General features: G+C 34.7%; 2 long non-coding RNA genes across 4 annotated transcripts; one reads left to right on the top strand and one right to left on the bottom strand.

Moving 5' to 3' along the window:
• Positions 1-2,738: 2,738 nt before the first annotated feature.
• On the top strand, positions 2,739-64,163 carry LOC136042312 (uncharacterized). The gene is made up of 10 exons (XR_010621250.1): positions 2,739-3,016; positions 6,749-6,861; positions 13,303-13,415; positions 20,407-20,558; positions 24,286-24,398; positions 30,590-30,702; positions 37,971-38,122; positions 45,326-45,438; positions 52,434-52,585; positions 61,579-64,163. It is a non-coding gene; the product is annotated as an uncharacterized LOC136042312 (long non-coding RNA).
• A 7,383-nt stretch (positions 64,164-71,546) lies between these two features.
• On the bottom strand, positions 71,547-84,029 carry LOC136042313 (uncharacterized). 3 transcript variants are annotated; one of them, XR_010621252.1, is made up of 5 exons: positions 83,630-84,029; positions 81,077-81,209; positions 77,261-77,567; positions 75,660-75,865; positions 71,547-72,300 (listed from the first exon to the last, which is right to left on the bottom strand). It is a non-coding gene; the product is annotated as an uncharacterized LOC136042313 (long non-coding RNA). The 3 variants fall into 3 exon arrangements; XR_010621251.1 differs by lacking the exon at positions 83,630-84,029 and having other exon boundaries at positions 81,077-81,908; XR_010621253.1 differs by lacking the exons at positions 77,261-77,567; positions 83,630-84,029 and having other exon boundaries at positions 81,077-81,908.
• Positions 84,030-144,179: the final 60,150 nt, after the last annotated feature.

Raw genomic sequence — 144,179 nt, forward strand, 5'->3', positions numbered from 1 at the left:
TCAAGATAAAGACGAATGTACAAAAATTAATGGTTTGGTTTCCTTTCTGATTAAAGTAAATAGAAAATTACACTAAAATGCTAAATGAATATTTTGCGAAAGTAAGATCCAAATTATCGCAAATATCTTCTATTCTATCTCTTACGTCATCCCTCTGTTTTTCTCTCTATTCCTAGCCACCTCTACACCTCGTTCCTCTTTCATTTACCACCTCTATTAGTAAACATATTTCTTAACCTCTTACTTGGCGCTCCTCTTTTCGTTCTGCTCAATGCTGTCATATTCCCTTTGATAAAGATAAGTCTAGTTTTATGTCATCTTTTAAAGTTGTCAAAGATTTTTTTTACATCTGGTTTTATATTCATAGCTGTAAACTATTTTATTCAGTCTGAGAAATCACTCTTTATTAAAATAAATCGCGGTCTTTAAATTGTGATAATGTACATCATAGCTTCACATATCTCAGTCCATTGGGTCAATTATAAGATCTTCAAAGAAAACATCCTTACCGTATAATTTACAAGACATTTAAAGTTTATTTTTTCAGTCACGGTTCTCATGGGAGTAAGGTCCAGAGAGTCATTCACTTACGCACAAAGTTTCAGAGACATTGATGGATACTATACTCCTTTTATTTGTGGGATTCAGAATGATCCCATCAATAAAAAAGGCTGTAAAAAAAAAAAAAAACAGATTATGACTCAGTGAAATTTATGTTTAAAATATTGAATTCAAAATTAATGTATCAGGAAGTATTACTAAACCTGGTCAATTGTCCAATTTTAATAAAAATTATATTTCGAAATATTATATTTGACTTTCAAAATAAAACATCTTGCCCTGACAGTGTACTCCCTTCTCCTGATACTCTTTTATTTCTTTAATAACATATTTTCCTGCTATTTTTTTTTTCATTGTTTAATTCGTTTTAATACTGCTTGTGTTAATTAGCCTCGAATATATCCAGTTTAAAATTAGTGACTGTGATGAATATTCGCGAAAAAGCACTTTCAAATGTTAAAAATTTTAATAATAATCCTACATGGAGTGTAGCTCTTATGTATGTAATACTTTTCATTTGCTTCATTTTTCAGGGTAAATATTTTACCAATGATAAACTTGAATTTCCACTTTTTGTTGTGTCTGATTTTTGAAAGCAGAAACCCCTATGCTCCACAGACAAAAGATAGATAGATGAAAAGTCTTGCTAAAATATGGAACAGTTATAAGTGGAACAGGAGGGTGAGGCATACCACCATTTAGCAACGTCCACACTTTTCTCTTTGATATTGCATTTGATTCCACATTTTTGTCTTAAAAATCAATAAATATATAGAATTAAAAAGGAAAAAATATTGCTCAACATATGAAGAGGGCTGCAAGTTTTGATTGTTTTGCTTTTCGTCTGATCCCTTGTAAAAAAACAGAACTTCTAAATGTTTTGTATTTAAGCCAAATTTATATTTAATTATTCCAGTTTATTTTTTTTAGAGTTAAAATTGATTGGAGAGTTACAGGCGCCCATGCCCTCTTTCTCGCAGATAGTCCATGTGTCATATAACCATGCCTCTTGGGCTTACACAACCCCCAGAGAGTGGGGGATAGGGCTGCCATTTTGGCCTGTGGGCCTATAGTTATTATGGAAGAGGTGATCATGTTAACTTTGGAGGATGATCGTATGATTGATCTTATAAAATTCTAGTTTTCTTTTTAAGAGTCAAAAGTGATTGGAGGGCAATAGGCCCCTGGAGCTTGGGGGACAATGGTTGTAAGTTGGTGATATATACGCTGGAAGAGGCTGATTGGATATTAAAAGTTTTCTTTGCTAAATCGTTTTAAGTGCAGCTAGCCCCTCTAGCATCCTTTCCCCCAAATATATCTGATCAGAATTTTGAGATAGTGTTTTGTTAAAAATAGTCCACTTGTCATATAACACTGCTTCTGTGGTTTACACTGGCCCCCAAAGCTTACGGGAAAGGGCTATAAATTTTGTCCTGGGGGTATATTCGGTTATTTTAGAAGGGTTGGTCATATCAACTTTGAAGGAGGCTTGTTTCATAAGAAATCGAATGTTCTAGTTTCCTTATCTTATGAGTCAAAAGTGATTGAAGAGCAACAGTCCCTCCACGCCCTCTTTTTCCCAAGTATATCGAATAGAAATTTTGAGACAGCAATGTTGTTCATAATAATCCCTGTGACATATAAAAATGCTCCTGGGGCTGACAATGCTACCGATCTAGGGGGCAAGAATTTTAAATTGTGACCTAGGGGCATATAAGGTTATTTTCGATGGGTTGGTCATTTCAACGCTGATAGAGGCTCATTTGATTTGAAATTTTTAGTTTTATTTTTAAGAGTCAAAAGTATCTTGACTTATCCGAAATGTATCTTGCCAAAATTTTGAGAAATATCTGAGGTTGACACAGTCCCCTAAGATTTGGGAAAGGGCTCTAAGTTTTGTCCTGGGGCATATAAGGTTATTGTGGATGGGGTTGTCATACCAATTTAGAGGAGGCTTATTTGATCGGAAATTCCAAGTTCTATTTGTTTCTCAGACGAGTTTAGTATCCACACAAAAACCATTAAAAAAGATTTGACTTTTTTGTCGCTATTAAAGAAAACAAAAAAATAGTTGTAATGCTTTATTTCGTTCCCTACAAATAATCCATATTTATCACTATATCTATCACAAATAATCCATGTTTACTTTTCTTATTTTGTCAGTCCATGACGGCTAGACTCTTCTTAAAGGATTTAATTGATACCTGTCCTGGACTATAGAATACTGTTTATAATACTGTTCTAGAAAACTGTTCTGTAAATGTGAGAATTAATTTTTGAAGTGAAATTCATGTGAATTTCAGTTGCAGCAAAGCAAGATTCTAACGAGTATTCAAACAACTTAAAAATTGACGAAAGGAAAGAAGAAAAGGAAACAGCAAGCTCTGTCGGTGAGGAAAAATTTCCTGACCAGACCGAGAACCTTAATACCCTAAATCTAATCTTCTTTTAAAAGGTTTGTATAGCCAGTTGAGGTGCTATTGATTGACATGAATAAAAAATTGATATAAATCGACATAATTTGAGGTTCCATCCTGGGACTATTCAGTCCACATTGACAGTGAAATAAGAAAATTGGTTCTAAAGTAAAAATTAAATTAGAGTATATTAAAGTTAAATTAGGATTATTAGGGAAAGAATTAGGACTGGACTCTAATTTGAATCAGAAATCAAAAGCTAAAGAAATTGAATTCAAAGGCATTATAATTAGGATTTAAAAAAAAATGGAATGCAAAAAGTAGATTTAGAATCCAAGCAACTACATTAGAAAGCAAAAATGAAAGTAGGAAATTCTTGGCCATTTCTCTTGGTTTTCTTTGGAGCTCTTATGAGCCTTTGACAAAACTCAGAAACTAAGAAGAGGTTAAATAAAAATATTCTTCCCACTAGTTTACATGAGTTGTTCAGAAGTCAAATCGATTAAAAAGAATTTCTCAGATTTTCTAGTTTGAGGGTTTTTGTTAAAGGACTTAATTGAATAAAGTCAGTATCTTATTCCCTAATTACAGAAATCTATTCAAAAAGTCGCTGATTAATTGATTTATTGATTGATTATTTGACGAGTTGTTTGTGGTCTTAAAAATTATAGCCGGAAATGTATCATGTGTTTCTTTTATTTGTTCTATAGGAGTATTTAAATTAGCTTCTTACCAGTATATGCCATGGTTAGCATGAGAATTAGAAAATGTGAAACTATTTTGCCAGAAAAATTTAAAGGTGTATGTGGCATTTCCCTAAAAGAAATCGGAAAAAAAGCTGTAGAACAATTTGTTCAGTTGTCAAACTGAACAAGTTCTATTTTTTTAAGCTAGCTCGTTTGTTCATTTATTCTCATTTTGTCCTCAAGTTAAATATAAGTTTCCTTTGTTTTCTTTTCATAAGGGTTTTCCTATGGAATTTATATTATGTAACATACCGTATTTGATACGGTAATAATATATTCTCCGAGCCTTCAATCTCTCAAAATAAAAATTTTGGATACGTTTTGAGTAAGGGACCTCAGAAGCAGTGATGGATCCAGGCAGGGAGGGGGGGGGGGAGCAAGGGGTGTACGCCTCTCCCCTTGAAAAGGTGGTGGATTTGTGGTTTGGGTAGGGACGAAAGTAATTTTTTTCGTAATTGGTTTTGATGGCACTTGGCATTAACCAAGTGACATATAGCGATCGCAAATTCTGTCGGTCGGTCGGCCTGTCTGTCTGTCCCGGTTTTGCTAGTTTAAGCACTTCCAGACAAGCTAGGACGATGAAATGTGAAGGATGATTTATTTTGTGAGGAAGAATTAGTGACAGTAACAAAACATGATAATGCCCCAGGTGCTGAAAATTGGTAAATGGGGGTTCTTAAATATGGTGCTTGTGGGTTAGAAATAAGTTACTGAATATTATGAATGTGATTTTTGAAAAAGGGTCGCACATAGCAATTTTAAGAAAATCCTAATTAAAACCTTTGTATAACAAAAGTGATAAAAGCAAATTGATTATTTTTTTAGGTATAAGCCACAGCCTTTCTAATTAATTAGTTTCCACAGCTGGCTAATTAATTAGCATGATGGTAATCATAATAAGGACACAGGATTTGTCCTATTGCTAGCGACTGCAATTTTGATTATTAATTAAAATTTTTTTAAATAAAACTTAACTAATTAAATTTAAATTAAACTAAATTTAATTTAATTTATTTTTTTTAAATTATACTTAATTTAAATTTAACTAATAAAATAAAATTAAATCTAACTAAATTTTGCAATTTAGATTATTTTGAGGGATTGGGCCTAAGGAGATAAGCAAAGGCTAATGTAAAACATGGAACCAATGGGGGAAGTAAACATTTCTTGGAGTTAGACTTTGTTGATGATTTCAGCATCCTAGATGAAAATATGAGGAAAATGAATGAGCTTCTTGACGTTTTGCAAGTTCAGGGTGATACAACAGGTTAGAAAATTAATGTTTAGTAGACTAGGTTGCTAAGGCTAGGAGTAAGTCAAAATGAACAGGTGACACTGGGTAACGAAACATTGATCAAGCATACAGCTTAATTGACCTAGGTAGTATTATTAGTAAAAATGGTGGGTGCATTGAAGATATTAAAAACTGAATACCTAAGTCCCAGGATATTTTCCACAGTTGAAAAAAGTTTGACAGGATATGAACAGGAATACCTATTATTTGTTTCCTGTGTATTTGATGGTAAGACCAATTTCTCAGTGGTAAGAAATGTAAGGGATTTAACAACTTCACAACTTAGCAACTTCAGCGTTTAATCGAAGCGAGGGAACAAAACCAAAGTGTTGCGAGTGTTCTCGTAACACTTTACTTGGCGAAGCCGAACAAAGGTTGCCGCATCACCTCACGTTGGCGTTGCTATTTAGATCTAGTTTTTTTCTTACTCTTAATTGTTGCATTCTTTATAGTATATTCAGAATGTGTGCATTATATTCGATGTTAAGTACATATAAATTGATATTGAAATATTCAACTAGTATTTACTGACGATTTTGTAATTTTTTTTTGGTTGCCACAGTAGACTATTAATTTTTTTTGCCAAGTTTGTATAAAACATTGTGGTTACAACGAATCAGATATACCAAATTTTCGAAACAAAACTGAATATTTCGCATTAAATTCTGAACTATTAAATTTAAAAATAAATTATATGATTTTATCAGCAATTATCTCATAGTCAACGCTACCTATGTTTGAGATGTATGCTGTTTTTCAAAGAATTTAGATGGCAATATCAACTTGTTATAAATGACTGATCTGTTGTATTTCCAATCCCAATGTGCCATCACAGCTTTATGCTAGTATTGTTTGGATAAAACTAGCGAGTGAGTATGATGTCTGAATACAAAATACATATTTCTTGTTGCTTCAAATCAAAACATCATAATTAAAATCAGTTGTTGCTTGAACCAATGTTATTTTATCAACATTTTCCTTTTCTCTGTGATTTCATTTATATTATAAACATTTTAATAGCATTTACCCTAATTCATCTTTTCAAGTAAGTAGATGTCACTTCGTTTGAAAGGAAAGTAAAAATTCCACACCTACTATAATTTTTTTTTAATCCTCGATCACTCTTTATCTGGGTGATATATGCTTTCAAAATTCGATCTTTAATCTCTATAGTTTGTTGCATATACTACTTGTTTTCTTGCTGTGTTTGTTTCATAGTTTTCTTAAAGCAGTAAATGTATATAGTTTTTTGTTAATATTCACTTTTTGCTGTTCAACTTTTAATAAAAATTTTGCGAACTTCAAATTTGAAGGGCCATGTAAAATTCGCAAAATTAACTGTCGATTCTTAGTTTTTTTTCTCATTGTATTACAAAATTTATAATTTTTTTCTGCAAAAGCTATAGTCTAACATTTCCCAAATTGTTCAATAGCCCCACCCCCTCCGCCAAATCTTTCGGTAACACACTCTTGAGACATATCCTTGTGCCTGAAGGCACAGGTTTGTACAAAATTGACTCATTTTCATAAATTATAATTTCTCTTTCTTATTCCTAGAGACTTCACGTAGTTGCAGTTAAATGATATAGCTTGTCTCGAGAATTGCTCCTTTTATATAAGTATAAAAAAATTGGTGTAATCTCTTTAATGATTATTACCTTGTAAAATATTCTATCAATGCCTGGTAAAAAGTGAACTTTGAATATAATTAAGAATATTTTATTTTTCAGTAAGACGATAAGACAGTTATAGCTTCTATTTCTCCTTCGCCGGGCTTGACCATGGATAATAAGAGTTTGAGTCAGTTGAAACCATAGATGAGGAGTATCGTCTTATGTTCAGGGTAAGATGCGAGTTTTTTCCTGAAAATTGTTTAACAAATTTCTTGCCCTGATGCTTTAAAAGAAAAAGGCTTTTGCCAGCTTTGCCTCTTACTCAGACTATCAGTCTTGGGTTTTTCATCAATTAGCCATGTCTTTTAACTCTTTAATTTTTAGGCCACCAACTTCATTTTAATTTTAAAATCTAACTGTTTAAATTCGCCTAAAGATGTAAGTCAATTAAAAGTGAGAAATAAAAAAATAGAACAAATAAATTAGTTTGTCAATGGACCTCTGTCAATTAAATGAAGGATATTAACTTAATTCAGCAAGGTTCAGATTCCATAGTTTAAATTATGTTATGAAAGAGATAGAAGAAGAAGAGGTTTTGAAGTAAAACAACGGAAAGAAACACATCAGTTAAATTATATTTAAAACAATATTACAATTTAAAATAACTTTTTGAACAAAATTGAATATTTAAATATGATTTTAAACAAAACTAAAACTTATAACTGAAACCAAATTCAAAAACATTAATTTTTTATTAATTCCAGTGTTAGGCATTAAATCTTTGAAAACAGAAGCCTTATTTTTAATTCAAAAGTTTGAAGGGCCATAAGCAAAAGTGTATGTACTAATGTCAATGATATCGTTTTACGTGAACAATTTTCAAGATCTGCATTTTCCCAGTTTGGAGCAACTGTCAAAAGTTGCCATGAGAGCCTACCTGATGTTGGTTATGACCCATGACCCGAAGAAAACATAGAGGTTGGCAAAAATCTGTTATCAGTATTCTTTCTGTTACCCAACCGGTGTAATTGAAGCTGAAATAGGCCCTAATTAAAGGTATAAATACGTCTGGGAAAGCTTAGTTTAAATAAAGGAAAAGTAAGGTAGTTTGGACATTGGGTGAGAGGGAGGTTTGAGCAATGAACATCAAATGATGAAAGGTAAAAACACGTGTGGAATGTATAAAAGCAGTACCAAAAAGTAAAAATTTGAACGAACAATGTATGGTAGCAATTTAAGGAGGAAGGTCAGAAAACTACCCCGAGCTAGAGGCATGGGGATTTAGATTGTAAAAATAAGCTGTGATATTGAAAAGCAAAAACTAGCTGGTACAAAGGAACGATAAAATTTACTGAGAGAGACGGGGTTATTTTTAGCTGAAGGGAAAGGAATCAAAAATAAGAAACAGAGAAGCAGATTTAAGAGAGGCCTAAGAGAGTCTCCCTGATAAGATTGATTCAAAAATATGCATGGAAAAGGGATGTCAATTTTAATAAGATTAAGAAAAACCTGAAGACTGGGGAGGGGTGGGGGCTTAAGCAAATAAATAAATATCAAACCAAAATGCTCAGAATTTTGAATTTTGTATATATAACCAAGACATCTGGAAGGGTTCGTTCTAGGAAGTAGTTCTATTATAGGAAATAAATCATTAAATAGATTCAGAACCCTTTTCTGGTATTTCAATTGGAGTAATTAAAAACCACCATTCCGTGTGGTAAGTAAAGTAGGGACATATGAGAAAATATTGGTAGACGGATCAGAAGGTCCTCCCAGTGAAGATGGACATGGACAGGAATATGTTAGTCTAAGAATACGCAAGCGCCTCACATTGTGGGTCCATAAACACTTTTAAATTCAGAGTTATAGATTTTATATTTTTTGATCCTATTCGGATTTTGTATAATAGCTTTGGCATGCGGTGTAATTTGATGTGACGTAAAAAAAAAATTAATAAAATTCTAGTTATTTGAGTTTTACTTTCATTAGCTCTTGGGCTCAAAGTAAAGCTCCTATGATGTTAATCACTCTAGGTCACGGACCTTTTGAATCCCCCCTCTCCAAATTGATATACCAAAGATTGCAACTAAGATTTTTTATTCCCCCGTAAAAGTTTTGCCAACCTCGACAAAGTTTCAAAACTGTCCTATACGATTTAGTATTCCTGCTCTTAATTAAAAGAAATGGTTGGATCCATTATCAAAGAGGTAAGACGTGCCTCAACAACCAAACCCAAAAATGGATACTTGGAAATGGACAAGTTTAAATATTCGAGATGGAGTAGCATCAGAAACTGAAACTTTCGCGATAATAAATGATACCCAAAAGCTTTACCAATTGCTTGCTGAGGCTGTTTCCAGAAAGTAAGAAGAATGTCCCTCTCCAAAAGAAGAAGATTGGAAATTCTGTGCTGAAAATATGTTGAGAAATGAATGATGTTGTACAGGCTTTAAATCTGTTCAGTCTGCAAACACTACAGACGAATCGTTACTGGCCTCAAGCGTCACCAACTTCTCCCCATCCCCTAAGCACCCAGGACCTTCAAGAACATGTGGTATAATGAATGTGGATCACATGACTCGTAAAGAGTAGCAAATTACCTAGTAAAGATTCAGTACTACCTGAAGAGTTGCCTATGCCTTTTGGATTTGATCTTGAAATTTGATAAAATAGTGAACGAAATCCACTTTTTAATACAGTACTATTTTTTCAATTTAAAACAATTTGGAGGCTAGAGGGGGGAGGTAAATTTTAAATCTCGTCTCTGTTTCTCTTCAAAACTGAGCTGTTTTTTACTTTCATTTGACGCGTTTTCTTTATAGGTTCAGTATATATTTAAGGGGGGAGGCCTTATTGATTCTACTTACTTGATTTAACTGATTATATAGATGATTTACCTGATTATACCTGAAATGATTTACCTGACAAACAAGGTTTTAACAAGTCTAGTTGTTTTTAAAGCGTCTTTATATACTCTGTATGTCTGTGTATACTCTGATATAATTTTAACGACCCGTAATTAACGTTTTTTTTAATATTTATCCACTGATTGATTACTGTCTTTTTTGAAGTGATTGAACCTAACGAGTCAGTTTTGTTAATAATCAATAGCCTAAAATCTATTTTATCCATCTATCAAATTATATTTTCACAATTTGTTTAATGTTGTTTTAGATTAAAGCTGTATGAATCATAAGAAAGGCTAAAGAATATCATAAATTTGACGCATAAAATGTAGGGTTTTGTTGACATTACTGCTTTCAAAAAAAGAGAAAAGAGTTTCTCTTGAAATTTCACATGAAACTTCTGTGAAATTGCAGCTTTTTGTATATGTAGGACTTTTGATAGGAAATATATGTACTTCTAGAAATAAATTGGCTTTTGCAAAAAAAATGTTTTGTTTTGACATAAAAGCTGGATGACGGTTGACAAAAAAAGGAATTATAATCTAGAAATCGAGGGCGATTTTAGGCATTTGTGAAATAAAGAATAGTTAAAATAAAAACAGATTTTTCAACAGGGATCTCCACCAACCTGCAGTAAAAAAACAAAAACAAAATGAAAAAAAAAGAAAAAAACACCTTCGAAACAAACTCTGTTTTGCGGAAAATCTTTTCCGTCAGAAAATTCCACTGGAAAACCCTGCTCCTTCACCGGAAATTCCCTTTGGGACCCTCCTCTCTACGGACTATTCCATCTACGGAAAATCACTGAAGGAAATTTATGACATTAACGTATTTCTTTTAGATCTTTTCTTTGGGTTTTGTGGTTGTGGTTTGAGCTCCATTATTGGATTGAGAAACAGAATATTTTAATTTATTTACTTGTTGATTTGAAATTAGGGATTTTGGCCAATCGTTCATGCGAGCTTTCAAAAGACTCCTAGATAAAGAAGAATATGCAAAAATTAATGGTTCGGTTTCCTTTCTGATAAATAAACTAAATAGAAAATTACACTAAAATACTAAATGAAAATTTTGCGAAAGTAAGATCCAAATAATCGCAATGATGTCCTTTTCAATCAATCGCCTGATTGTCCTTTTTGGCCAACCGTCTGGGGCTACACGGAAAGCAGGTCGTCCTTGTCTGGGTTGGGAGGATGTCATAAATAAGGATTTAAAGGAAATGGGAACTTCCTGGGAGGGTGTAAAGAGGGAGGCTTTAAATAGATTAGGTTGGAGGAGGAGCGTGCGTAGCTGTGTTGGCCTCAGGCGGCTTGGTGCTGCAGTGAGTTATTAGTAGTAGTAGTAGTAGTAAATAATCGCAAATATCTTCTATTCTATCTTACATCATCCCTCTGTTTTTCTCTCTATTCCTAGCCCCCTCTACACCTCGTTCCTCTTTTATTTACCACCTCTATTAGTAAATATATTTCTTAATCTTTTACTTGGCGCTCCTCTCTTCGTTCTGCACAAAGCTTTCATAATCCCTTTGACAAAGATAAGTCTAGTTTTATCTCATCTTTTAAAGTTGTCAAAGATTTTTTTTACATCTGGTTTTATATTCATAGCTGTCAACTATTTTATTCAGTCTGAGAAATTACTCTTTATTAAAAAAAAAATTGGCAGTCTTTAAATTGTGATAATGTATATCATAGCTTCACACATCTCAATCCATTGGGTTAATTATGACATTAACGTATTGGAGTTAGACTTTGTTGATGATTTCAGCATCCTAGATGAAAATATGAGGAAAATGAATGAGCTTCTTGACGTTTTGCAAGTTCAGGGTGATACAATAGGTTTGAAAATTAATGTTTAGTAGACTAGGTTGCTAAGGCTAGGAGTAAGTCAAAATGAACAGGTGACATTGGGTAACGAAACATTGATCAAGCAGACAGCTTAATTGACCTAGGTAGTATTATTAGTAAAAATGGTGGGTGCATTGAAGATATTAAAAGCTGAATACCTAAGTCCCAGGATATTTTCCACAGTTGAAAAAAGTTTGACAGGATATGAAGAAAAGTCTTCAAGCCCAGATTAGAATATTGGAAGCTAAATTGATGATAGAGTTAAGTGTGGTTCTGAAGTATAGGTGCTTCTAAAAACAGGGAGATTTTAAGATGCTTTCCAGAGAAATTGCCAATAGATTGTTTTGGGTACCCAACTGACTGACCATATTTCAAACAGTAGGCTATACAAAAATGTGGTTCTAGTTTTTGTACCTATTATTTGTTTCCTACATGTTTGATGGTAAGACCAATTTGGTTTCAGTGGTAAGAAATGTAAGGGACATAACAACTTCACAACTTAACAATTTCAGCGTTTAATCGAAGCGAGGAAACAAAACCAAAGTGTTGGGAGTGCTCTCGCAACACTTTACTTGGCAAAGCCTAACAAAGGTTGCTGCAACACCTCCCGTTGGCCTTGCAGCGTAGATCTAGTTTATACGGAATGTGTATTATATTCGAATTTAAGTACATATAAATTGAAAATGAAATATCCAACTAGTATTTACTAATGATTTTGTAATTTTTTTGGTTGCCACAATAGACTATTAATTTTTTTGCCAAGTGTGTGTAAAACATTGTGGGTACAACGAATCACATATACCAAATTTTCGAAACAAAACTGAATATTTCGTATTAAATTCTGAACTATAAAATATAAGAATAAATTATATGATTTTACCAGCAATTATTTCATAGTCAATTTCATAGTCAATGCTACTTATATTTGAGATGTATGCTGTTTTTTTTTAAAGAATATAGATGGCAATATCAAATAGTTATAAATGACTGATCTGTTGTATTTCCAATCCCAATGCACCATCACAACTTTATGCTAGTATTGTTTGGATAAAACTAACGAGTGAGTATGATGTCTGAATACAAAATCCATATTTCTTGTTGCTTCAACTCAAACCTTAATAATTAAAATCAGTTGTTGCTAGAACCAATGTTATTTTATCAACATTTTCCTTTTGTCTGTGATTTCATTTATATTGTAAACATTTCAATAGCATATACCCTAATCCATCTTTTCAAGTAAATAGATGTCACTTCGTTTAAAAGGAAAGTAAAAATTCCACACCTACTATAATTTTTTAAACCTCGATCACTCTTTATCTGGGTGTTATATGCTTTCAAAATTCGATCTATAATATCTATAGTTTGTTGCATATACTACTTGTTTTCTTGCTGTGCTTGTTTTATAGTTTTCTTAAAGCAGTAAATGTATATAGTTTTTTGTTAATATTCACTTTTTGCTGTTCAACTTTTAATTAGAATTTTGCAAACTTCAAATTTGAAGGGCCATGTCAAATTCGCAAAATTAACTGTTGATTCTTTATTATTTTTTTCTCATTATATTACAAAATTTATAATTTTTTTTCTGCAAAAGCTATAGTCAAACATTTCCCAAATTGTTCAATAGCCCCCCCCCCTTCGCCAATTCTTTCGTTAACACACTCTTGAGATATATCCTTGTGCCTGAAGGCACATCTCTGTACAAAATTGACATATTTTCATAAATTATAATTTCTCTTTCTTATTCCTAGAGACTTCACGTAGTTGCAGTTAAATGATATAGCTTGTCTCGAGAATTGCTCCTTTTATATAAGCATAAAAAAATTAGTGTAATCTCTTTATTGATTATTACCTTGTAAAATGTTCTATCAATGCCTGGTAAAAAGTGAGCTTTTAATATAAATAAGAAAATTTAATTTTTCAGTAAGACAACAAGACGGTTATAGCTTCTATTTCTCCTTCGCGGGGTTTGACCATGGATAATAAGAGTTTGAGTCAGTTGAAACCATAGATGAGGAGTATCGTCTTATGTTCAGGGTAAGATGCGAGTTTTTTCCTGAAAATTCTTTAACAAATTTCTTGCCCTGATGCCTTAAAGAAAACGACTTTTGCCAGCTTTGCCTCTTATTCAGACTATTGGTCTTGGGTTTTTCATCAATTAGCCATGTCTTTTAACTCTTTTATTTTAAGGCCACCAACTTCATTTTAATTTTAAAATCTAACTGTTTTAAATTCGCCTAAAGATGTAAGTCCATTAGAAGTGAGAAAGAAAAAAATACAGCAAATAAATTAGTTTGTGTATGGACTTCTGTCAATTAAATGAGGGATATTAACTTAATTCAGGATGGTTTAGATTCCATAGTTTAAATTATGTTATGAAAGAGAGAGAAGAAGAAGAGGTTTTGAAGTAAAACAACAGAAAGAAACACATCAGTTAAATTATATTTAAAACAAAATTACAATTTAAAATAACTTTTTGAACAAAATTGAATATTTAAGCATGATTTTAAACAAAACTAAAACTTACTGAAACCTTACTGATAACTGAGACAAATTCAAAAACATTAATTTTTTCTTGATTCCAGTGTTAGGCATTAAAGCTTTGAAAACAGAAGCCTTATTTTTAATTCAAAAGTTTGAAGGGCCATAAGCAAAAGTGTATGTACTAACATCAATGATATCGTTTTATGTGAAAAATTTTAAAGATCTGCGTTTTCCCAGTTTGAAGCAATTGTCAAAAGTTGCCATTAGAGCCTACCTGGTGTTTGTTAGGATCCGAAGAAAACATACAGGTGGGTAAAAATCTGTTATCAGTATTATTGCTGTTACCCAACCGGTATAATTGAAGCTGAAATAGGCCCTAATTAAAGGTATAAATACGTCTTGGAAAGCTTAGCTTTAAATAAAGGAGAAATAAGGTAGTTCGGCCATTGGGTCGGAGGGAGGTTTGAGCAGTGAACATCAAATGATGAAAGGTAAAAACACGTGTGAAATGTATAAAAGCAGTACCAAAAAGTAAAAATTTGAATGAACAATGTATGGTAGCAATTTAAGGAGGAATGGGAGAAAGCTACCCAGAGCTGGAGGCATGGGGATTTAGATTGTAAAAATAATCTATGATATTGAAAAGCACAAAGGAACGATAAAATTTACTGAGAGAGATGGGGTTAGTTTTAGCTGAAGGGAAAGGAACCAAAAATAAGAAACAAAAGAAGCAGATCTAAGATCTAAGAGGGGCCTAAGAGAGTCCCCCTGATAAGATTGATGCAAAAATATGCATGGAATAGGGATTTCAATTTTAATAAGATTAAGAAAAACCTGAAGACTGGGGAGGGGGGGGGGGCTTAAGGAAATAAATAAATATCAAACCATAATGCTCAGAATTTTGAATTTTTTACATATATTCAAGACATCTGGAAGGGTTCGTTCTAGGAAGTAGTTGTATTATAGGAAATAAATCATTAAACAGATCCAGAACCCTTTTCTGGTTTTTCAAATGGAGTAATTTAAAACCAACGTTTTTGGAAACATAATAACAATTCCGTGTAGTAAGTAAAGTAGGGACATATGAGATAAAATTGGTAGACGGATCAGAAGGTCCTCCCAGTGAAGATGGACATGGACAGGAATGTGTTAGTCGAAGAATACGCAAGCGCCTCACATTGTGGGTCCATAAACACTTTTAAATTCAGGGTAATAGATTTTATATTTCTTGATCCTATTCGGATTTTGTATAATAGCTTTGGCATGCGTTGTAATTTGATGTGACGTAAAAAAAAATCAATAAAATTTTAGTTACTTGAGTTTTACTTTCATTATCTCCTGGGCTCAAAGTAAAGCTTCTATGATGTTAAACACTCTAGGTCACGGACCTTTTGAATCCCCCCTCTCCAAATTGGTATCCCAAAGATTGCACCTAAGGTTTTTTATTCCCCAGTAAAAGTTTTGCTGTCCTAGCCAACCTCGGCAAAGTTTCAAAACTGTCCTATACGATTTAGTATTACTGCTCTTAATTTAAAGAAATGGTTGGATCCATTATCAAAGAGGCAAGACGTGCCTCAACAACCAAACCCAAAAATGGATACTTGGAAATGGACAAGTTAAAATATTCGAGATGGAGTAGTATCGGAAACTGAAACTTTCGTGATAATAAATGATGCCCCAATGCTTTACCAATTCGTGTCTCAAAGGTCTTATTTTAAATCCCGACCGGATCTGGTGACATTGGGGGAGTTTTGGGTGAGAAAACCTAAAATCATGGAAAACGCTTGGTTTGGAGGGATCGGGATGAAACTTGGTGGGAAAAATAAGCAGAAGTCTTAGATACGTGATTTACATAATTGGAATGGATCCGCCCTATTTGGGGGAGGGGGTTAATTCTGAAAAATTAGAAAAAATGACGTATTTCTTAACTTACGAAGAAGTGATCGGATCTTCATGAAACTACATATTTAGAAGGTCCTCGTAACTCAGATCTTTTATTTTAAATCTCAACCGGATCCAGCGTAATCGGGGGGCAATTGGGGGGGGGGGACTGGAAATCTTAGAAAATACTTAAAGCGGTGAGATCAGGATGAAACTGGAGGGGAAGAATAAAAACATGTCTAAGATACGTGAGTCACATAACCAGACCGGATCTTCTCTCTTTGGTGGAGTTGGGGGGGGGGGGGTAATTTTGAAAATTAAGGTATTTGTAACTTACCAAAGGGTGACCAGATCTTAATGAAACTTGATAATTAGAAGGATCTTGTGCTTTAAAGCTCTAATTTTAAATTCCGACCAGAATCTGTGACATTGGGGGGAGTTGGAGGGGGAAACAGGAATTCTTGGAAAACGTGAAAATTGGAGTATTTTTATCTTACGAATAGGTGATCGGATCTTAGTGAAATTTGATATTTAGAAGGACTTCATGTCTCAGAGCTCTTATTTCAAATCCCAACCAGATCTTTGGACATTGGGGGGGAGTTGGAGGGGGAACCTTTGAAAACACTTGGAGTGGAGGAATCGGGATGAAGCTTGGTGGTTAGAATAGGCAAATGTCCTTGATACGTGATTGACGGAACCGTACTGGATTCGCTCTCTTTGGGGGAGTTGGGGGGAGGCGTTCAGTGACTTGGCGAGTTTGGTGCTTCTGGACGTGCTAGGATGATGAAAATTGGTAGGCGTGTCAGGGAGCTGCACAAATTGACTTGATAAAGTCGTTTTCCCAGATTCGACCATCTGGAGGGCTAAAGGGAGAGGAAAAATTCGAAAAAATTAGGTATTGATAACTTACGAGTGGGTGATTGGATCTTACCGAATTTTCATATTTAGAAGGACATCGTGACTCAGAGCTCTTATTTAAAATCCTAACCGGCATTAAGCCTCTCATTTTCCTTTTAAATCAATCTACATAGAATTTTTTGAGAGCTCATACCATATGATTTCTTGGCTCTTAGCTCTTCTTGCCTCGTCACAAGTGCCATATGAGCTCTTAGCTCTTGTTGTAACTAGCTGCGATTCATGTCTAGTATCATGCTGGTGAATTTCATCATTCCTTCAAAAAGCCGACATAAATGGCTCAAGTGCGGTATTTGTGCTTACTTTATATAAAGTTTCGACAATCTTTTTTATGGCACTTGCTATTAATCAGGTGACATATAGCGATCGCAAATTCTGTCGGTCTGTCTGTCGGTTGGCCCGTCGGTCTGTCCCGGTTTTGCTACTTTAGGCACTTCCAGGTAAGCTAGGACGAAGAAATTTGGCAGGCGTATCAGGGACCGGACAAGTTTAAATAAGAAATAGTCGTTTTCCCGATTTGACCATCGGGGGGAGAGTGGGGGGCCGGTTAATTCGGACAAATAGAAAAAATGAAGTATTTTTAACTTACGAACGGGTGATGGGATCTTAATGAAATTTATGTTTAGAAGTATATTGTGTTTCAGAGCTCTTATTTTAAATCCCGACCAGATCTGATGACATTTGGGGGAGTTGGGGGGGACCTAAAATCTTGGAAAACGCTTTGAGTGGAGGGATCGGGTTGAAACTTGGTTGGAAAAATAAGCGGAAGCTCTAGATACGGTATTGACGTAACTGAAACGGATCTGCTCTGTTTGGTGGAGTTGGGGTGGGGGGAAGGGTTAATTCTGAAAACTAGAAAAAATGAGGTGTTTTTAACTTACGAAGGAGAGATTGGATCTTGGTGAAATTTGAAGTTTGGCAGGATATCGTGTCTCTGAGCTCTTATTTTAAATCCCGACTGGATCCGGTGATATTTGGGGGGGATTGAGGGGGGGACCTAAAATCTTGGAAAACGCTTAGAGTGGAGGGATCGGCATGAAACTTGGTGGGAAAAATAAGCACAAGTCCTAGATACGTGATTGATATAGCTGGAATGGATCCACTCTCTTTGGGGTAGTTGGGGGGGGGGTGGGGGTTAATTCTGAAAAATTGAAAAAAAATGATTATTTTTGGCTTACGAACAGTGGATCGGATCTCAATGAAATTTGATATTCAGAAGGATATCGTGTCTCAGAGCTCTTTTTTAAATCCTGACCGGATCCGGTGACATTGGGGGAGTTGAGAGGGGGCAACCTAAAATCTTGGAAAAAACTTAGAGTGGAGGCATCGGGATGAAACTTGGTAGGAAACATAAGCATAAGTCCTAGATACGTGATTGACATAATCGGAACGGATCTACTCTATTTGGAGGAGTTGGGGGGGTGGGGGGGTGGGGGTGTTAGGTTAATTCTGAAAATTAGAAAAAATAAGGTATTTTTAACTTACGAAGGAGTGATCGGATCATAATGAAACTTCGTATTAGAAAGACCTCGTAACTCAGATCTCTTATTTTAAATCCTGACCGAATGCAACATCATTGGGAGGGGAGCAGTTGGGGGGGGGGACCAATAATCTTGGAAAATACTTAAAGTGGAGAGATCAGGATGAAACTGGATGTGAAGAATAAAAACAAGTCCAACATATGTGACTGACATAATCGAACCGGATCCGCTCTCTTTGGTCGGGGGGGGGGGGGAATAATTTGGAAAAATTAGAAAAAATCAGGTATTTGTAACTTACGAACTGTTCATCAGATCTTAATGAAATGTGATATTTAGAAGGATCTTGTGCTTTAGAGCTCTTATTTTAAATTCCGACCGGATCTTGTGACATTGGGGGGAGTTAAAGGGGGAAACCGGAATTGTCGGAAAACTTGAAAGTTGGGGTGTGTTTATCTTACGAATAGGTGATCGGATTTTAATGAAACATGATATATAGAAGGATCTTATGTCTCAGATGCTCTATTTTTGACTCTAATCTGATCTGGGGATAAATAGGGGGTTGGAAGGGGAAACAGAAATCTTCGAAAAATCTCGGAGTGGAGAGATGGGGATGCAACTTGATGGAAAGAATAAGCACAAGTTCTAGATACGTGATTGACATAATTGGAACGGATCTGTTCTCTTTGGGGGAGCTAGGGGGGGGGGGTTTAATTTGGGAAAATTAGAAAAACTGAGGTATTTTTAACTTAAGAACGGGTGACCGGATCTTAATGAAATTTGAGATTTAGAAGGAAATCATGTCTCAGAGCTCTTATTTCAAATCCCAACCAGATTTGTGACATTGTGGGGAGTTGGATGGGGAAATCGGAAATCTTTGAAAACGCTTAGGGTGGAGGAATCGGGATGAAACTTGGTGGGTAGAATAAGCATATGTTGTAGATACGTGATTGACGTTACCGTACTGGATTTGCTCTCTTTAAGGGAGTTAGGGGATGGGACTCGGTTTCTTTGGCGAGTTTGGTGCTTCTGGACGGCGCTTCGTGTCAGGATACTGCACAAATTGACTTGATAAAGTTGTTTTCCCCGATTCGACCATCTGGGGGGCTGAAGGGAGAGGAAAATTAGAAAAAATAGGTATATATAACTCACGAGTGGGTGATTGGATCTCAATGAATTTTCATATTTAGAAAGGCATCGTGGCTCAGAGCTCTTATTTTAAATCCCAACGGGCATTAAGCCTCTGATTTTCCTTTTAAATCAATCTATTGATTCTTAGAATGTTGCTAGAGCTCATATCATATGAGCTAATGGCTCTTCCGGCCTCGCCACAAGTGCCATATGAGCTCTTAGCTCTAGTTTTTTTTTAATATTTATCCACTGATTGATTACTGTCTTTTTTGAAGTGACTGAACCTAACGAGTCAATTTTGTTGATAATCAATAGCCTAAAATCTATTTTATCCATCTATCTAATTATATTTTCACAATTTGTTTTGTATTTTTATAACAGTAAAATTGTAGGTTTCGACTGGGATCTCCTCCAACAAAAATCGAACAAAAAAAAACAAAAAACATTTGAAGCAAAATCTGTTTTGCGGAAATTCTTTTCCTTCAGAAAATTCCGCTGGAAAACCCCGCCCCTTCACCGGAAATTCCCTTTGGGACCCTCCTCTCTACGGACTTTTCCATTTGTGGAAAATCACTGAAGGAAATTTTTGACATTAGCTTATTTCTTTAAATCTTTTCTTTGGGTTTTATGGTTGGGGTTTGAGCTCCATTATTGGATTGAGAAACAGAATATTTTAATTGATTTACTTGTTGATTTGAAATTAGGGATTTTGGCAAATCGTTCATGTGAGCTTTCAAAAGACTCCTAGATAAAGAAGAATATACAAAAATTAATGGTCTGGTTTCCTTTCTGATTAATAAACTAATATGATTAATAAACATCCTTCCCGTATAATTTACAAGACATTTTAAAGTTAATTTTTTCGGATAAAATCAAAACGATTTGACTTTTCTGTCGCTATTAAAGAAAACAAAAAAATAATTATAATTCTTTATTTCGTTCCCTACAAATAATCCATATTTATCACATTTTATTACAAATAATCCATGTTTACTTTTCTTATTTTGTCAGTCCATGACGGCTAGACTCTTCTTAAAGGATTTAATTGATACCTGTCCTGGGCTTTAGAATACTGTTATAGAGAACTGTTCTGTAAATATGATAATTAATTTTTGAAGTGAAATTAATGTGAATTTCAGTTGCAGCAAAGCAAGATTCTAACGAGTATTCAAACAACTTAAAAATTGACGAAAGGAAAGAAGAAAAGGAAACAGCAAGCTCTGTCGGTGAGGACAAATTTCCTGACCAGACCGAGAACCTTAATACCCTAAATCTAATCTTCTTTTAAAAGGTTTGTATAGCCAGTTGAGATGCTATTGATTGACATGAATAAAAAATTGATATAAATCGACATAATTTGAGGTTCCATCCTGGGACTATTCAGTCCACATTGACAGTGAAATAAGAAAATTGGTTCTAAAGTAAAAATTAAATTAGAGTATATTAAAGTTAAATTAGGATTATTAGGGAAAGAATTAGGACTGGACTCTAATTTGAATCAGAAATCAGAAGCTAAACAAATTGAATTCAAAGGCATTATAATTAGGATTTAAAAAAAAATGGAATGCAAAAAGTAGATTTAGAATCCAAGCAACTACATTAGAAAGCAAAAATGAAAGTAGGATTTTCTTGGCCATTTCTCTTGGTTTTCTTCGGAGCTCTTATGAGCCTTTGACAAAACTCAGAAACTAAGAAGAGGTTAAATAAAAATATTCTTCCCACTAGTTTACATGAGTTGTTCAGAAGTCAAATCGATTAAAAAGAATTTCCCAGATTTTCTAGTTTGAGCGGTTTTGTTAAAGGACTTAATTGAATAAAGTCTGTATCTTATTTCCTAATTACAGAAATCTATTCAAAAAGTCGCTGATTAATTGATTTATTGATTGATTATTTGACGAGTTGTTTGTGGTCTTTAAAATAATAGCCGGAAATGTATCATGTGTTTCTTTTATTTGTTCTATAGGAGTATTTAAATTAGCTTCTTACCAGTATATGCCATGGTTAGCATGAGAATTAGAAAATGTGAAACTATTTTGCCAGAAAAATTTAAAGGTGTATGTGGCATTTCCCTAAAAGAAATCGGAAAAAAAGCTGTAGAACAATTTGTTCAGTTGTCAAACTGAACAAGTTCTATTGTTAAGCTAGCTCGTTTGTTCATTTATTCTCATTTTGTCCTCAAGTTAAATATAAGTTTCCTTTGTTTTCTTTTCATAAGGGTTTTCCTATGGAATTTATATTATGTAACATACCGTATTTGATACGGTAATAATATATTCTCCGAGCCTTCAATCTCTCAAAATAAAAATTTTGGATACGTTTTGAGTAAGGGACCTCAGAAGCAGTGATGGATCCAGGCAGGGAGGGGGGGGAGCAAGGGGTGTACGCCTCTCCCCTTGAAAAGGTGGCGGATTTGTGGTTTGGGTAGGGACGAAAGTAATTTTTTTCGTAATTGGTTTTGATGGCACTTGGCATTCACCAAGTGACATATAGCGATCGCAAATTCTGTCGGTCGGTCGGCCTGTCTGTCTGTCCCGGTTTTGCTAGTTTAAGCACTTCCAGACAAGCTAGGACGATGAAATGTGAAGGATGATTTATTTTGTGAGGAAGAATTAGTGACAGTAACAAAATGATTAAAACATGATAATGCCCCAGGTGCTGAAAATTGGTAAATGGGGGTTCTTAAATATGGTGCTTGTGGGTTAGAAATAAGTTACTGAAGATTATGAATGTGATTTTTGAAAAATGGTCGCACATAGCAATTTTAAGAAAATCCTAATTAAAACCTTTGTATAACAAAAGTGATAAAAGCAAATTGATTATTTTTTAGGTATCAGCCACAGCCTTTCTAATTAATTAGTTTCCACAGCTGGCTAATTAATTAGCATGATGATAATCATAATAAGGACACAGGATTTGTCCTATTGCTAGCGACTGCAATTTTGATTATTAATTAAAATTTTTTTAAATAAAATTTAACTAATTAAATTTAAATTAAACTAAATTTAATTTAATTTAATTTTTTTAAATTATACTTAATTTAAATTTAACTAATAAAATAAAATTAAATTTAACTAAATTTTGCAATTTAGATTATTTTGATGGATTGGGCCTAAGGAGATAAGCAAAGGCTAATGTAAAACATGGAACCAATGGGGGAAGTAAACATTTCTTGGAGTTAGACTTTGTTGATGATTTCAGCATCCTAGATGAAAATATGAGGAAAATGAATGAGCTTCTTGACGTTTTGCAAGTTCAGGGTGATACAATAGGTTTGAAAATTAATGTTTAGTAGACTAGGTTGCTAAGGCTAAGAGTAAGTCAAAATGAACAGGTGACATTGGGTAACGAAACATTGATCAAGCAGACAGCTTAATTGACCTAGGTAGTATTATTAGTAAAAATGGTGGGTGCATTGAAGATATTAAAAGCTGAATACCTAAGTCCCAGGATATTTTCCACAGTTGAAAAAAGTTTGACAGGATATGAACAGGAATACCTATTATTTGTTTCCTGTGTATTTGATGGTAAGACCAATTTCTCAGTGGTAAGAAATGTAAGGGATTTAACAACTTCACAACTTAGCAACTTCAGCGTTTAATCGAAGCGAGGGAACAAAAACAAAGTGTTGCGAGTGTTCTCGCAACACTTTACTTGGAGAAGCCGAACAAAGGTTGCCGCATCACCTCACGTTGGCGTTGCTATGTAGATCTAGTCTTTTTCTTACTCTTAATTGTTGCATTCTCTATAATATTTTCAGAATGTGTGCATTATATTCGATGTTAAGTACATATAAATTGATATTGAAATATTCAACTAGTATTTACTGACGATTTTGTAATTTTTTTTTGGTTGCCACAATAGACTATTAATTTTTTTTGCCAAGTCTGTATAAAACATTGTGGGTACAACGAATCAAATTTTCGAAACAAAACTGAATATTTCGCATTAAATTCTGAACTATAAAATTTAAGAATAAATTATATGATTTTATCAGCAAATATCTCATAGTCAGCGCTACCTATGTTTGAGATGTATGCTTTTTTTCAAAGAATATAGATGGCAATATCAACTTGTTATAAATGACTGATCTGTTGTATTTCCAATCCCAATGTGCCATCACAGCTTTATGCTAGTATTGTTTGGATAAAACTAGCGAGTGAGTATGATGTCTGAATACAAAATACATATTTCTTGTTGCTTCAACTCAAAACATTATAATTAAAATCAGTTGTTGCTTGAACCAATGTTATTTTATCAACATTTTCCTTTTCTCTGTGATTTCATTTATATTATAAACATTTCAATAGCATTTACCCTAATTCATCTTTTCAAGTAAGTAGATGTCACTTCGTTTGAAATGAAAGTAAAAATTCCAAACCTACTATAATTTTTTTTAATCCTCGATCACTCTTTATCTGGGTGATATATGCTTTCAAAATTCGATCTTTAATCTCTATAGTTTGTTGCATATACTACTTGTTTTCTTGCTGTGTTTGTTTCATAGTTTTCTTAAAGCAGTAAATGTATATAGTTTTTTGTTAATATTCACTTTTTGCTGTTCAACTTTTAATAAAAATTTTGCGAACTTCAAATTTGAAGGGCCATGTAAAATTCGCAAAATTAACTGTCGATTCTTTGTTTTTTTTTTCTCATTATATTACAAAATTTATAATTTTTTTCTGCAAAAGCTATAGTCTAACATTTCCCAAATTGTTCAATAGCCCCCCCCCCTCCGCCAATTCTTTCGGTAACACACTCTTGAGACATATCCTTGTGCCTGAAGGCACAGGTTTGTACAAAATTGACACATTTTCATAAATTATAATTTCTCTTTCTTATTCCTAGAGACTTCACGTAGTTGCAGTTAAATGATATAGCTTGTCTCGAGAATTGCTCCTTTTATATAAGCATAAAAAAATTAGTGTAATCTCTTTAATGATTATTACCTTGTAAAATATTCTATCAATGCCTGGTAAAAAGTGAACTTTGAATATAATTAAGAATATTTTATTTTTCAGTAAGACGATAAGACAGTTATAGCTTCTATTTCTCCTTCGCCGGGCTTGACCATGGATAATAAGAGTTTGAGTCAGTTGAAACCGTAGATGATGAGTATCGTCTTATGTTCAGGGTAAGATGCGAGTTTTTTCCTGAAAATTGTTTAACAAATTTCTTGCCCTGATGCTTTAAAAGAAAAAGGCTTTTGCCAGCTTTGCCTCTTACTCAGACTATCAGTCTTGGGTTTTTCATCAATTAGCCATGTCTTTTAACTCTTTAATTTTTAGGCCACCAACTTCATTTTAATTTTAAAATCTAACTGTTTAAATTCGCCTAAAGATGTAAGTCAATTAAAAGTGAGAAATAAAAAATAGAACAAATAAATTAGTTTGTCAATGGACCTCTGTCAATTAAATGAAGGATATTAACTTAATTCAGCAAGGTTCAGATTCCATAGTTTAAATTATGTTATGAAAGAGATAGAAGAAGAAGAGGTTTTGAAGTAAAACAACGGAAAGAAACACATCAGTTAAATTATATTTAAAACAATATTACAATTTAAAATAACTTTTGAACAAAATTGAATATTTACATATGATTTTAAACAAAACTAAAATTTATAACTGAAACCAAATTCAAAAACATTAATTTTTTCTTAATTCCAGTGTTAGGCATTAAAGCTTTGAAAACAGAAGCCTTATTTTTAATTCAAAAGTTTGAAGGGCCATAAGCAAAAGTGTATGTACTAATGTCAATGATATCGTTTTACGTGAAAAATTTTCAAGATCTGCATTTTCCCAGTTTGGAGCAACTGTCAAAAGTTGGCATGAGAGCCTACCTGATGTTGGTTATGACCCATGACCGGAAGAAAACATAGAGGTTGGCAAAAATCTGTTATCAGTATTCTTGCTGTTACCTAACCGGTGTAATTGAAGCTTAAATAGGCCCTAATTAAAGGTATAAATATGTCTGGGAAAGCTTAGTTTAAATAAAGGAAAAGTAAGGTAGTTTGGCCATTGGGTGGGAGGGAGGTTTGAGGAGTGAACATCAAATGATGAAAGGTAAAAACACGTGTGGAATGTATAAAAGCAGCACCAAAAAGTAAAAATTTGAATGAACAATGTATGGTAGCAATTTAAGGAGGAAGGTCAGAAAACTACCCCGAGCTAGAGGCATGGGGATTTAGATTGTAAAAATAAGCTGTGATATTGAAAAGCAAAAACTAGCTGGTACAAAGGAACGATAAAATTTACCGAGAGAGACGGGGTTATTTTTAGCTGAAGGGAAAGGAATCAAAAATAAGAAACAGAGAAGCAGATTTAAGAGAGGCCTAAGAGAGTCTCCCTGATAAGATTGATTCAAAAATATGCATGGAAAAGGGATGTCAATTTTAATAAGATTAAGAAAAACCTGAAGACTGGGGAGGGGTGGGGGCTTAAGCAAATAAATAAATATCAAACCAAAATGCTCAGAATTTTGAATTTTGTATATATAACCAAGACATCTGGAAGGGTTCGTTCTAGGAAGTAGTTCTATTATAGGAAATAAATCATTAAATAGATTCAGAACCCTTTCCTTTTATTTCAATTGGAGTATTGACCACAATTCCGTGTGGTAAGTAAAGTAGGGACATATGAGAAAATATTGGTAGACGGATCAGAAGGTCCTCCCAGTGAAGAGGGACATGGATAGGAATATGTTAGTCTAAGAATACGCAAGCGCCTCACATTGTGGGTCCATAAACACTTTTAAATTCAGAGTTATAGATTTTATATTTTTTGATCCTATTCGGATTTTGTATAATAGCTTTGGCATGCGGTGTAATTTGATGTGACGTAAAAAAAAATCAATAAAATTCTAGTTATTTGAGTTTTACTTTCATTAGCTCTTGGGCTCAAAGTAAAGCTCCTATGATGTTAATCACTCTAGGTCACGGACCTTTTGAATCCCCCCTCTCCAAATTGATATACCAAAGATTGCAACTAAGATTTTTTATTCCCCCGTAAAAGTTTTGCCAACCTCGACAAAGTTTCAAAACTGTCCTATACGATTTAGTATTCCTGCTCTTAATTAAAAGAAATGGTTGGATCCATTATCAAAGAGGTAAGACGTGCCTCAACAACCAAACCCAAAAATGGATACTTGGAAATGGACAAGTTTAAATATTCGAGATGGAGTAGCATCAGAAACTGAAACTTTCGCGATAATAAATGATGCCCAAAAGCTTTACCAATTGCTTGCTGAGGCTGTTTCCAGAAAGTAAGAAGAATGTCCCACTCCAAAAGAAACAGACTGGAAATTCTGTGCTGAAAATATGTTGAGAAATGAATGATGTTGTACAGGCTTTAAATCTGTTCAGTCTGCAAACACTACAGACGAATCGCTACTGGCCTCAAGCGTCACCAACTTCTCCCCATCCCCTAAGCACCCAGGACCTTCAAGAACATGTGGTATAATGAATGTGGATCACATGACTCGTAAAGAGTAGCAAATTACCTAGTAAAGATTCAGTACTACCTGGAGAGTTGCCTATGCCTTTTGGATTTGATCTTGAAATTTGATAAAATAGTGAACGAAATCCACTTTTTAATACAGTACTATTTTTTCAAGTTAAAACAATTTGGAGGCTAGAGGGGGGGAGGTAATTTTAAATCTCGTCTCTGTTTCTCTTCAAAACTGAGCTGTTTTTTACTTTCATTTGACGCGTTTTCTTTATAGGTTCAGTATATATTTAAGGGGGGAGGCCTTATTGATTCTACTTACTTGATTTAACTGATTATATAGATGATTTACCTGATTATACCTGAATTGATTTACCTGACAAACAAGGTTTAAACAAGTCTAGTTGTTTTTAAAGCGTCTTTATATACTCTGTATGTCTGTGTATACTCTGATATAATTTTAATGACCCGTAATTTTCATTTTTTTTTTAATATTTATCCACTGATTGATTACTGTCTTTTTTGAAGTGATTGAACCTAACGAGTCAGTTTTGTTAATAATCAATACCTAAAATCTATTTTATCCTTCTATCAAATTATATTTTCACAATTTGTTTACTGTTGTTTTAGATTAAAGCTGTATGAATCATAAGAAAGGCCAAAGTATATCATAAATTTGACGCATAAAATGTAGGGTTTTGTTGACATTACTGCTTTCAAAAAAAGAGAAAAGAGTTTCTCTTGAAATTTCACATGAAACTTCTGTCAAATTGCAGCTTTTTGTATATGTAGGACTTTTGATAGGAAATATATGTACTTCTAGAAATAAATTGGCTTTTGCAAAAAAAATGTTTTGTTTTGACATAAAAGCTGGATGACGGTTGACAAAAAAAGGAATTATAATCTAGAAATCGAGGGCGATTTTAGGCATTTGTGAAATAAAGAATAGTTAAAATAAAAACAGATTTTTCAACAGGGATCTCCACCAACCTGCAGTAAAAAAACAAAAACAAAATGAAAAACAAAAAAAAGAAGAAAAAAACACCTTCGAAACAAACTCTGTTTTGCGGAAAATCTTTTCCGTCAGAAAATTCCACTGGAAAACCCTGCTCCTTCACCGGAAATTCCCTTTGGGACCCTCCTCTCTACGGACTATTCCATCTACAGAAAATCACTGAAGGAAATTTATGACATTAACGTATTTCTTTTAGATCTTTTCTTTAGGTTTTGTGGTTGTGGTTTGAGCTCCATTATTGGATTGAGAAACAGAATATTTTAATTTATTTACTTGTTGATTTGAAATTAGGGATTTTGGCCAATCGTTCATGCGAGCTTTCAAAAGACTCCTAGATAAAGAAGAATATGCAAAAATTAATGGTTCGGTTTCCTTTCTGATAAATAAACTAAATAGAAAATTACACTAAAATACTAAATGAAAATTTTGCGAAAGTAAGATCCAAATAATCGCAAATATCTTCTATTCTATCTCTTACATCATCCCTCTGTTTTTCTCTCTATTCCTAGCCCCCTCTACACCTCGTTCCTCTTTTATTTACCACCTCTATTAGTAAATATATTTCTTAATCTTTTACTTGGCGCTCCTCTCTTCGTTCTGCACAAAGCTTTCATAATCCCTTTGACAAAGATAAGTCTAGTTTTATCTCATCTTTTAAAGTTGTCAAAGATTTTTTTTACATCTGGTTTTATATTCATAGCTGTCAACTATTTTATTCAGTCTGATAAATTACTCTTTATTAAAAAAAAAAAAATTCGCAGTCTTTAAATTGTGATAATGTATATCATAGCTTCACACATCTCAATCCATTGGGTTAATTATGACATTAACGTATTGGAGTTAGACTTTGTTGATGATTTCAGCATCCTAGATGAAAATATGAGGAAAATGAATGAGCTTCTTGACGTTTTGCAAGTTCAGGGTGATACAATAGGTTTGAAAATTAATGTTTAGTAGACTAGGTTGCTAAGGCTAGGAGTAAGTCAAAATGAACAGGTGACATTGGGTAACGAAACATTGATCAAGCAGACAGCTTAATTGACCTAGGTAGTATTATTAGTAAAAATGGTGGGTGCATTGAAGATATTAAAAACTGAATACCTAAGTCCCAGGATATTTTCAACAGTTGAAAAAAGTTTGACAGGATATGAAGAAAAGTCTTCAAGCCCAGATTAGAATATTGGAAGCTAAATTGATGATAGAGTTAAGTGTGGTTCTGAAGTATAGGTGCTTCTAAAAACAGGGAGATTTTAAGATGCTTTCCAGAGAAATTGCCAATAGATTGTTTTGGGTACCCAACTGACTGACCATATTTCAAACAGTAGGCTATACAAAAATGTGGTTCTAGTTTTTGTACCTATTATTTGTTTCCTACATGTTTGATGGTAAGACCAATTTGGTTTCAGTGGTAAGAAATGTAAGGGACATAACAACTTCACAACTTAACAATTTCAGCGTTTAATCGAAGCGAGGAAACAAAACCAAAGTGTTGGGAGTGCTCTCGCAACACTTTACTTGGCAAAGCCTAACAAAGGTTGCTGCAACACCTCACGTTGGCCTTGCAGCGTAGATCTAGTTTATACGGAATGTGTGTATTATATTCGAATTTAAGTACATATAAATTGAAAATGAAATATCCAACTAGTATTTACTAATGATTTTGTAATTTTTTTTGGTTGCCACAATAGACTATTAATTTTTTTTGCCAAGTCTGTGTAAAACATTGTGGGTACAACGAATCAGATATACCAAATTTTCGAAACAAAACTGAATATTTCGTATTAAATTCTGAACTATAAAATATAAGAATAAATTATATGATTTTACCAGCAATTATTTCATAGTCAATTTCATAGTCAATGCTACTTATATTTGAGATGTATGCTGTTTTTTTAAAGAATATAGATGGCAATATCAAATAGTTATAAATGACTGATCTGTTGTATTTCCAATCCCAATGCACCATCACAACTTTATGCTAGTATTGTTTGGATAAAACTAACGAGTGAGTATGATGTCTGAATACAAAATCCATTTTTCTTGTTGCTTCAACTCAAACCTTAATAATTAAAATCAGTTGTTGCTAGAACCAATGTTATTTTATCAACATTTTCCTTTTGTCTGTGATTTCATTTATATTGTAAACATTTCAATAGCATATACCCTAATCCATCTTTTCAAGTAAATAGATGTCACTTCGTTTAAAAGGAAAGTAAAAATTCCACACCTACTATAATTTCTTAAATCCTCGATCACTCTTTATCTGGGTGTTATATGCTTTCAAAACTCGATCTATAATATCTATAGTTTGTTGCATATACTACTTGTTTTCTTGCTGTGCTTGTTTTATAGTTTTCTTAAAGCAGTAAATGTATATAGTTTTTTGTTAATATTCACTTTTTGCTGTTCAACTTTTAATTAGAATTTTGCAAACTTCAAATTTGAAGGGCCATGTCAAATTCGCAAAATTAACTGTTGATTCTTTATTTTTTTTTTCTCATTATATTACAAAATTTATAAATTTTTTTCTGCAAAAGCTATAGTTAAACGTTTCCCAAATTGTTCAATAGCCCCCCCCCCTTTCGCCAATTCTTTCGTTAACACGCTCTTGAGATATATCCTTGTGCCTGAAGGCACATCTCTGTACAAAATTGACATATTTTCATAAATTATAATTTCTCTTTCTTATTCCTAGAGACTTCACGTAGTTGCAGTTAAATGATATAGCGGGTCTCGAGAATTGCTCCTTTTATATAAGCATAAAAAAATTAGTGTAATCTCTTTAATGATTATTACCTTGTAAAATGTTATATCAATGCCTGGTAAAAAGTGAGCTTTGAATATAAATAAGAAAATTTAATTTTTCAGTAAGACAACAAGACGGTTATAGCTTCTATTTCTCCTTCGCGGGGTTTGACCATGGATAATAAGAGTTTGAGTCAGTTGAAACCATAGATGAGGAGTATCGTCTTATGTTCAGGGTAAGATGCGAGTTTTTTCCTGAAAATTCTTTAACAAATTTCTTGCCCTGATGCCTTAAAGAAAACGACTTTTGCCAGCTTTGCCTCTTACTCAGACTATTGGTCTTGGGTTTTTCATCAATTAGCCATGTCTTTTAACTCTTTTATTTTAAGGCCACCAACTTCATTTTAATTTTAAAATCTAACTGTTTTAAATTCGCCTAAAGATGTAAGTCCATTAGAAGTGAGAAAGAAAAAAATACAGCAAATAAATTAGTTTGTGTATGGACTTCTGTCAATTAAATGAGGGATATTAACTTAATTCAGGAAGGTTTAGATTCCATAGTTTAAATTATGTTATGAAAGAGAGAGAAGAAGAAGAGGTTTTGAAGTAAAACGACAGAAAGAAACACATCAGTTAAATTATATTTAAAACAAAATTACAATTTAAAATAACTTTTTGAACAAAATTGAATATTTAAGCATGATTTTAAACAAAACTAAAACTTACTGAAACCTTACTGATAACTGAGACAAATTCAAAAACATTAATTTTTTCTTGATTCCAGTGTTAGGCATTAAAGCTTTGAAAACAGAAGCCTTATTTTTAATTCAAAAGTTTGAAGGGCCATAAGCAAAAGTGTATGTACTAACATCAATGATATCGTTTTATGTGAAAAATTTTAAAGATCTGCGTTTTCCCAGTTTGAAGCAATTGTCAAAAGTTGCCATTAGAGCCTACCTGGTGTTTGTTAGGATCCGAAGAAAACATACAGGTGGGTAAAAATCTGTTATCAGTATTATTGCTGTTACCCAACCGGTATAATTGAAGCTGAAATAGGCCCTAATTAAAGGTATAAATACGTCTTGGAAAGCTTAGCTTTAAATAAAGGAGAAATAAGGTAGTTCGGCCATTGGGTCGGAGGGAGGTTTGAGCAGTGAACATCAAATGATGAAAGGTAAAAACACGTGTGAAATGTATAAAAGCAGTACCAAAAAGTAAAAATTTGAATGAACAATGTATGGTAGCAATTTAAGGAGGAATGGGAGAAAGCTACCCAGAGCTGGAGGCATGGGGATTTAGATTGTAAAAATAATCTATGATATTGAAAAGCACAAAGGAACGATAAAATTTACTGAGAGAGATGGGGTTAGTTTTAGCTGAAGGGAAAGGAACCAAAAATAAGAAACAAAAGAAGCAGATCTAAGATCTAAGAGGGGCCTAAGAGAGTCCCCCTGATAAGATTGATTCAAAAATATGCATGGAAAAGGGATTTCAATTTCAATAAGATTAAGAAAAACCTGAAGACTGGGGAGGGGGGGGCTTAAGTAAATAAATAAATATCAAACCATAATGCTCAGAATTTTGAATTTTTTACATATATTCAAGACATCTGGAAGGGTTCGTTCTAGGAAGTAGTTCTATTATAGGAAATAAATCATTAAACAGATCCAGAACCCTTTTCTGGTTTTTCAAATGGAGTAATTTAAAACCAACGTTTTTGGAAACATAATAACAATTCCGTGTAGTAAGTAAAGTAGGGACATATGAGATAATATTGGTAGACGGATCAGAAGGTCCTCCCAGTGAAGATGGACATGGACAGGAATGTGTTAGTCTAAGAATACGCAAGCGCCTCACATTGTGGGTCCATAAACACTTTTAAATTCAGGGTAATAGATTTTATATTTCTTGATCCTATTCGGATTTTGTATAATAGCTTTGGCATGCGTTGTAATTTGATGTGACGTAAAAAAAAATCAATAAAATTTTAGTTACTTGAGTTTTACTTTCATTATCTCCTGGGCTCAAAGTAAAGCTCCTATGATGTTAAACACTCTAGGTCACGGACCTTTTGAATCCCCCCTCTCCAAATTGGTATCCCAAAGATTGCACCTAAGGTTTTTTATTCCCCAGTAAAAGTTTTGCTGTCCTAGCCAACCTCGGCAAAGTTTCAAAACTGTCCTATACGATTTAGTATTACTGCTCTTAATTTAAAGAAATGGTTGGATCCATCATCAAAGAGGCAAGTCGTGCCTCAACAACCAAACCCAAAAATGGATACTTGGAAATGGACAAGTTAAAATATTCGAGATGGAGTAGTATCGGAAACTGAAACTTTCGCGATAATAAATGATGCCCCAATGCTTTACCAATTCGTGTCTCAAAGGTCTTATTTTAAATCCCGACCGGATCTGGTGACATTGGGGGAGTTTTGGGTGGGAAAACCTAAAATCATGGAAAACGCTTGGTTTGGAGGGATCGGGATGAAACTTGGTGGGAAAAATAAGCAGAAGTCTTAGATACGTGATTTACATAATTGGAATGGATCCGCCCTATTTGGGGGAGGGGGTTAATTCTGAAAAATTAGAAAAAATGACGTATTTCTTAACTTACGAAGAAGTGATCGGATCTTCATGAAACTACATATTTAGAAGGTCCTCGTAACTCAGATCTTTTATTTTAAATCTCAACCGGATCCAGCGTAATCGGGGGGCAATTGGGGGGGGGGGACTGGAAATCTTAGAAAATACTTAAAGCGGTGAGATCAGGATGAAACTGGAGGGGAAGAATAAAAACATGTCTAAGATACGTGACTGACATAACCAGACCGGATCTTCTCTCTTTGGTGGAGTTGGGGGGGGGGGGTAATTTTGAAAATTAAGGTATTTGTAACTTACCAAAGGGTGACCAGATCTTAATGAAACTTGATATTTAGAAGGATCTTGTGCTTTAAAGCTCTAATTTTAAATTCCGACCAGAATATGTGACATTGGGGGGAGTTGGAGGGGGAAACAGGAATTTTTGGAAAACCTGAAAATTGGAGTATTTTTATCTTACGAATAGGTGATCGGATCTTAGTGAAATTTGATATTTAGAAGGACTTCATGTCTCAGAGCTCTTATTTCAAATCCCAACCAGATCTTTGGACATTGGGGGGGAGTTGGACGGGGGAACCTTGGAAATCACTTGGAGTGGAGGAATCGGGATGAAGCTTGGTGGTTAGAATAGGCAAATGTCCTTGATACGTGATTGACGGAACCGTACTGGATTCGCTCTTTTTCTGGGAGTTGGGGGGAGGCGTTCAGTGACTTGGCGAGTTTGGTGCTTCTAGACGTGCTAGGATGATGAAAATTGGTAGGCGTGTCAGGGAGCTGCCCAAATTGACTTGATAAAGTCGTTTTCCCAGATTCAACTATCTGGAGGGCTAAAGGGAGAGGAAAAATTCGAACAAATTAGGTATTGATAACTTACGAGTGGGTGATTGGATTTTAACGAATTTTCATATTTAGAAGGACATCGTGACTCAGAACTCTTATTTAAAATCCTGACCGGCAATAAGTCTCTCATTTTCCTTTTAAATCAATCTACATAGAATTTTTTGAGAGCTCATACCATATGATTTCTTGGCTCTTAGCTCTTCTTGCCTCGTCACAAGTGCCATATGAGCTCTTAGCTCTTGTTGTAACTAGTTGCGATTCATGTCTAGTATCATGCTGGTGAATTTCATCATTCCTTCAAAAAGCCGACATAAATGGCTCAGGTGCGGTATTTGTGCTTACTTTATATAAAGTTTCGACAATCTTTTTTTATGGCACTTGGTATTAATCAGGTGACATATAGCGATCGCAAATTCTGTCGGTCTGTCTGTCGGTTGGTCCGTCGGTCTGTCCCGGTTTTGCTACTTTAGGCACTTCCAGGTAAGCTAGGACGACGAAATTTGGCAGGCGTATCAGGGACCGGACAAGTTTAAATAAGAAATAGTCGTTTTCCCGATTTGACCATCGGGGGGAGAGTGGGGGGCCGGTTAATTCGGACAAATAGAAAAAATGAAGTATTTTTAACTTACGAACGGGTGATGGGATCTTAATGAAATTTATGTTTAGAAGTATATTGTGTTTCAGAGCTCTTATTTTAAATCCCGACCAGATCTGATGACATTTGGGGGAGTTGGAGGGGGGGGACCTAAAATCTTGGAAAACGCTTTGAGTGGAGGGATCGGGATGAAACTTGGTTGGAAAAATAAGCGGAAGCTCTAGAAACGGTATTGACGTAACTGAAACGGATCTGCTCTGTTTGGTGGAGTTGGGGTGGGGGGAAGGGTTAATTCTGAAAACTAGAAAAAATAAGGTGTTTTTAACTTACGAAGGAGAGATTGGATCTTGGTGAAATTTGAAGTTTGGAAGGATATTGTGTCTCTGAGCTCTTATTTTAAATCCCGACTGGATCCGGTGATATTTGGGGGGGATTGAGGGGGGGACCTACAATCTTGGAAAACGCTTAGAGTGGAGGGATCGGCATGAAACTTGGTGGGAAAAATAAGCACAAGTCCTAGATACGTGATTGATATAGCTGGAATGGATCCACTCTCTTTGGGGTAGTTGGTGGGGGTTAATTCTGAAAAATTGAAAAAAATGACGTATTTTTGGCTTACGAACAGTGGATTGGATCTCAATGAAATTTGATATTCAGAAGGATATCGTGTCGCAGAGCTCTTTTTAAATCCTGACCGGATCCGGTAACATTGGGGGAGTTGAGAGGGGGCAACCTAAAATCTTGGAAAGTGGAAGTCAGTGGAGGCATCGGGATGAAACTTGGTAGGAAACATAAGCATAAGTCCTAGATACGTGATTGACATAATCGGAACGGATCTACTCTATTTGGAGGAGTTGGGGGGTGGGGGTGTTAGGTTAATTCTGAAAATTAGAAAAAATAAGGTATTTTTAACTTACGAAGGAGTGATCGGATCTTAATGAAACTTCGTATTTAGAAAGACCTCTTAACTCAGATCTCTTATTTTAAATCCTGACCGGATGCAACATCATTGGGAGGGGAGCAGAAGGGGGGGGGAAACCAATAATCTTGGAAAATACTTAAAGTGGAGAGATCAGGATGAAACTGGATGTGAAGAATAAAAACAAGTCCAACATACGTGACTGACATCGAACCGGATCCGCTCTCTTTGGTCGGGGGGTGGGGAATAATTTGGAAAAATTAGAAAAAATCAGGTATTTGTAACTTACGAACTGTTCATCAGATCTTAATGAAATGTGATATTTAGAAGGATCTTGTGCTTTAGAGCTCTTATTTTAAATTCCGACCGGATCCTGTGACATTGGGGGGGAGTTAAAGGGGGAAACCGGAATTCTCGGAAAACTTGAAAGTTGGGGTGTGTTTATCTTACGAATAGGTGATCGGATTTTAATGAAACATGATATATAGAAGGATCTTATGTCTCAGATGCTCTATTTTTGACTCGAATCTGATCTGGGGATAAATAGGGGGTTGGAAGGGGAAACAGAAATCTTGGAAAAATCTCGGAGTGGAGAGATGGGGATGCAACTTGATGGAAAGAATAAGCACAAGTTCTAGATACGTGATTGACATAATTGGAACGGATCTGTTCTCTTTGGGGGAGCTAGGGGGGGTGGGTTAATTTGGGAAAATTAGAAAAACTGAGGTATTTTTAACTTAAGAACGGGTGACCGGATCTTAATGAAATTTGAGATTTAGAAGGAAATCATGTCTCAGAGCTCTTATTTCAAATCCCAACCAGATTTGTGACATTGGGGGGAGTTGGATGGGGAAATCGGAAATCTTTTAAAACGCTTAGGGTGGAGGAATCGGGATGAAACTTGGTGGGTAGAATAAGCATAGATAGATAGATAGATAGATAAGTGTATTTCAAAAACCCGTGGGCCATATACACACAAAATATAAATAAATAACAGACAAGCAAGGAAATTAACAACAGTACGAACACGCACAAAAAAAAAACAGAATTCAACGCAAAAAGTACCTAATCTAACTACAAAAGAAATTAATCATATAAAACTTTTTCTTCTTATTAAAGATTTTTCTATATATACTCCCACTCGAAATATTGTGGTTGGGTTACTATTTTGTAGAATACCCGGAAGCATCAAATTAATCCCATGCAAATAAATTTCAATGTTGTAGATACGTGATTGACGTTACCGTACTGGATTTGCTCTCTTTAAGGGAGTTAGGGGATAGGACTCGGTTTCTTTGGCGAGTTTGGTGCTTCTGGACGGCGCTTCGTGTCAGGATAATGCACAAATTGACTTGATAAAGTTGTTTTCCCCGATTCGACCATCTGGGGGGCTGAAGGGAGAGGAAAATTAGAAAAAATAGGTATATATAACTCACGAGTGGGTGATTGGATCTCAATGAATTTTCATATTTAGAAAGGCATCGTGGCTCAGAGCTCTTATTTTAAATCCCAACGGGCATTAAGCCTCTGATTTTCCTTTTAAATCAATCTATTGATTCTTAGAATGTTGCTAGAGCTCATATCATATGAGCTAATGGCTCTTCCGGCCTCGTCACAAGTGCCATATGAGCTCTTAGCTCTTGTTTTTTTTAATATTTATCCACTGATTGATTACTGTCTTTTTTGAAGTGACTGAACCTAACGAGTCAGTTTTGTTGATAATCAATAGCCTAAAATCTATTTTATCCATCTATCTAATTATATTTTCACAATTTGTTTTGCATTTTTATAACAGTAAAATTGTAGGTTTCGACTGGGATCTCCTCCAACAAAAATCGAACAAAAAAAACAAAAAACATTTGAAGCAAAATCTGTTTTGCGGAAATTCTTTTCCTTAAGAAAATTTCGCTGGAAAACCCCGCCCCTTCACCGGAAATTCCCTTTGGGACCCTCCTCTCTACGGACTTTTCCATTTGTGGAAAATCACTGAAGGAAATTTTTGACATTAGCTTATTTCTTTAAATCTTTTCTTTGGGTTTTATGGTTGGGGTTTGAGCTCCATTATTGGATTGAGAAACAGAATATTTTAATTGATTTACTTGTTGATTTGAAATTAGGGATTTTGGCAAATCGTTCATGTGAGCTTTCAAAAGACTCCTAGATAAATAAGAATATACAAAAATTAATGGTCTGGTTTCCTTTCTGATTAATAAACTAATATGATTAATAAACATCCTTCCCGTATAATTTACAAGACATTTTAAAGTTAATTTTTTCGGATAAAATCAAAACGATTTGACTTTTCTGTCGCTATTAAAGAAATCAAAAAAAATAATTATAATTCTTTATTTCGTTCCCTACAAATAATCCATATTTATCACATTTTATTACAAATAATCCATGTTTACTTTTCTTATTTTGTCAGTCCATGACGGCTAGACTCTTCTTAAAGGATTTAATTGATACCTGTCCTGGGCTTTAGAATACTGTTATAGAGAACTGTTCTGTAAATATGATAATTAATTTTTGAAGTGAAATTCATGTGAATTTCAGTTGCAGCAAAGCAAGATTCTAACGAGTATTCAAACAACTTAAAAATTGACGAAAGGAAAGAAGAAAAGGAAACAGCAAGCTCTGTCGGTGAGGAAAAATTTCCTGACCAGACCGAGAACCTTAATACCCTAAATCTAATCTTCTTTTAAAAGGTTTGTATAGCCAGTTGAGGTGCTATTGATTGACATGAATAAAAAATTGATATAAATCGACATAATTTGAGGTTCCATCCTGGGACTATTCAGTCCACATTGACAGTGAAATAAGAAAATTGGTTCTAAAGTAAAAATTAAATTAGAGTATATTAAAGTTAAATTAGGATTATTAGGGAAAGAATTAGGACTGGACTCTAATTTGAATCAGAAATCAAAAGCTAAAGAAATTGAATTCAAAGGCATTATAATTAGGATTAAAAAAAATGGAATGCAAAAAGTAGATTTAGAATCCAAGCAACTACATTAGAAAGCAAAAATGAAAGTAGGAAATTCTTGGCCATTTCTCTTGGTTTTCTTCGGAGCTCTTATGAGCCTTTGACAAAACTCAGAAACTAAGAAGAGGTTAAATAAAAATATTCTTCCCACTAGTTTACATGAGTTGTTCAGAAGTCAAATCGATTAAAAAGAATTTCTCAGATTTTCTAGTTTGAGGGTTTTTGTTAAAGGACTTAATTGAATAAAGTCAGTATCTTATTCCCTAATTACAGAAATCTATTCAAAAAGTCGCTGATTAATTGATTTATTGATTGATTATTTGACGAGTTGTTTGTGGTCTTTAAAATAATAGCCGGAAATGTATCATGTGTTTCTTTTATTTGTTCTATAGGAGTATTTAAATTAGCTTCTTACCAGTATATGCCATGGTTAGCATGAGAATTAGAAAATGTGAAACTATTTTGCCAGAAAAATTTAAAGGTGTATGTGGCATTTCCCTAAAAGAAATCGGAAAAAAAGCTGTAGAACAATTTGTTGAGTTGTCAAACTGAACAAGTTCTATTGTTAAGCTAGCTCGTTTGTTCATTTATTCTCATTTTGTCCTCAAGTTAAATATAAGTTTCCTTTGTTTTCTTTTCATAAGGGTTTTCCTATGGAATTTATATTATGTAACATACCGTATTTGATACGGTAATAATATATTCTCCGAGCCTTCAATCTCTAAAAATAAAAATTTTGGATACGTTTTGAGTAAGGGACCTCAGAAGCAGTGATGGATCCAGGCAGGGAGGGGGGGGGGAGCAAGGGGTGTACGCCTCTCCCCTTGAATAGGTGGCGGATTTGTGGTTTGGGTAGGGACGAAAGTAATTTTTTTTGTAATTGGTTTTGATGGCACTTGGCATTCACCAAGTGACATATAGCGATCGCAAATTCTGTCGGTCGGTCGGCCTGTCTGTCTGTCCCGGTTTTGCTAGTTTAAGCACTTCCAGACAAGCTAGGACGATGAAATGTGAAGGATGATTTATTTTGTGAGGAAGAATTAGTGACAGTAACAAAATGATTAAAACATGATAATGCCCCAGGTGCTGAAAATTGGTAAATGGGGGTTCTTAAATATGGTGCTTGTGGGTTAGAAATAAGTTACTGAAGATTATGAATGTGATTTTTGAAAAAGGGTCGCACATAGCAATTTTAAGAAAATCCTAATTAAAACCTTTGTATAACAAAAGTGATAAAAGCAAATTGATTATTTTTTAGGTATCAGCCACAGCCTTTCTAATTAATTAGTTTCCACAGCTGGCTAATTAATTAGCATGATGGTAATCATAATAAGGACACAGGATTTGTCCTATTGCTTTTTTTTTTTAAATAAAACTTAACTAATTAAATTTAAATTAAACTTAATTTAATTTAATTTAATTTTTTTAAATTATACTTAATTTAAATTTAACTAATAAAATAAAATTAAATTTAACTAAATTTTGCAATTTAGATTATTTTGATGGATTGGGCCTAAGGAGATAAGCAAAGGCTAATGTAAAACATGGAACCAATGGGGGAAGTAAAAATTTCTTGGAGTTAGACTTTGTTGATGATTTCAGCATCCTAGATGAAAATATGAGGAAAATGAATGAGCTTCTTGACGTTTTGCAAGTTCAGGGTGATACAATAGGTTTGAAAATTAATGTTTAGTAGACTAGGTTGCTAAGGCTAGGAGTAAGTCAAAATGAACAGGTGACACTGGGTAACGAAACATTGATCAAGCAGACAGCTTAATTGACCTAGGTAGTATTATTAGTAAAAATGGTGGGTGCATTGAAGATATTAAAAGCTGAATACCTAACTCCCAGGATATTTTACACAGTTGAAAAAAGTTTGACAGGATATGAACAGGAATACCTATTATTTGTTTCCTGTGTATTTGATGGTAAGACCAATTTCTCAGTGGTAAGAAATGTAAGGGATTTAACAACTTCACAACTTAGCAACTTCAGCGTTTAATCGAAGCGAGGGAACAAAACCAAAGTGTTGCGAGTGTTCTCGCAACACTTTACTTGGCGAAGCCGAACAAAGGTTGCCGCATCACCTCACGTTGGCGTTGCTATGTAGATCTAGTCTTTTTCTTACTCTTAATTGTTGCATTCTATATAATATTTTCAGAATGTGAGCATTATATTCGATGTTAAGTACATATAAATTGATATTGAAATATTCAACTAGTATTTACTGACGATTTTGTATTTTTTTTTTGGTTGCCACAATAGACTATTAATTTTTTTTGCCAAGTCTGTATAAAACATTGTGGGTACAACGAATCAAATTTTCGAAACAAAACTGAATATTTCGCATTAAATTCTGAACTATAAAATTTAAGAATAAATTATATGATTTTATCAGCAATTATCTCATTGTCAGTGCTACCTATGTTTGAGATGTATGTTTTTTTTCAAAGAATATAGATGGCAATATCAACTTGTTATAAATGACTGATCTGTTGTATTTCCAATCCCAATGTGCCATCACAGATTTATGCTAGTATTGTTTGGATAAAACTAGCGAGTGAGTATGATGTCTGAATACAAAATACATATATCTTGTTGCTTCAACTCAAAACATTATAATTAAAATCAGTTGTTGCTTGAACCAATGTTATTTTATCAACATTTTCCTTTTCTCTGTGATTTCATTTATATTATAAACATTTTAATAGAATTTACCCTAATTCATCTTTTCAAGTAAGTAGATGTCACTTCGTTTGAAAGGAAAGTAAAAATTCCAAACCTACTATAATTTTTTTAATTATATATTTATATAATTATATAATATAATTAATTATATAATTATATATATTTATATTTTTTAATTTTTTTAATTCTCCAAAAGAAGCAGATTGGAAATTCTGTGCTGAAAATATGTTGAGAAATGAATGATGTTGTACAGGCTTTAAATCTGTTCAGTCCGCAAACACTACAGACGAATCGCTACTGGCCTCAAGCGTCACCAACTTCTGCCCATCCCCTAAGCACCCAGGACCTTCAAGAACATGTGGTATAATGAATGTGGATCACATGACTCGTAAAGAGTAGCAAATTACCTAGTAAAGATTCAGTACTACCTGAAGAGTTGCCTATGCCTTTTGGATTTGATCTTGAAATTTGATAAAATAGTGAACGAAATCCACTTTTTAATACAGTACTATTTTTTCAATTTAAAACAATTTGGAGGCTAGAGGGGGGAGGTAAATTTTAAATCTCGTCTCTGTTTCTCTTCAAAACTGAGCTGTTTTTTACTTTCATTTGACGCGTTTTCTTTATAGGTTCAGTATATATTTAAGGGGGGAGGCCTTATTGATTCTACTTACTTGATTTAACTGATTATATAGATGATTTACCTGATTATACCTGAATTGATTTACCTGACAAACAAGGTTTTAACAAGTCTAGTTGTTTTTAAAGCGTCTTTATATACTCTGTATGTCTGTGTATACTCTGATATAATTTTAATGACCCGTAATTTGCATTTTTTTTTAATATTTATCCACTGATTGATTACTGTCTTTTTTGAAGTGATTGAACCTAACGAGTCAGTTTTGTTAATAATCAATAGCCTAAAATCTATTTTATCCATCTATCAAATTATATTTTCACAATTTGTTTACTGTTGTTTTAGATTAAAGCTGTATGAATCATAAGAAAGGCCAAAGAATATCATAAATTTGACGCATAAAATGTAGGGTTTTGTTGACATTACTGCTTTCAAAAAAAGAGAAAAGAGTTACTCTTGAAATTTCACATGAAACTTCTGTGAAATTGCAGCTTTTTGTATATGTAGGACTTTTGATAGGAAATATATGTACTTCTAGAAATAAATTGGCTTTTGCAAAAAAAATGTTTTGTTTTGACATAAAAGCTGGATGACGGTTGACAAAAAAGGGAATTATAATCTAGAAATCGAGGGCGATTTTAGGCATTTGTGAAATAAAGAATAGTTAAAATAAAAACAGATTTTTCAACAGGGATCTCCACCAACCTGCAGTAAAAAACAAAAAACAAAATGAAAAAGAAAAAAAAAAGAAAAAAACACCTTCGAAACAAACTCTGTTTTGCGGAAAATCTTTTCCGTCAGAAAATTCCACTGGAAAACCCTGCTCCTTCACCGGAAATTCCCTTTGGGACCCTCCTCTCTAAGGACTATTCCATCTACGGAAAATCACTGAAGGAAATTTATGACATTAACGTATTTCTTTTAGATCTTTTCTTTAGGTTTTGTGGTTGTGGTTTGAGCTCCATTATTGGATTGAGAAACAGAATATTTTAATTTATTTACTTGTTGATTTGAAATTAGGGATTTTGGCCAATCGTTCATGTGAGCTTTCAAAAGACTCCTAGATAAAGAAGAATATGCAAAAATTAATGGTTCGGTTTCCTTTCTGATAAATAAACTAAATAGAAAATTACACTAAAATACTAAATGAAAATTTTGCGAAAGTAATATCCAAATAATCGCAAATATCTTCTATTCTATCTCTTACATCATCCCTCTGTTTTTCTCTCTATTCCTAGCCCCCTCTACACCTCGTTCCTCATTTATTTACCACCTCTATTAGTAAATATATTTCTTAATCTTTTACTTGGCACTCCTCTCTTCGTTCTGCACAAAGCTTTCATAATCCCTTTGACAAAGATAAGTCTAGTTTTATCTCATCTTTTAAAGTTGTCAAAGATTTTTTTTACATCTGGTTTTATATTCATAGCTGTCAACTATTTTATTCAGTCTGAGAAATTACTCTTTATTAAAAAAAAAAATTGGCAGTCTTTAAATTGTGATAATGTATATCATAGCTTCACACATCTCAATCCATTGGGTTAATTATGACATTAACGTATTGGAGTTAGACTTTGTTGATGATTTCAGCATCCTAGATGAAAATATGAGGAAAATGAATGAGCTTCTTGACGTTTTGCAAGTTCAGGGTGATACAATAGGTTTGAAAATTAATGTTTAGTAGACTAGGTTGCTAAGGCTAGGAGTAAGTCAAAATGAACAGGTGACATTGGGTAACGAAACATTGATCAAGCAGACAGCTTAATTGACCTAGGTAGTATTATTAGTAAAAATGGTGGGTGCATTGAAGATATTAAAAGCTGAATACCTAAGTCCCAGGATATTTTCCACAGTTGAAAAAAGTTTGACAGGATATGAAGAAAAGTCTTCAAGCCCAGATTAGAATATTGGAAGCTAAATTGATGATAGAGTTAAGTGTGGTTCTGAAGTATAGGTGCTTCTAAAAACAGGGAGATTTTAAGATGCTTTCCAGAGAAATTGCCAATAGATTGTTTTGGGTACCCAACTGACTGACCATATTTCAAACAGTAGGCTATACAAAAATGTGGTTCTAGTTTTTGTACCTATTATTTGTTTCCTACATGTTTGATGGTAAGACCAATTTGGTTTCAGTGGTAAGAAATGTAAGGGACATAACAACTTCACAACTTAACAATTTCAGCGTTTAATCGAAGCGAGGAAACAAAACCAAAGTGTTGGGAGTGCTCTCGCAACACTTTACTTGGCAAAGCCTAATAAAGGTTGCTGCAACACCTCACGTTGGCCTTGCAGCGTAGATCTAGTTTATACGGAATGTGTGTATTATATTCGAATTTAAGCACATATAAATTGAAAATGAAATATCCAACTAGTATTTACTAATGATTTTGTAATTTTTTTTGGTTGCCACAATAGACTATTAATTTTTTTTGCCAAGTCTGTGTAAAACATTGTGGGTACAACGAATCAGATATACCAAATTTTCGAAACAAAACTGAATATTTCGTATTAAATTCTGAACTATAAAATATAAGAATAAATTATATGATTTTACCAGCAATTATTTCATAGTCAATTTCATAGTCAATGCTACTTATATTTGAGATGTATGCTGTTTTTTTAAATAATATAGATGGCAATATCAAATAGTTATAAATGACTGATCTGTTGTATTTCCAATCCCAATGCACCATCACAACTTTATGCTAGTATTGTTTGGATAAAACTAACGAGTGAGTATGATGTCTGAATACAAAATCCATTTTTCTTGTTGCTTCAACTCAAACCTTAATAATAAAAATCAGTTGTTGCTAGAACCAATGTTATTTTATCAACATTTTCCTTTTGTCTGTGATTTCATTTATATTGTAAACATTTCAATAGCATATACCCTAATCCATCTTTTCAAGTAAATAGATGTCACTTCGTTTAAAAGGAAAGTAAAAATTCCACACCTACTATAATTTCTTAAATCCTCGATCACTCTTTATCTGGGTGTTATATGCTTTCAAAACTCGATCTATAATATCTATAGTTTGTTGCATATACTACTTGTTTTCTTGCTGTGCTTGTTTTATAGTTTTCTTAAAGCAGTAAATGTATATAGTTTTTTGTTAATATTCACTTTTTGCTGTTCAACTTTTAATTAGAATTTTGCGAACTTCAAATTTGAAGGGCCATGTCAAATTCGCAAAATTAACTGTTGATTCTTTATTATTTTTTTCTCATTATATTACAAAATTTATAAATTTTTTTCTGCAAAAGCTATAGTCAAACATTTCCCAAATTGTTCAATAGCCCCCCCCCCCCCCCTTTCGCCAATTCTTTCGTTAACACACTCTTGAGATATATCCTTGTGCCTGAAGGCACATCTCTGTACAAAATTGACATATTTTCATAAATTATAATTTCTCTTTCTTATTCCTAGAGACTTCACGTAGTTGCAGTTAAATGATATAGCGGGTCTCGAGAATTGCTCCTTTTATATAAGCATAAAAAAATTAGTGTAATCTCTTTAATGATTATTACCTTGTAAAATGTTATATCAATGCCTGGTAAAAAGTGAGCTTTGAATATAAATAAGAAAATTTAATTTTTCAGTAAGACAACAAGACGGTTATAGCTTCTATTTCTCCTTCGCGGGGTTTGACCATGGATAATAAGAGTTTGAGTCAGTTGAAACCATAGATGAGGAGTATCGTCTTATGTTCAGGGTAAGATGCGATTTTTAAGCTGAAAATTCTTTAACAAATTTCTTGCCCTGATGCCTTAAAGAAAACGACTTTTGCCAGCTTTGCCTCTTACTCAGACTATTGGTCTTGGGTTTTTCATCAATTAGCCATGTCTTTTAACTCTTTTATTTTAAGGCCACCAACTTCATTTTAATTTTAAAATCTAACTGTTTTAAATTCACCTAAAGATGTAAGTCCATTAGAAGTGAGAAAGAAAAAAATACAGCAAATAAATTAGTTTGTGTATGGACTTCTGTCAATTAAATGAGGGATATTAACTTAATTCAGGAAGGTTTAGATTCCATAGTTTAAATTATGTTATGAAAGAGAGAGAAGAAGAAGAGGTTTTGAAGTAAAACAACAGAAAGAAACACATCAGTTAAATTATATTTAAAACAAAATTACAATTTAAAATAACTTTTTGAACAAAATTGAATATTTAAGCATGATTTTAAACAAAACTAAAACTTACTGAAACCTTACTGATAACTGAGACAAATTCAAAAACATTAATTTTTTCTTGATTCCAGTGTTAGGCATTAAAGCTTTGAAAACAGAAGCCTTATTTTTAATTCAAAAGTTTGAAGGGCCATAAGCAAAAGTGTATGTACTAACATCAATGATATCGTTTTATGTGAAAAATTTTAAAGATCTGCGTTTTCCCAGTTTGAAGCAATTGTCAAAAGTTGCCATTAGAGCCTACCTGGTGTTTGTTAGGATCCGAAGAAAACATACAGGTGGGTAAAAATCTGTTATCAGTATTATTGCTGTTACCCAACCGGTATAATTGAAGCTGAAATAGGCCCTAATTAAAGGTATAAATACGTCTTGGAAAGCTTAGCTTTAAATAAAGGAGAAATAAGGTAGTTCGGCCATTGGGTCGGAGGGAGGTTTGAGCAGTGAACATCAAATGATGAAAGGTAAAAACACGTGTGAAATGTATAAAAGCAGTACCAAAAAGTAAAAATTTGAATGAACAATGTATGGTAGCAATTTAAGGAGGAATGGGAGAAAGCTACCCAGAGCTGGAGGCATGGGGATTTAGATTGTAAAAATAATCTATGATATTGAAAAGCACAAAGGAACGATAAAATTTACTGAGAGAGATGGGGTTAGTTTTAGCTGAAGGGAAAGGAACCAAAAATAAGAAACAAAAGAAGCAGATCTAAGATCTAAGAGGGGCCTAAGAGAGTCCCCCTGATAAGATTGATGCAAAAATATGCATGGAAAAGGGATTTCAATTTCAATAAGATTAAGAAAAACCTGAAGACTGGGGAGGGGGGGGGGCTTAAGTAAATAAATAAATATCAAACCATAATGCTCAGAATTTTGAATTTTTTACATATATTCAAGACATCTGGAAGGGTTCGTTCTAGGAAGTAGTTCTATTATAGGAAATAAATCATTAAACAGATCCAGAACCCTTTTCTGGTTTTTCAAATGGAGTAATTTAAAACCAACGTTTTTGGAAACATAATAACAATTCCGTGTAGTAAGTAAAGTAGGGACATATGAGATAATATTGGTAGACGGATCAGAAGGTCCTCCCAGTGAAGATGGACATGGACAGGAATGTGTTAGTCTAAGAATACGCAAGCGCCTCACATTGTGGGTCCATAAACACTTTTAAATTCAGGGTAATAGATTTTATATTTCTTGATCCTATTCGGATTTTGTATAATAGCTTTGGCATGCGTTGTAATTTGATGTGACGTAAAAAAAAATCAATAAAATTTTAGTTACTTGAGTTTTACTTTCATTATCTCCTGGGCTCAAAGTAAAGCTCCTATGATGTTAAACACTCTAGGTCACGGACCTTTTGAATCCCCCCTCTCCAAATTGGTATCCCAAAGATTGCACCTAAGGTTTTTTATTCCCCAGTAAAAGTTTTGCTGTCCTAGCCAACCTCGGCAAAGTTTCAAAACTGTCCTATACGATTTAGTATTACTGCTCTTAATTTAAAGAAATGGTTGGATCCATCATCAAAGAGGCAAGTCGTGCCTCAACAACCAAACCCAAAAATGGATACTTGGAAATGGACAAGTTAAAATATTCGAGATGGAGTAGTATCGGAAACTGAAACTTTCGCGATAATAAATGATGCCCCAATGCTTTACCAATTCGTGTCTCAAAGGTCTTATTTTAAATCCCGACCGGATCTGGTGACATTGGGGGAGTTTTGGGTGGGAAAACCTAAAATCATGGAAAACGCTTGGTTTGGAGGGATCGGGATGAAACTTGGTGGGAAAAATAAGCAGAAGTCTTAGATACGTGATTTACATAATTGGAATGGATCCGCCCTATTTGGGGGAGGGGGTTAATTCTGAAAAATTAGAAAAAATGACGTATTTCTTAACTTACGAAGAAGTGATCGGATCTTCATGAAACTACATATTTAGAAGGTCCTCGTAACTCAGATCTTTTATTTTAAATCTCAACCGGATCCAGCGTAATCGGGGGGCAATTGGGGGGGGGGGACTGGAAATTTTAGAAAATACTTAAAGCGGTGAGATCAGGATGAAACTGGAGGGGAAGAATAAAAACATGTCTAAGATACGTGACTGACATAACCAGACCGGATCTTCTCTCTTTGGTGGAGTTGGGGGGGGGGGGGGGTAATTTTGAAAATTAAGGTATTTGTAACTTACCAAAGGGTGACCAGATCTTAATGAAACTTGATATTTAGAAGGATCTTGTGCTTTAAAGCTCTAATTTTAAATTCCGACCAGAATATGTGACATTGGGGGGAGTTGGAGGGGGAAACAGGAATTCTTGGAAAACGTGAAAATTGGAGTATTTTTATCTTACGAATAGGTGATCGGATCTTAGTGAAATTTGATATTTAGAAGGACTTCATGTCTCAGAGCTCTTATTTCAAATCCCAACCAGATCTTTGGACATTGGGGGGGAGTTGGAGGGGGGAACCTTGGAAAACACTTGGAGTGGAGGAATCGGGATGAAGCTTGGTGGTTAGAATAGGCAAATGTCCTTGATACGTGATTGACGGAACCGTACTGGATTCGCTCTCTTTCTGGGAGTTGGGGGGAGGCGTTCAGTGACTTGGCGAGTTTGGTGCTTCTGGACGTGCTAGGATGATGAAAATTGGTAGGCGTGTCAGGGAGCTGCCCAAATTGACTTGATAAAGTCGTTTTCCCAGATTCAACCATCTGGAGGGCTAAAGGGAGAGGAAAAATTCGAAAAAATTAGGCATTGATAACTTACGAGTGGGTGATTGGATCTTAACGAATTTTCATATTTAGAAGGACATCGTGACTCAGAGCTCTTATTTAAAATCCTGACCGGCATTAAGCCTCTCATTTTCCTTTTAAATCAATCTACATAGAATTTTTTGAGAGCTCATACCATATGATTTCTTGGCTCTTAGCTCTTCTTGCCTCGTCACAAGTGCCATATGAGCTCTTAGCTCTTGTTGTAACTAGTTGCGATTCATGTCTAGTATCATGCTGGTGAATTTCATCATTCCTTCAAAAAGCTGACATAAATTGCTCAGGTGCGGTATTTGTGCTTACTTTATATAAAGTTTCGACAATCTTTTTTTATGGCACTTGGTATTAATCAGGTGACATATAGCGATCGCCAATTCTGTCGGTCTGTCTGTCCGTTGGTCCGTCGGTCTGTCCCGGTTTTGCTACTTTAGGCACTTCCAGGTAAGCTAGGACGACGAAATTTGGCAGGCGTATCAGGGACCGGACAAGTTTAAATAAGAAATAGTCGTTTTCCCGATTTGACCATCGGGGGGAGAGTGGGGGGCCGGTTAATTCGGACAAATAGAAAAATGAAGTATTTTTAACTTACGAACGGGTGATGGGATCTTAATGAAATTTATGTTTAGAAGTATATTGTGTTTCAGAGCTCTTATTTTAAATCCCGACCAGATCTGATGACATTTGGGGGAGTTGGAGGGGGGGGGGACCTAAAATCTTGGAAAACGCTTTGAGTGGAGGGATCGGGATGAAACTTGGTTGGAAAAATAAGCGGAAGCTCTAGATACGGTATTGACGTAACTGAAACGGATCTGCTCTGTTTGGTGGAGTTGGGGTGGGGGGAAGGGTTAATTCTGAAAACTAGAAAAAATGAGGTGTTTTTAACTTACGAAGGAGAGATTGGATCTTGGTGAAATTTGAAGTTTGGAAGGATATTGTGTCTCTGAGCTCTTATTTTAAATCCCGACTGGATCCGGTGATATTTGGGGGGGATTGAGGGGGGGACCTACAATCTTGGAAAACGTTTAGAGTGGAGGGATCGGCATGAAACTTGGTGGGAAAAATAAGCACAAGTCCTAGATACGTGATTGATATAGCTGGAATGGATCCACTCTCTTTGGGGTAGTTGGTGGGGGTTAATTCTGAAAAATTGAAAAAAATGAGGTATTTTTGGCTTACGAACAGTGGATTGGATCTCAATGAAATTTGATATTCAGAAGGATATCGTGTCGCAGAGCTCTTTTTAAATCCTGACCGGATCCGGTGACATTGGGGGAGTTGAGAGGGGGCAACCTAAAATCTTGGAAAAAACTTAGAGTGGAGGCATCGGGATGAAACTTGGTAGGAAACATAAGCATAAGTCCTAGATACGTGATTGACATAATCGGAACGGATCTACTCTATTTGGAGGAGTTGGGGGGTGGGGGTATTAGGTTAATTCTGAAAATTAGACAAAATAAGGTATTTTTAACTTACGAAGGAGTGATCGGATCTTAATGAAACTTCGTATTTAGAAAGACCTCTTAACTCAGATCTCTTATTTTAAATCCTGACCGGATGCAACATCATTGGGAGGGGAGCAGAAGGGGGGGGGGGAACCAATAATCTTGGAAAATACTTAAAGTGGAGAGATCAGGATGAAACTGGATGTGAAGAATAAAAACAAGTCCAACATACGTGACTGACATAATCGAACCGGATCCGCTCTCTTTGGTCGGGGGGGGGGAATAATTTGGAAAAATTAGAAAAAATCAGGTATTTGTAACTTACGAACTGTTGATCAGATCTTAATGAAATGTGATATTTAGAAGGATCTTGTGCTTTAGAGCTCTTATTTTAAATTCCGACCGGATCCTGTGACATTGGGGGGAGTTAAAGGGGGAAACCGGAATTCTCGGAAAACTTGAAAGTTGGGGTGTGTTTATCTTACGAATAGGTGATCGGATTTTAATGAAACATGATATATAGAAGGATCTTATGTCTCAGATGCTCTATTTTTGACTTTAATCTGATCTGGGGATAAATAGGGGGTTGGAAGGGGAAACAGAAATCTTGGAAAAATCTCGGAGTGGAGACATGGGGATGCAACTTGATGGAAAGAATAAGCACAAGTTCTAGATACGTGATTGACATAATTGGAACGGATCTGTTCTCTTTGGGGGAGCTAGGGGGGATGGGTTAATTTGGGATAATTAGAAAAACTGAGGTATTTTTAACTTAAGAACGGGTGACCGGATCTTAATGAAATTTGAGATTTAGAAGGAAATCATGTCTCAGAGCTCTTATTTCAAATCCCAACCAGATTTGTGACATTGGGGGGAGTTGGATGGGGAAATCGGAAATCTTTGAAAACGCTTAGGGTGGAGGAATCGGGATGAAACTTGGTGGGTAGAATAAGCATATGTTGTAGATACGTGATTGACGTTACCGTACTGGATTTGCTCTCTTTAAGGGAGTTAGGGGATGGGACTCGGTTTCTTTGGCGAGTTTGGTGCTTCTGGACGGCGCTTCGTGTCAGGATACTGCACAAATTGACTTGATAAAGTTGTTTTTCCCGATTCGACCATCTGGGGGGCTGAAGGGAGAGGAAAATTAGAAAAAATAGGTATATATAACTCACGAGTGGGTGATTGGATCTCAATGAATTTTCATATTTAGAAAGGCATCGTGGCTCAGAGCTCTTATTTTAAATCCCAACGGGCATTAAGCCTCTGATTTTCCTTTTAAATCAATCTATTGATTCTTAGAATTTTGCTAGAGCTCATATCATATGAGCTAATGGCTCTTCCGGCCTCGTCACAAGTGCCATATGAGCTCTTAGCTCTTGTTTTTTTTTAATATTTATCCACTGATTGATTACTGTCTTTTTTGAAGTGACTGAACCTAACGAGTCAGTTTTGTTGATAATCAATAGCCTAAAATCTATTTTATCCATCTATCTAATTATATTTTCACAATTTGTTTTGCATTCTTATAACAGTAAAATTGTAGGTTTCGACTGGGATCTCCTCCAACAAAAATCGAACAAAAAAAAACAAAAAACATTTGAAGCAAAATCTGTTTTGCGGAAATTCTTTTCCGTAAGAAAATTCCGCTGGAAAACCCCGCCCCTTCACCGGAAATTCCCTTTGGGACCCTCCTCTCTACGGACTTTTCCATCTGTGGAAAATCACTGAAGGAAATTTTTGACATTAGCTTATTTCTTTAAATATTTTCTTTGGGTTTTATGGTTGGGGTTTGAGCTCCATTATTGGATTGAGAAACAGAATATTTTAATTGATTTACTTGTTGATTTGAAATTAGGGATTTTGGCAAATCGTTCATGTGAGCTTTCAAAAGACTCCTAGATAAAGAAGAATATACAAAAATTAATGGTCTGGTTTCCTTTCTGATTAATAAACTAATATGATTAATAAACATCCTTCCCGTATAATTTACAAGACATTTTAAAGTTAATTTTTTCGGATAAAGTCAAAAAGATTTGACTTTTCTGTCGCTATTAAAGAAAACAAAAAAATAATTATAATTCTTTATTTCGTTCCCTACAAATAATCCATATTTATCACATACATTTTTCACTATATTTATCACAAATAATCCATGTTTACTTTTCTTATTTTGTCAGTCCATGACGGCTAGACTCTTCTTAAAGGATTTAATTGATACCTGTCCTGGGCTTTAGAATACTGTTATAGAGAACTGTTCTGTAAATATGATAATTAATTTTTGAAGTGAAATTCATGTGAATTTCAGTTGCAGCAAAGCAAGATTCTAACGAGTATTCAAACAACTTAAAAATTGACGAAAGGAAAGAAGAAAAGGAAACAGCAAGCTCTGTCGGTGAGGAAAAATTTCCTGACCAGACCGAGAACCTTAATACCCTAAATCTAATCTTCTTTTAAAAGGTTTGTATAGCCAGTTGAGGTGCTATTGATTGACATGAATAAAAAATTGATATAAATCGACATAATTTGAGGTTCCATCCTGGGACTATTCAGTCCACATTGACAGTGAAATAAGAAAATTGGTTCTAAAGTAAAAATTAAATTAGAGTATATTAAAGTTAAATTAGTATTATTAGGGAAAGAATTAGGACTGGATTCTAATTTGAATCAGAAATCAAAAGCTAAAGAAATTGAATTCAAAGGCATTATAATTAGGATTAAAAAAAAAATGGAATGCAAAAAGTAGACATAGAATTCAAACAACTACATTAGAAAGCAAAAATGAAAGTAGGAAATTCTTGGCCATTTCTCTTGGTTTTCTTCGGAGCTCTTATGAGCCTTTGACAAAACTCAGTAACTAAGAAGAGGTTAAATAAAAATATTCCTCCCACTAGTTTACTTGAGTTGTTCAGAAGTCAAATCGATTAAAAAGAACTTCTCAGATTTTCTAGTTTGACGTTTCTGTGTTAAAGGACTTAATTGAATAAAGTCAGTATCCTATTCCCTAATTACAGAAATCTGTTCAAAAAGTCACTGAGTAATTGATTTATTGATTGATTATTTGATGAGTTGCTTTATTCCAAATTATACGAAAATATTCTCCTTGCTAAAACGCAAATAAATAAACTTTAGAAGAATCCTTGACATCTCTTTAAAAGAATAGCCGGAAACGGATCATGTGCTTCTTTTATTTGTTCTATAGAATTATTCAAATTAGCTTCTTACCGGTATATACCATGGTTAGCATGAGAATTTGAAAATGTGAAACTATTTTGCCAGAAAAACTTAAAGGTGTATGTGGCATTTCCCTAAAAGAAATCGAAAAAAGCTATAGAACAAATTGTTGAGTTGTCAAACTGAGCAAGTTCTATTGTTAAGCTAGCTTGTTTGTTCAACTATCTCATTTTGTTCTCAAGTTTAATATAAGTTTCTATTGTTTCGTTTTCATAAGGGTTTTCCTGTGGAATTTATATTATGTAACATACCGTATTTGATACGGTAATAATATATTCTCCGAGCCTTTAATCTCTCAAAGTAAAAATTTTGCATACTTTTCGAGTAAGGGACTTTAGAAGCAGTGATGGATCCAGGAAGGGAGGGGGGGTAATGAGTGTACGCCTCTCCCCTTGAAAAGGTGGTGGATTTGTGGTTTGGGTAGGAACGAAAGTATTTTTTTTGTAATTGGTTTTTATGGCACTTGGTATTAACCAAGTAACAAATAGCGATCGCAAATTCTGTCGGTCGGTCTTTCGGCCTGTCTGTCTGTCCCGGTTTTGCTAGTTTAAGCACTAACAGATAAGCTAGGACAAGGAAATGTGAAGGATGATTTATTTTGTGAGGAAGAATTAGTGACAGTAATAAAATGATTAAAACATGATAATGCCCCAGGTGCCGATAATTGTTTTAGTTTAGGTGAAATTTATGATATAAATTTGTGTGAATTGACAATTTTGAACTTTCAGAGAATGCTTAAAGGGGACGATCAAATGACTAGAAGGCAATATTTGTGCGCTACTACTACTACTACTACCACCGCTGCATTTACTACTACTACATTTACCAGTGCTACATTTACTACCAATGCTACTGCTACTACTACTTCTATTGCAACTACTTGTAAGGCTAAGAGCATTAAGATGAAAGTTTCAGGAAGTATATGAATATATACGTTATAAAAAGGACGTATCAGCAATGTCATAGCAACGGACATTTTTTCTTAAGTTGAAATCTTCAGGACTTGATGAGAGGGATGTTCTACTGTCCAAAAGGCAATATGTTAATACATTTGCTGCTACTATTACTAGTGCTATTACTATTAATACTACTACTACCAATACTAACAATACTACTGTGACTACTATTACAATATGCCTATGGGTATGAAAGTGAAATTTTCAGGGAATATTGAGGGTGAGGGCGAACTGAATTGCAACACGCTGTCTCTGTGCAGGTTGTTAAAAAGGCGTGTCAGCAATGTTTTATGACTGAAAAAAAATATACTTAAAGTTTTTAACTCTTTAACTTTAATAAATTAAAAATTATCAAGACTTTAAGGAATAAATATCAATATATATGTAATAAACTGTCAATTCACACATTTTTCTCTTATGGAAAATCTTTTCCATAAGAGAATTCCGATGGAAAACCCTTCACTGGAAATTCCCTTTGGGAATTTCAATGGGAATGCTGCTTCACTGGAAATTCCCTTTGGGACCTTCCTCTCTGCGGACTATTCCCTCTGCCGAAAATCACTGAAGGAAATTTGTAACATTAATTTATTTCTTTTAAATCTTTTCTTTGTGTTTTGTGGTTGGGTTTTGAGCTCCATTATTGGATTGATAAACATAATATTTTAATTGATTTACTTGTTAATTTGAAATTAGGGATTTTGGCCAATCGTTCATGTGAGCTTTCGAAAGACTCCTAGATAAAGAAGAATATAAAAAATTGATGGTTCGGTTTCCTTTTTGATAATTAAACTAAATAGAAAATCATACTAAAATGCTAAATAAATATTTTGCAAAAATATGATCCAAATAAACGCAAGTATCTTCTATTCTATCTCTTACATTATCACTGTTTTTATGGCACTTGGTATTAACCAAGCCATAAGCTCTGAGACATGAATTCCTTCTAAATATCAAATTTCATTAAGATCCGATCACCTATTCCTAAGATAAAAATACCCCAAATTTCACGTATTCCAAGAATTCCGGTTTCCCCCTCCATCTCCCCCCAATGTCACAGGATCTGGTCGGAATTTAAAATTAGAGCTTTAAATCACATGATGCTTCTAAATATCAAATTTCATTAAGACCTGGTCACCCTTTCTTAAGTAAGAAATACCTAAATTTTCAAAATTACAACCCCCCCCCAACTCCACCAAAGAGAGCAGATCCGGTCCGGTTATGTCAGTCACGTATCTTAGACAGGTTTTATTCTTCCCATCCAGTTTCATCATGATCTCTCCGCTTTAAGTATTTTCTAAGATTTCTGCCCTCCCCCAATGACGCTGGATCCGGTTGAGATTTAAAATAAGAGATCTGAGTTGCGAGGTCCTTCTAAATATGAAGTTTCATGAAAATCTGATCACTCCTTCGTAAGTTAAAAATACGTCATTTTTTCTAATTTTTAAGAATTAACCCCCCCCCCCTCAATAGAATACATCCGTTCAAATTATGTAAATCACGTATCTAAGATTTCTGCTAATTTTCCCACCAAGTTCCATCCCGATACCTCCAATCTAAGTGTTTTTCATGATTTTAGGTTCCCCCACCCCAAACTCCGCCCAATGTCACCAGATCCGGTCGGGATTTAAAATAAGAGCTTTGAGACACGATATCCTTCTAAATATCAAATTTCATTGAGATCAGGTCACCCGTTCGTAAGTTAAAAGTACCTCATATTTTCTAATTTTTCAGAATTATCCCCCCCCCCCCCAGCTACCCCAAAGAGAGCCAATCCGTTCCGGTTATGTCAATCATGTATCTAGGACTTGTGCTTATTTTTCCCACCAAGTTTCATCCCGATCCCTCCACTCTAAGTGTTTTCGAAGTTTTTAGGCCCCCTCCAATGTCACCAGATCCGGTCGGGATTTAAAATAAGAGTTCTGAGACACGATATCCTTCTAAATATCAAATTTCATTGAAATCCGACCACCCGTTCGTAAGTCAAAAATACCTCATTTTTCTAATTTTTCAGAATTAGCCCCCACCCCCCAACTATCCCAAAGAGAGCGGATCCGTTCCGGTTATGTCAATCATGTATCTAGGACTTGTGCTTATTTTTCCCACCAAGTTTCATCCCGATCCCTCCACTCTAAGTGTTTTCCAAGATTTTAGGTTTCCTCTCCCAACTCCCCCCAATGTCACCAGATCCGGTCGGGATTTAAAATAAGAGCTCTGAGACACAATATCCTTCTAAATATCAAATTTCATTGAGATCCGATCACCCATTCGGTGATCTCATCCCAATGAGATCACCGAATGAGATCAAAAACCTGATCGGGAAAAAATCCCGATCAGATCTTTTGACATTGGGGGGAGTTGGAGGGGGAAATCTTGGAAAACACTTGGAGTGGAGGAATCGGGATGAAGCTTGGTGGAAAGAATAAGCAAATGTCCTTGATACGTGATTGACGTAACCTTACTGGATTTGCTCTCTTTGGGGGAGTTGGGGGGAGGGGTTCAGTGATTTGGCGAGTTTGGTGCTTCTGGACGTGCTAGGACGATGAAAATTGGTAGGTGTGTCAGGGAGCTGCACAAATTGACTTGATAAAGTCGTTTTCCCAGATTCGTCCATCGGGGGGGGCTAAAGGGAGAAGAAAAATTAGAAAAAATTAGTTATTTATAACTTACGAGTGGGTCATCGGGTCTTAATGAATTTTGTTATTTAGAAGGACATCATGACTCAGAGCTCTTATTTTAAATCCTGACCGGGATTAAGCCTCTGGTTTTCCTTTTAAATCAATCTATTGATTCTTAGAATTCTTTTTCGAGCTCATATCATATGAGCTCTCGGCTCTTAGCTCTTGTTCTCTCTATTTTTAGCCTCTTCTCCACCTGGTTCCCCTTTCATTTACCGTCTCTATTAGTAAATTTATTTTTTAACCTTTTACTTGGGTGTATCTCTTCGTTCTGGACAATGCTTTCATATTACCCTTGACAAGGATAAGTCTAGTTTTATCTTATCTTTTAAAGTTGTCAAAGTTTTTTTTTTTTAACATCTGGTTTTATGTTCATAGCTTTCAACTACTTAATTCAGTCTCAGAAATCACTCTTTATTTCAAAACAGAATTCGCAGTCTTTAAATTGTGATAATGTGTAGCATAGCTTCATATATCTCAATCCATTGGGAGAATTATTAGATCTGCAAAGAAAACATCTCGGTCATACAATTTACAAGGTATTTTCAAGTTTATTTTTTCAGTCACGGTTCTCATGGAAAAAATAATGGTTGGAGGTGAATGGAGTTCGTCCGGAATGAGGCAGACTCTGTCTGCTGACCACGTGCCTCTGGATATGGGGCTTCTCTCCTAACTAAACACTCCGATCAGGACGGCCGCAACCTCATGTGGCGGGTGGAGCCCACCCTGGGAATCTCAGTACCTAGGTTTAACCTAGCTCTAGTCAGATTCCAGGCCTAGGGTCGGTTGGGCTAGCAACCCTCCACCTGAAAATTAACTGCTACGAAAAGTGACAATATAGCCTCGTACCCAGATTCCCTTTTAAGATCTCGACCATCGCGCGTCAATGGACATGCTGACAACGTCAGAAATACTGACACACTAAACCTTATGGACCGAAGGGGGCTACGAATAGCCACCTGGAATGTCTTGACTTTGAATGCACCTGCGTCAAAGAACATACTCTCTGAAGAACTTCGCAAGAATAAAGTGTCAATTGCAGGTCTTACAGAAACACGTCTTACCGGAAGCGGAGAAGAGCGAATAGGTAACAGTGACTCATTGCTCTGGTCTGGAGGAAGCTCGAGAAGGAATGGTGTTGGCCTTGCACTAAATAGCCTTACAAGAAAGGCCTTACTTTTACACGAAGCTGTATCGGACAGATTAATGAAGGCCCGCTTTGGACACAAGCATGGCAAGATGACTGTCATCGTATGCTATGCCCCGACCAATGATTCTGATGATGCAACTAAGGAGGATTTCTACTCTGCTTTGTCCAGATGCCTTGCAACAGTACCCCCCCATGATATAACTGTTCTCCTTGGCGACTTTAATGCGACAGTGCGCGATGATATGGGTTTATGGCGTGGCACAGTTGGTCCTGTATCCCCCGACCCACTTAACGACAATGGGCTCCACTTACTTGAACTGTGCCGATCTCACGACCTTTACATTGCAAACACCTACTTCCAATGCAAAACTATTCATCAGTACACGTGGTATAGTAATGACGGTCGTACAAAGAAGATGATTGACTACGTCATTATTTCCAAACGCTGGAGATCATTGGTGAAGAACTGCAGAACTTACAGATCAGCAGAGCTTGGAAACGCAGACCGTAGGCTTGTGTGTGCCGCTCTTCGGCATCACCTCCATGCACAACGATCGTAAAGAAAACCCGCCACTGCAGATATTGGGAAACTAAAGGAACCAGCTACTCGCCAGAAGTATAGTATCGAGATATCGAATCGCTTCGAGGCCCTTGGCTCACTTAATAGCAGCGAAGATCTCTGGAAGCATTTTAAATTGCAGACAAGTGAAGCAGCACTACTATTGCTTGGCAAGAGGAGTTATCCATAGAAATCGTGGCTAACTAATGAAACACTGCAAGTCATAGCGCAAAGACGGAAGGCAAGACTTCTTGGGGACATGACCACATATCGGAGGCTCAATGGAGTGCGGAACAGACTCATTCACCGGGATAGAACCCAGTTTGTTGCAAGGAAAGCCGATGAAATTGAGCTAGCTGCGAAAAAGAAAGACATGGGCAGCCTATTCAAGCATCTCCGAGACCTCACTGAAAATAAAACTCCCACCTTGGGTCCCGTCCTGTCCAGGGATGGTGCACTTCTCTCTGACGAAGGTTCTTGTCTTGAACGGTGGAAGGACCACTTCTGTTCGCTCCTGAACAATACTGGTCCGTCTGCGCCTCCTAATGATAGTCCTAGCCAACCTGGTAGACAAAGACCTGGAACAGATGTTCCTCCAGATGAGCCTTTCAGCCCCTCAGAAATTGGACATGCAGTAATAAGATTCAAGAATAATAAAGCTGCTGGTATCTGTGGCTTAAGCTCAGAGCTGCTAAAATATGGAGGTCCTGCAATGCTCCTGTTTCTACACACCCTGTTCTCTACAATCTGGCAAACAGATAATTCCCGAGGACTGGCGGAAGGGTGTCATCATCCCCTTATGGAAGAGAAAAGGCTCGAGAAGCGACTGCTCCAACTACCGGGGAATGACCCTACTGTCAGTCCCTGGCAAACTGTTTTCAATGGTCCTGCTGGATCGATATCGGAGCACTATTCGAAAAATCCGGCGACCGGAGCAAGCTGGTTTTATGTCAGATCCTTCAACCATCGAGCAGATTTTCACGATCCGACAAATAGTAGAGAAGACCACAGAGTTCCGACAGAAAGCATTTATTGCCTCCGTTGACTTACGTGCTGCATTTGACTCAGTCGATCGAAAAGCTCTTTGGCGGATTCTAGAGTTGACTGGCCTACCCGAGAAATATTGCAGACTTCTCAAGGCGCTGCACCATGGGACGGAGAGCTGTGTACAAGTAAATAGTCGGCGCAGCCCGTTCTTTCAAATCACGACAGGGGTGCACCAAGGATGTGCTGTGGCCCCAGAGCTCTTCAATGTCATCATAGATTACGTTATGACAAAAACTACTTCACGTCTCAGCTTTGGGCTTAAATTTGGAGATCATCTCAGATGTCAAATTTGGCGATGACTTGGCCATTCTGGCGGACTCCATGGAGCAGCTGCTGGAAGCGCCCCGAATTCTGCGAGAAGAGGCTGCCAAAGTAGGACTGCATATAACCTGGAACAAAACTAAAATTATGGCCATAGACCCATCTTCTCCTGCTGTTAACTCTCCAGTTAGCCTGGACAGCACCACTAGCATAGAGGTTGTTAAAGACTTCACCTACCTGGGCTCCGTAATTTCTTCAAATGGCTCACTTCTCCCCGAGCTGCAGGCAAGATTATCTAAAGCGTCTTCTGTCATGGGTAGACTGAATCGTCACCTCTGGCGAAAACCAAATATCAGTTGCACAACGAAACTGTGGATCTTCAACGCTCTAGTCGGCTCTGTGATGCTTTACGGAGCTGAGACATGGCAAGCATCAGCTGCAACCCTCAAGAAAACAGAGACATGTTTCATGCAAAGAGCCTGAGGAGGATTGAGGGCCTACGATGGTCCGACTTCGTCAGCAATGAAAAGCTTCTGGAGCTCACAAAACAGTCTTGGTTTTCGACTCAAGCAGCCGAGCAAACCTTACGATGGTTCGGGTATCTGCTTCGAACGCCACCACATCTACCCGCAAAGATGATCTATGACTTCGACCATATCAAAGTTGGTTGGAAGCGACCTCGCGGCCGACCGAAGAAACGTTGGTCCGACAGCCTGTCCGAGTTCTTGGCGATAGCAAACATCAGACAGGGCGAAGAGCAAATACTCGCCATGGACCGAAGTGGGTGGAGGAGGCAGACGTCACTCTCTACGCCGAGCAGTGCCCGGCAGGAGATTTAAGTCAAGTAAGTCAAGTTCTCATGGGAGTGAGGTCCATAGAGCCATTCACTTACGCACAAAGTTTCAGAGATACTGATGGATACTATACTCCTTTTATTTGTGGGATTCAGAATGTTCCCATCAAGAAAAAAGGTTCTGTAAAAAACAGAAGTTAACGTAGGAAAAACCAGATTTTGACTCAGTGAAACTTATGTTTACAATATCCAGATCAAAATTAATGTTCCAGAAAGTATTACTAAACCTGGTTAATTGTCTAATTTTTGTAAAAATGATGTTTTGAAATATTAGGACTTTTAAGGGGTGTTCATGCGTTTGCTTACCGAGATCTGCAATTACTTACAGGGTTTGATAGCGTAATATATGTTTTGTCAGATATTTTGTTAACAACTCTTTAGAACACGTATTGTTCTGACATTATAATAGAAAATCTATTGCATAAATACAATTCAGGGTATATATTTGCACACTAGAGGGGGGGGGTAGTTGTAAAGTCGTTTTTGTGGTTAATGAATCACTTAGTGTATGCTTCTTATACAAGCCCGTTTCCCCTGCTCACCATTTGGGAATTGTGTTTCATCTGTTACTGATTACTATATTGCTATATATCACTATATTACTATTACTATAAAAATAGATACTGATTTGCTGACTGCCGTACCAAAGCACGGTGTTATGAGGCAAGCACGGTAGAAAAATGTCTGTTTACTTCATATAAATTATTTACCCTTTTAGGCGCAGAATTCTCACCGTACTATAGAAGAAGCACAACTTCAAAAAAGAAGGACAATGTCATTAGAAGTTGGAAATGGTAGTTGGATGTTATTTAAGAGAGAAGATGAGACTCAGCGACATCCAATGTGGTCCCAATGGCTGACAAAATAGGATACAAGGTAATAGCCATTAATCTGGAAAACAAATTAGCATTATTTCTTTGATAACGGTTGAGGAATATTGGGTCTCTTGGATATAAGCAGGGGTATGAAATTTTTGGAAACTTGATTGAATACTGAAACTAAATTAAATATGGTTGTCTGGCAATTATCCATTTCTTTTTTAGCATATTAATAGCAGTTGTTAGCATCGTTCTGTGCTATTCTCTTTCTAAGGAGTCTTTTCTTTTGGAGTTATACTAGGGATTAGGGAGAGGCTACCAATTTTGGTGTCACGGGTGTCTAACAAATATTTCTTACTTAGAATTTTGTACTTAGAATATTTTTCCTACTTACGGACTGAGGACAAATTTGTACAATCTATTCTTGAGTTAAATCCTAATATTGGAAAAAGGGTGAATTCGCCGTTTATCCTTGAGTTAACTGGCGCTATTTGATTTCCAGACCCTTCTCTCTAACGAATGCAAATCTCAAAAGCCGCCCATTAAAAACTAAAATGTAAAACAACTATTATAATAGTTCTTGGGAATTTGCAATTACTAGCGTAATCGTTTATGTGAATTCGTTCTTTGTCTTTCAGTCAGGAAAACTATATATATAATAGAAGAAATTTCTTTTTGCTGATAGAAGTTTAAATGAGAATTTTAAGAAGGGGAATTTAAAGGAGGCATAAGCTAAATTGGTATATTAGTGGCAATTTTAAAATTTGATTACGTGTTTGTTCATCTATAGATAGTCGATTAGTTAAAGCAGAATAATGTAACTTTGCTTACGCTTCAAATTTTCAAATGTTTAAAATTTCTTCTTTAACTAAAAAGAAGATATAAGCAAATGCAAACGTTAAGATAAAATTTATTTTAAATATAATTCACAAGCTTAGATGAGCTAAAAGGCTTATAAAGGCTTCCATATGTAAAACAGGCAAGGGAATGCAACGTCATTTAATACAAACAATCAATAAAAAGTTTGAGAACACCTATTTAAATTTTAGGTCATATTATATGGGGCAAATAATTTCTTTCATGAAAAAGAAAAGACTGTAAACTTGAAAAGGAACAAGCGTAAAAAGGAGGAATCTTTTTTTGATAAATTTCTCCCTGGCACAAGGGACACTTCTTTTCGTATCTTGAAGTCAAGCAGCTTATCTTAAAGTCAAGCAGCATATCTTGAGGTGAAGAGGCTATTCTTTGAATAAAATTAATTTGATTGGCATCCTTTGAAATTTGTTGGTGCCCAACTGGAGGAGCATATTCAAGATACAGATGGACAAAGGAGTATCTCTAGTGAATGAATATGTTTTATTCAAAATTAATAAGCAACTAGACTACAGAAAATAGTCCTTATGCACTCGATAACTCTCCCAACTCCTTAAGCCTTATGTCAGTGTAAGATGTTTTTAGCTCGTTTCCTTTAGCAGTATGTTGTTTATTTGTCTACATTTGTTGTTTGTGGGCATCAAAGTAACCGGCACTTTGCCTTCCTTTCACAAATGACAATATAATTTCGTAGTTATTCTGGAGGTGGCTCTCGACATACATCCAAATTTTCATGTTGAAAGACACCGGAGATGCTGTTCTTCACAAATTCCAAGCCTTATGTTTGCAAGAGTATCTGCATTGTGCTTGTCCTTTCTTTGCTTCATGTTGACTGTCAGCTTATCATACTGAAATTCTTGCTATAGATTAAATGATCCCATGGATTCAAGTCTATTTCGAATCTCTAGACGATTAAGAGGAATAAAAGGTGGATTTACTGACACGGGCCTCAATTGAAGAAAATATCCAAAGAGAACAAAGTTGGAATTTCCCATTGGGAAACTATTAGATTTAATCACGTCCATTGCAAATGAATATACATCAGAATCAGAGACGAAACCTTGCTTATTTCATCTATAATGAATTTTTTTTTCGTCCAAGTTTTTCTCTTAATTATCAGCAATCGTTTGATGGATAACGCTGCATACTTTGCAGTTCTCTGCTAGTCAACTGACAGACTTAAACACCGATGTATGGTAACACCCTTTATACTATAAGCGGCAAATCCAGTTGGGGCCATAATAAAAACTGGAAAATTCCCCTCGCGAATTCCTGACAAATGAACCTTCTAAGTACACTAATTACTCATGACTTCACAGTTCCTCCAAATCCAGACACTATCAGTGTGATGGGCTTGTCATTATTGCATTTTTTTAGGTTGCCTATTATTCTGTCAACAATTTTCTTCTGATCTAAATTAAGGGAATTTAAGTCATTTGACAACTGACCTTAACAGAAATGACGTAGCCCATCTGCCCAGACCTTTGCACGCATTATTCACTTCTTCCCATGTCTCATCAATTTCTAACATTTACCTTTTGTCATGCAGTCTGTTATATAGTTTGGCAACTTGGAGCCGATATGACCAATAATTGAACATCATTATTGCCTTTTTTAGGTTGCCTATAATTCTGTCAACAATTATTTTCTGATCTAAATTGAGGGAATTGAAGTCATTTGACAACTGACTTTAATAGAAATGACGTAGCCCATCTGCCCAGACCTTTGTACGGATTATTCACTTCTTCCCATGTCTTATCAATTTCTAACTTTTCACCTTTCGTCATGCAGTCTGTTATATAGTTTGGCAACTTGGAGCCGATATGACCAATAATTGAACTCTTAGAAGAGTGAGGAATGCCGAATCTGTAATCACTAATCCATAAGCCTGAATTTCTTTTGAATTTCCCTTGGCAGTATTTGCTGCAGCGGTGCATCTGGTGATTAACAATCAGTTTGTGCAGGGTCGGACTCGATAGTTTATAAAGAAAATGGCATGCGGTAAAGCTATCAATGTACCGTGTAACGTCATCCAGTGATGATTTTCTAGCGACTCGTACAGATTCTACCCAGAGAGTGTAATGCACATGTGGTGCACCACTCGTTTGGTATTCAATTCGTCAATAGTAGTCCTTGATTTTACCAAAGACGGGATTCAACTTTGCACAGGGAAGGTCGTTGAATACGGCTTTCCATTTTTTGTAAAAATGTATGACCACAGACACAGGGACTATTGCTGTTAATTCAGCTGGCGTCATTTTATTGACACCAACCACATGACTCTTGATGTCACTTGAGTGTTTTATGAATTCTAGAGAACATCATTCCGCACAAGAGGCTTTAATAAATAACAGTAATATCATAGACTTGACTTTTACAACCAAAGCATGAAAATATTGTCGATATCTTCTCACATTTGACTGGAGCTCTGTGTCGAAGTCGGTCCAGAAAATCTTTTGCACTTTGATTAACCTAACAGTCCTAATCATGTGTGCAGCACTGTTACAAAAGTAAGAAAGGTCTTGATGCTGAAAGTTGTGAAATAGAGTTTGGTCTAAGCGGAACTGTCGGTGTCTACTAAGAAGACGCCTCTTGATGTAGTCTGCATTTCGCATTGAAAAATGACGGGACATGTCCCGCATATGGTCTTTGCCATAAGGGAAGAGCTTTGAAAATGCTTTGATGTCCAATTCCTCTTGAAACTGATCCTCCCCTAAATCATGTAATCTTTTCAATTGAAATTGGTCAGTCTCAATGTTTTTATAGTTCTTGAAGTTATCAATAAAGTCTTTCGGTACTGACGAGTCAAGTTTTTGTATAGAGAAATGCTCTACTAAGGGTGATTTGGCATCATTTGTAAGTTTTTCCTATATTACCCCCTCTGGTGCTTCATAAGTTTGCTCTTGTCCCTTTTCTTTTTCTAATGTGACTCAATAGTCTCTCAACTCTTCTAGTGTGTATGCTTTATTGTTCCTATGCACAATATTGTTTGCTTTCAACCAAAGTCGTGCTTTTTGTATTTTTCTTTAATCAATAAGTGCTGCCCAAACATTCTTGTTATAGGTTGTTTGTCCATTGACAAGTACGTCAAAACTGTCAATGTTTAGCAATTTTTCTGGTTTTACATCTACATTTGCTTGAACATCTACAGGTAGATGTACAATTTTTCCTTTGACAGCCTCTGTCAATTCGTTTGCTAGTCTTTATGATCCCAGGACTTGTCCAAGCCTAGGAACTGTTAGATATAGTGTGACATATCTTATCATTAACAGTTCAAATTGATTCAAATTCTTAGTGCAACCTGGAGTTTCATAAGTTTTTCCTCATCTGGCAGTTTTAACTGCTTGCAGCAACGATAAGGAACTGATGGGTATTCGTCTCTTGTCTCAGTTGCTTTTCCCCAAAGATGTTCATAATTTCTGATTCTTCTGTAGATACCTGAGGACGCATAGGCTCCAGAATGTTTGTAAAATTCATCATCCTCAGTTTTGAAATTGCAGCTTCTACAACGGATCATAATTGTGCAACACTATTTTAGCTTCTAATTGTTTTCACCTCAATATTGAGTCCGCATCTTTCTACGGCCTTTTACAAGCTTTTAACAAAGTTTGCTAGAAGAGGAAATTGTGGTGCTTATGCTCGCAGAGCACGAACAAAGCTGTAATTTCCTTTACATGGGTGACAATAAAGTGAATGTCCCACTCTGTCAAGTTTAATTAACTGGTTTGCGCAGCAATTCGATTTATCCAAATACAATTCCACTGAATCTTCATTAATGAATCTTCTTTGTTCATCTCGGAAACTGTCGAAAAGAGAATAAGACTCATTTCAATGTCAATTGGCTCATATTTGCAGAGATCTCAATGACATTTCAATTTAATTTGGGGATTTTTGTCTGCCTTTCGACAGTAACTTTCGACAGTAGAATGTATTTCGATCGTCAGCTAAATACATAATCCTTCAGCTAACCTTTTGTGAAAAGGAGGTACAAAATTTGGAAAGCTATTCTCAGTATCATTATCTTGCTGGTTTTGTGTTGTTGTCTCGCACAAGCATCTATTACCAACTACAGCTTTTTTATTACTATAGTAAAACATATTTCCTCTTCCTTCCTCATCAGTTGGAATTGCAGCGTAAAGGTCACCAGTGTGACCACTTCTCAAACAATGGTTGACATCAAAGATTTTATACACTTACTCGAGATGATAAGCTTCATTATGCACAAAGTGTTACATGGCATTTCCCATTGCAAGGGTAAATTCTTTAACATCAGAGAAAAAATCTGCTTTTGGTAGATTCTCCAAGATTTTAGAACACTGCTTTTGAATGTTTCCATGTAGCTTTACTAAAGAGTTCGAAGCTATGTTAATGACAACGTTAGCCTTTGCTAGCAGTAGCTTAATTTCAATGGTTGAACACCTTCTTTCATTTTTGTTGCACATATCAAAGTTAGTATTTAAATTTTCTAAATGAGACTTCATATTTGCTACAGTCATGGACCTATATGCCCACCTTTGTCAATAATTTCTTACAAATAAACTGGATTGCATGTTATTAGCCAGAGATGAATTGTGTGTGGACTGGGTTATGAAGCAGGACCTATCAAAAGACTTGGCGCTGGTTTGTGCTTAGTTCTGACTTTTCTTTATCATTTTTGAAGGATAACTTTTCACTTTCTTTTATGTAGATCTCATTGCAAGCTTAGGCAGAGTTGAGCTATGTGATAATGTTTTGTCATTTTTTTTCGTCGACCTCTGCGGCTTCTATAAAAATTCTTATAGAATTTGATGACTATTTTTGATGTTTTCCTCCTCTGTTCCTTACTAGAAAAGTCAGTCCCTCTTTGTGTTTTCAATAAATTGCTAACAGTAACCTTTCAATATGATTCCTTTGATACAAATCATCTCTCCTGTATTTTGTTCTTGGTTTCCAAGAGACTTATTTGATGTAATTTTGACGACACTCTTCATTATCTCTATAGAATATATTTCTCTAGATTGATATAGGCTTGATGGCCTTCAGGCGATAAGTCGTCATTTTTATATTTATCCTTCACACGTTGTGATGCTAACTTGATAGTCTTCAGGCGATAAGTCTCTTCTTTTTTGCAATTATCCTTCACACTTTCCGTTGTTAACTTTATACTGCTCAGGTGATAAGTTTAATCCTGGTGATTGAGGAATTTCCAAGGAAACCAAACACGCTGAAAAATTTCTCTAACAATTACCCCAGAATATCTCCACTTGCAAAATTGAATAGACAAAGTACATTGGTGAAAAAAAATACATTATGCAAACTTCGCGCTTTACTTAGGCAGCGCTATTGCGCTACCTCTGATATATATTTTAATCGGGGGTGTTAATAAGATTTAATTGAAAAATTCTTACAATTTTTTTACATTTTTTGTAAAATTTTTAAAGAAATGTGAAGGGCCATGTTAAAACTTGTGTGTGTTTATGTGTTTATTAGTTTGATTATATTCTATTCTTTCTATACTACTGATAAAATGTAATAATTTATTATGCTTTAATATTTAGTCGACTGTTCAACATTAATACATATATAAATTATATTATCTTTTTTTTTCTTTCAATAACCTCTAAAACCATACCTTTGTCTAATTTTTTTTTCTCAAAATCATCTGCTTTAGAATCGAAACGCTTTGGTGAAAATAGATCAACCATGTCACCTTTAAAATCAATAATGATAGTGATTGTCTTTCCATCTTTAGCTGCAACCCATTTGATTCTTATAATCGTGTATTCCATCCCAATATCTAAATCTTCTTTCCTAATAATTCTATTATATTTAATTTCTATTGTCGTTTCGTTTAAAAGCTTCTCCCGTTATTAGTTTCTAATTTAATTAAACAATTTTTCAAATCGAAAACAATGGTTGCGGATATGATCTTGAATCGGATTTAGCAAAAGCGTAAGTTGGTAACTGCCACTTAGAGGGGGGAGGGAATTGGGTCTTTGTGAGAATTCACCTGGGTTTGTACAAGTAATGTCAAGGGAACTACCACCTTTTGTTGTCGGCATATCAATGATTTGTTTTAAAAAAGCTTCCCGACAAAAATGACCTAACCTAACCTAGTTCATTTCCGTCACCGGTAAGTAGGATCTCAGCGTTTGGATGTTTAGACTGGAGGTAATCAAGTGATATAGATAACGACAAAGACCACACTGCCTTTCCATCACAAATACCAAAAACAAGAAGAACAATAGGGAATTTTTTAAGACTGGGAAACAAATTAGAATGAATATTTCGGCCCTATGTTCAAGGGCCGTCCTCGGCAATACAAGTAAGAAAAAACAACTTACAAGAGGATAAAATCAATAAAACTAAAATGAATAGTTTTTCAAAACAATCCCAGCATCCTTACCAGTTCAACCAGGACTGATAAATAAATTGTTATGAAACGAGGCAATTCATTGAAATGAATTAAAAACACGTTTTTAATGCCAGCCTAGCTTTTTTCGCTGCTGATCTTATAGTTCTATTTGTGACAGGTTCTGTGTTAATATCTATTGTTTTTTTTAAATATTTCGTAAGGTCATTTTTAATAAAATTTGTGTATAGAGCATTCAGTGAATATTCTCCTAAATCCCTATTTAAGGAAATATTATTATTAATCTTAAGTCTGATTTCAATTGCTTCTCGAACTACTTACTTTATGCCTAGATCATTGCTAATAATGGCGGATTCTTCAAAAAGTATTTTGTGCCTAGGATTTTTGAAAACATGGCTGCTTAAATCAGAATCAAAAGAAACAGAAGTAGTGTTAGAATTTAGAGATTTGTTGATATCATCTTTATGTGTTTGTAGGCGTTTCTCGAAATTCTGGTGGGTTCTCCCTACATAGAATTTGCCACAATCGCATGGTATATGCTAGACACCTCTTTGGCGAATAACTGGAGTCTTATCTTTACTAGAATTTAGGAAATTTCTGATTTTCAAAGTATTGGTGAATACAAAATACAGATTATTTTGTTTGCATACTTTTTTAAGATTTCTAGTGATTTTTGGGATATATGAGAGGTAAATTATGTTTTGGGGTTTATCGGGATTCTCACATGGTAAATTATCGTTGATTTTATGGTAGTGTCTTTTCACTCTACGTTTAATTGTATTATTAATAAATAAAAGAGGATACCCATTTCCAAAAAGTATGTCTCTGATAAAGTCTAGTTCAGCTGTGATGTAGGAATCAGAACAAATGTTTAGGGCACGATCGACGAGAGATATTAAGACCAGTCTTTTAACTTGTGGGCGATTGTTTGATTCAAAATGTAAATATCTATTGCTTTGTGTTGGTTTTCTGTAAATCGTAAAATTGAGTTCATCTAAGTTACGAATAATTAGAACATCTAGGAATGAGATTATATTTGCAATTTCGATTTCTAAGGTAAACTGTAAATTCCTATCATATGTATTAAGGTGATCTAAAAAACCCCTAAGTTCATGGCCCCCATAGTTCCAAAGTGAAATTATGTCATCCATGTAACGTCCCCAAAACATGTGTTTCAACAAATATGAATTTAATGCCCAATTTTCTATATTTTCTACATAAATATTCACCAGTAACCCGGAGAGAGGCGCACCCATGGATAAGCCATTTATTTGTTGGTAGAAAGAATTACGGAATTGAAAATACATTAAATATTTGTTGCAAAGTTTAACCAAGGTCATTAAAACGTCACAATCTAATCATGTTGCAGAAGCTTCTCTTAAGTCATAATTTTCATTTATTTTATTTTCGAATAATTTTGCGGATTCTGCTACATTAATAGTTGCATACATAGACACAATATCGAAGCTACTGATACCTGTATTTTCTGAAATATTTACGTTTTTGAGCTTTTCAACTAAATCAACCAAATAACATATGAAAGATTTTTGAGAAAAAAGCAAAGGTTTGAAGGTTGTACACAACCATTTTCCAATGTTAGAGGTGGGGGCTTTCATACAAGCTACAATAGGCCTTAAAGGAATGCTTTGCTTATGTACTTTTGGTAGACCATAAAATTTTGGACAAAAGCTGCCTCGGGGGAAAAATTTATTATATAATTGTGGAGTAATTTTACCATTTTGTTTTAGATCTTAATTCTTTTATAATTTGATCAAAACTGATCAGTATGATCGTGGGTTATAGTTTTATATGTAGTTTTGTCATTTAGATTTGTATAAATTTTTGTGTTGTAATCTTCCGCATCCATGACAACCAAAGAATTGCTTTTATCTGCTTTAGTTATAATAATGGACGGATCTTTGCGGACATTTGGTAGAATTCTTTGGTCACACCAATTATCTGGTTTTATGTTGGCGGGAGGATTAGCATTTTTTTTATTATTGTAAAGTGTATCAATAAGACAAGCCCTAACTTCGTCTAGGTTGGAAATAGACGAATAAAATTTGTGCAAAGTAGACTCTAGAGAGGAAATCCAATCTAGTTAGACACTAAATCCTCCCACTTTTTTTTTGAAGTTGCGCAAACGTAAACAAGCAAAAATTAAAGGAAAAGGTCAACAACCACTGTATTAAAAAAAAACAAAACAAAAAACTAAACTGCATTTGAATTCACTCAAAAAGGAATATACCTGTCAACACTTTTTGTCAAGAATTCTTTAAAAATTTCTTCCATTTTGTACATTTTTTCTAACCACCTTCCGGTATAATTTGTGGAGTATGTTCTTTAAACTACTGTGCTATTCCACTAAGCAACTGATCCCCATTAGTATAAACAATAGTGGCTCTTGTTGTTGCTCTACTAATTGCATGGATCTTGAGATTATCTCGTAATTCCTTGTCACTGAAATGTTTCTTTTGTCGTTCATTAAATCATGGGTATCAAACCAGGATAGGGTTTTGTTAAAATAGCCATTCATGGTAAAATTTTCACTATGATAATAAAAGTAGACACATTTGGGGATAAAATCACACGTGAAGGCTATGATGAATGCCTGAAAAATAAATGACACTAAAAACATGCACTAGAAAAGTATTAAAAGTAAAAAACATCACTTCAATAAGAATGGTGACTGGGAACACTAAAAAGTGTGTTTAACTAAAAGTCATTCCAGTACCAAGCCGTCTGAAGCCAAAGCAGCTACGTGCGTGTCTCCTCCTTCCAAGTCTATTTAAAGTTTCCCTCTTTACACCCTCCAGCGAAGTTCAGTTTTACCTTGAATTTTTCTTTACGACATCCTTCCGCCCCTGTTTTCGTACATATTACTGTTTGAAATTTGGTCAGTCAGATGCATACTCAACAGTCTGGACACAAATTTTCTGAAAAATATCTAATAAATCCTCCTCCGTCTTTCAGAATGCCTTCACTTTTGAACCACATTTGACCACTGTCATCACTGTATCTTTCAATACTCGACCTTGGCTATTTCACATTTACCATCTTCACAGCACCCACCATCTTCACTATTAATGCTCCGTTGGCAAGGAAAGCTATTCCCGTACATATAACTAATAACTTTACTGTTTTAAAGTGACAAGGAGTCTCCTTTTATAAGGGGATATGACCTTTGCTAAAACACAGACTGAAGGGGTCTGATGACTCAGTCACTTCTCAATTATCAATGTAAAATTGAAAATTATGTCGACGTGTTCTCTCCTATTCCTAAAACCATACTGGCGAATGCCCCAATGACCCGACGCCATGACAAATGACCTGACGACGATAAGCAGAGTATAAAAGATTGGAGCTTTTCCAGCAACACTTTCTTACGTCATATCACCTGAAAATTAGCTAAGGTTGATATAATTCGAATTCCTCTTCCCCTGTAAAAACCAATTATATTTTTTTGAATTTTCTTCGTCTTTGTTCTTTTTTAGTAAAAATTTTTCAAGTTTAAATAGCGGAAAACGTATTTCTAGTTTAAATACCGTAGAATCAAAGAGTAATAAAGAAAAGATATCCAGGTAAATTTGATTTATAGAGGCTACCAAGGGAAATAGAATACGTCGAAGACCACACTGCCTTTCCATGACGAAAGTAAAACCGTTCAAAATAGGGATGATACCTTTTTATTGACAGTGAATAGATATAAAATTATTTAACTGGATATTTCGAACACATATACAGTGTTCATCATCAGCAGTAAAACTAAAAGACATGAATAAAAATAAACAAAATTTATACCTAATAAACTAATTACATATAGTTTATTGCTCTTATTTTTTTTTCAATGCAACAGCCGAGGCAAATCTCTTTGACCCTTTTGGTTCCGGTTCATTAGAATTATCTGACATATGACGTGGACAGAGGTCATAGCTCTTAGGTGAGGTGATATTTACTTTATTTGACCTCAGTAAATTATCATAAATTGAGTTCAATCCAAATTCACCTGTATCCCTGTTTATGGAAATATTCTTGAATAGATTTTTTTAAATTTCGATTGTTTCCCTGAAAGTTTGCTTTAAACCTTGGTCCCTAGAAATCAAAGAAACATTTTCAAACAAAATAAAATGATTTGGAAAATTAAAGATATGTTCCGAGAGGGCCGACGTGAAATCTTCAGGTTTGGTATTTTGCTTTAAAGACGATGAAATAGAATTATGATGTTGTAGCAATCTCGTTTTTAAATTCTAGTTAGTACGTCCCACATAAGAGCTTCCACAAGTACATGGGATTTTATGAACCCTACTTTGTTGCTCTACGGAAGTCCGATCCTTTCCAGAATTTAAAAAACTAGCCAAAGTATTACTACCTTTTAAAGCTACCTTTAAGCCATTATTTTGTAAAATTTAAGTTTTTCACTCAAACCTGGAGCATATGGTAGAGAACAAAATATATCTTTCTTTTCTGTTGTTTCCAGAATATCGTCTGAACATTCTAGAAATTTTTTACTTCTTTTCGAAAAAGTCTGGTCAATTAACCAGCCCGGATAATGGTTACTCATTAAAATCTCTTTTAACAACAATAATTCTTCCTCGATGAATTTGGCGAACAAATTCTAAAAATGCGGTCAGTTAAAGATATGATTAAACCAATTTTTACTTGGCGAGCATGACCGGAGAAAAACGACAAAAATCTGTTATTTTTAGTAGGTTTTCTGTAAATCTTAAAATCCAGACTATTTTCATTTTTTAAAAGAAGGACATCCAGAAAAGGAAGTTTATTATCCTCTTCTAATTCTATTGTAAATTTTAAATCCCCTTCCCAAAAATCAAGATGTTCTCAAAAACTTTTTAATTCCTCCACCCCATGATTCCATACTGAAATTATGTCATCCATATATCTCCCCTAAAATTTATGTTTAAAAAAAATATGAATCTAACGCTATTGTTTCAATATTTTCTACAAAACAATTTGCTAATAAAGGAGTTAAAGGGGCCCCCATGGGTAAACCATTTACTTGTTCGAAAAAAACCCCTCTGAATTGAAAAAAATAAGAGAACTATTGCACAACCTAACTAAATTCATAATTACACCGACTTCCAAAACTGTTTCACCACCAATTAAGTCTAAATTTCTTAGTATCTATCTCTCAAGAAGAATTTCTGCGGCTTTTACTTCAATACTCGGTATCATAACGAGCATTGTGACATAGTATCAATACATTGATACTATGTCGAAACTTGAAATTATAGAATTTGAAGAAATCTCAACTTCTTTTAGTTTTTTTACAAGCTCTGACGAATTCTTCATGCGAGAAATTTGTGTAGACATGAGTGGTTTACACAATGACACTAGCCACTTACTCAGAGCACTGGTTGGTGACTTGTTACTCGCAACAATTGGTCGTAATGGCAGATTTGGCTTATGTATCTTTGGAAGTCCATATAATTTAGGGCACAAAGAACCTCTTGGTAAGAATTTGTAGAAAAGTTGAGGTGTAATCTTCCCTTCTTCCTTCAAACTCTTTAACTCGTTCTTAAACTTCTTTGTGTATGAGTCTTTCGGGTCAAAAGAAAGTTGTTTGTACGTTTTATCATCTTTCAGTAAAGCGTTTAATTTTGAATCGTAGTCCTTGGTGAGAGAAGTGAGAGAGAAGTGAGAGAGAAGCGTACAGAATATGTCTTCATGGTCTTTAGCCCTTAATTTAGTTTCCCTTTTAATGTTCCATGTAATAACATTCCTTCTCCTAAATAAACGAACACCCAAGATAATTCACATCCAATTTTGTAAAGCGCTCGCAAAAATGATGCTATTGCTTCGAATTCATTGAAAAAATGTTAAAAAATTTACTTGTCAGAGTTAACCCAGCTGAAAACTGTATTGTGCAAATACAGATGTTCACTGAATGAATGTTTGTTCAGAACTGTTGAAACAACTTCTTTTATACATCCTCCTCCGGGGGACAAAACCACTCCACTAAATGTCTCCAAGAAATTTTCTCTGTTTCATAACGGACTTGACGTGGTATGGCGGGTTTAGTATAGTCAACAAGCCACACTATAAGGGCCACAACACTGAAAGAAAAAAGACTTACCCTAGGTCTCTTTTGATAACAACAAAGGTGACCATCACCCTTCAATCTTTCTGTGAAATTAGAGTTTAATATTCGTTTAAGGATTATTTAATCATTCCTGAATGGTTTAACGAAGCTAGGAAATGGAGCGAGGTATTTTTAAAGTCCGTCAACTCAAACCAAATTTGACTTAATTAATAATTTTGAGTTTTTGTTAGTGTCAAGATTTATGTGTTTATCTATAGTCTACTATATATTTACTATGTTTTTGCTTGACACGGTCAATCATTAAAAATTTTTCATTTTTAATTTTACAGTAATTTCTAAGTGTTTTTAAGCTTTGATTTATTGTATTACTTTATTTCTCCTCGCCTCGAGTTTTGCTATGGCTCTCCTTTTTTGATAAAAAAATTATTTTTTGAAAAACGCTTTTTCCATTTAATACAGAATAAGAAGAGAAGAAAATGAAATCACAAAATGTACTTGTAAAGAACACACTTTTTACTAGCGTATCAAATATTTTTTTGTTTTCTCCCTTAAAATTGTAATAGCATGTTTCACGAAAACAGGATATTTTTACCAGCATTTTCTTCAAATCTTCTTTGAAAATCAAATATAAGCGAAACCATGCAACAAATTAAGCAAGTAAAACCTGATTTAAAGAAGAACTAAATGTGGCTTACGTTAGTTCTGATCGAAACCTTTCCAATCAGGTCCATTACGTCGCCTAAAACACCAATGCCCTTCACAATGTGTACGACTGGCCGCTGATAACGTTTCAAGAATTTCTTCACCTCCAATCTAATGTTAATGACATTAAAGATGAAGAAAATCAATGTAGCCAATGGAAGGGCTGTCACGAAAACGGTGCAAAACCCAAACTGTAAAACTAAAAGAAATAGAAAACTGAAGACTTTCCTTTATTACGCACAAAAAACTTTGTTTGTTTCTGGTATCACCTTCGCAGATCTACAAGAGGTGGCTGGTGGATCTCCACCAAATTTCGTGAGAAGGAAGAGCTATTATACTGTTTTTGCTGTTGAGTGTTTGAAAAAATCTAACCTAAACAGGGGGTGCTTAGCTTCTTCCTTAGATTCGCTTTCCAAGTCTAGCCAATTCGTGTCGTCGCGCGAATATCGATCTGGTAGATTTTTAAGATTGTTCTCTCTATTTAACAGAAACACAATGAAAGCATTAATAATTGACACGTTGTGTCTTTCCCACCATCTTTTAATTCATATTTAAAAACTTGGGTGTTCAAATAGGCAATTTGGAAGGAATGACGCATGTCTAATTGGTTCCTAGCATCCGCAGTCATCACATATTGTTGCTCGATCTTAGGCACAACATAATCTGGCGGGATTACCAGATACTCTTTCTTACGGATTGGACCAATAGTGACTCTTTCATGCGAGTATGTGTCCTGTCCATTGTAAAGCTCTAAGAGATACAAGAGTTCTTTGACATCATTAGAATCAGGCTTCTCACCATCGTATTCAACAGCTTTCAGAAAATGTAAGATGACTAAAGGGCTCCCATTTTAATGCCCTTCTACTAAACTGGTCGGGTAAAATATATTTTCCAAAACTTTAGGGGGGGGGGGTTTCCATGTCCTAAATGAAACACCAAAAATGTATTTTCAAAATCTAGGGGGATGCGGACCGATGATTCTGCACCCATTGATTTGTAAAAAATGCATATTAGTTTAAATATAAAATTCTATTACTCGATCAATCTCATTGGCTAAAAGCTGAAAATTGGGCTATGTACGCTGGCTCTATAATCAGCCAATCACGATAAAGGGGAGGTGTATTCAATCCATACCAATTTTTGGCTGCGGTTTATTCTAATATTTTGTAAATTATTTGATGATATTATCGCTATCTGTAAATATCTCACATACAGAAGCAATTTTATCTTTTTGAGTTTTTGAGAATTCTTGTTGTTGGTTTCTTTCTTGTGATAAAAAAACAAATCATATGCTACCACACTGTCTACTTTTATTAGAATTGGTTTTATAAAAATCAATTTTCTTCAAAGGCATATCAGTCTGATCCTCATGAATTTTAAATATTTTGCTGTATATGTATACTATTGATTCCTAAAGATACACAGACAAATTCCAAACTCAAATCTAATTCTATGCGAATTACTAGCTTAAACATGATTAAAACTTTCCCCTAAAGAAAGACAAACAATAAATATTGACACCGTCTAGAATTTTCTTTTTAAATCAGATGCTTTTTTATAGTTTGTTTAGTAGGATTTACAGTCAAAATCTTACACATAAAAACTGAGTGGAAAAACCAGCAAATACTTTCTTGATTGTGTGGATGTTACTTACTCATTGCCATGTTCAAATTCCTAATAACTTCAGGAGGAAAACTACTTAAAGTATAGTCCTCCCACCATGGCTTTTTCTTGCCCTCCGTTTCATTTGGTACATCCGTTTCAATTGGTCTCCACCACTTCATTATCAGAGGCACTATTTTATAAAAAATCACAAACTTGAACAAATTGATTATTTCTTGTCCAAACATAATTGTGACCAATTGTTTCGTCGATTCGAGCATGCAGCCTCCCCGAACACACTAAAAAGATGAAAAATTAGACTTGAGAATGTCTAACCTAGGGAGCTACTGGGACGAAGGGAACAAAGGGAGCCAAGGGCTATGAAAACTCTTCAAGCTTCATTTTCCTGTTTTTAACTCATCTAATGGATAACTTATACCGTGCTGCTTGCAGTGCCTGAATTTACAGGCAATGATTTTACAGTCAAAGGATAAAACCTAAAATCTTAAACCCCTTTTTTTGAGCTATAAATTTTTAAAAAGTTTCACTAAATTTACGTTTTCTATGTAAACTATGTAAAATATCCGCAACCCAAACTGAAAATTGCCCAAAAGTCCCTAGATTTTTCTGATGTACCCAAGACAATCTAAATACATTACATCATTCACTGTTTATTACTGCATTTATTCTAATTCATCCTCTTCTCTGAACTAATTAAATAAAAAAACAAGTTATTTTTAACTGAAAGTAAGGAGCAACTTTAAAACTTAACCCCCTCGTCAATGCCTTGGTCTTTAACTCTGTAGCTCTTTAACTCGCTCTTTAAATAGATCCAGCAAATTATCGACAAATTTGAATTTTATCAGAGTTTTATAAAATCTTCGAAAAGGCTATCCTTTCTCGTGTCCTTACTTTTCTAAAATCTAGAAACTTTCTTCATGATTTTCAATTTGGTTTCCGAACGAGGCACTCCACTAAACATGCCTGCATAACCATTTTGAATTTTATACATTCTGCATTAGATTCGGGATTAATTCTGGCTGCCTTATTCGCAAGGTATTTGATTACTTAACCACTGAAATTCTTCTATCGAAGATGTCTTATTTTGGCATTAGGGATAATGTTTTTATTTGGTTTGTCTTATTTGAATGATGGGCTATTTTCTGTCGATCCACTTTTCTGTTCACCCTCACAAGTGAATTTTGGTGTCCCTCAAGGATCAGTTTTAGGGCCAGTGTTATTTTTGATCTATGTAAATAATATTTTGTATGTAGTAAAAAAGCAGAGAATTATTAATTGTTGTATATTTTGTCATCCCTAGCCATCCTTTGCCCATAGTACCAACTATAGTTCACTATCTTCTGATGTCATTGTTTGTTGTGCTGATGACAGCACACTTGGCACTTCAAAAAATTATGAATCAGAGCTTCGATAAGATTTGGAAACTTTCCAAATCACAATTACTCATCATAAACTATAAATCCACCAAAAAAAAAAAAAATACTAAGCGACCATTTCTATCTATTCCATCTGTATATCTATTTCTCATACATGTATTTCACTTGCTGGACTTTATACCACTTAAGCTTTGCTTTTTCTTCATTATCAATTAAGCTTAATGCAGGTGGGTATACTAGGGGGATCCAAGCACTAATTCCCTTTGCTCTAAATTCTTTTTGTTTAATTCTAAGGGAATTGCTAATGTCACGAACTCCTTTTGTCACATCATCTGTCATATAGATATATGGGGATTCACGTCTGGCTCCTCTCTCGAACGGATTTTCACGTAGTTTCTTGTCTCCCTGAATCATACAGAATTTGTCATCATGGCGTTTAGCCCTTAATTTAGATTCGCTTTTAATGTTCCATATAATAACATTCCTTCTCCTATTCATGTTTTCTAAAACAAGGACTCTAGATGCTAACTCACCCAAACCTGGCTCCTTTTCAATTTGGTTTCGTAATGCCGATATTTCCTGCTTGATACTAGATAATTCATTTTCTTTGGCTGTTCTTGGTAATTCTAGATCTTCCACAAGATAATTTTAGGAACTTTAAACCAGATTTAATGTCAAAGATTTCCAATTTTATTTCTAAGACATCGTAGTTAGTTGCTCCGACTATTTCAAGGATTTTATTTAACTTTGAGATATTGTTAGTGGAATCCGTGGATCCCTCTTGAATCCTCTAAATCACTTTGTCTTGATCGCTTCCTGCTTTTGTTAACCATATTTATATTCAATAATGTTTATAATTGTCTAAAAATAGATAAACGAACACCCAAGATAATTCACATCCAATTTTGTAAAGCGCTCGCAAAAATGATGCTATTGCTTCGAATTCATTGAAAAAATGTTAAAAAATTTACTTGTCAGAGTTAATCCGGCTGAAAATTGTATAGTGCAAATACAGATGTTCACAGAATGAATGTTTGTTCAGAACTGTTGAAAAACTTCTTTTATAGATCCTCCTCCTGGGGACAAAAACACTCCAGAAGTTCGTCTCCAAGAAGTTCTTTCTGTTTCATAACGGACTTGACGTGGTATGGGGGATATAGTATAGTCAACAAGCCACACTATAAGGGCCACAACACTGAAAGAAAAAAGACTTGCCCTAGGACTCTGTTGATTACAACAAAGGTGACCATCACCCTTCAATCTTTCCGTAAAATTAGAGTTTAATATTCGTTTAAGGATTATTTAATCATTTCTGAATGTTAATCTTTTCTTAAAATTTTATCACTTTAAATGTATTAAATTATAAATATATTATCACTTAGAATGTATTTATAGCGAGGGGATGGGGGGTGGTTTTGAAATAGCAAACTAAATTTGTGGGTCGTCCTTTTATATCAGAGATAGATCCAGATATGCTCTTTGACGAATATTCCAGAGCAAAATGCTAGCCAACACAACCCCAGCCTCAATAAGGATTACGTCGTCAGAGCAGAAAATCCGACGAACAATTGGTAGCTCTTTCCCGATGTCCTGGGTATCGCTCGAGTCCAATATAGGAGTAGTGCGTAAGGCACGGCAACACGAGTTAAAATGCCATTGAGAATGCAGAAGCTAGAAACATCCAAAACATGCTCAAGGTAAATTTTAAATAATACAAATTAAGGATTTGAATTATAACTGAAAAGTAATTGCAAAAAAAAAACAAAGCAAAAGAAAACAAGCAAAATAAATAAGTAGAACAAAACCAATGCTTTTTTACTTTAAGTGTGTTTGCAAAACAGAACCACTTATTGTCGACTCAATGAAAGCGAAATAAAACATACAAATAAATTGAAGGGAAATACAACTTTCGCTTACTTTCACCGGAGTTATTACTGTGAGTTTTATATTTTTTTTTGGATACTGCTCAAATGAGCTGGCCATTTAATTTGTCATTCTTTGTTGGAGACAATTGATTTTCCTCACTTATCTGTTTATCCAAGCTTCCAAGTCTCGTCAATTTCAAAGATTTGTTTCTCAATTTAATTTTAGTCTCGTGTTTCGTATGTTATTTTTGTGTTTCACTCTTATTTATGGTAATAGGTGTTTCTATGGCTTATAAGATTGAATTTACCGCTTCATTTATTAACTTATAATATCTTTTTCGCACAGTGTAGCTTGTGATGGTAAATTTAAAGGAAACACTTATTGTATTTTGGGGGAAACTGATACTTCTGATCACGGGGAACCTGATATTTCTGCAATTCCAACAAAGGGCTTTCCTGCTGACAAACCCTATCCCTATAAAAATTATCTCCTAACTTCTACTATTAGATTTCACTAAAAAAAAAGAAAAAAAAGAAAACAAGAACCTTTTCTGACAGCACAATTCCTTCAATCTCATGGATGAGGGATGTAAGAAATGATTTGTGACCGGACTTGGAACTTCTTATAGACTTCATTGTTTAAAATCAAGTCCAGATAACGCTGTCTATAGTGTCTTTCCTAGAATGAAACGACTATTAATGAAAACTAGACCTACATTGCCTGAGCAACGTGAAGTGTTGCGGCGACCTTTGTCCTGCTTCACTGAATAAAGTGTTGCAAGAGCAATACTCTGGTTTTGTTTCTTTGGTGTCGGTTAAACGCTGAAGTTGTCAGCATATCGAAGCTTTTAAAACGTTATGTTCACAGCACAACCCTTCAATCTCATATAGTTTTCCTTCAGTCTTTCGTTTTGTTCTTCAAGCTGCTTAATGCGGTAAATGGCAGCTCTTTAGTAAACATCCTCGTCCGCCTACGAAATGACAAAGTTAAATTGAATTAATGTGTGTATATAAACAAATTATTTTATAGCGATATATACAGAATTATCTTTGCAACAAATAAGTTCATAAAACAGGATATCTGATTTGTAAAATGTGAAAAAACAAGGCTTATAAATCCAACTCGACTCAAACCGTACAAAATCAACAATCAAGATTGACTATATTCCTTACAATTGTTGTCTTTTGAAATCACAGTCAAACGTTTAAACTCAAAATCTCAACCGTCAGTGGAACAGTACATGCACGATCTCTCATGTATTTAGACAAATTATACATCTTACGTCCCTTTTGCAATTTTTGGAAGTATGGGTGTTACAGTCTAATATCTTTAATAAGAACTTTACGTATAAATGAAACTCACCTCAAAAACGGTGATGAAAATCAATCTTGCAGTGAAAATAATTTTCACGATCAATAAAGAATTTTCACTTTTTGGGCTTTGTTTCCCATTTCACTGAAAACTGATTGAGATTAAACATGCTGGAGTTTAGATGCCATATGTCCCACGACATAATCCATCCGTTTTACTACTAAACGCTTTGTGTTAAAAACAATAATGTACTTTTAAAATTTTTACCAATGCATGCACGATTAGATGCGCTATTTATTAACAGCCAAATTCGCTTGTGAATTTTCCCTCTCATTTTTTATGGTTATCATACCCTTTTTCTACTATTGTTTACACGATGAAAGGGGAAGTCAATAAAAGTGGAAACATATTTATAAATAATTGAATACGCTTTTATTGTCAAACATTATTTTTACACCTATCTCGAAATCGTTACAGCTTTTATCAGACCAACACAAATTACGATTCACTACTGCTCGGGTAATGATCAGTAATTATTTCAGTTGCACATAGATAAAACAGCACCGAATGTTTTCCAGACTATGCTTTCAATTTACCTTATGAGTGAATCTCTTTTCTTCAAATTTTTACCAGCTTTAAAAACCAGTAAGTTGTTGAGATAAGTGCTAGCAATTTTCTTGGTGCCATGAAGATCATTTTATGGTATGATTTGCATTTTTTTTTTTTTATTATTATAAATTTTTTCACATGCAATAGGTATTTCATCTAAATGCTTCATGTAAATTTGGCCCTCCTTTGTCCTAGCTTTGTTAATCGGGTTCGATCTGATATTAGGAGAGGGAAAAACAAACAAACTCAAAACTAAATACATAGATTAAGGGGGGGGGGGATTCAAGGATTCCCATATTTTTTCATAATATTCTAAAATTACGTTATAATTTACGCTTATTATGTAGGTCTTTTCTTTAACAGTTTGTTTAGTTTACAGTTTATTCTTTTTGATTAATTTACCAGGAAAAACTATGGGGGTGATGTTGCAGTTATCGTTTACAACAACAAATCAACTTTCAACAACGAATTAAACGAATCAACTTCCTCAGTTTCTTCTTTTTCTTGGTGAAATTTTGATTGTAAACTATGTTGACAACTTCTAGCTTAAGTATTTAAATTTTCCTGGAAAGTATTTTCCTGTAAAATTTAAAAGAAATAAACGAAACCAAACAAATTTGGTTTAACGAGGCTATGAAATGGAACGACATATTTTTAAAGTCCGTCAACTCAAATCAAATTTGACTTAATTAATAATTTTGAATTTTGTTAGTTTCAAGATTCATGTATCTATCTATAGTCTACTATATATTTACTATTTTTTTGCTTGACACGGTCAATCATTAAAATTTATTTCATTTTCAATTTTACAGTAATTTCTAAGTGTTTTTAAGCTTTTATTTATTGTATTACTTTATTTCTCCTCACCTTGAGTTTTGATATGGCTCTACTTTTATGATAAAAAATTATTTTTTGGAAAACTCGCTTTTTTCATTTAATACAGAATAAGAAGAGAAGAATATGAAAACACAAAATGTACTTGTAAAGAACGCACTGTTTACTAGCGCATCAAATATTATTTTTTTTCCCCTTAAAATTGTGATGGCATGTTTCACGAAAATAGGATATTTTTACCGGCATTTCTTTCAAGTCTTCTTTTGAAAATCAAATTTAAACGAAACCGTGCGACAAATTAAGCAAGTAAAACATGATTTAAAGAAGGACTAAATGTGGCTTACTTTAGTTCTGATCGAAACCTTTCCAATCAGGTCCATTACGTCGCCTAAAACACCAATGCCCTTCACAGTGTGTGCGACTGGCCTCTGATAACGTTTCAAGAATTTCTTCGCCTCCAATCTAATGTTAATAACATTGGAGATGAAGAAAATCAATAGAGCCAATGGAAGGGCTGTCACGAAAACGGTGCAAAACCCAAACTGTAAAACTAAAAGAATCAGAAAAGTGAAGACTTTCCTTTATTGTGCACAAAAAACACAAGTGTCCAAGCATTTTCTTACAAGACTAGTCTGACAAAAAGTATTTTACGATGCTGATCACTTTAATGTTGCCAGAAAAAATTCTAGGTTCGGGAAGAAGAAAAAAAGAATAATATTTTAATAGTACTCGATTGATAGATTTTATCTACAGGTTTTATTTTTTTGTTTTTTAAGAAGCCTTAGCGTAATGTTCTCAACCGATTTTGTGAATGTGACGTTATTCTCAATATAAATGTTTTTTTTTTTCAAAATTAAGGGTCTAGAGTACAGTGAGCCGAAGGGTACATGTCCATCACAAGACCCACCAAGATTCTCAAGCCCTCCTCCCCCCTCCCAGTGAGGCATGGACCCCATGAGAAACTAGTGGTTTTTCGTTGGTTTTATTTTAGTTTTTAAAAAATTTTCAAATTGACCCTCCGCGTTGTTATTAAAATGAAAACCCTTTATCAAAAGAAAACATCAAAATGTAAGATGATGGAAAACTTCAGTTTTCCTACATTTTGATCTTTTCTCATAGCCTTCATGTGGCCTTTTCCTTGATTTATGTTTGGCCATCTCAGAAGGTTTTGTTAAAGGTCTAAAATCTTCTTTTGTTGCCATCTACTTTCCTTTTTCTTCATCTTCCTTATCTGTTGCATAATCTTCTTCACCTTCCTCTGGTTCGTCATCCATTGCTTCATCTTCACTTTCGTCATCCAATGACTCACCTTCGTCATTCTATTGATTCATCTTCAAATTCGTCATCCAAACGTCTTCTTGGAAATACTATATTTATTATGTCATTTGGATATTCCTGTTGGGTCATTCCATGTCAAGTCAACCAGGTCATGACACCCACCTCTTTAGATTTTGATGAAACTTAGCACAATTGTTGCATTTGCTATCCTATTGATAAATACCAAATTTTTTTTCTCTATCTTTTATAATTTTTTTCTACGATTTTTTTAGTTTTCTTAATTTAATGTGATTTTAGGCCTCAGACTTTGTGTCTTGCAATGTAGCTTTTATCTTAAAAAATTAATATTTTCAAAACTATTTGAGATATCACCATGAAACTTTGCACAATATTTAATTAATGTATTTAAAATAAAGAAAAAATACATTCACTAACCTACCTCAGCTCCAACGAATAATAAGAATATTATAATCAGAATTTTTTTTTATTTGTAAACCGTTTTTGGGATTTACTAAAATTGCAAAATCTCAGGTCTCAGACCTTGTAGAGTGTTCATATTTTTTTTTTAAATACTCCTAGATACATTGGCTAACAGAAAAAAAAAAGATGTATGGCTTTTTCACATGTTTAGTTAATATTCCAAAAAGTAGAATATTATTAAGAAATTATAAATATTACGGTTTACTTACATTTAATAAATGTGAAATCAAATAAAAACTGAAGTCTAAGAATCAATATCTTTTACAGCAATTATTAGTTCTGCTTGTTATATTTTTTCCACTTCCTCCAACACTCTTCTGTTTTTCTGATACACTCTTTTTTGAAGTAGCACATTCTGCCAGTGCTACTTGATTGCAGTGCATCAACTGTACTATAATGTGCTCCAAAGGTATTATGCACAAGTCTTCTCTTTGAGGGCAGTAAAAGCTGGCAGCAGGTCCTGAAGGGTGAAGAAAAAGAATTTCAGCATTTTCTTCTTCATGAAACACAGTTTTAACGAGTCCAAAGTACCACTTTCCATTGTAGTTTGCAGCAACATAATCGTTTAAAGATGGTTTAATGCAGACCCAATCCATAGCAGAATCAAAAGAAAACATTAGAGTAGGATTTGGACTATCAATAGTCCTCCTTATTTCAGTTTCATTTGTATTTAATGGTTTGAAATAATGGAAACTTCTAGTACCAGGAATAGTCTTGGTGATTAAAAATCATGATGCTAACTCCAATCTGAAAGCTTCAGCATTTTTTTTTGTCAATAAAGTGAAAGTTTACTTTTTCAATGTTGACTTTACAGAAGTCATAAACCGCAGTTGATGTCTTGATTTGATTTTCATCCGAAAGTTGAAGGCTGGCTTTTCACAAAATTCTCTGAACAGTTCCTCCCAAGCCATCACATATTGATTTCCCGTGGCTTGTTGCAAAGAATGAATGCTCAGCTTTCATTTCAAAGGCTTTATGATGGTTGGTTAGGTTTTTGAAACTATTTCTATTTTTGTATTGACCAGCACAGCCGTCAGTGAAATAATGAACTTGGTTTATTTTGGGATGATTTTCTTTCAGACATTCTGAAATTTCTTTTTGTGCATAATTCACAAAAGAAGTGTCATGTTGTAAATCATCACTTATGAAACAATGGTTAGAAATAAAAACTTCATCATCCTTTTTCAAGTAGAGTCCAACTGGATGAATTGTGCATCCACCTCTGTTCCAGTGATAACTTAGGATTTCATTTTGAATGGTGTAAGAATAATTTTCACTTAAATCCATTACTACAATTGCTGTATTCAAAGGCGGATCTTCTTTCAGTTTTTTGAAAGTTTTAGACTGCGATTTTGTAATATATGAATGTGGGATTAGGTTTTCTACAGATTTGCTCTGTAAATAAATACAGCTTTCAACGCTGATTGATTGCTTAACCATTTCTGTCCTGTCAGTATTAACCCATTGGCTTATAATTATTTCTTCATCTAAATCATAATCTTTGCTCAATTTTGCAGTTAAGTATTCAATCAGGGCATCATCAGACAGACAGTTGTCACAATGGCGTAGCATACACTCACTGTTTTCAACATTACAAACCAACATCTTGATCAAATCTTTGTAACTTTCTTCAATTTTTACCGCATCTAGTAAAAATTTTACATTCTGGTGTATGCTGCATATACATACTGTATGGGTACCTACTGACCCAGCAAGGACACACCACTTTGGTCTTATGCTGCAAAATTTCGAGAATCCTGTTTTCAAGTAGGGTTATCCGCATTTAAAACAAGAGTAAAGCTCTCTTAAATCACTGAGAATAAGTCTTTTTTGCATATAAATATTTTTTTATGCTCATTTTATCTTTTGCTCTGGGTAAAACTCTTGAATTCTCATCATTTTGGTAAAAGTCGGTCACAAGTTTAACTGTGCTTTCGGAGAGTGTGTTACCTTTTTTAGGGTCAGGGATAGCTTGGATACCTTTCTCTCCTTTAAGTTTTCTTGCTTGTTTTACCATATATTTGGTCACCTGAAATTCTGTAGCAACTTTATTCTGGCTCCAAGATTCTGGCACCAAAGTCAGAATCTGAACTTTTTGGGATCTCCCAACAGACATAAGTTTTTCTTTTAAAAGGCCCACGAGCTTATCAAAACCTTCTGCTTTTTTGATAAGAATTTCTTCTGTCTTCTTTTTCGTCTTCTGACATTTCAATGTCATAATCTAGAGTTTTGGAGATTTTTTCTTTACTTGTTTTGTTACTTTTTCAACTTTTCTTTTGTAATACGGTCCCTTACTACATGATAACAAATTATGAAGTTTAATTGGAGTTAAACCCAAATCATCTAAGGCTGCTTTTGTTTGTGAAAGGGAGACATTTCTAGATTCAAATGAATCCAATTCAATCATTTGTTCGTCATCAGATTCACTTTCAGTGATTTTAGTTTTTTCTTCACAGGAGTTTTGACATGAAGGAAAATTAAAAAAACAAAACAAAATGAATATTAACAAACATCCTTAAAATGGTAAATAACCCGGTAAAATACATAATAAAAATCAGAACAATTGTCATGAAAATGAGAAGCGCCACCGATTTGTCTGGCCATGCGCAAATTTGACAACAAAGTTTTTTTTTCGAACTTCTCGAACAGACGGGGGAGAATCATCGGATAGAAAAACATTCTGATTGCCCATGATAGTTTTTCTACGAAGATTTCGAGCCTGCTTTAGAACTGATCAAAACTTTGTGAGAGTAAATCCAGTTTAAGATGTTCACTGAATGAATGCTATATGTGAAATGATGACAGAGTGGCAGGCATGACAGAATGGCAATGGTGACAGAGGCAGAATGGCACGTTTGATATAATCTTGGAAAGGGCAATTCCACCACTTATTAGAAGAAAAAAAAAGGTTCTGCATCAAACTTTGAAGGACATTTTTATGGCCCTGGTTCTGATTTAGTGTCTATTGGTTTTCTCAAATGTTTAATTTAATTAAATTTGTGTAGTGAGCATTTATTAAATATTACCCGAAGTAATATTAGAATTGAATAATGTTAGTAATTTAGAATAGCAATATTAGAATTTAGAGATTTGGAGATATCATCTTTATGGTGTTGTAAGCGTTTTTCTATAAAAAAAAAAATAAAAAATAAATCAGAAATATTTGTTCACGCTAAAAGATTTGAACTAAAGATGAATTAAGAAGTTAAAAATTTACAGCAAATCTATTATATTAAGCAAACGTAAGCAATTCATTAAGTAAACAATTACTTACCCTTTCACAATAATCCAAGCCTTGTCTTCTTCGTGCTTCAGGACCCAGCTCGATAGTAGCCGATTTTCTAAAAAATTGAATGTTGATACCAATAGTTACATCAAAATAATCACATTTTAATGCTGATTTTAAATATATAAGTTTCATCAAGATTAGTCTACCCATCAAAAGCTACAAGCCTTAGAAAATTTGCCTCATTTTAGAAAATAGCGGAAAACACCCCTAAAAGTCATATGGTCTTAACGAAAATCACACCATCAGATTCAGCGTATCAGAGAGCCATACTGTAGAAGTTTCAAGCCTCTATCTACAAAAATATGGACATTTTTCACGATTTTTCAAGACAAACCACGGATGCGTGTTTATTTGTTTCTTTGTTGTTATTGTTTTTTTCCCCAGGGGTGATCGTATCGACTCAGTGGTCCGAGAATGTCGCGAAAGGGCTTCTTCTAACGAAAATTAAAAAATCTAAAGCCCTTTGTAAGTGACCAAAAAATTGGAGGACACCTAGGTCACCTTCCCCAGAGTCACCGGATCAAAATTCTGAGATAGCCATTTTATTCACCAAAATACTTTGATACAGATTAAAAGTATTTAATTACATTTTGAACAAACATATGTTGCATGTAAACTGACTTCGATCTTAATATTTGACCAACTCAATATTTCAGATAATTCTGATTGCTATTGGCACAAAAAGTTCTATGGAAAAAATTGCAATGGTTTTTATTACTGCTGTTTTGAACTAAATTCATAACAATGTTGATAGCGGGCAGGATAGCACTGCAATTGTGAAACATGCAACAGTCTCTTGAATCCAAGGCTATTAATGAAGCAAAAAAAACTATTGTTTAAGAATTGCTTTCATATATATTCATTATTTTAGCTAGGAGGTAACTAAAACGACTTTCTTTTTTCAGTTTTAACTTTAAATTCACTATATGTAAAACTTTCTTTGACAGGGAATGGAACCCCAGTCTCCCACAAGAAAACCAGGTATCCATACTATTGTACCATCAGATATTTATAGAATATAAGTTACACATAAGAGATGATTATAAATTTGTTAATACACTAAAATAATCATATAAGGAATAAGTCTGATTTATTACAAATGGGAATTATTTAAGTTTTATTGGTATCATGGCTGTAGGGATGGCTGAAAACTTTCCTCACATGAGATAAGATAAGAGATAAGATAATATTTATTTCAACAAATCGACTATCACAAGCCCAAAAGGGCCGAATTCGCACTTCAGCATCGAGTTTTTATCAAACGATAAAAACTCGTAAAGTTAAAACAGGGAAAACAAATTTAAACAAAAATGTAGCTAGCAAGAATTACAAAGTTTGCAATTGCAAAATAAACACTCAAACTATAAGATAAGAGTGGAGTGAGAAAAAAAAGAGGGGGGGGGGGGGTATTAATTTAAAATTTCAACTATGTGAGGGATTAATGTTCTTAGATAAGATAAGATAAGATATTTAATTTCAAAAAATAACTATCACAAGCCCCGAGGGACGCATTCCGCAATTCGCATTCCAGAGTCATAAAAACATATCATAAAAATAGCACAACAACTAAAAAACTGGTTAAACAATGTCAAAAACAACTAAATCAGAAAGGCAAAGCCATTCATTTGTCAAAAAAAAGAAAAAATTAAACGGCAATATGTCAGAAAGTTGAAAAGGTAAGTCATAAAACAAAACTAAAAGAGTGAGATAAAATTAGCGTTGAAAAGGTTTAAAAGAGAACATATAAACAATCGGTGGGAACAAACGAATCAAACGAACAACGACCTAAAGCACCTCACATGAAAGAGAAAAAAAAACGGGGGGAGGCGAAACTAGTTGGCTATTTTATTTATTTTTTCTGTGATGAAGGGGACAAAGGTTTTTTTATATCTGGAGGTAACGCTACGAATGGGAGACAAAACTGGGATGGGCTAAGAAACAGCTCGTGGCTGTCGTAATCTGGATGGTGAGTGACGTTTGGGGAAAATACTTGCCGTCCGAGGGTTCGTTATTGCATTTTTTGAAAAACGGAGGCACAACGACGACCTCCTTCGCTCAAGGGTTTCCAAACTAGCTTTTTTTAGGAGCAGAGCGTAAGGCACCTTGCCTTCTTTGAAAATTATTCGCAAGGCTCTTTTTGTATTGACTCAATTTTGTCTGATTCTTCACGGGAGATGCCAGGGTGCCAAACTGGACAAGCATATTCAAGATGCGGACGGACAAACGACGTGTACAACCTTAAGGAGTGAGAAGGGGGGCGCTATATTTATTTAGGAGCTGAAGGAGGGCGATAGACGCATTAGCTTTATGGATGATATCTTTAACGTGGATATCCCACTTTAAATTTGACGAAATTGTGACTCCAAGTAATTTAACCGAGGATGCATAAATTTCAGGAGGGATAGGATTAAGAAAACAGGGTGAGGATTTGAGGAAACAAATCGGCATTATCATGGACTTAGAGGGGTTTACGGTCATATCTAGGTCCAAAGCCTCACTTCCAATTTCATTGAGAATACTCATAGGGTCGCTTATTAAATTTCTGAAGCAACTTTCAACAATCGTTAGGTCATCAACAAATTTCCAACGGTCAGGAACTTCCTTCGCAAGGCTGTTAACCATGACTGAAAAAAGGAGGGGGCCTAGGAGAGTTCCTTGGGGTATGCCATTGTAGATAGGGAGAGGATTTGAGTAATGGTTCTGGTATTTAACCACCTGTGATCTATTTGTTAAAAATGAGGCAACCAATTTTACCAGTAAGGGATCAATATTGAACTCGCTTTCTAGTTTCTCAATTAAAATATTGTGGTTAACAAGGTCAAAGGCTTTCTGAAGGTCAATAGAAATTAAGTTTACCCAGGAATTAGGTTTTTCGAGGATTTTCCCGATGCGGTCAATAAGAGAAACGAGGTAGTGGGAAGTAGAAGTTGATTTTAGGTTTCCAAATTGTTTCAGGTCAGTAAGAGGTAGGATTTTTTCCTTTAGCAAATCTGCAAGGAATCCTTCATACAATTTTGAAAAAATAGGAGTAAGCGTAATAGGCCGAACACCATCAAAGCCAGGCTTTCCATTTTTCTTTTTCAAAGGGGTAATAAAACCCTGTTTCCAAATTGTTGGAATTTGCCCAGACTTAGTAATTTCGTTAAACAGGACAGACAAGGGCTTAGACAGGAAGTCACCGAAGGCTCTAATAAGGGGAAACGGGATATCCAAAGGACAAACACTTGTCTTTCTTAGTTTATCAATTCTTCTTTCAATCTCAGACGGGGAAACAGTCGGGAAAAAGGGGGATGGGGCTCCTGTTGACAATTGGATTGGCAATGCTGGAAGGCTCTGGACAATGGAAGCGAGAAATTTATTTAGATTATTTGCAGTAACATCAGGGGGCTCTGGTAAGTTGAAATTAAGCTGGTCAAGACTCCTGCCACATAGCTTTTTAACCTCGGAATACCAGTTTTTTGGCTTATTAGTGAACAATTCTTCGATCTTATTTTTGTAGTATGATCGTGCCAATTTACGAATTTCTCTTTTAATTGATTTTCTTAATATATTGGCTTGATCGAGTTTACCATTCTTAAACAGCTTCAATTTGGTTCTAATTAGTGTTTTTATTGTTTGATTAATAAAGGGTTTGTCACTTGAGCACATTTTAAACCTTTTTTCTGGGAAACAAATTTGATATTTATCAATTAGCTTTTTATGAAACGTGGCTGTTTTCTCATCAAGGTTTTGTAAACTATAAATGTCGGACCAATCTTCAGTACTCAGCCACATACCAAAAGAAAGAAGACCAGAATTTTGAAGGGGGCGGTAAGTGCTATAAGTCTTTGAGAAAGTATGCTTAAAAGTTGAGGAGGGGGACAAAAGAATGGAAAAATGATAACTCCCACCTAATGGGGGCAAAGTTGAGGGAGGGCTGTAAAAATTATACATATTATTTAAAATAACATCAAGAGAGGTATTTCCCCGAGTCGTCGGTGTTTTAACAATTTGCTTTACTTTAAGTGAAGCACAAAAGGAATCCATTTTAAGGTCGTTGGCATCGCCAACTAAAAAAAGGCCAGCATTGGGGTACTTAGAAATAACAAAATCAGCACTTGCCTGTAATTGCTGGACAAAATTACGTTTTGACTCGATATTTTGATTTGGGGAATAATAGAAAACAGCTATTGCAATAATACTAAATGGACGAGGGAGTACTTTTGGTCTAACACTTAGCCAGAGGATTTCATCATACTCGGATAAATTAGGGACTTGAATAACCTTTGGGTAAAGGTGACTTAGTAAAAAACAGAACTCCGCCACCTTTTTTCCCGAGTGGGTGGTCTGAAGGACGGAGTTTAATAAACTCTGAATAATTTGTCAGGTGTAGGGACCCGAGTCATGGGATTGAACTTCAGTAACAGCTATAATATCTATCAAATGTGATTCTGAAACCACCTCGAGTTCAGTAAGCGTTTCAAAATTAAGACTTTCAGCATTAGTAACTAAAAGTTTAGGAAAAACAAACCGATTGGGGAATCGTGACAAGGAAACTTGATGGGTTTGAGAATTTCCTGGGGGGTAGGGTTTTAATTTAATTTTATTATGCTTTGGAGAAGAGGGGTAAGAGAAGGATTTGCTTTGGGGATTTGGATGTGGGGGGACGGGCAAGGATATGGACGAAGCACGAGGACTTAATATATGACAATTATTGGACGCAAAAAATCTCAGACCTGAGTCACGTTTACAGGGTAGGCACGAGGGATAAAACGAATGGGCTGGGGTTTCGTAAGGTGCTGGGAAAGGGGGGCTGGGTGGGAATAGTGATTCATGTCCGTCAAGAAATTGCTGGTTTGCGGCGGAGTAGGGAGGGTATGGGGCAGCATACTGTAAGGGGGAAGGAAATAGGACTTCTGTATACGGAGAGGAGGAGGAGATAACAAGGGATAAGGCGGGAGAGTATGTAATCGGGAAGGGTTTATTAATTGTTGGGCTGAAAATGCAGGGGGATAAGAATGGGTGTCGACAGGAACCTGACCAAGGGGAGGATGGGGTCGACAGTGCTTTCGACGCTGGCCTAAAAAGGACGGGACCTCCTTCCGAAATCCATCTCCGTTTTTTGTCAAATTCTTAGAACTAGCATCGTGCACATGCGAAGATATAGCTTGTAGCTTAGAGAATAACCTACTAAACGACTTTGGTATAAAAACATGATACTTGTCACAACCGAAACAACGACCCGACATAAAAACAGAACAAATTGAAATATGATCAAACAAGCGCGAACTTTTATTGCAAGAACCCGTCAGAAAATATTTGCAAATATGGAGCCGATTACATCTTTTCCGTGGTTACATTTTGCACGTAAAAAATCCTTGCAAACTGATTTCGTTTTTTCTTTATTTTCAATTACACGCTGATCACCATTTTTTTTTCCAGCTAATTCTTCCGTTTCCTTCACTTTCATGTGCCACAAGTTTCTCATAAACAATTTCAATATCTGCATCGGATTTCGTAGTAACCTTATTAGTCTCCAAAACAAAGGTGTCATTATCCTCTTTCAAATTTAGCATACAACCGGAAGCCGTTAAGTTATTCCTGTATTCGGATACAGTGGGATTACGTTCATGAATAATTGATTTCATTTCAACATTATTAACTTGACCGTTCCGGTCAATGTCATTGCTAATCACCTGGTTTGTCACTGGTTCAAACGCCCTTGACGTCTCAAATGAATTTACGAAGAGAAATATAGCATTTTCTGAATTTTTTAATTTCACTTGATTGACTTCATTATTCTTTGTTATATCACTGTTTTGACTTACAGATAGGGGTTCCGAAATTTCGGTCGAAAAGTAGCTTAATAACTCTTCTAGTCTGTCTTTTAATGGTTTAAGAGTATCAAGATTTGTCTGGCAAGCAAAATCTTTAACACAGGGATTTGGATACGTTAAATTTTCTCTGGTAACATATGAGTAAAGTTCGGTCTGAACTGATACCTCACGTGAGCAAGTTCGTAATTTTCCAATGGTGGTGTTCAGAGTATTGGATGGGTCGACGGAAGAAAAGGTCTGGCACTCAGTCTGACAAGAAGCTTCAAGAGGGGGGACGTCACTTCATGTTGTAAATAGGGAGAGGCTAGAGTCGACTTCTGCGAAGGGGGGAGCACCGGCGATTTGAGCTCTTTTAAGATATTAAGCATCTTAGCTCTTGAATTTGGAGAACGAGGGGTGCGAGGTGAAGGTAAAACAGGTGAATTTAAAGAATTTACTTATTGATTGGCATTATCTTAGAGGAGCAGTCAGGACAACACCAGCTCTCACTCCAATTAGCTGTATCAATTCTGGCTCATTTTTCCGCTCCTGCGTGAAACGAGCAATTGCACCCTCCACACTTCACGGAGTTTGAAAAGACTCTAAGCCTACATTGGGGAGAAACTAGTCTTTGTCTGACCATTGTTTTTTAAGAGGTTAATGGTCCGGCTGAAAAAAACTTGGTTCAACAGTTAACAACACTAGATCCTCACACGTTGGATGCTAGATGAAGACTGAAAAACTAGGACAATTGACTTTGTCCTAGTCAATTTATTCTTAAAAAAAAATAAATTGAAAACTTTAAATGACTTAAATACCAATCAAGGTTGCAGGATGCGCATATATTTCAACCTCAATTTAACAAAATCCCTGTTCAACTCTTCTTATCTCCTTTTACTCAACACCACTCCGATCATAGTGAGGCCCAGGCCTATGGTAAATCCACCCCAAAAGGTCGGGCCAAAATAAGCAGGTTGGGTCTGGTGTCTGGGTCTGGTTAGGGCTGGATGATCTTGTTTCTTGTCAGTTGTTTTGTCTTGTTGTTTCTTGGTTGGGGCTGGATGATCTTCTTCTTTGTCAAAAACAGGACTCTTTAGACGTCTTGCTGCTTCTTCTTTCATACGTCTTGCTGCTTCTTCTTCTTCGAAACCTGGAGCTATCTCTTCTATAATGTAACTGCCTGCTCCTTTAACTGGACCTGGGTCCGGATACTTAGTCAATCGACTAGGTTATTTCATTCTTTAACCCAATAGATTGTAGAGACCTGTTTAAAGGAAATCGATGCGCTCAAAGCTTTTTTGCAATTGGAAAATGATAATAAAGAACAACCTCTAATCCATAGAGAGAAGACACTAAATTTTTTTTCAACAGGAGAATATAAAAGAAATATATTTTTAAATGTTGCTTCTCTCAGGTTAGGGGCCATACCTGGATTACAGTGAAGTCATGATATAGAATGAACTCTGACCTATAACAACTGCATTACTAAGAGACTAAAAGTTTGTAATAAAACCTCACTTTCTTAGAAACCATAATCAGCCATTTGATATATTTTTTGACAGTACTGAAATCTAGTAAAAGACAAAAAAAGGCAGCAATGTTTTTAGGGTTTTTCTGAGTTGCAGCAGTAGTTACATAAAGGATTGATCTAGTTCATCATAAATACTGTCAGTCAAGCAGTTACTAATACTGGTTTTGTTTAGACTTTAAATTGACAAATGCATAAAAATTGCCTACAGAAGGAATGGAAGCTGCAACCTATTGAGTAATATTCCAACTAACTACCCACTGTGCCATTCAAGCTTTCAAGAACCTTTTAATATAGTTTATGTTATATTATAATAAAGAACAAACTCTAGCCCATAGTAAATTCAATATCTTGTATAAAAATTTTATAGTAAAGAACAAACTCAAGCCCAAAGGAACTGAAGCCTGTGGTTCATTCATATTATCTTCATTACTTTAGCAAGGAGTTACCTAAACCAAGTTTCTTTTTTTAAATTCAATTTTTCATATGAAAAATTTACTGTGACAGGGAATTAAACCCCAGTCTCCCACATGATAAGCAGGTACACATACTATTGTACCATTGGAGATTTATAGAATATAATTTACATAAAAGACATGATTATAAATTTGTTGATACACTAAAATAATCATAGAAAGGATCAGTCTGATTAATTATAAATGGGAATTATTTAAGTTTTATCGGTATCATGGCTGTAGAGATGGCTGAAAACTAGTAAAGAACAAACCATAGCAAATATTGGGCTTAATTTGATTCCTCATTCTCTGAATTATACGGGTTGCAGAAGTAGCTAGCAACCTAGCAATAGGCAATCATGCCCCATAGTAAAAATGAAATAGCCCATAACTCATAAAACTAGAATCAGATCAAAACCCTCCCATCCTTTTCTCTGTCTAAAACTTAGACATAAAAAAATGTATCTAGCAAAGACTGTATGAACTCTGACAAAAATTTCAACTCACGGCAAATGCATCTCAGGAAGGCCAGGAAAAAAGAAATTCCTTGGCTGCTGAACTCAGGTGCTGGATTCAGCTAGATGAGCCACACCTGGCTATCAACTGCAGAAACATTATTACAAAAACTTATCTGTCCATTTGGAGGGCATTCCCACCAGGCCATGGACTAATAGATGCCCCTTCTACCAGCCCTGTAAGATGTGTAAATAGTAATATTACCTTAAATTGCAGCTTGGAGCAATATAAGGATTTTTCCTTGTAGAAACTCCAGAGTTGATAACACATGACACATAGTTGAATACATACACTTGACTAGTGGTTTGATGTTGCTGATTTGAGTGCTTCCCAGTTATGCTTCCATTCTTTTTTTGACCATTCGTTGTCAAGATGGTTCTTAAAGATGTCTGTGGTTTGGACAGCAATGGTATCTGGCAGTAATTTGTTCCAGAGGTTGGCAACACGGTTGGTAAGAAAATGGGCGCATTGCCGCTTTGAGGAGAAATGCCTGGATAACTTCAAGTTATGTCCCCTTGTAAAAGAATCCTGAGACGCCAGAGGAAGAAGACCAGGAACTGCCTTTGTATTAATAAGTTTATGAACCAGAATGGCATCACCCCGTCTTCTTCTATAAACCAGAGTTGGGAGTTTCAGCTTGCAGAGCCTTGTAGGGTAAGGGAGCTCATGCAGTCCACTCATCATCTTAGTAGCTCTTCTCTGGACATCTTCAAGAGTTTTAGCATCTTTTTTGAAAAAGGGGGATGCAAGGACCATGCCTGTCTCAAGCCTTGGCCAAACAAGTCCTTTATACAAAAGGCTCAGAATTTTAGGTATAATTTTAGGCTCAGAATATAGTAGATAGTAAAGAGCTGTTAAGTATTAATGAACTTTATGAACCATCCTTTAAGTCCATCACAAATGGAAGTCCTGTGTAATCCTTTGGCTCTTTCCACACACCTATAAATAGCTTCTGTGACTCTTTTTTTTATCAATATCACCACCACAAAATATTTTAAACTGTCACCTCAGTCAAATATCTTTAAAAATTATAAGTACCAACACTGACAGTATTTCAACTGAATGGAATGAAGCCACCTCTGTTCTTTTAAAAGAACAAGCTGACATACTTGCAATTGTGGAAGAGTGCCCCCAATTTAGCAATACCAAACATACAGAATTTTGTATCAGCATCAATGGTTAAAAACTTTTTTCAAATTTATTGGACTCTAATTGCAGGAGAGGAGTGGCTATTTTTGCAGGCAGGTGTTATTATTCCCACAAACAATTATAGACCTTTTATTGAAACAATGTGGTTAACTATAACTATTGACAATAATATAATATGCTTTGGATGTGCATATTGTAGCCCTAGTTCCCCAAGCCATATTATTAGCAAAAATGCCCTTTTGAAAATGTTATCCAATATCTTAAAATTCAAATCTTTTGAGACAATTATAGCTGGTAATTTCAGCCTGTCAGAAATTTTATGGATCGATGGATATGGGTCATCAAAAACACAAACTACAGGTTCTTCCTTTGCATCTTGTCTATCAAATAATTATCTGTACCAAACAGTGAATGAGCCTATAAGAATTTGTAGTGGTCAGAATCTATCCCTTCTCGGCCTAGCTATTGTTTCTAGTCCTGAGATATTGATAAGCAACAATTATCTGCCCTCCCCCCTCCCGGGAAAAAGCATCCATGTTCCACATGGATTCTTTTCACAATTCAACTCTCTCTACAATTAATATTCACACCAAACAAACTACAAATATATATTGCTCATTTATTGATTATGAAGCTGTATGTAGAGATTTAGCATGTATTAACTGGAGTTTTACTGCAGATGATGATCTTGACCCTTCTTGACATATCTGCAAAACTTTATTACTTGGTGCTGAAATGAGACATACTAGCATCAGGACGATTAAACAGCCTAAAACACTGCCATATCCAACTCCTTTTACTTGTAGTCTCATCCAAAAAAAAAATCCAAAGCATGGAAAAAGTATTGCAAAGATAGGAACTCCTGTAACTTCAAAAGGTACCAGGAATACAGAAATCTTGTAACAAATGAAATAAAAAAATTAAAACAAAATTATGAAAACAAACTGGCTCAACAAATCAAGGTAAATCCCAAACTCTTTTGGAGGCATGTATCAACTGAAAAACCAGAAAGACAATCAGTTCCAATTTTGTGGGAAAATAGACGTGTGATATCCACACCTGAAAGAAAAGCAGAAGTCTTGAACAAACAATTTTCCTCAGTAATTCTTGGTGGTCAGGATGTCCCAAACCCCTACATTATTTTCTTACCCTATCACTGCTGCTATGCATGGTGAATAAGAAACTTGATTCAGTTAATGTAAATGAATCTAATATTCATCCTTGGATTCTCAAACAGATATTATAGCTGCCCCATTAGCTATAATCTTCAAAAGTTCAATCTAGGCTGCACAACTTCCAGTGAATTGAAAAAAGCATACATAACTCCAGTTCTAGAAAAGAGAAAAATGAAATTCTACAGCAAATTACAGGTCAATCAGTAATAACTCTTCTGTTGTCAACGTGATTGATTTTTTACTTAATGATATTATTATTAAAAATCTTGAAAAGAATGGTATTCTTCAACATTCTCAACATGGTTTCCAAAGTGGTAGATCTGTTGACACAAATTTACTGCAATCTTACAATCTGGTTACAGATCTAAGAGACAAGGGAGTCCCTGTTGATGTTTCCCTCTTTAATCTAGCAAAAACCTTTGATAGGGTCTGCCACAGGAGACTAATTTACAAGTTACATGCTGCAGAAATAAACAACAAACTTGTTGGCTGGATTAAGGCATTTCTTGCTGAAAGGACTCAACAGGTCAGAATATTCACATCTCATGGAATACTAATTTATTCTAATGCATTGCTAGTCATGAGTGGTGTGTTGCAAGGTCCTATCCTTGACCCTACCCTCTTCAATATTCTTATTAATGAATAGCTATTAAGACTTTTTGAGCTCTTAAAAATTACAAATTTTCAATTAAAGTATGAGTTATTGGTCATTTTTGACAAAATAATACTATATTTTCTCAGTGCCAAAATTATTCATAGTTAGGTTAGGTCAAAAAGTGCTTAAATTTGAATTTGCAATATAAGTAATATTTATAGCTGCTTAAAAACTGCCTTTTCACCTATATGTGAAAAAATATCAAAGCTGACAGAAGAAATATGGAGAACAGAAAAACAGAAGAAATTGTTTTCAATATTTTATACAACTTCATTGTGATAAAACAATACATATGTATTATTTAAAAATGGACTTGTAATCAAAAAGTAAGTTTAAAATCCATGGTTTAAGCCTTTTTTATATGCAAAAACTAGAAAATTTTTGGTTAACTCCTAGAAATTTGTTGACTTGGTAAGTCTACAACTGTTGAAATTTTTTCTAAAAAACATTTTACCTGTATTTTCAGTTATTAGTTTCTTTTCTCTTGCTTAGTTCTGAAAATTTAATTCCTACTATTTTAGAAGAACTTTTAGCCATATCAATGGACTTTTTTCAAAATTTGGGAAATGCATTTGCATATCCTTAATACCTTTTAAAATGGGATTGAGTAAAGTTGTGAAGCTGAAAGCAGTTTTGTTGTAGGCTAACTCATTAAAGCAGAATATATATTTTGCACATCTATTTATTCTCTTATTTTTTAAATCATTCCTACTCCTACTGGAAACACAAATGATAGCCACCACACATACGTCAAACCCTGTTAATACAAACACTAAAATTGAATACTGACTCTTCGATTGGAACAATTGTTACTGGTTCTTCTTTTGTTGGTTTCATCTCCATTTTTCTTTTTCTTAACAAAATGCCAAAATTCCCTTTTTCTTCTTCTTTATTTCTATTCTACGCTTGGTCGACCACTTAAAGCAGTGTTTCTAATTTTCACTTCAATTCATGATTTTTAATATAAAAACGATAAATTGGCCTCAGGTCTGGTAAAATTTTTTTCGGTAAAACTGTTTTTCATTTTATGTTCTGGCTTTGGAGATGTTTACTCAACTTACGAGTAATCATTAAAATGCGATTCTTTTGATGTAGCTATTGGTACCAAAATTCCATTTTTTTAGAGTTTTGGTTACTATTGAGCTGGGTCGCTCCTTACTACAGTTCGTTACCACGAACTGTTTGATTCGTATAAGAAAAACTGTGATTGTGGCAACAAATCAAGGCGAGCTAAACCCCAAAACCGTATTATTGCCACTCTTCCCTACCGAATCTATCTTCTTTATGCTTGCTCAGTCATTCACTAGCTATTGAAGAGTGAACTCCTATAATCGGATTACTTTTTCAAGTTAAAAGGATTAAATTTGATATTGTTTTGGACTTTTTATTGCGTAATTTGATGCAATAATAGACTTCTACGTGCGGATTATAGCAATTATTATGGCGATCACTCAAGCAAAGTTTGATGAAGGAATGAAACGGCTTCAGGCGTCACTTGATAAAATATTAGCAGAACGGGAAAGTTTTTCGGTCTCAATAGTTGCTCTTCAAGACGAAGTTTTAAGACGTAATGTCTCTTCTTTCTGACAAATTGCAAGTTACCGAGGACATTTCTCTTACAAAGTGTTATCGCCTTAAGATAATTAGCAGTTCAAACATTACTAGTAGGAAAACTAGTGTTCGACCGGCCCCTGTTTTTATATTGCTAGACACGGATCTTAGCATTCAGTCGATTCTCAGTGAGGTAAATAAGTTGAAGGATAGTGGAATTCGCATTTGCAGTGATCTCCCACCAAAGCTAAATTTTCTATGGAATGAGCTATTGTCTAAGGGAAAGGAGATGCGTGATTCAGGTTTGGTTCATCTTACGCGTATTAAACAAAAAGGGAGCAAATTATCGCTAGAATGTAAAGTCTCCGTCTTCACAGTGGGTTAAGATTGACTAGTTACGGTGATTAATAATGACATTTCATTTGGTGAGATTACTTTTATTATTTTACAATATGTAATGTTTCTCTGTTCATACGATAGCTTTTTTTTCCCTCTGTAGGGAAAAAATATTCTATTTTTTGTCCCTCTGTAGCTTATTATGTGTTTATTTTATGTCTTTTTCTTTCTTTTTTTGTGTGTGTTTCTATTTATATGAAGTAATTGAGTGCAATAATTTTTCAGTGTCCGCATTTCATCTTACAATGAATATGTTCCATTTCTCTCTCCTGTTTCTATTTATTTTCTTGCAGTTTTTTTTTCTTTCATTATTTTTGAGTTCTCACTGGTTCAGTTGTTTTTGCTACTTTAAGACTCAGACGGTATGCATTTTGCGAAAGTTTCTGCTAGTTCGGATCATAATTCTGATTTTGTACATTGGATGATAATTGTATTGGGGATAGACTGAGATACCTTGAGTCTAACCCTTTTGATTTTTCCATATTCCAGAGCCATGATAAATTTTCAGGAAATAAGATAAATGACGGTGGGCTAATTAACTTTCCAAATTGTAAATATAAATTACCTTCTGAAGTTTCTGATCTTCCCAGTACCGGTGTTGTGAGAACAGGATTTTTAAATTGTAGGGTTTTTTTTTAGTTCACAGGATGATCTTGTCGATGTAGTTCATAAACTATCTTGTCATGTCGCTGGATTCTGTGAGACTTTTCTTACAGACCTGACTCCTCAGGTTGTTTTTCCTGGATATCAATTTATTTTTAAAAACCGATTGACTAGGCGCCAGGGTGGTTTAGCAGTACTAGTTAAAGAAGGTATCTCTTTTCGACGCATTGCAAATCTGGAAGGTTCTCATGAGGAAATGCTTTTTGAAGTAATGGTGACTGAAATTAGTCTTGGAAAAAAAGATGTTTTTTTGCGTAGTATACCGACCGCCTTCTTCTCCAGTCAAATCTTTCCTCTCTAAACTCCATAATTTTTTGCATCAACCCCATTTTCAAAATAAAGATGTAATCCTTTCCGGAGATTTCAATATTGACCTCCTAGAAGCTTCAAATGAATCCTCTGTTGAGTTATTGTCTTCTTGCTTTTCTGCGTGTCTGCTTCCTACTTGCCTGATACCTACAAGAATTTCACCTAGTTCTGCTTCTCTCATTGATAATATTTTTACATCTTTACCTATTCAAGCAAATTTTGCTGTTTTAAGTGATATATCGGATCATTTCCTGCTGGTTTCAGATTTAGCTCTTACTTATAAAATACCGCAGGTAAGTAAGGAACGTCAAGGACGGTTAATAAATAAAATAACATTAAAGCACCTGAATGAAAGCCTTGGACTATTGGATTGGCAGGAGGTAATATCCACGGAGGATACAGATATGGCAACTGATAATTTTCTAAGAAATTTCAATTGCTGCCTTGATTCTAGTTGCCCATTTGTTACGATTAAAATTTGCAGAGAAAAATTTCCTATAAGGCCATGGATAACGTCTGGAATTTTGATATCAGTTAAGAAAAAAAAATCAATTATTTAAAAAGCAGTGAAAGAATCCAACTGATTATAATATTAAAAATTTTAGAATTTTCAAAAATAAATTAACCGCAATGATACGTTTGTCGAAACAATTGTATTATAAAAAGTCTTTCGAAGAAGCTCAAAATTCTCCTCGCAAAACGTGGTCTTTAATTCATTATCTTATAAAAAAAGAAAGTAAGTCGAATTTTCCTGAAGTTATTAGTTTAGAAGATGGTTCGACTACTAATAAATCGGAGAAAGTGGCTGATATTTTGAATACTTATTTTGCTAAAATAGGAGAGAAAATTGTTTCATCAGTAATGAACCAGTTTGATGCACGTAGTAATAAACATTTTTCTTCATACCTTCCTTCTCCTCAAAGTAATTCAGTTTTTCTCGGGCCTATTTCTCATTCTGAAATAACAAAAATAGTGTGTGATCTAAATCCAGGTAATTCAGCGGGAATTGACGGGTCTAGTTCTAAAATTGTTTTGTTTCTTGTCAGTTGTTTTGTCTTGTTGTTTCTTGGTTGGGGCTGGATGATCTTCTTCTTTGTCAAAAACAGGACTCTTTAGACGTCTTGCTGCTTCTTCTTTCATACGTCTTGCTGCTTCTTCTTTCATACGTCTTGCTGCTTCTTCTTCTTCGAAACCTGGAGCTATCTCTTCTATAATGTAACTGCCTGCTCCTTTAACTGGACCTGAGTCCGGATACTTAGTCAATCGACTAGGTTATTTCATTCTTTAACCTAATAGATTGTAGAGACCTGTTTAAAAGAAATCGATGCGCTCAAAGCTTTTTTGCAATTGGAAAATGATAATAAAGAACAACCTCTAATCCATAGAGAGAAGACACTAAATTTTTTTTCAACAGGAGAATATAAAAGAAATATATTTTTAAATGTTGCTTCTCTCAGGTTAGGGGCCATACCTGGATTACAGTGAAGTCATGATATAGAATGAACTCTGACCTATAACAACTGCATTACTAAGAGACTAAAAGTTTGTAATAAAACCTCACTTTCTTAGAAACCATAATCAACCATTTGATATATTTTTTGACAGTACTGAAATCTAGTAAAAGACAAAAAAAGGCAGTAATGTTTTTAGGGTTTTTCTGAGTTGCAGCAGTAGTTACATAAAGGATTGATCTAGTTCATCATAAATACTGTCAGTCAAGCAGTTACTAATACTGGTTTTGTTTAGACTTTAAATTGACAAATGCATAAAAATTGCCTACAGAAGGAATGGAAGCTGCAACCTATTGAGTAATATTCCAACTAACTACCCACTGTGCCATTCAAGCTTTCAAGAACCTTTTAATATAGTTTATGTTATATTATAATAAAGAACAAACTCTAGCCCATAGTAAATTCAATATCTTGTATAAAAATTTTATAGTAAAGAACAAACTCAAGCCCAAAGGAACTGAAGCCTGTGGTTCATTCATATTATCTTCATTACTTTAGCAAGGAGTTACCTAAACCAAGTTTCTTTTTTTAAATTCAATTTTTCATATGAAAAATTTACTGTGACAGGGAATTAAACCCCAGTCTCCCACATGATAAGCAGGTACACATACTATTGTACCATTGGAGATTTATAGAATATAATTTACATAAAAGACATGATTATAAATTTGTTAATACACTAAAATAATCATAGAAGGGATCAGTCTGATTAATTATAAATGGGAATTATTTAAGTTTTATCGGTATCATGGCTGTAGAGATGGCTGAAAACTAGTAAAGAACAAACCATAGCAATATTGGGCTTAATTTGATTCCTCATTCTCTGAATTATACGGGTTGCAGAAGTAGCTAGCAACCTAGCAATAGGCAATCATGCCCCATAGTAAAAATGAAATAGCCCATAACTCATAAAACTAGAATCAGATCAAAACCCTCCCATCCTTTTCTCTGTCTAAAACTTAGACATAAAAATATGTATCTAGCAAAGACTGTATGAACTCTGACAAAAATTTCAACTCACGGCAAATGCATCTCAGGAAGGCCAGGAAAAAAGAAATTCCTTGGCTGCTGAACTCAGGTGCTGGATTCAGCTAGGTAAGCCACACCTGGCTATCAACTGCAGAAACATTATTACAAAAACTTGATCTGTCCATTTGGAGGGCATTCCCACCAGGTCATGGACTAATAGATGCCCCCTTCTACCAGCCCTGTAAGATGTGTAAATAGTAATATTACCTTAAATTGCAGCTTGGAGCAATATAAGGATTTTTCCTTGTAGAAACTCCAGAGTTGATAACACATGACACATAGTTGAATACATACACTTGACTAGTGGTTTGATGTTGCTGATTTGAGTGCTTCCCAGTTATGCTTCCATTCTTTTTTTGACCATTCGTTGTCAAGATGGTTCTTAAAGATGTCTGTGGTTTGGACAGCAATGGTATCTGGCAGTAATTTGTTCCAGAGGTTGGCAACACGGTTGGTAAGAAACTGGGCGCATTGCCGCTTTGAGGAGAAATGCCTGGATAACTTCAAGTTATGTCCCCTTGTAAAATAATCCTGAGACGCCAGAGGAAGAAGACCAGGAACTGCCTTTGTATTAATAAGTTTATGAACCAGAATGGTATCACCCCGTCTTCTTCTATAAACCAGAGTTGGGAGTTTCAGCTTGCAGAGCCTTGTAGGGTAAGGGAGCTCATGCAGTCCACTCATCATCTTAGTAGCTCTTCTCTGGACATCATCAAGAGTTTTAGCATCTTTTTTGAAAAAGGGGGATGCAAGGACCATGCCTGTCTCAAGCCTTGGCCAAACAAGTCCTTTATACAAAAGGCTCAGAATTTTAGGTAGAATTTTAGGCTCAGAATATAGTAGATAGTAAAGAGCTGTTAAGTATTAATGAACTTTATGAACCATCCTTTAAGTCCATCACAAATGGAAGTCCTGTGTAATCCTTTGGCTCTTTCCGCACACCTATAAATAGCTTTTGTGACTCTTTTTTTTATCAATATCACCACCACAAAATATTTTAAACTGTCACCTCAGTCAAATATCTTTAAAAATTATAAGTACCAACACTGACAGTATTTCAACTGAATGGAATGAAGCCACCTCTGTTCTTTTAAAAGAACAAGCTGACATACTTGCAATTGTGGAAGAGTGCCCCCAATTTAGCAATACCAAACATACAGAATTTTGCATCAGCATCAATGGTTAAAAACTTTTTTTAAATTTATTGGACTCTAATTGCAGGAGATGAGTGGCTATTTTTGCAAGCAGGTGTTATTATTCCCACAAACAATTATAGACCTTGGATTGAAACAATGTGGTTAACTATAACTTTTGACAATAATATAATATGCTTTGGATGTGCATATTGTAGCCCTAGTTCCCCAAGCCATATTATTAGCAAAAATGCCCTTTTGAAAATGTTATCCGATATCTTAAAATTCAAATCTTTTGAGACAATTATAGCTGGTAATTTCAGCCTGTCAGAAATTTTATGGATCGATGGATATGGGTCATCAAAAACACAAACTACAGGTTCTTCCTTTGTATCTTGTCTATCAAATAATTATCTGTACCAAACAGTGAATGAGCCTATAAAAATTTGTAGTGGTCAGAATCTATCCCTTCTCGGCCTAGCTATTGTTTCTAGTCCTGAGATATTGATAAGCAACAATTATCTGCCCTCCCCCCTCCCGGGAAAAAGCATCCATGTTCCACATGGATTCTTTTCACAATTCAACTCTCTCTACAATTAATATTCACACCAAACAAACTACAAATATATATTGCTCATTTATTGATTATGAAGCTGTATGTAGAGATTTAGCATGTATTAACTGGAGTTTTACTGCAGATGATGATCTTGACCCTTCTTGACATATCTGCAAAACTTTATTACTTGGTGCTGAAATGAGACATACTAGCATCAGGACGATTAAACAGCCTAAAACACTGCCATATCCAACTCCTTTTACTTGTAGTCTCATCCAAAAAAAAAAATCCAAAGCATGGAAAAAGTATTGCAAAGATAGGAACTCCTGTAACTTCAAAAGGTACCAGGAATACAGAAATCTTGTAACAAATGAAATAAAAAAATTAAAACAAAATTATGAAAACAAACTGGCTCAACAAATCAAGGTAAATCCCAAACTCTTTTGGAGGCATGTATCAACTGAAAAACCAGAAAGACAATCAGTTCCAATTTTGTGGGAAAATAGACGTGTGATATCCACACCTGAAAGAAAAGCAGAAGTCTTGAACAAACAATTTTCCTCAGTAATTCTTGGTGGTCAGGATGTCCCAAACCCCTACATTATTTTCTTACCCTATCACTGCTACTATGCATGGTGAATAAGAAACTTGATTCAGTTAATGTAAATGAATCTAATATTCATCCTTGGCTTCTCAAACAGATATTATAGCTGCCCCATTAGCTATAATCTTCAAAAGTTCAATCTAGGCTGCACAACTTCCAGTGAATTGGAAAAAGCATACATAACTCCAGTTCTAGAAAAGAGAAAAATGAAATTCTACAGCAAATTACAGGTCAATCAGTAATACCTCTTCTGTTGTCAACGTGATTGATTTTTTACTTAATGATATTATTATTAAAAATCTTGAAAAGAATGGTATCCTTCAACATTCTCAACATGGTTTCCAAAGTGGTAGATCTGTTGACACAAATTTACTGCAATCTTACAATCTGGTTACAGATCTAAGAGACAAGGGAGTCCCTGTTGATGTTTCCCTCTTTAATCTAGCAAAAACCTTTGATAGGGTCTGCCACAGGAGACTAATTTACAAGTTACATGCTGCAGAAATAAACAACAAACTTGTTGGCTGGATTAAGGCATTTCTTGCTGAAAGGACTCAACAGGTCAGAATATTCACATCTCATGGAATACTAATTTATTCTAATTCATTGCTAGTCATGAGTGGTGTGTTGCAAGGTCCTATCCTTGACCCTACCCTCTTCAATATTCTTATTAATGAATAGCTCTTAAGACTTTTTGAGCTCTTAAAAATTACAAATTTTCAATTAAAGTATGAGTTATTGGTCATTTTTGACAAAATAATACTATATTTTCTCAGTGCCAAAATTATTCATAGTTAGGTTAGGTCAAAAAGTGCTTAAATTTGAATTTGCAATATAAGTAATATTTATAGCTGCTTAAAAACTGCCTTTTCACCTATATGTGAAAAAATATCAAAGCTGACAGAAGAAATATGGAGAACAGAAAAACAGAAGAAATTGTTTTCAATATTTTATACAACTTCATTGTGATAAAACAATACATATGTATTATTTAAAAATGGACTTGTAATCAAAAAGTAAGTTTTAAAATCCATGGTTTAAGCCTTTTTTATATGCAAAAACTAGAAAATTTTTGGTTAACTCCTAGAAATTTGTTGACTTGGTAAGTGTACAACTGTTGAAATTTTTTCTAAAGAACATTTTACCTGTATTTTCAGTTATTAGTTTCTTTTCTCTTGCTTAGTTCTGAAAATTTAATTCCTACTATTTTAGAAGAACTTTTAGCCATATCAATGGACTTTTTTCAAAATTTGGGAAATGCATTTGCATATCCTTAATACCTTTTAAAATGGGATTGAGTAAAGTTGTGAAGCTGAAAGCAGTTTTGTTGTAGGCTAACTCATTAAAGCAGAATATATATTTTGCACATCTATTTATTCTCTTATTTTTTAAATCATTCCTACTCCTACTGGAAACACAAATGATAGCCACCACACATACGTCAAACCCTGTTAATACAAACACTAAAATTGAATACTGACTCTTCGATTGGAACAATTGTTACTGGTTCTTCTTTTAATGGTTTCATCTCCATTTTTCTTTTTCTTAACAAAATGCCAAAATTCCCTTTTTCTTCTTCTTTATTTCTATTCTACGCTTGGTCGACCACTTAAAGCAGTGTTTCTAATTTTCACTTCAATTCATGATTTTTAATATAAAAACGATAAATTGGCCTCAGGTCTGGTAAAAAAAATTTTCGGTAAAACTGTTTTTCATTTTATGTTCTGGCTTTGGAGATGTTTACTCAACTTACGAGTAATCATTAAAATGCGATTCTTTTGATGTAGCTATTGGTACCAAAATTCCATTTTTTTAGAGTTTTGGTTACTATTGAGCTGGGTCGCTCCTTACTACAGTTCGTTACCACGAACTGTTTGATTCGTATAAGAAAAACTGTGATTGTGGCAACAAATCAAGGCGAGCTAAACCCCAAAACCGTATTATTGCCACTCTTCCCTACCGAATCTATCTTCTTTATGCTTGCTCAGTCATTCACTAGCTATTGAAGAGTGAACTCCTATAATCGGATTACTTTTTCAAGTTAAAAGGATTAAATTTGATATTGTTTTGGACTTTTCATTGCGTAATTTGATGCAATAATAGACTTCTACGTGCGGATTATAGCAATTATTATGGCGATCACTCAAGCAAAGTTTGATGAAGGAATGAAACGGCTTCAGGCGTCACTTGATAAAATATTAGCAGAACGGGAAAGTTTTTCGGTCTCAATAGTTGCTCTTCAAGACGAAGTTTTAAGACGTAATGTCTCTTCTTTCTGACAAATTGCAAGTTACCGAGGACATTTCTCTTACAAAGTGTTATCGCCTTAAGATAATTAGCAGTTCAAACATTACTAGTAGGAAAACTAGTGTTCGACCGGCCCCTGTTTTTATATTGCTAGACACGGATCTTAGCATTCAGTCGATTCTCAGTGAGGTAAATAAGTTGAAGGGTAGTGGAATTCGCATTTGCAGTGATCTCCCACCAAAGCTAAATTTTCTATGGAATGAGCTATTGTCTAAGGGAAAGGAGATGCGTGATTCAGGTTTGGTTCATCTTACGCGTATTAAACAAAAAGGGAGCAAATTATCGCTAGAATGTAAAGTCTCCGTCTTCACAGTGGGTTAAGATTGACTAGTTACGGTGATTACTAATGACATTTCATTTGGTGAGATTACTTTTATTATTTTACAATATGTAATGTTTCTCTGTTCATACGATAGCTTTTTTTTCCCCTCTGTAGGGAAAAAATATTCTATTTTTTGTCCCTCTGCAGCTTATTATGTGTTTATTTTATGTATTTTTCTTTCTTTTTTTGTGTGTGTTTCTATTTATATGAAGTAATTGAGTGTAATAATTTTTCAGTGTCCGCATTTCATCTTACAATGAATATGTTCCATTTCTCTCTCCTGTTTCTATTTATTTTCTAGCAGTTTTTTTTTTCTTTCATTATTTTTGAGTTCTCACTGGTTCAGTTGTTTTTGCTACTTTAAGACTCAGACGGTATGCATTTTGCGAAAGTTTCTGCTAGTTCGGATCATAATTCTGATTTTGTACATTGGATGATAATTGTATTAGGGATAGACTGAGATACCTTGAGTCTAACCCTTTTGATTTTTCCATATTCCAGAGCCATGATAAATTTTCAGGAAATAAGATAAATGACGGTGGGCTAATTAACTTTCCAAATTGTAAATATAAAATACTTTCTGAAGTTTCTGATCTTCCCAGCACCGGTGTTGTGAGAACAGGATTTTTAAATTGTAGGGTTTTTTTTAGTTCACAGGATGATCTTGTCGATGTAGTTCATAAACTATCTTGTCATGTCGCTGGATTCTGTGAGACTTTTCTTACAGACCTGACTCCTCAGGTTGTTTTTCCTGGATATCAATTTATTTTTAAAAACCGATTGACTAGGCGCCAGGGTGGTTTAGCAGTACTAGTTAAAGAAGGTATCTCTTTTCGACGCATTGCAAATCTGGAAGGTTCTCATGAGGAAATGCTTTTTGAAGTAATGGTGACTGAAATTAGTCTTGGAAAAAAAGATGTTTTTTTGCGTAGTATACCGACCGCCTTCTTCTCCAGTCAAATCTTTCCTCTCTAAACTCCATAATTTTTTGCATCAACCCCATTTTCAAAATAAAAATGTAATCCTTTCCGGAGATTTCAATATTGACCTTCTAGAAGCTTCAAATGAATCCTCTGTTGAGTTATTGTCTTCTTGCTTTTCTGCGTGTCTGCTTCCTACTTGCCTGATACCTACAAGAATATCACCTAGTTCTGCTTCTCTCATTGATAATATTTTTACATCTTAACCTATTCAAGCAAATTTTGCTGTTTTAAGTGATATATCGGATCATTTCCTGCTGGTTTCAGATTTAGCTCTTACTTATAAAATACCGCAGGTAAGTAAGGAACGTCAAGGACGGTTAATAAATAAAATAACATTAAAGCACCTGAATGAAAGCCTTGGACTATTGGATTGGCAGGAGGTAATATCCACGGAGGATACAGATATGGCAACTGATAATTTTCTGAGAAATTTCAATTGCTGCCTTGATTCTAGTTGCCCATTTGTTACGATTAAAATTTGCAGAGAAAAATTTCCTATAAGGCCATGGATAACGTCTGGAATTTTGATATCAGTTAAGAAAAAAAAAATCAGTTATTTAAAAAGCAGTGAAAGAATCCAACTGATTATAATATTAAAAATTTTAGAATTTTCAAAAATAAATTAACCGCGATGATACGTTTGTCGAAACAATTGTATTATAAAAAGTCTTTCGAAGAAGCTCAAAATTCTCCTCGCAAAACGTGGTCTTTAATTCATTATCTTATAAAAAAAGAAAGTAAGTCGAATTTTCCTGAAGTTATTAGTTTAGAAGATGGTTCGACTACTAATAAATCGGAGAAAGTGGCTGATATTTTGAATACTTATTTTGCTAAAATAGGAGAGAAAATTGTTTCATCAGTAATGAACCAGTTTGATGCACGTAATAATAAACATTTTTCTTCATACCTTCCTTCTCCTCAAAGTAATTCAGTTTTTCTCGGGCCTATTTCTCATTCTGAAATAACAAAAATAGTGTGTGATCTAAATCCAGGTAATTCAGCGGGAATTGACGGGTCTAGTTCTAAAATTGTTTTGTTTCTTGTCAGTTGTTTTGTCTTGTTGTTTCTTGGTTGGGGCTGGATGATCTTCTTCTTTGTCAAAAACAGGACTCTTTAGACGTCTTGCTGCTTCTTCTTTCATACGTCTTGCTGCTTTTCTTTCATACGTCTTGCTGCTTCTTCTTCTTCGAAACCTGGAGCTATCTCTTCTATAATGTAACTGCCTGCTCCTTTAACTGGACCTGGGTCCGGATACTTAGTCAATCGACTAGGTTATTTCATTCTTTAACCCAATAGATTGTAGAGACCTGTTTAAAGGAAATCGATGCGCTCAAAGCTTTTTTGCAATTGGAAAATGATAATAAAGAACAACCTCTAATCCATAGAGAGAAGACACTAAATTTTTTTTCAACAGGAGAATATAAAAGAAATATATTTTTAAATGTTGCTTCTCTCAGGTTAGGGGCCATACCTGGATTACAGTGAAGTCATGATATATAATGAACTCTGACCTATAACAACTGCATTACTAAGAGACTAAAAGTTTGTAATAAAACCTCACTTTCTTAGAAACCATAATCAGCCATTTGATATATTTTTTGACAGTACTGAAATCTAGTAAAAGACAAAAAAGGCAGCAATGTTTTTAGGGTTTTTCTGAGTTGCAGCAGTAGTTACATAAAGGATTGATCTAGTTCATCATAAATACTGTCAGTCAAGCAGTTACTAATACTGGTTTTGTTTAGACTTTAAATTGACAAATGCATAAAAATTGCCTACAGAAGGAATGGAAGCTGCAACCTATTGAGTAATATTCCAACTAACTACCCACTGTGCCATTCAAGCTTTCAAGAACCTTTTAATATAGTTTATGTTATATTATAATAAAGAACAAACTCTAGCCCATAGTAAATTCAATATCTTGTATAAAAATTTTATAGTAAAGAACAAACTCAAGCCCAAAGGAACTGAAGCCTATGGTTCATTCATATTATCTTCATTACTTTAGCAAGGAGTTACCTAAACCAAGTTTCTTTTTTTAGATTCAATTTTTCATATGAAAAATTTACTGTGACAGGGAATTAAACCCCAGTCTCCCACATGATAAGCAGGTACACATACTATTGTACCATTGGAGATTTATAGAATATAATTTACATAAAAGACATGATTATAAATTTGTTAATACACTAAAATAATCATAGAAGGGATCAGTCTGATTAATTATAAATGGGAATTATTTAAGTTTTATCGGTATCATGGCTGTAGAGATGGCTGAAAACTAGTAAAGAACAAACCATAGCAAATATTGGGCTTAATTTGATTCCTCATTCTCTGAATTATACGGGTTGCAGAAGTAGCTAGCAACCTAGCAATAGGCAATCATGCCCCATAGTAAAAATGAAATAGCCCATAACTCATAAAACTAGAATCAGATCAAAACCCTCCCATCCTTTTCTCTGTCTAAAACTTAGACATAAAAAAATGTATCTAGCAAAGACTGTATGAACTCTGACAAAAATTTCAACTCACGGCAAATGCATCTCAGGAAGGCCAGGAAAAAAGAAATTCCTTGGCTGCTGAACTCAGGTGCTGGATTCAGCTAGGTAAGCCACACCTGGCTATCAACTGCAGAAACATTATTACAAAAACTTGATCTGTCCATTTGGAGGGCATTCCCACCAGGCCATGGACTAATAGATGCCCCTTCTACCAGCCCTGTAAGATGTGTAAATAGTAATATTACCTTAAATTGCAGCTTGGAGCAATATAAGGATTTTTCCTTGTAGAAACTCCAGAGTTGATAACACATGACACATAGTTGAATACATACACTTGACTAGTGGTTTGATGTTGCTGATTTGAGTGCTTCCCAGTTATGCTTCCATTCTTTTTTTGACCATTCGTTGTCAAGATGGTTCTTAAAGATGTCTGTGGTTTGGACAGCAATGGTATCTGGCAGTAATTTGTTCCAGAGGTTGGCAACACGGTTGGTAAGAAAATGGGCGCATTGCCGCTTTGAGGAGAAATGCCTGGATAACTTCAAGTTATGTCCCCTTGTAAAATAATCCTGAGACGCCAGAGGAAGAAGACCAGGAACTGCCTTTGTATTAATAAGTTTATGAACCAGAATGGCATCACCCCGTCTTCTTCTATAAACCAGAGTTGGGAGTTTCAGCTTGCAGAGCCTTGTAGGGTAAGGGAGCTCATGCAGTCCACTCATCATCTTAGTAGCTCTTCTCTGGACATCTTCAAGAGTTTTAGCATCTTTTTTGAAAAAGGGGGATGCAAGGACCATGCCTGTCTCAAGCCTTGGCCAAACAAGTCCTTTATACAAAAGGCTCAGAATTTTAGGTAGAATTTTAGGCTCAGAATATAGTAGATAGTAAAGAGCTGTTAAGTATTAATGAACTTTATGAACCATCCTTTAAGTCCATCACAAATGGAAGTCCTGTGTAATCCTTTGGCTCTTTCCACACACCTATAAATAGCTTCTGTGACTCTTTTTTTTATCAATATCACCACCACAAAATATTTTAAACTGTCACCTCAGTCAAATATCTTTAAAAATTATAAGTACCAACACTGACAGTATTTCAACTGAATGGAATGAAGCCACCTCTGTTCTTTTAAAAGAACAAGCTGACATACTTGCAATTGTGGAAGAGTGCCCCCAATTTAGCAATACCAAACATACAGAATTTTGCATCAGCATCAATGGTTAAAAACTTTTTTCAAATTTATTGGACTCTAATTGCAGGAGAGGAGTGGCTATTTTTGCAGGCAGGTGTTATTATTCCCACAAACAATTATAGACCTTGGATTGAAACAATGTGGTTAACTATAACTATTGACAATAATATAATATGCTTTGGATGTGCATATTGTAGCCCTAGTTCCCCAAGCCATATTATTAGCAAAAATGCCCTTTTGAAAATGTTATCCGATATCTTAAAATTCAAATCTTTTGAGACAATTATAGCTGGTAATTTCAGCCTGTCAGAAATTTTATGGATCGATGGATATGGGTCATCAAAAACACAAACTACAGGTTCTTCCTTTGCATCTTGTCTATCAAATAATTATCTGTACCAAACAGTGAATGAGCCTATAAGAATTTGTAGTGGTCAGAATCTATCCCTTCTCGGCCTAGCTATTGTTTCTAGTCCTGAGATATTGATAAGCAACAATTATCTGCCCTCCCCCTCCCGGGAAAAAGCATCCATGTTCCACATGGATTCTTTTCACAATTCAACTTTCTCTACAATTAATATTCACACCAAACAAACTACAAATATATATTGCTCATTTATTGATTATGAAGCTGTATGTAGAGATTTAGCATGTATTAACTGGAGTTTTACTGCAGATGATGATCTTGACCCTTCTTGACATATCTGCAAAACTTTATTACTTGGTGCTGAAATGAGACATACTAGCATCAGGACGATTAAACAGCCTAAAACACTGCCATATCCAACTCCTTTTACTTGTAGTCTCATCCAAAAAAAAAATCCAAAGCATGGAAAAAGTATTGCAAAGATAGGAACTCCTGTAACTTCAAAAGGTACCAGGAATACAGAAATCTTGTAACAAATGAAATAAAAAAATTAAAACAAAATTATGAAAACAAACTGGCTCAACAAATCAAGGTAAATCCCAAACTCTTTTGGAGGCATGTATCAACTGAAAAACCAGAAAGACAATCAGTTCCAATTTTGTGGGAAAATAGACGTGTGATATCCACACCTGAAAGAAAAGCAGAAGTCTTCAACAAACAATTTTCCTCAGTAATTCTTGGTGGTCAGGATGTCCCAAACCCCTACATTATTTTCTTACCCTATCACTGCTGCTATGCATGGTGAATAAGAAACTTGATTCAGTTAATGTAAATGAATCTAATATTCATCCTTGGCTTCTCAAACAGATATTATAGCTGCCCCATTAGCTATAATCTTCAAAAGTTCAATCTAGGCTGCACAACTTCCAGTGAATTGGAAAAAGCATACATCACTCCAGTTCTAGAAAAGAGAAAAATGAAATTCTACAGCAAATTACAGGTCAATCAGTAATACCTCTTCTGTTGTCAACGTGATTGATTTTTTACTTAATGATATTATTATTAAAAATCTTGAAAAGAATGGTATCCTTCAACATTCTCAACATGGTTTCCAAAGTGGTAGATCTGTTGACACAAATTTACTGCAATCTTACAATCTGGTTACAGATCTAAGAGACAAGGGAGTCCCTGTTGATGTTTCCCTCTTTAATCTAGCAAAAACCTTTGATAGGGTCTGCCACAGGAGACTAATTTACAAGTTACATGCTGCAGAAATAAACAACAAACTTGTTGGCTGGATTAAGGCATTTCTTGCTGAAAGGACTCAACAGGTCAGAATATTCACATCTCATGGAATACTAATTTATTCTAATTCATTGCTAGTCATGAGTGGTGTGTTGCAAGGTCCTATCCTTGACCCTACCCTCTTCAATATTCTTATTAATGAATAGCTCTTAAGACTTTTTGAGCTCTTAAAAATTACAAATTTTCAATTAAAGTATGAGTTATTGGTCATTTTTGACAAAATAATACTATATTTTCTCAGTGCCAAAATTATTCATAGTTAGGTTAGGTCAAAAAGTGCTTAAATTTGAATTTGCAATATAAGTAATATTTATAGCTGCTTAAAAACTGCCTTTTCACCTATATGTGAAAAAATATCAAAGCTGACAGAAGAAATATGGAGAACAGAAAAACAGAAGAAATTGTTTTCAATATTTTATACAACTTCATTGTGATAAAACAATACATATGTATTATTTAAAAATGGACTTGTAATCAAAAAGTAAGTTTTAAAATCCATGGTTTAAGCCTTTTTTATATGCAAAAACTAGAAAATTTTTGGTTAACTCCTAGAAATTTGTTGACTTGGTAAGTCTACAACTGTTGAAATTTTTTCTAAAAAACATTTTACCTGTATTTTCAGTTATTAGTTTCTTTTCTCTTGCTTAGTTCTGAAAATTTAATTCCTACTATTTTAGAAGAACTTTTAGCCATATCAATGGACTTTTTTCAAAATTTGGGAAATGCATTTGCATATCCTTAATACCTTTTAAAATGGGATTGAGTAAAGTTGTGAAGCTGAAAGCAGTTTTGTTGTAGGCTAACTCATTAAAGCAGAATATATATTTTGCACATCTATTTATTCTCTTATTTTTTAAATCATTCCTACTCCTACTGGAAACACAAATGATAGCCACCACACATACGTCAAACCCTGTTAATACAAACACTAAAATTGAATACTGACTCTTCGATTGGAACAATTGTTACTGGTTCTTCTTTTGTTGGTTTCATCTCCATTTTTCGTTTTCTTAACAAAATGCCAAAATTCCCTTTTTCTTCTTCTTTATTTCTATTCTACGCTTGGTCGACCACTTAAAGCAGTGTTTCTAATTTTCACTTCAATTCATGATTTTTAATATAAAAACGATAAATTGGCCTCAGGTCTGGTAAAAATTTTTTCGGTAAAACTGTTTTTCATTTTATGTTCTGGCTTTGGAGATGTTTACTCAACTTACGAGTAATCATTAAAATGCGATTCTTTTGATGTAGCTATTGGTACCAAAATTCCATTTTTTTAGAGTTTTGGTTACTATTGAGCTGGGTCGCTCCTTACTACAGTTCGTTACCACGAACTGTTTGATTCGTATAAGAAAAACTGTGATTGTGGCAACAAATCAAGGCGAGCTAAACCCCAAAACCGTATTATTGCCACTCTTCCCTACCGAATCTATCTTCTTTATGCTTGCTCAGTCATTCACTAGCTATTGAAGAGTGAACTCCTATAATCGGATTACTTTTTCAAGTTAAAAGGATTAAATTTGATATTGTTTTGGACTTTTTATTGCGTAATTTGATGCAATAATAGACTTCTACGTGCGGATTATAGCAATTATTATGGCGATCACTCAAGCAAAGTTTGATGAAGGAATGAAACGGCTTCAGGCGTCACTTGATAAAATATTAGCAGAACGGGAAAGTTTTTCGGTCTCAATAGTTGCTCTTCAAGACGAAGTTTTAAGACGTAATGTCTCTTCTTTCTGACAAATTGCAAGTTACCGAGGACATTTCTCTTACAAAGTGTTATCGCCTTAAGATAATTAGCAGTTCAAACATTACTAGTAGGAAAACTAGTGTTCGACCGGCCCCTGTTTTTATATTGCTAGACACGGATCTTAGCCTTCAGTCGATTCTCAGTGAGGTAAATAAGTTGAAGGGTAGTGGAATTCGCATTTGCAGTGATCTCCCACCAAAGCTAAATTTTCTATGGAATGAGCTATTGTCTAAGGGAAAGGAGATGCGTGATTCAGGTTTGGTTCATCTTACGCGTATTAAACAAAAAGGGAGCAAATTATCGCTAGAATGTAAAGTCTCCGTCTTCACAGTGGGTTAAGATTGACTAGTTACGGTGATTAATAATGACATTTCATTTGGTGAGATTACTTTTATTATTTTACAATATGTAATGTTTCTCTGTTCATACGATAGCTTTTTTTTCCCTCTGTAGGGAAAAAATATTCTATTTTTTGTCCCTCTGTAGCTTATTATGTGTTTATTTTATGTCTTTTTCTTTCTTTTTTTGTGTGTGTTTCTATTTATATGAAGTAATTGAGTGCAATAATTTTTCAGTGTCCGCATTTCATCTTACAATGAATATGTTCCATTTCTCTCTCCTGTTTCTATTTATTTTCTAGCAGTTTTTTTTTCTTTCATTATTTTTGAGTTCTCACTGGTTCAGTTGTTTTTGCTACTTTAAGACTCAGACGGTATGCATTTTGCGAAAGTTTCTGCTAGTTCGGATCATAATTCTGATTTTGTACATTGGATGATAATTGTATTGGGGATAGACTGAGATACCTTGAGTCTAACCCTTTTGATTTTTCCATATTCCAGAGCCATGATAAATTTTCAGGAAATAAGATAAATGACGGTGGGCTAATTAACTTTCCAAATTGTAAATATAAATTACCTTCTGAAGTTTCTGATCTTCCCAGTACCGGTGTTGTGAGAACAGGATTTTTAAATTGTAGGGTTTTTTTTAGTTCACAGGATGATCTTGTCGATGTAGTTCATAAACTATCTTGTCATGTCGCTGGATTCTGTGAGACTTTTCTTACAGACCTGACTCCTCAGGTTGTTTTTCCTGGATATCAATTTATTTTTAAAAACCGATTGACTAGGCGCCAGGGTGGTTTAGCAGTACTAGTTAAAGAAGGTATCTCTTTTCGACGCATTGCAAATCTGGAAGGTTCTCATGAGGAAATGCTTTTTGAAGTAATGGTGACTGAAATTAGTCTTGGATAAAAAGATGTTTTTTTGCGTAGTATACCGACCGCCTTCTTCTCCAGTCAAATCTTTCCTCTCTAAACTCCATAATTTTTTGCATCAACCCCATTTTCAAAATAAAGATGTAATCCTTTCCGGAGATTTCAATATTGACCTTCTAGAAGCTTCAAATGAATCCTCTGTTGAGTTATTGTCTTCTTGCTTTTCTGCGTGTCTGCTTCCTACTTGCCTGATACCTACAAGAATTTCACCTAGTTCTGCTTCTCTCATTGATAATATTTTTACATCTTTACCTATTCAAGCAAATTTTGCTGTTTTAAGTGATATATCGGATCATTTCCTGCTGGTTTCAGATTTAGCTCTTACTTATAAAATACCGCAGGTAAGTAAGGAACTTCAAGGACGGTTAATAAATAAAATAACATTAAAGCACCTGAATGAAAGCCTTGGACTATTGGATTGACAGGAGGTAATATCCACGGAGGATACAGATATGGCAACTGATAATTTTCTGAGAAATTTCAATTGCTGCCTTGATTCTAGTTGCCCATTTGTTACGATTAAAATTTGCAGAGAAAAATTTCCTATAAGGCCATGGATAACGTCTGGAATTTTGATATCAGTTAAGAAAAAAAAATCAGTTATTTAAAAAGCAGTGAAAGAATCCAACTGATTATAATATTAAAAATTTTAGAATTTTCAAAAATAAATTAACCGCAATGATACGTTTGTCGAAACAATTGTATTATAAAAAGTCTTTCGAAGAAGCTCAAAATTCTCCTCGCAAAACGTGGTCTTTAATTCATTATCTTATAAAAAAAGAAAGTAAGTCGAATTTTCCTGAAGTTATTAGTTTAGAAGATGGTTCGACTACTAATAAATCGGAGAAAGTGGCTGATATTTTGAATACTTATTTTGCTAAAATAGGAGAGAAAATTGTTTCATCAGTAATGAACCAGTTTGATGCACGTAGTAATAAACATTTTTCTTCATACCTTCCTTCTCCTCAAAGTAATTCAGTTTTTCTCGGGCCTATTTCTCATTCTGAAATAACAAAAATAGTGTGTGATCTAAATCCAGGTAATTCAGCGGGAATTGACGGGTCTAGTTCTAAAATTGTTTTGTTTCTTGTCAGTTGTTTTGTCTTGTTGTTTCTTGGTTGGGGCTGGATGATCTTCTTCTTTGTCAAAAACAGGACTCTTTAGACGTCTTGCTGCTTCTTCTTTCATACGTCTTGCTGCTTCTTCTTTCATACGTCTTGCTGCTTCTTCTTCTTCGAAACCTGGAGCTATCTCTTCTATAATGTAACTGCCTGCTCCTTTAACTGGACCTGGGTCCGGATACTTAGTCAATCGACTAGGTTATTTCATTCTTTAACCCAATAGATTGTAGAGACCTGTTTAAAGGAAATCGATGCGCTCAAAGCTTTTTTGCAATTGGAAAATGATAATAAAGAACAACCTCTAATCCATAGAGAGAAGACACTAAATTTTTTTTCAACAGGAGAATATAAAAGAAATATATTTTTAAATGTTGCTTCTCTCAGGTTAGGGGCCATACCTGGATTACAGTGAAGTCATGATATAGAATGAACTCTGACCTATAACAACTGCATTACTAAGAGACTAAAAGTTTGTAATAAAACCTCACTTTCTTAGAAACCATAATCAGCCATTTGATATATTTTTTGACAGTACTGAAATCTAGTAAAAGACAAAAAAGGCAGCAATGTTTTTAGGGTTTTTCTGAGTTGCAGCAGTAGTTACATAAAGGATTGATCTAGTTCATCATAAATACTGTCAGTCAAGCAGTTACTAATACTGGTTTTGTTTAGACTTTAAATTGACAAATGCATAAAAATTGCCTACAGAAGGAATGGAAGCTGCAACCTATTGAGTAATATTCCAACTAATTACCCACTGTGCCATTCAAGCTTTCAAGAACCTTTTAATATAGTTTATGTTATATTATAATAAAGAACAAACTCTAGCCCATAGTAAATTCAATATCTTGTATAAAAATTTTATAGTAAAGAACAAACTCAAGCCCAAAGGAACTGAAGCCTGTGGTTCATTCATATTATCTTCATTACTTTAGCAAGGAGTTACCTAAACCAAGTTTCTTTTTTTAGATTCAATTTTTCATATGAAAAATTTACTGTGACAGGGAATTAAACCCCAGTCTCCCACATGATAAGCAGGTACACATACTATTGTACCATTGGAGATTTATAGAATATAATTTACATAAAAGACATGATTATAAATTTGTTAATACACTAAAATAATCATAGAAGGGATCAGTCTGATTAATTATAAATGGGAATTATTTAAGTTTTATCGGTATCATGGCTGTAGAGATGGCTGAAAACTAGTAAAGAACAAACCATAGCAAATATTGGGCTTAATTTGATTCCTCATTCTCTGAATTATACGGGTTGCAGAAGTAGCTAGCAACCTAGCAATAGGCAATCATGCCCCATAGTAAAAATGAAATAGCCCATAACTCATAAAACTAGAATCAGATCAAAACCCTCCCATCCTTTTCTCTGTCTAAAACTTAGACATAAAAAAATGTATCTAGCAAAGACTGTATGAACTCTGACAAAAATTGCAACTCACGGCAAATGCATCTCAGGAAGGCCAGGAAAAAATAAATTCCTTGGCTGCTGAACTCAGGTGCTGGATTCAGCTAGGTAAGCCACACCTGGCTATCAACTGCAGAAACATTATTACAAAAACTTGATCTGTCCATTTGGAGGGCATTCCCACCAGGCCATGGACTAATAGATGCCCCTTCTACCAGCCCTGTAAGATGTGTAAATAGTAATATTACCTTAAATTGCAGCTTGGAGCAATATAAGGATGTTTCCTTGTAGAAACTCCAGAGTTGATAACACATGACACATAGTTGAATACATACACTTGACTAGTGGTTTGATGTTGCTGATTTGAGTGCCTCCCAGTTATGCTTCCATTCTTTTTTTGACCATTCGTTGTCAAGATGGTTCTTAAAGATGTCTGTGGTTTGGACAGCAATGGTATCTGGCAGTAATTTGTTCCAGAGGTTGGCAACACGGTTGGTAAGAAAATGGGCGCATTGCCGCTTTGAGGAGAAATGCCTGGATAACTTCAAGTTATGTCCCCTTGTAAAATAATCCTGAGACGCCAGAGGAAGAAGACCAGGAACTGCCTTTGTATTAATAAGTTTATGAACCAGAATGGCATCACCCCGTCTTCTTCTATTCTGTAGAATAGGTCTTCTTCTTCTTCTGTAACATATAGACCAGCCCCCTCCCCTCTATAAAATTCAGGACCAAATCCCTCATTCACATCCCCTTAGGAATCCTCAAATATAGGACCAAATCTCTCATCCATACTCTTCTAGGAACTCTTAAATTCAGGACTAAATTTCTCAGTCACACCCCTTTAGTGAATTTCAATTTGAAAAAGGTTTGAATAAAATCATTTAGAATTTAACAGTTGCTAAATTTAACAAGTCTGCATAATCCTACGCAGTTAGACTACGTGCATTTAGATAAGTGAAAGGTTACTTAACAAGTCAAGTAACCAGTTATTCTGACCCCTGAGTTTTTCAACAGTCTGCATAGTCCAACGCGGTTGGACTACGTGCATTTAGATAAAAAAATGTTACTCAACAAGTTAAGTAACCAGTTATTCTGACCTATGGGTTTTTCTCAAAACCAAAAGAGAAATCCTTGCCATAAGAACAGCTTTTGGATGCGTGACTAGTCACATGATTAAATATTACCAATAGTAGTGGAGGTCAACTTCCGCAGGTCACCAAGCCTGTCCGGCAAGTGCGCGCGTTGGATATATGAGCCCAACACAAGGGCAAATAGTTAGTTTTATGGAGAGATTCGAATGCATTAGATCAATTGCTCATGTTCACCTTTTCATGCAATAAGTCATTGAAGCTATTTTGTCAATAGTTGTATATTGTAAGTAAATAAACCTTATTGTATTTAATCATCTTCTGTCTATGTATTAGGGCATAAGGTACAGTTCCTCTAGCTTTCAGGTACGGTCCCAAGGGAATCTATATTTGTTTCAGGAGACCTCGAGCAACACCGAGATGGTTCTGTCTCCCAGGTTACCGGGGATTATATACGAAGCCTTTTTATTTTATTAATAATTTAGCTCCCCTATCCACATCAAGCTATTAAGACTTAGAAAAGTCCCAAGCAACTCAACGCAAAACCCCCCTTAAGATAAAATCATCAACACAAACTATTAATTAACAAAACCACCCCGTAACATATGGCGCGGTCGGGTAAAGAAAGCAGGAAAAGGAACTGAAAGTACCTACGCAATTAATGCCTACTAACATAGACAAATATGATTACTTACATTTTAATTTTGATTTTTAAGTGCAGTGCAATTTTACCTCGCTTTTTGAATTTTTAAATGCAGTGAGGTTTTATTTCTATGTTCCATTTTTTTTTTATATAGGTATACCCCATTCAAAAAATATCAAAATCTTTAAGAAATTAAAATAAAACAGTAATAAAATTAAAAAAAAAAATTTGAGATTATTTTAAACCGCATATTTAAAAAAAAAAAAGACTACAATAAATATGGACCAAGAACAAGATGAAATATTAAAAGCACAACAAATTATTGCAACTTCGGTAGAAATTGCAAAATCATTACCAGAATATGAAGGAGATACGGACGTTGATCAATTCAACATCCATTTAGAACAATTTGTGGAAATGACAAAAATTGACCTAAAAGTATTAAAAAATATGTTACTTTTAAGACTGAAAGGACAGGCGCTAACATTCCTAAAACAAATAGAAAACTCGATAGGTACAGAAGCAACCTCAACCATTAACTCAATAGAATTATTGCAACAGGCCTTCCAGAAAAGATTCATTGACACAAGTTCATTGAATAAACTGAAACATGGCCTAGTTACTTTCGAACAGACACAAAACGTTCGTGAGTACTTGCATAAGGTTAGAATCGCAACAGAAGCGCGATACGGTCCAGGAGAAGGGGAATTATATGAAAAAATCATACTAAATGCATTTAAACAGGGACTAAACCCAAAGTTATACCGCCTTTTGATAGCTAAAAATATTGATAACCTAGAACTAGCGGTTCAGGAAATAGAAAGAGCCGTAGAAATTGATTCGATTGTCCTGCAGCATCAAAAACTGTCAATAAATGCTGTAGAAAACAAAGCCCCTGTAAAGTCGAGAGATTCCTCTCCGCGATTTTTCTCCCGAGAATCATCGCCCAAACCTGTTCGAAATCAAATGCGAACCACCACACCTCCAAGACAAGTACGTTTTGCCCCCAATAATCAATTAAGGGCACAAACTAACAATGAACCATTAAGGTGCTACACCTGTAGCCGATTAGGACATATCGCAAGAAATTGTTTCGCAAACAATAATTATCGCCCAAATATTAGGGGAACGGGTAACCGTTTGTCCAGGGGGACAAACTATAGTGGGTACGCCCCTAGAGGCAGTCGAGGGAACACCTTTGTAACAAGAAATAATTATCCCACCCAAAATCAAAATTTCCAACGCGATACGTATCAATATCGAGGAGAGTACCGTGGAAGGACAAATCAACCCAATAACAGTTGGAACAGAAATACAAGAGGAAATTACATCAGCCGACGGCAGCCATATAATAGCTCCATCTCAAATAATAATCAAGGAACCCAAAATAGAACAAATGAAAGTTCTACATCTAACATCTGGGAATCCCAGGGAAACGATATAAGCCCCCAAAATTCGTAGGACCAAAATTTGGTGGCAAGATAATTTATAGGTCCCCCCCGGTAATAATACCATTTTTAAGTGCAAATAATAATAAGATGTCACCAGTATTTGAAAATTTCAACGCAGGGAATATTTATTTCTCAGCCCTTATAGATTCAGGAGCAACAGTAAATGTGATAAATTCATCAGTATTTAATAAATTACCAAACTATATTAAACGACGAATGAGCAATATCTGTCCCAATTTATCAAGTGTAACCGGACACGACCTGGATGTGAAAGGCACTGTGTATCTAGCCTTGCGCAAGGATAACAGAAATTTCTATACTCGATTTATAGTGTGTAAAAATTTTCCATACGAAGCAATAATAGGCGCAAATTTTTTAAAATCAAATAAAATATTATTAGATGTAGCAAATTCAAAGTTTATCTACCCAACGAACACCATATCAATGATAAATAACATACAAGCAAACAAAGTAAGGGAAAAAATAGGTAACATGAGAGAGTATAGAAACAAACAAATTCAAGAAATTTGTTATTTATGGAAAAAACTTGAAAAAATAGAAACTCCAGGAGAAAAACCAGCGGAGAATCTTCTAAATTCAATAAAAGAAGAAAATCACGAAAAATATTATGGATTTGTAGTGCGTAAAACAAAAATTCCCCCTAAATCAATGCAGAGGGTCCAAATATCACAAATGTTAGAACCAGTTAATGATAAAAATGAAACTTGGGTAGCATCACCGTCGGAAAATCTCCCGAAATATGTAGTTTGTGAAGAACAAATTATAAATTACGAAAAGGGAGAAGGTTACATTTGGGTAACGAACACCCACGAAAACGACCTAATTACCCTAAGTAAAGGTACATGTTTAGTAGAGATACAGGTAGTATCGGAATCCGACATTAATAATTGGAAAAATTTGGAAAAAAACTACGTGAATAATATTAATGTTTACGTTGACAGAGAATATCCACTGACGCGATCTCAATTCCTTGAGAAATTCGAACTAAGTCACATAACCGACGTGTCATTAAAACAAAAATTATGCGACTTATTATGGGAATATAAAGATGTCTTTTCGACATCTGAAGATGACATAGGACTTATCCCATTTTATGAACACGCAATACAAACCACGGGGCCACCAGTCGCAAAACAACCATACAGAATTCCTTATAAACATAAGGAATGGCTAATAAACAAAATACATGAACTCGAAAAAAATCAAATCATAAGGCCAAGCATAAGCCCATACTCTGCCCCCGTTATTTTAGTCCCGAAAAAGAATAATGACCTTAGATTAGTGGTAGATTATAGAGCTTTAAATAAACAGGTAGTAAGCGACAAATTTCCCCTACCTAGAATAGACGAAATTCTAGATTCAATATCAAATAAAAACAAAATATTTACTTCCCTAGATTTGACACAAGGTTATCATCAAGTAAAAATAAAAGTGGCCGATATTTTTAAAACAGCTTTTTCAACTTCAGAATGTGGTTCTTATGAATACTTAAGAGTACCATTTGGACTAAAAACTAGTTCGAGTGCATTGTGTAGACCCCTCCTTCATTTACTAAGAGGCCTAAATAACATAATTCATTTTGTTGATGACGTCATAGCTATGGACAAAGACGCGGAGGACCATTTGGTGACCCTAGCAAAAGTGTTCGGGAAATTTAGAGAAGGCAATTTAAAATGTAGACCAGAAAAAGTAAATCTTTTTCAAACAAAACTAAAATTTTTAGGAGTAGTTGTAACGCAAGGACAAATTTCCCCTGACCCTGAAAAAATAAAATCCGTTAAAAATATAAAGCCCCCCCAAACAATTAAACAATTACGAGGAATCTTAGGATTAATGAGCTATTTCCGAAAATTTATAAGAAACTACGCACAAGTTGCAAAACCTTTAACGGACCTCACGAGAGGCAACCCACAAAAAATTGTGTGGTCTAATACAGCTCAGAATGCATTAGATCATTTAAAAAAGGCTCTAACCTCAGAACCTATTTTATCGCTACCTGACTTCCAAACAGGACAATTCGTTGTTACAACGGATGCCTCTAACAAGGGAATTGGGGCGATCCTCTCCCAAATAATAAATGGGGAAGAAAGAGTGATAGCGTACGCTTCTCGCACCTTGACTTCTGGAGAAAGTAATTATTCTGCTACACAGCTTGAATTATTATCAATTATCCACCATTTGGACAAGTTCAGACATTATTTGGTAGGCAGAAAATTTAAACTGCGTTCAGACCACAAAAGCCTGCAATATCTGCAAACTTTCAAAAAGCCAACGGGAATACTCGCGAGATGGATTTTGAAAATCCAAGACTTAGATTATGAATTTGAACATCTTAAGGGAAAACAAAATGCCCCATGTGACTATCTAAGTAGATTTCCAGATAATACCCCAGTAGAAAATGAAAATGAAGAAGTCAACACAATAAAAGCAAAGTATGTTCCAAGAACGAAGGGTTTAAAAATGAAATCGGTTGAGAATAATTCGGTTGAGAAGGAACAGAAAAACAGCCCACTTTCCTTAAATTCTATAAAAATATATCAAAAGAAAGATGATACTTGTGCCGCTCTGATAGAATATTTCTTATATGATAAAGAGTTACCTCATGAAATGAAATATTTTAAAAAAGAAATTGATAACTATTATTATGATTTCGACGAAAAAATACTATGTAGGATAATAACCGATACTGATAAAAGAAATCAAACTTCCATTATACCAGTTTTACCCCAAATTCTGGAAAAACCCGCTTTTGAATTTTTTCATTCTGAAGTAGGTGGTCATTTGGGAATAGATAAGACATTCCATAGATTAAAACAATACTTTTTCGTTACTTCAGCCTAAACAAAGTTAAAGAATTATGTTAATAATTGTGAAACCTGTAATTTAAGAAAAAATCCCCAAGTCTACCCGAATCCAACGATAGGAAAAACGCCTACGGCCCGGTTTCCATTTGACATAGTTTCTTTTGATTTATATGGTGCAAGTGGAGGATTACCCACTTCTAATGAAGGACATACCTGTGTACTGTCAGTAATTGATCATTTTTCTGGTTTCACTTTTGCTAAACCATTAAAAAATCAAAGCGCCTATACAACGTCGAAAGCTCTCGCTAAAATATTCCTTAATTTCGGTATCCCTAATACAGTATTAAGCGATAACGGCCCTAATTTTGTAGCGAAAGTAACCAAGGATTTAATGTCTTTCCTTCAAATAAATAAATTGGTATCGACCCCCTATCATCCACAGGCAAATGGGAAAATCGAGAACAGACACAAACTATTTTCTAATATTTTAAGTATTTACACGAAAGAAAATCGCAGGGATTGGCATGACACCTTACCTTATTTAACAAATGTAATAAATACAGCTTACTCCCAGGTCATTCGCGATAACCCATTTTATATATTATTCGGACGAGACTTTCGAATCCCTTATAATGAAATTATAGAGTCACGACAATTTTATAATGATTCTCAAGATTATAAACAAGAATTTATCAATAGAATGAGGAAAACTTATAAACTTGTAAAACAAGAAATAGAAAGATCAAAAAGAAAGCAAGAAGCAAAAAATATTCCTAACGTCAAAGGTAAACTCGATTTCCAAGTAGGAGATTGCGTTTACTTAAAGAACGAAAACAAATCGGACGGCAAGAAACTTTCGGACCGGTACCTAGGACCGTTAAGAATAATTAAAAGGTATGATAATAATGTTACATTTAAACTATTAAAACCAAAAACAGGAAAAATTTATAAAACCCATGTTAGTCGTATAAAAAGGGCAAAATTCACAGAAACATGGACCCCTCAACCTTCAACATCAAATACCTCGGAGGACGAAAACCAACCACCTTGCTCTAGATTAAGTGAGCTTAAACCTTTTAATTTCAAACAAGGATATTTTGAGAACAGTAGTGATGAAGAAAAATTTAATGAATTTCTAACCATGACAAATATGGTCACCCCCCCCAAAAAGTACCCCCGTTATGCGGAGACGGAGGAATAGCGATTCCTCTTCCAGTGAAGAATCAGAAGAGTTGGACTATACAATTTCTCCACAAACCCAATTTTTCCCGGATCGAATTTCGACACCTTTTCCACCAAAACGTTTCCCCGATGATTTGGTACACCCTGTCACACCAATAGACAGACCCTTTTCGTTACAAGATGAATTAAATAAGGCTATACAGACCCCTGGTGACATAGAGTCAGAAAAGGTCTACCAACCGCAACAAACATTGCGGGAGGCCATGGATCTTATTAATTACCCAATTAAAACTAGACAAAGTACACTCGATACTAATCCAGCTACAGATGAACATCAATATCACGATATAACCGTCTCAAAGGCAAAACCAAAGGACTGGGTATCTTGGAAGGAAACCTTAATACAAACACTTCCTCACCCCCCGGAAGACATGGCTTTCAAGCAGTGGAGGCACCCCAAGAAGACATTTGAATCCTCCCAAAGCTCCCAAGAATCGTTCAATTCTCCCGAACCCAGAGATCAACAGGACGAGTCAATCAATAAACCCTCCACTTCACGAGGTGAAGAAATTTACGAAGGTCGAGCTGGATCTACACCTAAATCTCAAACTTCTACTTCAAGAGAACCAGATACTAAATCTACAACTAGTTCCTCAGTTACTGAGAGTGAATCAGGCACAAATGAGCCCAAAGATGTGGAAGGAACAAGACCACAGAGTGCAACTGCCCAGGCTAAAAAGGCACAAATTAAAGGCCAAAAATTTCTAAAAAAACAATATAAAAAGTTTGACTTGATATCGCTAGCGAAGCCAAAGAAAAAAACCGAGTCTACCGAAGAGAAGGTAACAACAAGGTCAGGCCGTGTTGTCAAAAAACCAGATAAATTAGATTATTAATAAAAGAAAAATAAAAATATATCAGTCCTGGAAAAAAAAATAAAAAAAAAAAAAAAAAAAATAAAAATAAAATAGTCTTTTATTGCTAATTGTTAATTGGTAACCCTAAGAAACCATCCCGTAATAAAACATCCTTAAAAGAAAGTACCTTTCAGGAAAGCTAAAAGACTCCAAGTGAAAAATTGGCCTGTCTTCAAAGAGTGCTCATTATTCTAAGTAAGTTCAAAATCACATTTTTGCTAAGATTAATCGCAAGAGTGCAACTGCTTCATTAACATTTTTCTTAAAATAATTCCTTTAAGTTAAGGATTATCTTAAGGGTTAAAATTAGAACTGCCCCGTCGACTAAACGTTTCGCCAGATAAGTAGGCGAGACACTTCCTGATTCACAAAAACTTTAATTTCTCTAATAATATAACCCGTAGCTTTGGTAAACTATCTTACCACAAGTATAACTCAGCTATAACAAAACGTTGATTAGAAAGCTTATTAATATTGCAAAACCAAATTCTCCGTGAGCCAGAAGTCGGTAGTTTGTGCGGATACTGCTTATGAATTGTGTCTAAGTTCGTACGCTGTATCCGTGCGATTTCCCGAATAACTATTTCTTCATTGCTTCAATCCATATACGTTGTATTTCTCTGCTTATTACTTGGAGTGTAATTCATAATTTAAGAATTTTTTTTCATTTCCGATTTCTCCAAATTATTAAGTCCCTTTTAACTTAATTTACTACCCCATTTACCACCAAAATATGTCCAAAGCTGTTATAGATACAGAATTTATTTCAATTATCCATGCTAAGGAAAACATTATATACGCGGCAGCGATCTTGGTTCAAGATGAGAATGGTAAAGAGGTGTATGCTGAAACATGGTACCTCAATTACGATTTAACAAAATTTGAACCTCATACATATAGATTTGGCTTAAAATTAGCGAATACTCCTAAATATCGACCCGCGAGAGGAGAAGTAAAAATAAAATATTCAAATAAAAATAAGAAAGGAAAAAACTTAACAAGCCTTCAACTATTAATAAGAAAACTACAACAAAAATTTAATATAAACTATTGGTTTTGCAAGGGCCCAAATCAAACTGATCTACTTTTAATTGATAAATGTAGACCACCTAAAATTTGTTATAAGATCGAAGAAAATGAAAATTGTATTAAGTACGAAGGAATTCACCACCCCTTAGATGAAATCCGACATTACGCCAAATTTATGTATGATCCAACGTCCCAAGATTACGCAGTAAGGGGAAATAACATTTTCTTAAAGAGAAAAAAATCGGTAGAAGCAAAAAAAGACGCATATAAAGGTAAATTAAAATCAAAAAAATTCAAACAATAAACAAAATCTACAATTTTTTTTTAGACGAATCACCAAAAGGACTCAAGGCGGAAAAAGGTAATTACTCATTAGATAATTAGCCTGCTTATACGTGTGACTAATACTAACCGGGAAAATGCCGCGACAAAGAACCTTAAGTAATACCGACACCCTAGAACCCGACCAAGACCTGATGTTTGCAAGACCAGAATTTTGGATTTCAAATAAAACCCTAAGTTTACCAAACCTCTCAGTAATAAACTATGAACTACGGGAAATAATCTTCGAATCCGCAATAACTAATGCAATAAGGAAGCTGGAATATAATACCTTATATTCATTATTGAAAGTTCCCGTTATTTTTAACGAGAATCTCCTAATACACGGAATAATCATCCTATTATACGGATCATTTTCACTGGAAATATTGAGCAAAGATTACGATTATAGGCACAAGAATGCTGCATACACCTTCGCAGCCCTACTCCGAGCGATGCCCCCCGTTGCGTATCCTTTAATAGCATCTTTAATACGCGAAAATTTTTGGCACATAGAACAAGAATCAGGTTTCAAAATAATATGGCCCTTAAAGTTTCTGGACTTACTACTAAATGTGAATTACAAAATTGTGGAAGATGAAAATATATTGTTGGGAATATATGAGCACTATTTGAGATACAGTACCAATTTTGACCCAATAATTGTAAAAAATTCAATCCATTATATTTATGATGAACAGTATATGGAGTTAATAAATGTAACGACAAAATTCTACATGAATGATGAAAATTTTGGATCAAAAATTTTGCCAGATAAAGACATCATTGTGTATGAGAAATTCCTAGACACAGCTAGCCCGCTATGCTTTCGTAAGGAATTGACTTATAAAATAATTCACACGACCTCAGATGAACTCAGTCTAAAAGATCTATGCAGGAAGAAAATACGGCAAATATTAAGAAAAACGGACATTAATTATTCCATGCAAAGCCTCTATATTCCCACTTTCCTAAAGAAATACATAATGTACATGGAAAACGGCCCTGGAATCAACGAAAAGGACTTCCAGTTAACATTTAAAACCCCCTACCTTTTAAAGTCACAGTGCAATTTACTGGCCAATAGTGGGCCAATTTTAAAAATAACAGAAAATTATGAACTAGACGGTCCCTTTTTACCCTTTACCACCCTTATTTTTTCCTCCCCCCTTATGTAACTTTCCTAATTTGTAGACAAGGAAGAACCGTGTAAAATAAATGAAAAATTTGGTTGGCAGAGAATAGAAACCAATACCTTAATAAACATGTCATACGCGATTCTAGAAGAAACCAGTACCAAGGTAACCGCCAATTAACTTACTAACCTGCTTATAACTAACAAAAATTGAAAAAGAAATATCATGCCATTAAAAAGAACCTTAAGTTATCCCAACCTTACTAGGTTGAGGAATGGGGACAGTTTTGATATAAAAACTAGAACCATAAAAACTCCCCCCAGATACCTCAAAAACCGAACAGCTTGGTTTCCATGTAAAGCACAAAGTTTGCCAAATTTGTCAAAAATTGAACACAAATTATTAGACCAAGATTTCGAAAATGCCGTTAAAAAAGCAACAAGAGAATTACAATACCGAACTCTCTATCTACTTCTCGAAATTCCTGTAAGCATCACTAATAAGTTGATAACAAGAATTTTGATCATCTTGTTATTTAGTTCATTTACACGCAAGATGAGAAAAGAAAACTTCCAGTATAGACAGCAACTTGCGTCTCGGACTTTTACGATCTTACTTAACAGAATCCCCCTCAAAAAATATCCTCTAGTTGCAACATTGATCAGCGAAAATTTTTGGAGAATCTATAATGACGGAGGCTATACAATCATATGGCCTCTCAGATTTTTGTCAATATTGATAAAAAGAAATACAAATGTCTTGTTGGAAAAACCAAGCATACTAAACAAAATTTATAAAGACTACAAGAACCATTATTCAGCTAGTAATTTGATAAGAAACGGCCGAAAATTCCATATTTATGAACCAGATTACAATGAACTGAAACAAATAATCTTTACCTGTAGCGAATGCGATGACAACTTTGCGTCAAAAATAGCGAGTCAAACAGATATAATCGTATTTGAAAAATTAATGAACTGTAAGGACCCCCTATTTTTCCATAAAATATTAATTTTCAAAGTAATCCATAACGTGTCAGGACTCTTAACCTTAAAAGAACAGTGCAGAAGGCACGTCCGACTTCTTATGCGGAAAAGAAATATAAATTATACCCTGTGGAGCCTTCAAATACCTAAAAATTTACAAAAATATCTTATGTTCGCGGAAGACAATTCAGAAAATAAAGGTCAAATATCTAAATTAACCTTTTGGTCAGCTCCTATTCCTAGATCAAAAGATTTTTTAACATATATAGGCGGACCAATTTTCAACGTGCAAAATAATTTCGACATCAACTGTGGAACAAAACTGTCTACTTTACAAAAATTTTAAACCTGAGTAACAAACAGCTAATCCCGCGAAATTATCCATGAGAACATGCCTAACTCCACCCAATAATTATTAATATAACCCAATTTATTTTTTTTTAGAAATTGGACTAGTCTAAAGATTTGAAGTAGTGGAATCTCGGCCGAATTACTTCCTCGCAATCCAAGTTAAAAACCCTCAGATAAGGATGAATGCTTCAGTAATGCAAAAACACGTAATTGAAACAAACCCTATGTTAACAAAAGCCTTAATCAAACAAAACTCTTTCCATCTAACGTTAAAAGTATTGCATCTGAAAAATAATACTGAAATTGAACATGTAAAAAGTGCTTTTGTCAAAACCATAGAAAAATATAGACAAAATTTCACGAATGAAAAACTTTATCTTGATTTTCAAGGCATCGGGGATTTCCTTGAGCAAATTATATATGCAAAATTAGAGAACGAAGAGGTAGTTAAAACGCGCCTAAATCCAATCATAGAAGAAATCTCGAAAGAAATTACCAAAAGCGGAGTACAAATTGTAAATCAAGAAAACTGGAAGCCACATTTAACGTTAGTTGACCTAAGAAAAGCAAAGAAGTTAAGCAAAGAGGCACGAAAACTTCACCCCTCCTTAACTTCCAATTTTAAAAACATGAAATTTGGAAGAGAACTTGTAAACGGGTTACAATTACTATCAATTTTCGGACCCAAAAGCCAAGAAATCTATTACGAGATAATAGCAGAAGTAGCGTTTGAACAAAACACCCCTAAATGCAACTAAAAGTAAAAAAAAAAAATAAAATAAAATCAAATGAAGTAAAAAACGTTTCAGGAACAGAAAGGAGAACGAAACAGGAAATATATGGCGGTAAGGTAATGATTCTTCAAAATAAATTACGCTTACCAAAACTAACATTACAAAAAAAAATATATATAACCTCCGTATAACTATCTTAATTCATATACTTATAGTAAGATAAATATGTTTAGAAATTACCAAAATCGCCGGACCTGTGAACTTTACAAACTATTATAAATAAGTGTAATAGCATATAACACACGAAAAATCTAAACTTAACACTTAGCCTACTAACCTTTAGCCTACTACTTAAAAAAAAAAAAAAAAATTTTTCTCTTCGCATAATTTTAACAAAAAATGTCCAAAAAACATTTAACAAAATTCAATCTCTTACCTTATGCGATCTACATGGATTCATGACACGGTCCGAACTTTGAAAAATACTTCAAATATCAAGCTTTGAAAACATATCAAAACACAATAACTATATTTGATAAACATTTGTTCACAAAGTATACTTATGTATCTCGCTTAGATAACAGAATATAGTCTTCCCATCTAAACAACTGAACAATGTATTGTAAAACGAGACTTTTATATAATGATAAAAGAAAACAACCTTTAGTATAAAGGCCAACATAGTCGCATCATCCTATTGAAATATCGCTACTTACAAAGTAATACATTGTTCTTAATTTGACTAGGTCTCATTCCAAATGCAAAGTGCTGTAATAAAACCCTCAATTATTATCTACTTACATCTACTTGAGGTAGTGAATACCTCAAATCTAAAGGTTTTTCGAAAAGCCATAATTATACTTCACATCTTCAACCGACAAGATAATTGGGATAAGAGAGTATTTCTGCCTAATGAGAAAATGCTTATTTTTTTTTCCTTATTCAATCAAGTTGAAAATAACACACTTATCTATTTCATAACTAAACTGAAAATTTTATACAAGGAATAACTTAATGAGAAAAAACATTTAATAAATCGTATGAAAGTGCGCCGTATTACACTATGATTGTGATACAATCTATTCTTAATTATGATACAATATAAGATTATATATACAAAGAAACTAACAACACGCGACTTTTTCACTTAACTAGGCTAAAATTCAACCGAATTTAAAAAAGTGGTTAAAAGTTTTTCTTTTCTCTTTTCTCCCAGTTAAGCTACTTAATTTTCAGCGGAAAGAAGTCCAAGCATAAAACGATGCTACGAGTCGAAATTAAACCCTTGTACCTCAATATAACACCTTCAGCCAATTTGTGCCCGTCTGGCATAGCTATAATTATCTCCCCAATGTACTTACCAGGAAAGCTCTGATCTATATGTTTGAGATAAAGTTAATAGGCCTTATAATCTTATTATATAATTATAAACTCTCATTTTAAGATTTAATACTATTATTTTAAAATATAGGCTATATTATAAAGGCTATTTTAAACTATAGGCTATATTTAAACAACATGCTTAGTACAAGTGTGCATATGTGTATAAATTTAAAACTTATAAACCTTACTTACCCTACAAATTATCACAATATAATTTACAATAAGTATTCTTTAAGAAAGAAAAAAATTAAAAGGAAACAAGTTGTGAAACTTTTCAAATTCTTAATCTAAAGTTTAACTTATTTTAAATGAGTACAATATAGATTTATACTACAAAGGACTAGTAGCCTACAACTTATTAATTAAATTAGGCTAAGATCCTACTAAATTTAAAGACGATTTAAATCATAAGTCAAAGGTTGTTCTTCTTTTACAACTAAGCCAATTAGTTTTGAGCTAGAAGGAGTTTAAATGCGAAAGAACACTTAACTTATCGAAAGTCAAACTATTATACCTCAATAAGACACCCTCTCGAATTTGTGCGAGTTTTGCAATAGCTATGATTGTTTCTCAAAGTGCATACAAAAAAATGGCTGTAATGAGTTAGAAACATAGTTACTAGGTCTTACAATCTTATAATATAATAATTATCCCTACTTTTAAAACTCCAAACTACATTAACCCAACCATAATTAGATCTTACCCAATTAATGCCATGAATCAAAACTTTAACAATAAAATAAGCCTATCCTTCTATTACATCTACTTAATTAGTAATTTAAGCCTCAAGCCGTATCAGACACACAAGTTGTTTCATACTATTTCATACATTTATCAAATATGTGTTTTAAGCAAATTTTTCCTTGGTTAGCAAAATTTTAAACAATTTTAGTTTTAACTATTTGGAGTTATAAAGAAGTTTAACGGCGATCCTCTCAAAATACAAGTGCTATTAATTTTTTTTTATATCTAGGTATTTTTGTAACTAAATAAAATAACTTTAATATAAATATTGCCAATGTCTATCCATCCCCCCCAATGAGAGTAGAGAACATCTAATAGGTCTTGAGTTAACTCCATCCTAGACCTAAAATAAAACTTAAAAAAAAAAAAAAAAGTCCCTAAGAGATTATTAGCGAGACTAAGCTAGTACTTTAATTTGCTAAATACCTAATGATTGCACCCTTGAAATATTATTATTTTATCTTCCAAAAACACACACCAATTATTAATTTTCTGACAAAAATTCAACATTTTGAGAAAAATACATGAGATTTTTGCTACTAGGTTCTCGGATCCGCCGAATACGATTGTATGATTTTCGTTAAGATTCTGTGATTTTTAGGGAGTGTTCCCCCCTATTTTCCAAAAAATCCTTGTTTTTCTCTATTTTAAATAGCCCCTTTTCTGAAATGGGCGGTGCCAAAGATCTTTCGTAATGACCTTTTAGTCTATTCAGACACGAGTCTTCATTGGAAGCATCTTCGATATTCTTTAACCCCCCAATTTAAAATTATTGATATTTTTTTTAAATTGATTTTTTTAACACTATATCTTAATGACAATAGTGTGTTAGCCCCTTGAATCTACCTTCAAAAGCTCCAATAATACTTAATAAATCTCAACGTCTAATCTCAATCTCAACCTCCAACCGGTACGACTCTAGTTCGTCATTGTAAAAAGACACGTTTGCATGGAGCATAAATGGGAGACAGTAACAACGGCCATCAAAGGGGTAAAATTAACCTGGACAATCTGTCTTGGCTTTTTTCGTCAATTGGCCATGACTTCCGTTGAACGGAAGTCATGGCCAATTGACGAAAAAAGCCAAGACAGATTGTCCAGGTTAATTTTACCCCTTTGATGGCCGTTGTTACTGTCTCCCATTTATGCTCCATGCAAACGTGTCTTTTTACAATGACGAACTAGAGTCGTACCGGTTGGAGGTTCTCGCTGGGGAACAATCGCAGGTTGATTTTTTCTTTCTTTCATACTTTGTCAGAAATAATTGATTAAATATTAATTACAGATAAGAAAGATGATCTTAACATTTTTGATGACCATGTGTATAAGTGCCCATACACAAGATGTCGTAAAGCATGGAATAATATTCAAACACGAAAATTCACTTCTAACTAGTAACAATGCTTGGAAAATTTTTATGAAGCTAGACCCTAAACCATTTGAAACATTATTCCAACAAGTTATAAGACTGGAAAAAAATACATTTGACCTAAAAGAATCAATTTTTCAATTTTTAAAATCAGACAAGGGACTACAAGCAAGCAAAAACAACCATAAGGAAAAGAAAGAAACATCCCCTAACTCTCCCAAGGTCAAAACAAAAAGAATAGTAGATGATTTTGATACGAAAATGGCCGAAATCGATAAAGCTATAGGATTCGGAAAAACCATTGAAAAAAGAAAACGAAGGTCAATTAACGAGGACCAAAACTCAGATATCGATAAAGAGACCCAAGATACGATTGAGCCAATCAAGACACAACTGAGACAAAGAAAATTTTACGATGGACAATATGCGTTATTGAACGAATTGCCCACAGTATGGAATTTCTTCAAAGAACTATGGAGTGGACCAAAACAAATTAACAGGGCTAAGAACAGACCAATACAAGAAAAAATAAATTTATCTGAAATAAAACCAACGAAGGTTGAAACGAGAGACATAATCAGTATTTCCCAATACACACAGCAAACCGCTACAATTGAAACCCAAGCAACAAGCATTGCATCTGACCTCGTAACGCGAACAAATAAAATACCAGAGATAATAAGAGGTATAGAAAATATTGAAGTGGGATTGAATTCCACTAATGGTACCAGCAAACCAAAATACAAGTTTAAATGTCAATATTTCTGTAGAATAATAAACGTCACAACGGAAGCTACCAAAATCAACACGACCGCCCATGTTCCACGTATTACTTCTTATACCGAAGAAAGCACAAACGGATTAATGGAAATCCCCAAAAGCACCGAAAAAGAATACGAAACGACTACTTTCTGGAAATACGATACTCAGAACGAGGAAACCACAGCAGAAACTGATTTTACTCCAACAACAATCGAAGCTGAACATACCCCAATAACAGAAGTGGAAGAAACATTCCCCTCGTCAAACCCCACGACGACTGACCCACAACCAATAGAGTTAGACACCTCAATATCAGAAATTACTACAAGTACTATCCCTGGTGTACTAATGCCAATTAAAAACGATGAAATTTTAATAACAGTAAGGCAACCATGGCAATCAACTAGCTGGATATGGACTTCTTCGAAAAAGGGAAGAATACAAGTTAGATGGCAAATCCCTTTTGTCGAGACAGACTATGGAAGAACACGATGTGTGGATGGAGACAAAAAATGTCAAGATGAAGGTCACTGGAGAGAATGTTGGACAATAGATGGTAAAAAAACTTGCGCGCGACTGGCCATGGCTGACGAACCAGCAAAGGATGAATTAGAACCCCTCCCGGAATTAACCATGGAGAATGCTCATAAAATCTCAACTCATCAGGCATTCCTTATCTTATATAGACAAAGGTTAGAGGCGTTATTTGAACTATTCAATACAGAAATACAAAAACTTAAACAAAGCACTACACGTATATTCGAAGTATTTTTCCGAAGAAGTAAATATAAACGATCAACAAGTCTAATCCCAATAGTAGGAGAGCTTGCTTCCCGACTATTCGGTTTGTCAACCGAAGAAGATTTGAATATACTCAGAGATAATGTTAAAAGACTCAACACAGCCATGAATACAACACTACATGTCCAAAAAATACAAGCAAGTATCGCCAATTATCAAAAAGACAAAATCGAGGCTATATCCAAAAAAATATCAAGAACAGTCAGCACAATGAACTATTTAAAAAATGAAGTAGACAGAGTAATCTCTGATTCCAGCCTAACAATGGTGTCACTAGACATTGTTATTATGTCTTTGTTGAACTTAGCCACTGATGTCAGTAAATTTGAGTTCGCGTTATTTGAGTTAACAGGAGGTACTCTTTCTTACGACTTAGTGGATCCCTCGGATCTTAAGAACATCCTAAACGAAATAAAGACTCACTTAACATTTGGTCTCCACTTACCAGTAGAACCAGAAGTAGCTAACTTGTTTTTATATTATACCAAACTAAAGGTGCATATTACCGAGATCAATGAGCAACTATTTGCTGTAGTCACAATTCCTTTGATTAATCAACAATCCATATACGACCTATACAAAATATCTACATTTCCAATCAACATTAAGGAGACAAACTCCTTCATGAGCATCATCCCAGAAGCTGAATATATGTTAATAGATCAAGATAGAAGAAAATACGCGTTAGCAAATACCGAAGAATTAAAAGAATGCGTGTCATTTAAAAATTTGGTCTGCCAACTTACATTACCTATATATAACGTAAAGATAGGATCATGCATGCTAGATCTATTCCTAAAGGAATCGCAGCAACAAAATATTCCTGATTCTTGTGAAGCCTTAATAGGAAATACCAAAAGAGAAACTTTCATTAATTTACGGAACGACTTATGGTTATTTACAGTACCTAAAAAGACGGTAGGAACTCTATCCTGCTATAATAATACAGAAAAAATTGACCCCAGCTATCGAACCGAAATATTATTACAGGATGTTGGGACTATTACAATCAAACAAGGTTGCAGACTTGTAACTAAAGAAACAACCGTCCAAACACCTCTAATCACAACCAGCACTAATGTCATGAGCCCAAAAATAATAAATTTTCAAGGAATAAACTTGTCCTTCACGATTCCGAATATAAATGATGAAGAATCTAAAACATCTATATGGCCAAAAATAGAAAAGATTAAAGGTACAATGCAGTTAACAAAAATAAAGGAAGCGTTAGATATGCAAATACCCTTATTCACCGACGAAGACCAAAGATTGAAATACGTGGAGAGCCAATACGGTTTGTTCTCACCAAACTCATGGTATAATATTATAATCACAATATTCATGGTATTTCTTATTTCATTAACAATAAGAGCGCTACTAACAATTAACTATGGGAAACTACTAATGAGAAAAAGGATAAATAATGATGCAATTGAAGCAGAAGAGATGCATTGATTGAACCCTACTGCTCCTGATGATATTTAAGCCATTTTAACAGGGAGGATGTAATAATCCGGGAAAATTCAGAGGTCTTTCCCCGTACGTTAACATCCTTTCCCTACTGTAGGAAATATTGTTGGTGTATAACAGCTAAAAGGCTATGATGCAACATACTGTATTACTTTTTGGCATATAAATCAAAAATACTCTTGGCAGAAAATCTTATGTAAATATAGACCTCAAACAAGCACGGAAATTTCGTTCCTATCTTTTTTATGTGCAAGAGATTTAAGAGGTCATCTCTTGTAATTTTGCTGCTCTATTTCCAAACTTTTAAAAATATTCCAAGGCGTGATGATTGAAAGGCTATGATGCAAAATGTATTACTTTTCGACTAATCACGGGTTGGAACTTCAAGAAATTGGATTAAGGTATAATCCAGAATAAATTAAGACCTCTATGTAATCTTATATTTAACCACCCTCTTTTGTTCAGTGTTTTTATGTTGACAGGTAATCATAATAATATAGTAATAGTGTAATACACATAAAAATATTCTTAATTACTATATAACCTCATATACATCACGTTACTTCGAATGTACCTGAAAAATTATTAGAATTTAAAATTTTTTATTAGAAATTGTACATTCAATTTTCCTTTGAATTTTAAAATAATATTACTGTTATACAATTATATGTTATTATTATGCAATTTTATGTTAAAACAATGCTTCATATTATCGTATCGCTAGTATCATTTTATGTGTTGACAACATGATTCTGCTTGGAAATTTTTTATTACAGAATTTGGCATACTCTTGACATTGGCCGACGAACGTCATGGTCAAAGACTGGAAAGCACCTATCATAATTTATCAACCGCCGAAGAATGCCCGAAAAACACATCTGATTCAACCGGACAACTATCACCCAAGTGACATCCCAAATAGAACCAACTACTTACTACAATCATATTCATCTTTCTGACTGAACACCGTAGACTAGAGAAGACGTAACATCCAGCCAGCGGGTACAACCACAACATACCCACGACGACACCATAGATGATAACCTAATTCAATATGGAAACCTAATGTCAGCAAAGTCACAGACCTAGATGAAGATTTAGAACAGAACATCCTGAATCCTAGTTTTTTTAACTTAGGAATCAACTACAAAGTAAGGTCTTAAATACTACCTCAATCAATTGAATTAAAGACAATAAAGATAACGCTTAAAATGCAGAAGAGAGCGGGAACGGGACGGAAGAGCCGTAGTACCGGCGGTACTTTTGTACTTAAACTGCTGGGGATAGGTGATTCCGGGTTCCGCGCTTCCCATTTTGTGAAAGCGTGAAAACAAGACAGTCTTTACAATTGCTAAATTTTTAAACAACAAAAACACTTAAAGGTGATAGATTAGAAAATGACATTATATTTGTTCAATCAGTAAATAGGGCAAGAACACGAAAATTGTGATTGGTATGAAAATGATATCCTAAAATAATAAGTGATGAACAATTAAAAAGTACCAAATAGTGAATTAATAATTTAAATTAAATACAAGTACCAGTGGTAATCTTTTTATATAATGTTGTATATTTTACACTTTATTGTTAAAATGCCTGGGATCAATTGAGAATTAAATATAACTGTTGAAATTGTTTATAATTCAAATAAAAACAAACAATTGGATCCAGGTATTCATGTGAAATAGCGGTTAATGTCAAGTGCTGTTGTTATGTAATTTTTTTTATTGCTAGGTGCAGGACATATATATAAGGTGAAGGAAAATATTTCTTAAGTTTTAAATCATCATTATAAGGTTATGGAACTATTATAAAATTTTTATAGACAATAAGGATTAAATGCAATGTTTAAAGAAAGGGATTAGACTGATTGATGGGGACATCAATCTACAACGGGAAAGGGGATATGTAACATATAGACCAGCCCCACCCCTCTATAAAATCCAGGACCAAATCTCTCATTCAAACCCCCTTAGAAATTCTCAAATACAGGACCAAATCTCTCATCCAAACTCTTCTAGAAACTCTTAAGTTCAGGACTAAATTTCTAAGTCATACCCCTTTAGTAAATTTCAATTAGAAAGATTTAAATAAAATCATATAAAATTTAGCAGTTATTCAATACTTTGGACTACGTGCATTTAGACACAAGTTAAATGTTCCTTTTGGAACCAACTAACTGGTTTATTTGAACTCTGGGTTTTTTCGACTCAAAACCAGAAGGGAAATCCTTGCTATGAAAATAACTTCTGGGTGCGGGACTAGTCACATAATTGGGGAATACCAACAGTAGCGGAGGTCAACCGCCCAGGTCACCAAGCCTGTCCGGGGAGTTCTTGTTTAGAAATCGTGTTGGATATATCAGCTCAACGCAAGGAGCTAAGTTATTGGAGCTATTTTGTCCAAAGTTGTATGTTGTAAGTAAATAAACCTTATTGTATTTAATCATCTTCTGTCTATGTACTAGGGCATCAGGTACAGTTCCTCTAGTCTTCAGGTACGGTCCCAAGGGAATCTATATTGTCGCAGGAGACCTCGAACATCTCTGAGATGGTTCTGTCTCCCAGGTTACTGGGGATTATATACAAAGCCTTTTTATTCTGTCAGTAATTTAGCGCTCCCATATCTCGTATCCGCATTAAGCTATTAAGACTTAGAAAAGTCCCAAGCACCTCAAGGTAAAAACCCCCCTAAGTAAAGTTCCCACCAAACTGATTAAATTCACTAAAACCACCCCGTAACAAATGCACTGAAGATTGGTGCAGTATTTCTAGATCTAATTAACGCTTTTGATACAATTGATTATGGTCTACTCTTGAAGAAGTGCGAAGTTTGTGGGATCTGAGGTAAAGCTCTTGATTTTCTACGGAGTTTCCTGAGTAACCGGTACCAGTTTCTAGACATGAAATACTTAAAATCTGAATTGCAACCAGTCAGTCGTGGTGTCCCACAGGGATCTGTTATTGGCCCAATTCTTTTCTTTTGTTTATTAATGATGTGCCTAATTGTATCCATAGTTGTTGTTTCAGCGTAAGTGACATGACCCAAAGTTTCCGGAATGAAACTGTGTCATTATTTGCG

The sequence above is a fragment of the Artemia franciscana genome, unplaced genomic scaffold, assembly GCF_032884065.1.
Source record: "Artemia franciscana unplaced genomic scaffold, ASM3288406v1 Scaffold_1077, whole genome shotgun sequence".
NCBI classification, from domain to species: domain Eukaryota; kingdom Metazoa; phylum Arthropoda; class Branchiopoda; order Anostraca; family Artemiidae; genus Artemia; species Artemia franciscana.